This window comes from Hypanus sabinus, chromosome 26 (genome assembly GCF_030144855.1).
Source record: "Hypanus sabinus isolate sHypSab1 chromosome 26, sHypSab1.hap1, whole genome shotgun sequence".
In the NCBI taxonomy this organism is placed as follows: domain Eukaryota; kingdom Metazoa; phylum Chordata; class Chondrichthyes; order Myliobatiformes; family Dasyatidae; genus Hypanus; species Hypanus sabinus.
Window position 1 is genome coordinate 27,444,844 of NC_082731.1, and position 144,179 is coordinate 27,589,022.

A 144,179-nucleotide genomic window follows, 5' to 3' on the forward strand; every position below is an offset into this window, starting at 1 on the left:
CCCCAATACTTTCAAATCTCTTATTACCTTTCCCTTCAGTTAGTCCTGACGAAGGCTCTCAGCCCGAAATGTCAACAGTGCTTCTCCTTATAGATGCTGTCTGGCCTGCTGTGTTCCACCAGCATTTTGTGTGTGTTGTTTGAATTTCCAGCATCTGCAGATTTCCTCGTGATCACTGTCTGGTATTGGGGGGGGGTGGGGGGTGGGGTAGGGGCTACTGCACAGAATCTAAAGAAGCCGCAGAGGGTTGCAAGTGTAGTTGGCTTCATCTTGGGTATGAGCCTACAAAGTATCCAGGGCCTCTTCAAGGAGCAGTGTCTCAGAAAGGCAGCATCCATTATTAAGGACCTCCAGCACCCAGGACATGTCCTTTTCTCACTGTTACCATCAGGAAGGAGATACAGAAGCCTGAAGGCACAACACTCAGCGATTCAGGAACAACTTCTTCCCCTCTGCCATCCGATTCCTAAATGGACATTGATCCCTTGGACACTCCCTCACTTTATAATATACAGCATTTCTGTTTTTGGCATGATTTTTAATCTAGTCAATATATGTATATTGTAATTTATTATTATTATTATTATTATTATTATTATTTTATTTTGTTTTTTTCCTTCTATATTATGTATTGTATTGAACAGCTGCTGCTATGTTAACAAATTTCACGTCACATACCGGAGACAATGAACCTAATTCTGATTCTAATTCTGAAGAGGATTGACTAACGGGACTGAAAGTCTGAAGGGAGAAGGGGTCCATGCAAGTATGGAGAAATCTGTCCTCTGGGAAGTAACAATATAAAGCTGACTTGAAACAGACTTAAATCTTGGTTGTATTGGAAGAAAACAGAGATTGGCTCAGATTGAAGGTGGTTTTTATTTACACTGCAAACAAGAAATTTGTGCTCTGGCCTAATTCTCTTCTTCTTCAGTTGTCCATCGGAATCCGATGATGATGTCCATTCCTTTAACAGTGAGACCTTTAATGACTACACAGTCCTATCCTGGACCCACAAGTTCTGTTGCAGGTGGGACATGTACATGTGCTAGTGGTGATTGTAGTGATAGGATGGCAACCATGGCTGCATTTCTCCTGACTCTCTTCTGCTGTCTTCTGGTTGTTCTTTCCATTTCCAGAATATGAACCCCATTTCTACACAGCTGTGGCCAAGTGTTACGGACAGCAGTAACATCCTCCAGGTCCTCAGGTCTGATCTTGCACTTATATGCCATTATAAGTGCCCATTATACCCAATGCCTAATGCCATTATACTCATGATTCCAACTAAACTGCTCCAGTACAGATATCTGCACAAGAATTGGAAAAATTGCTCAGTGTGTCCATTCTCAAAATACAGGACAAATCTAGTAAGAAAATAATGGCCCAATTTGTCCACTCAATCTTCAGTAAAGTACTGGGAGCCATAATGGACAGTGTTGGAAAGTGGCACTTACTCACCAAATAACCTCATCACCAGTTTAGGTTTTGTTGGGACCACTTGGTTCTTCAGTGATCAATCTTGTTGTCTTATCTGTTGCTATCAAATCCTCTGACAGCACATTCTAGATACCGACCACAATTTTGCCTCATAAATCTCATTTATACTTTTCCTCTCTCATCTGAAACCTCTGCCCTCTGGCGTTTGACGTTTCTATTCTAGAAAAAGTCTGTGACTATCTGTGCTCCTCATAAATTTACATACGTCTGTCAGTCGATCCCACAGTGTCAAATGCTCCAGCAAAAACAGTCCAAGTTTATCCACCCTCTCCTTACAGCTAATATGCTCCAATGCAAACAACACTTGACTTAATCTACTCTTCACCTTCCCCAAAGCATCCTCATCATTCCTATAATGCAATGACTAGAACTTTACCTGCTCCAAATGTGAAATTAGCAAACAAACTCAAAATATGCTGGACAATTTTGGAAGGGATCCTGTATGATCCGAGAATTCAGCAGAGGCTCTCCCAGTGGATGCTAGCAAAAGCCTTTTCAAAGTCCATGAAATTTATGTACAATTGTCTCTGCCACTCTGTGCACTGCTCTATGATGTGACACAGCATGAAGATTTGGTTGACAGCCTCTTTTACTCTGAAGCCATCTTGCTCCTTCTTCAAGCAAACATCTACAGCATCTGTAATCCATTGGACAATGACTTCGCTGAGCCGTAAGTGTAATGCTACACCAGTTGTTGCAATCACTTAGCGTTCCTTTCTTGGGGATGCGAACTCCCTTTGTCCAGTCCCTGGGCACTTGTCTCCATTCCCAGATTATAGCAAACAGTGGATGCAGGATGACTGCTGCAAATTTTGGTTCAGCTTTGAACAGTTTGGCCTTCAAATTGTTGTGTTCTGGAGCTTTGCTGTTGTCTTAATCACAGTAACAATCTCTTCTTTCTTGGGCGGATCTGTGTTGATGTCAAGGTCCTCTGTGTCTATTCAGTGAATCTCTGAAATACCCTGCACATCTTGCTCCATGCTCTCGTCAAAAGCAGACCATTCTTACCAATCATGGGGCTACTAGATTTGGCTTGGAACTTCCCACATACCAATTTTGAAATCTTGTATATATTTTCCTGATCACAGCGACCGGCTGCTGCTGTGGCCAATGTCTTCCATGTAGACTCTCTTATCCATTCTAAGCTCTTCACACTCTTGCTGGCATCAGTGAATGCCAATGGAAGTTTCACCTCAATTTGTGTTGATTTGCATTGAACATTTTCTTCCTAATTTTCCATCTTTTCTCTAAGGCTGTCCATGTTTCCTGCTGTATCCATTTAAGGTAGACAAGCCTCTCTGCTCTCCAGGAACACTGACACAATTTGTTTCCACATTGTGTTAAGCTTGTCACTGACACATCCTCACCAAAGCTTGAAATCTGTTCTTAAGTTTAATGGTGACAGCAGATCTCACACTGGTGTCCTTGAGCTTCTCAACATCAAAACGTCTTTGTACATGTGCTCTGGTCCCAGTGCTTCTCAGCGTGAGTTTCATCATTGCTACAGCAATGTGGTGATTATTTCCTGTATCTGCTCCTCTCTTCTCCTTTACACCCTCCCTGCAAGGGTCATCTCCATGTACCAATGATCATCAAATGGTCAGTCTGGATCTTGTCACTTCTATTGGGTGAGCACCATGTCAGTTTGTGGATTTCATGGTGTGGAAAGAGGGTCCCTCCTTTGAACAGATTGTTCATGGCACAGAATTCCACCAGTCTTTCACCATTGTTATTCACTGTTCCACAACCTTGCATGCACATGACCCTAGTGAAGTTCAAGTTGCTATTTCCCACTTTGCCATTTAGATCTCCCACGATGATGATGATTATGCCATGGTGTAGTGTTAAGTCTACCTCTGCTGTCTGCAGATGTCCTTTTCTTCAATGTCACCGTTGTTATTTGGAGCATAGCACTGGATCACAGTCATGTTCACTTGCTTCACTCTCAGACTGACTCTCATCAGCTGACTGTTAATTGCTTTTCACTCCAGCGGGCACTTCTCAATGCCTTTCTTCAAAATGACAGTTACACCATCATGACACTGACCATCCTCCTTTCCTGAATATAAAACTGTTTCACCAGTTGCTGCCTTTAGTCTGCCAGACCCTGTCCATCTGCTTTCACTGACACCATTGTGTGTTGGCTGTAATGACACATTACTGTGGTTATCTGTGTGAGCTTGCCAGTGTTGTACATGTTTCGTACATTCCAAAAAACATTTTTGTTCTTGGTCTTGGCGAAGTTCATGGGTCCCTTCACCATGCCGGAAGCTTCCTTCAGTTTTCACTACTGTCAGCCATGCAAGTCCCGGGCAGTGACTAGGGAATATCATCACATTCAGATGTAGGAGGATTCCTCATTGCTGTTTCTGTAATTGTGACAAGAGTCCTTGATGAGGACAGTTTGGACCCGAATGCTGGAGTAAGGATCAAGGATCGAGACACGGTATCAAAATGGATCAAGAGCTGAGCATGAAAGGCCGGCTAGTGGTGTAGTGGCATCAGCGCTGGACTCCAGAGCAAATGGTCCCAAGTTCAAAACCAGCCGGCTCCATTGCACACTTTCCATCCATGCTGGGTTGAGTGTTGAGCTAGCAACTTGACCTCGTAAAAAAACTGGAGAATGCCACATGAGAAGCGACCACCAAAAAGATCGGTGCAAAAAGCTTGTCATGACTCTGCCAGGAGTTAAGGGCATTCTTCTTCTCTTCTACTGAGCACAAAACAAACATCACAAGTACTATCATGAGTAGGGTTTACAAATCAGCACCGAACATCATTTCAGATGTACTTTAAATACTCAATTCTTGGTGCCCAAAATATGATTGTCAATTAGTGGGATCATCCTGAACCTGAAAGAGGCTGCAACCAGCTATCCATACTCTGGAGAGTTAGAGAGTCTAAATCCTGGAAGCTGGTGTGGTTGTGAGCGTCTCATAACAATAACAATTTTTCATTTTGCCTAGTCAGGTTCACTAACCCTGACCTGAAACTCCGGACCTGGAGGAACAGTGGACCACTCTTTGTCTGACCTCTACCCTTTGACCTGTTTGGCATGGGTGTCCCTACCTAGAGCTAAAGCACAAGGCCCTGACTGAAGCCAACACAGATCTCTGGGTCACTAAGGCACTCAAGCCTCCAAACCCTACAGCAAGGTTGTGGTCCTCTTGGATGGAAAAAATGATTCACAATTTTGATTGGTGTCATGGTGGGGTTGTGTCAGGTTTTGGGAAGTTCTCCACCACCTGTCCCAACATTGATCCCTCAGCCAGTGCCTCAGAATGTCTGACCTCTTTATACTTCATTGCTGTGTCTTTACAGAGAATATCTGCCCACTGACTCATCTCTTTTGGGGGTATCTGTCCACCAAATGGTATCTCTGGGTGATATCTGTCCATTGACAGGTGTAACTCAGTCCCTGTCTCTCGGGGATATCTGTCCACCAACTTGTACCTTAGGGGGATATCTGTCCATTGACAGGAGTCACTCAATCCGTGTCTCTCAGGGGGATATCTGTCCACTGACTGGTGTCTCTCAGGAGGATATCTGTCCAGTGACTGGTGTCTCTCATTCTCTCTAGCTGTCATTCTGTGTGTTTCAGTTTATATAAACTGTTCATCGCTGAAATTGATGAATCGAGCAGAGTGTGACAGATCTTTAATCCGGATCTGGTCACTGCCGCTGACCTGCCGCCTGTTGCAGAGACAAACATCTTTTGGGGAATTGAAATCGCTGCTGTGGGCGGGGACAGGAAGCTGCGCCTTTGGTTTCAGTGTGTGAGAGCCTGTTCAAACCGCGGCTCCCTCTCTCACTCACAGCCCACGTCCCTATTTAAACAGCGCTCACTGCGGCTCCGGACAAAGCCGGCCTGAGCTGAAGCCGCCGATCTCAACAGTGTCCAAGTCCGGCTCAGTGTTCAGGGCGATGGGGGTCGTTCCTTATTTCTGTCTCCTCCTGTCTTGTCTGGCAGGTGAGTGTCTCGTGGCTTGTCGCCCACCCGGGACCGGCTGTTTCTCGGAGGCTTTGTGAGTCTCTGCCCGTGGAACATTTTATTAATTTCTGCTCTTTTTTTTAATTGACAGGCGTGCGGTCCGACATAGTGCTGACACAGCCCGAGTCAGCGGTGGTAAAGTCCGGAGAGACCCTCAGACTGACCTGTGCAGTCAGTGGGTTCGATGTCCACAACTACTGGATGCACTGGGTGAAACAGGTCCCCGGGAAAGGGCTGGAGTGGCTGGTAGCGTCTGGTAGTGGAAGTAACGAGCATTATGCGCCTGGAGTCCGGAGCCGGTTCACTGTTTCCAAGGGCAGCAGCACCGCCTACCTGCAAATGACCAGCCTGAGACTGGACGACACGGCCACCTATTACTGTGCGAGAGGGTGGCACAGTGAGAGAGACCGGGACTGGACCGGGACAAAAACCCAGCGAGAGCGCCTGCCCTTCGGGCGCCGAGGGAAAGGGCAGCAGTGATCGCCACAGCCGTATCCCGGTCGTTCTGGGCCACATCCGCTCGTCCACGGAATGGAAGGCGGGTTGTCAGCGGGGTTTCCCGAGAAGAGATGCTGGATGGATGGGCCGAGGGGCTCAGCGGATCACTTCGGAGGGCAGCTCGGAGCCAAGCGCCGTGAGTGGGAATGGGGTCACCGATCGACCTGGTCAGGAGTCGGTCCTTCGTCCACACGTGACAGTAAATGGTCGGGCCATGAGGAACATTAATGATCAGAGACACTTTGGTGTTCTAGTGCGGTTTGACTGAGGAGTGACTGTGCTGGGAGACAGTGAGAGGGGCGGAGGTTATCGTACGGCGGTGTATCACTGTGAACTGGGTGGCATGGAGCACGGTAACGGGGAGCTGAACAGAAACTGGTCCCGACAAAGGAGCGGCTGCAGCGCAGTCTGTCTCCACGGATTCCGCATTGCTGCTTCCCTGAGTGAAATCCCCGAAGCCTGACTCGGACTGCTGGGTGTAAATGTCCATTTCTGGACAATTAAAAGCCCAAAAAGGATTCGACTCTGATTCTGGGTGATGGCGAGAGCCGGTGTCCGCAGACAGGAAAACTGTGAAAATGCCTGTTTTATTCACACGCCATGAAGAGACAAGGACGGAGTTTGGGATGAAAATCCAGGAAGCGGCTGCTCCCGGTCCGGACAGGGATCATGTTGACATTTTGCTGAGATTATTGGATGTGACGTGCAAGTGAAGTTACTGCACTGGGTGAATGGCGAGACGGAGCACTGTGACTATCATGACTACTGGGGCGGGGGAACCTCGCTGACAGTGACTTCAGGTAAGACCAACTTCACAATTGTATCTTCACGCACTAGAATTTGATTTATTTACGGTTTTGGCGAATTCGGTGATTTAACTGAAATCATTGAGATATTTAGAGCGAGTACATGAATCTCCCCGAACCGGCGGGTTTCTCTAGAGCCCAGTAACAGTACAAGGGTACATACCCCACCCCACCAGTGAACTGTCCACAGACCGGGAACAGGCTCAGGGGAATGGGGTCGGATCTTGTCACCAGACTGTGCCTTGGCACCGGCCGGTTGTGCTGAGTGAGCTCAGTGTTTGGTTCAAGTCTGGCTTCTGATCCTCAGCACCAACTGAAGCCACGTTCAGGGGAATGGTTACACATGTATGATGTGGTTGATGGCTCAATATCCCCAGGGTACAGGTGGATGTCAGTCCTATCATGTAATGTCCGGCCTGAGGTCCGTCCCGGGATACAGCAAAAGTATCGGCGATATCCCAGGATTAATTGATGGGATTGAGGTTTTAGTTGTATTCCCTGATGGGTGAGGAGGTGGGGTACGGTGGGGAACAGTTTTGGAACTGGGAAGGCAGTGAGGAAGTGGTGCAAGAGGTTAAGGCAGGGAATTGAAATCACAATTCCTTCACACATTACGGTGGGTGGGGGAGAGAGAGGGAGTGGTGCAGGTGGGGTGGGGAGGGAAGCGTTCAAGTCAATAATGTGCAATAGGGGAACATTTAAGGGAGGTTTGTTGATGAAAGTTTGTGATCTGTAACACTCTGCCTGAATGATGGTGCTGGCCAATAGTGCGTGTAGAGAGGGAACAGGAGGAGATCCGCCTTTTTTCGGTATACAGGGAAGAGCAGAAAGAACAATGGGTTTATTCTTTCTTTTCAAATCATTTATTATTATTCAAAAATACACAGGTACATCGAAGTGACAACACTTACAATGCCTCAAAAATGTTTTTCTTAAAGATTGAAAATTTTCGTGAATTAAAAAACCCTACTATAAGCAAGAAAAGTGAGAAAAGAAAAGATCCCATTTAGGCACAACCCCAGAGCCATGTGTCATATAGAAAGCTTCTAAAAATAAACATCAGTCCGCCAACAAGAAGAAAAAGTATATCAAAACAAAATTTACACTTAGATCGTGGAGGAAACCTATCAGTTAACTGAAATGATAGTAACAAGCAAACGAGACCCATCTCTTCTCAAAATCAAATAAAGTTTCAAAGGTTCGACTTCTAATTTTCTCCTAACTGAGACACAGCATCAGTTGAGAAAACCATTGTGACAAAGTAGGAGCAAATATATCCTTCCATTTCAACAAGATGGCCCTCCTAGCTATCAATGTAACAAACGCAATAACATGTTGGTCAGACAGAGAAATACCATGAATATTTTGAGGAATTATTCCAAAATGCACAGTCAATTTATTAGGTTTTAAATTGATTCTAAGTGCTTTAGAAATGGTCAAAAAGACTGACTTCAAGAACGGTTTTTATATAGAACATGACCAGAACATATGTGTCAGTGTAGCTATCTCAGTTTTACCTCTATCACAATAGTTGTCAACATTGGGAAATATTTTAGAAGGTCTCTCTTTTGTCCAATGGTAACGATATACAATTTTAAATTGAATCAGTGAATGACTAGCACGCACCGAGGAAGAGTTAACCAACTTCAGAATCCGAGTCCAATCCTCCCATATAAAAGTCAAATTGAGTTCCTGCTCCCAATCCTGTTTAATCTTAAGTAAAAGGTGCTTTTCCCATTGTAATAATAAATTATAAATTCTTCCAATAGAACCTTTCATCAAGGGGTTCATATTCATAATAGTATCTAACAAGTCAGCCTCCAATATATAAGGACAATTACTTAAATATTTTTGTAAAAAATGTCTAACTTGAAGATATTGTAAAAAATGTGAATATGAAAGAGAATATTTATTGACTAATTGTTCAAAAGACATCAACCTGCCTCCTTTCAATAAGTCCAAAAAAGACTTAATACCTTTATTTTTCCAAAGTAAAAAAAAAGGATCACTCCAGGAAGGTTTAAAGAAGTAATTACGATAAATTATACAACAAAGTTTAAATTTTTTAAGATTAAAAGAATTGCAAAACTGGAGCCAAATTTGTAAAGAGTGCTTAACCACAGGATATAAATTTAAATTAGCAACTTTAGCTAATTGTATAGGTAGAGCAGCTCCTGATAACAAAGTTAAATAAAACTGTTTCATAGCTCTCAGTTCCAGGTCTGCCCAAATTGGCCGGTCATTCCTATCACCCCAATATAACCAAAAGGACATATATCGCAAATTAACAGCCCAATAATACATTCTTAGATTAGGCAAAGCGAGACCTCTGTCCTTTTTCCACTTTTATGAATGATTTTTACTGATCTTTGGTCTTGTATTATCCCAAATAAAAGATAGAATAATAGAGTCAATCTGATCAACAAACTTCTTAATCAAAAAAAGGAATATTCTGAAATAAATATGAACATTTTGGTAAATTCATCATTTTAACTATATGAATACGACCAACAAGTGAAAATGTAAGTGGGCTCCATCTACTAAATGAGTACTTCATAGGAGTCCACTAAAGGAGGAAAATTAGCTTTATAAAGATCCTGGCCTGCAGTTCCATGCTACTTCGCAAAGTAAAACTAAGGGCATATGTGTCTTTATTAAATCTAATATATTTACTCAAGAGGATATTGAATCAGATGCTAATGGTAGATTTTTAATTGTTAAAGGAGTGATTTGTAATAGAAAGGTTGTTTTAGTTAATTTGTATGGTCCTAATTTAGATGATCCTTTTTTTAAAAAAAGTATTTGCTTTATTGGAGATTTAAATGAGTATATGTTAATAATGGGTGGGGATTTCAACTGTTGTTTAAGTCCTATGATTGATAAGAGTTCAACTAATTAGAGACTTCCAAACTGCTCCACATCAGTGATCAGCTCCATTTTGATTTATTTTGGGTTGATCAAATTATGGAGGCATTTACACCCTGATAATAGAGAATATTCCTTCTTTTCACATGTCTACAGAACAATGGGTTTATTGCATTTATTAGATATAAAGATTAGATATAGATATATTAGATATTGCGTTATTATATATAAAGATCCTTCTGCACTGTCCCATCCTCCCAGGGCGGAGGCAGCAGATGTTAGACACAGAGTGAAACTTCCCCCAACCTGTCCCATCACACGCTCACGGGATACGAGTTGCACTTCACTGTTCAAATGAATTGCTTATTCTCAGTTCACAGACAGAGCAACTGCTCTAATTTCTTGCTCTCCTCCAACCCCCGACTGGGTTTGTTTTACAAGTGCTTTCCTACATTAATCAGTGTTGCTGGTGATTCAGTGAAAGTGGTTGTGAGATAAAGTGCTGACATTTACAGACACCTTTCATGGTGTCCCCGAGCTCTTCACAGGCAATGAAGTAGTTTCAAAGTACAGCCCTGTTGTAGAGTCGGGAATGTGGAGCCACTCTGCACACAGCAGAATCCACAAACTGCAAGGGGAGAACGATCAGACAGTCTGTTCTGGAGATGTTATTGAAGGAGAAATATTGTCCAGAACACCGTGGACACAGTGAACCAATGGACAGGTACAAGGTTGGATTCGGAGTGATGGGAAACAGGGCAGTACATCAAAGCAGATGAGTAGTGCAGAGGGATGGATGAACAGTCCACGGATACCACCACAACAAAACTGACAAATCTAAACTCAGTTCATCATAATCTGCAACAGGTTTGTACCTGTGGTCAGATTTCCAACATCTTAATAGTTGGTATTGTTTTTAAAATCTAGTCATTAGTAATGATAACCGTTCAGTTTTACTGATGTCCCTCAGGGAAGGAGATCTCTCATCCTTACCCTTCGAGCCTATTTATGACTCCTGACCCATCAATGTGTTTGTCTCCAAATGCCCTCTGAATGGCAGCTCAGATGTGTAATTCATTCAGACTGAACTGACAAAGCCCGGAACCAAAAAGGTGAATAAATAAAATTGCCCATCTGTTGCTCATGCTACCCGATGTTGTATCCACTTTTCTACAAAACAGACTAAAATCAGACCGTCTCCCCCAATCTAGTGATTCAACATCAACCATTTTGGATAAATTCTGTAGGGTCATTTCATTGCAAATTTCTTCTGAGCTGATCCACCCAGATCCAGATCCCCTCTTCACCCCAGCACCCTGTGACCCACCCAGATCCAGTTCCCCTCTTCACCCCAGCACCCTGTGACCCACCCAGATCCATTTCCCCTCTTCACCCCAGCACCCTGTGACCCACCCAGATCCAATTCCCTTCTTCACCACAGCACCCTGTGACCCCCCCAGATCCAGATCCCCTCTTCACCCCAGCACCCTGTGACCCACCCAGATCCAGTTCCCCTCTTCACCCCAGCACCCTGTGACCCACCCAGATCCAGTTCCCCTCTTCACCCCAGCACCCTGTGACACACCCAGATCCAGATCCCCTCTTCACCCCAGCACCCTGTGACCCACACAGATCCAGTTCCCCTCTTCACCCCAGCACCCTGTGACCCACCGAGATCCAGATCCCCCTTCACCCCAGCACCCTGTGACCCACCCAGATCCAGTTCCCCTCTTCACCCCAGCACCCTGTGACCCACCCAGATCCAGTTCCCCTCTTCACCCCAGCACCCTGTGACCCACCCAGATCCAGTTCCCCTCTTCACCCCAGCACCCTGCTGTCAGTTTGATGGGTGTTTTTATAAAGACCCAGAGGAACACTGATCCAGACAGAACTGTTACAATTACAATCCCCACAATTACCAAGCATAGAAATATAGAAAACCTTCAGCACCATACAAGCCCTTTGGTCCGCAATGCTGTGCCGAACATGTACTTACTTCAGAAATTACCTAGGTTTAGCTATAGCCCTCTATTTTTCTAAGCTCCATGTACCTATCCGGGAGTCTCTAAAAAGACCCTACAGTATCCACCTCCACCACCATTGCTGGCAACCCATTCCATGCAATCACCACTCTCTGTGTAAAAAAAATTACACCTGGCATCTCCTCTGTACCTACTTCCAAGCACCAAGTGTCAGAGTGTTCTGGACCCAGAGTCCCTGCAGGGTGCTGCTTGAGGCTATTTAATGTTGAGGCCCCAATAAACCTCACTGCAAGCCTTCCGCATCCAGAAACCCAGCGGGTTCCCAGCTTTCCCTGTGTAGCAAGGTGGGGAGAGTCCCAGCAGGTTAGAACCAGCACCATTCAGCCCGGTCTGTGTGGACATGGTCCAGTTGGCACCGTGCCCTGTGCTTTCTCTCCTGTGACACTTCACCCACAGCACAGGTCAGCTTGTCCCCCTGTTTCACAGAAGTTGTGTGAGACATCAGCATTTCACTGGGTGTTCCAGGCTCAGTCTGAAGGAATGAGAAAGGGACCATTTCTCTGCTCTGCCTGTCCTGTCAACCTGAATCAACTGTGTTTACTCAGGAAGGCAAATGTTCTGAGTTCACAGTCCCCAGAGTCAGCTGGAAATGGTTCTAAACAATGCAGCTGTCATTATTGACCGGTTAAATTATATCAATTCCTATTTACTTGTTATATTTATTTATTTACATTTATTCTATTTGAAACCCAGATTTCAATATTTTATGGTCTTCATCCCGGAGTGAAAACTGTGAAGTGAATATTTCATTATTTTGCTCCTGATTGAAATTGTGACCTTTCCACCACTCCACTTCTACTCCAAATGTTGAGTTTGCTGCCCTTCCGATAGCAGAATCGATCTGAAGCCTGAGTGTGTCTATTGACCATCTTACTGTTGGACTACAAATCCCTCATCTACTGCAATTCAGACTGTCTGACACATACTCTCCCACTAGTCTCCTACTCCCAGAGATCCTGCATGTTCCGCTGTGTCCACACAGTCTTTTTGGGTGATTTTAACCTCATCCACCAGCAACAATCTGTCATTGACAGAGTCAATCATGAGGTAAATGATGTCACGTGGGTGGGTCAGAACAAATCCCGTCCACAACACTGTCCAAGGTAATTCTGACAACTGGTCAAACCACATCTCCTCAACATAACCACCTGTCAAAGCTGTCAATTGGTCAATTAATTAATTGATCCTGACACTTTTACTGACCTTGGTAAGTCAACACTTCTCCTTTTCCAGTGAAATGAATTGAGAACCAGTGATTTCAAGTGTATTTTGCACCTTAAGTGGTTGGGAATTGCCACAACCTGCATTTCCTCACTGGACTGTCTGGGCTGGTCATTCAGTGAGAATATCACCTACATCTAACGGCATTTTGAGATTCCTCCATCTGCCCAGGAATCTCATGTGTTGGCTGACACTTCTCCACAGAGTCTGGACTAATATATTTTCACAGTCCCTCTGTCCTTTCTGATGCAAATTACCATTCCCTCCCGGTTACTCAGTAGTTTCCACAGGCTCAGTGAGGTTGAAATTCTTGCTCAGTCATACACGGTAAATATGTGAGGCAGTGTCAGCTGTATCATGTAGTCTGTTGAGTTGAATTTCAGAAGCAGAGTCCATTTCCCAACCTCCACCATATTGCATACACGGTGCTGGAGACCAGGTACCAATATATCCACACCAATCACTCCTCTCATCAACAGCAACACTGAACTGATCAGAATTATTCAAATAAGTTACTTCTAAATCTTACTTCTTCTGTAAACTCTGCTGATCAGGGGCTAACAGAGTTTTCAGAATCAGGAATTGTATTTGGATTGTCACTTTGGTATTTTGACTGAAATCCGACCAATCGGACATTGAGTCACTGCCTCAGTCCCGCACTGAAGTGTTGGCCTGGATTGTGTGTCCAAGTTGCCACTGTGGGATTGATCCACACCCTCCTACCTCAGCAACACAGACTCACAGCTGAGTGTTGAGGTTATATCAGCTTTGTTTGATGGGGTGAATAATTTTGAGAATTACTACTTTATATAATGTCTCCTTTCTCTGTCGGTAATGCATTTATTCAGAGAACCATCTGTGAATTTCTTTCAATTTCAGAGGTCAAGTCTGTGCCATCAGTCTACATCACTCCTTCCTGCAACAGAGAATCTGACCAAGGCATCAGGCTCCTCTGTCTGGTCAAGGACTACCAGCCGGAGAGCATCAGTCAGACATGGTCCACTAACAGTGGGGACATCACCACAGGAATCAAGAAATACCCGGCGGTGTTGGGGCAAAATTCAAAGTACACGATGAGCAGCTTGCTCGAAGTCTCTGCGGCAGACTGGAAGAATAAAGTCTACTACTGCAAGGCCGGGTACAAGCCAAACGAGATTAAGACAGCGGAGTGGCGGAAACCTCAACCTCAACGTTAGTATCAGAAATAATTTATATTTAAAGCTGCACTGATGTTAGAGCATAAATCTGGAGTAGGAAGCTTAGTCCGATAATGTAGGAACGTGGCAACTAACTCCTTTATTCTGCTCTTACAATGGCAGTGAGAAACGTATGAAAGTCAATTTGAGCAGCGAAACTCAGTATCAGGATCTGCTTCCATTGTATCCAATCCATTGTCTAATTTCAGAAGCCTCTCCACCACACCCTCCCACTAAACCCTCCGTACAGATCAGCTCCTGTACACATACAGAGACCACTGGCCCATCGTACCCCTGCACACAGAACAACAATTTAAACTTTACCCCACTCCTCCCGCACTTTCTCCTCCACCCTGCAGCTGCCCCCTCTTCAGGTAAAGCAATCCCTGGTGAATGTGATGAAGGAAGCCACTCCACTGCCTTTCTTTAACCATCTTCTCACAGACCTGAACAAGCCTTTGCAGTTACAAAATAATTCCCTCCTGTCCATCTGCTCATTTTTCCCACTGACCCTAAAATTGTGTTTCCCAAACTCGCCAGTGGAAACAGTACCACACCATGTACTCCTGCTCACAGGAGCTGGTCTCAGTCATTCTCCATTAAACAATTAGATCACGGCAGGTCTGCACCTTAACCCCATGACCCACCTCTCTGTATTATCATAGCATGTGGGACACACTGCTGGGAGGCCCAAGTGATACACCCAGCCCTCCCACTCACTGGTTTGAGCCATCAGATCATCAGATCAGCTGTAAATTAACAACATTCTTGAGAGGGCTGGAACTGGGGAACTTGCCTGGGATGAGGGGGAATGAAGTAAAAAACATGGGCAAAGCAATCATGTACTGACAGATATTAAATGTGTTACAGCTCCGAAGCTCAGCTCCCTTGTTCCATCCCGGGAGGTGATCCACAGTCAAGCAAATGCTGTCCTGGGCTGTGTGATATCTGGATTCTCTCCTGACAACGTTCAGGTATCCTGGAAAAAAGGTGGATCTGCCCAAGTAGGCTTCGTTCTCCCTTCCTCTCGGAGATCTGGTGGTGGATTTGAAACAATCACTTACCTGACAGTGCCTGTGAAGGAATGGAAGAAACAGAAATATACTTGTGAAGTGAATCACACACCTTCTGGTTTCATTGGTCAGGTCAACATGACGTATCAAGAGGGTGAGTGATATCTGAAGAAAAATTAATTAACTTACAGCACTGAACTACTTAACGGATACTCCCACACAATTCCTGTCCCTACTGTCAATCTTGTTGAGTGATGAACAGATGATCTTTGTACTTTGAATCAATTCATATCACCAGCAGCTTTAACCCCATCTACTGGGCTGGAAAGTGTAAGATTAGATCTCCTGTCCATTGTGTCTCAATAATTTCAGTTGTCTCTGTTTGTAGCTATAATGAAAATAAGTTAGTGAGTAAAACTCACATCCCATGCTTTACCATCTGGAGAAAACCTCCCTTTCCCCTTTTCACTGTCTAATCAGTGTTAGTTCCTCAAAAAATATCTCTGCAATTTTGTATTTGCTTCAGTCCCCAGAGTCTGTTTCCAGTGTTTCCTGAGAGACTCTTCAGTTGATTGTCCACTCACTGAAATGTAGGTGCCTGGATTATTTTTGAATTGATGCCCAATCCTCAAGTGAATGTTCTGACCTTGTGTCCTCAGATTCTTGACCAGGTTCAGAGAGCACATGCATTTATCATGGCTGATATAACCTCATCCGAATAGGATGCGATATACAGAGGATAGAGAGTGGGAATATGTGGGGGTCCTTTTTTCCAAGCATGGGAAAAGAGCTGAAAATATCTAACACTTAAATCTATGAATCTCTCATTTCCAGGTGGAAACTGTCCCAGCTGTTTTTTGAAGCCTGTGCCAAGGTTCTTTTACCTGAGTAATCTTAATGCAACATTCTCAGATGGTTCAACCCAACAGTATCATTGTTCAGCAGGGAAGTGTGAAATAAAGTGATTGGCTGTGTATACAATTCTTCATTGAATTTCATTACAATCCATTTACTGGATTCCAGACCTGCCCCGGTATCCATTGGGATGGAAATTTAAGAGCGAGAGAAGAAAACACATGATTCAAACTGACTACCTCTCCAATCACATTTCTATTCGACTTTCTACTATCCTGAAGGCCACTGTTTTCAATTTGACTTCCCATTCCCATTCTGACCTGTCTGCAACTGGCATGATGAGGCTAAAGTCAGGTTGGAGTAGCAACACCTCATGTTCCATCCAGATATCTGCCAGCCTGATAGCTTGAGTTCTAACTTTTGCAAACTCCAGTAATCTCCCATTCCATTATCTCTCTTCATTCCATTATTTTCTTTCTTTTTCAATCTTTTTATTAAATTTCATATATATATAAAAAAACACAGCATGATAATGAATAGATTACAAATTCAATAAACTTGAAATTACATTAGTAATAGGATAATAATATCCTATTAAACATCAATCAACAAAAGGTACATTGATCAATCAAGTCTATATAAATATATATGAAAAAAAACAAAAATAATCAAAAGAGAAAAAAAAAATTGAAAATATATAGAAGAAAATATATATTGAGAAAAATACTAAACTAAACTAACATGGGCAATAAGAACAGTTTATAAGTATGTGATAGTGTCAAGAAAAAACTCCGGAACTCCATACCTGAACAAGAATAAGTAAAGAAAAGGATCTGAAAAAGGCCAAATTAATTCATATGAAAATGTCGAATGAACGGTCCCCAGGTTTCTTCAAATTTAATTGATGAGTCAAAAATAGTGCTTCTAATTTTTTCCAAACTCAGATAGGAAATAGTTTGAGAGAACCACTGAGATGTGGTAGGAGGATTTATTTCTTTCCAGTTTTGTAATATAGACCTTCTGGCAATTAATGTTACAAAAGCAATCATTCGTCTGATTGAAGGGGAAAACTGATTACCATCTTCATTTGGCATACCAAAAATTGCAGTAATAAAATGAGGTTGTAAATCGATATTCCATACTGAGGAAATGACATCAAAAATGTCCTTCCAATAGTTATGTAAAGTGGGACATGACCAAAACATGTGGGTCAATGAAGCCACTTCTAAGTGACATCTGTCACATTGAGGATTGATATGCGAGTAGAATCGAGCAAGCTTATCTTTAGACATATAAGCTCTATGTACAATTTTAAATTGTATTAAAGCATGTTTAGCACATATAGAAGAGGAATTAACCATTTGCAAAATTTTTTCCCATTTATCTGTTGATATATTATATCGAAGTTCTTTTTCCCATTCTTGTTTAATTCTATCTGATATTTCTGGTTGTATCTTCATAATCATGTTATAAATAAAAGCTACTAATCCCTTCTGGCAGGGATTAAAGGTAAAAATCAAATCTGAAAAATCCAATGGAGTTGAATTGGGAAAAGATGGAAGAACTTTATGTAAGAAATTTCTAATTTGTAAGTATCTAAAAAAATTAGATTTAGGTAATTTAAATTTGTTAGAAAGTTGATCAAAAGACATCAAAGTACCTTCAAAAAAAAAGATCACGAAAACATTTTATACCTTTTCTTTTCCATATGCTAAAAGCTTGATCTGTCAATGAAGGTTTGAAAAAAAAAATTAAATAAAATAGGGCTGTCAAGTACAAAGTTTTTCAGATTAAAAAATTTACGAAATTGAAACCAAATTCGTAGTGTATGCTTGACAACAGGGTTAGATATCTGTTTATTGAATTTAACTAAATCAACAGGAAGAAAAGAACCAAGAACGGAGAATATAGAATTTCCCTTTACCTCACTACATTCCAAATTTACCCACTGTGGACACAATGGTGAGTCCAAATCTAGTTTCCAATACGTTAGGTTATGAATATTATTCGCCCAATAATAAAATCTAAAGTTAGGTAAAGCTAGACCACCATCTTTTTTAGATTTTTGTAATTGCCTTTTGCTTAACCTGGGGTTTTTATTTTGCCACACAAATGAGGAAATTTTTGAATCAATGTTGTCAAAAAAAGATTTAGGAATAAAAATTGGTAAGGCTTGAAATAAATATAAAAATTTCGGTAAAATCATCATTTTAATAGCATTAATCCGACCAACTAATGATAAAAATAAGGGAGACCATCTTGTAGTAAGTTGTTGAATTTGATGAAGCATAGGTAAAAAATTCAGTCCAAATAAATCTTTATATTTCTTGGTGATTTTTATACCTAAATAGATAAAGTTATCAGTAACAACTTTAAATGGCATCCTGTCATTCAATAAGGTTTGTGCGTAAAAGGGGAATAATTCACTCTTATCTAAGTTTAATTTATAACCAGAAAAACTACCAAATTGAGCCAACAAGGATAAAATAGCGGGAATAGACCTATTAGGATCAGAAATATATAACAGCAAATCATCAGCATAAAGTGATAATTTGTATAACTTCTCATTACGGATGATACCAAAAATATTAGGAGATTCACAAATAGCAATGGCTAAAGGTTCTAATGCAATATTAAATAATAAAGGACTTAAAGGACAACCTTGACTCGTACCACGAGATAATTGAAAAAAAGAGGATCTATAATTATTTGTAAGAACAGAAGCAACAGGTTTATAATATATTAATTTAATCCATGATATAAAATTAGGACTAAAATTAAAGTTTCTCAATGCATTAAATAAGTATGTCCATTCAACTTTATCAAAAGCTTTTTCAGCATCTAATGAGATAACACATTCTGGGGTTGTAGGTGATGAAGTATAAATCATGTTAATCAATTTTCTAATATTAAAAAAGGAATACCGATTCCTAATAAAACCAGTTTGATCTTCTGAAATAATCTGTGATAGTACCTTTTCTAATCTAATGGCTAAAATTTTTGTAAGAATCTTAGAGTCTACATTTAATAATGATATAGGGCGATAAGATGCACATAAAGTAGGATCTTTATCTTTTTTAAGAATTAGAGAAATAGTAGCTTCATAAAAAGATTGAGGTAATCTCTTCTTAACAAACGCATCATTAAAGATTTCACATAGCCAAGGAGAAAGCAATAAAGAAAAAGTTTTTAAAAATTCTACAATAAAACCATCAGGACCAGGAGCTTTCCCTGAATTCATTGATGAGATAGCCTCTCTTATTTCGGCCATAGAGATAGGAGCATCAAGCAAGCTACAATCTTCATCTATCAGTTTAGGAATATTCAAGTTGTTAAAAAAATTATCCATCATAGACAGGTCACCATCAAATTCTGATTGATATAAAGATTTATAAAAATCTTGAAAAGTGTTATTGATTTCTTTATGATCAGTAGTTAAATTACCGTTTTGTTTACGAATTTTAATAATTTGTCGCTTAGTCGAAATAGCTTTTAATTGATTAGCTAACAATTTACCAGTTCGATCACTATGAATATAAAATTGAGCCCTGGTCTTAATTAATTGATTCTCAATTGAAGAAGATAATAATAAACTATGTTCCATTTGAAGCTCAACTCTCTTCTTATAAAGTTCTTTGGTAGGAGTAATGGAATAAATCTTATCAATTTCTTTAATTTTATCCACCAATAAAGCTATATCTAAATATCTTTGTTTTCTTTTACCAACGGAATATGAGATAATTTGTCCACGGATAAAAGCCTTGAAAGAGTCCCAAAGTATTCCTCTGTCAATCTCTTCGGTATAGTTTGTTGAAAAAAATAAGTCAATTTGTTGTTTTATGAAGGTAATAAATTCTGGATCTTGAAGCAAACATTCCATTATTTTCTAATCACCATATTAGATTTTATCACTTCTCCTCATCTGCCCATCATCTACATTTGGTTCCCCTCCTCTTGAACACTTTCCTCCATGGTGCACTGTCCTGTCAGATTCCTTCTGCTTCAGCCATTTATCTCTTCCACATCCCCCACCAACTTCTTACTTCATACCCACTCCCCATCCACACCCTTTCCCCCTCACCTGGTCTCACCTCTCATCTGACAGAATGTATTCCTCTCCACTCCCCCCAGCTCTTATTCTGGCTTCTGCACATTTCCTTTCCAGTACCGGTGAAGCCACTCGGCCCAAAAGATCGACTGTTTATAGATGCTGCCGGACTTACTGTGTTCCAGCATTTTGTGTGTGTGTTGTTCAAGATTTTCAGCATCTGTAGAATCTCTTGTGTTTCTGGTTATCCATACACTCATTCATTTGTGTACATTGATGCTTCAGTGGGACTCAGATTCTAATTCCAGTTTCCTTGGCCAGATTCCCTTCTGTCTGACTCCAGTCAGCAAGAACTGGAACCTGTTTTTCACCCAGTGGCTGTGAGGCACGAGGTGATGAAGGTGAACGGGGCTGAAATTCCAAATTGACTCAGTCAAAGGACGGATGAACCTTTGATATTGTTGGGCACAAGACAAATTGGTGAGACAGGACACAGGTGTCTACACAGTCACCTGTCCAATTGTGAAATTACATTGATCCATCTGTGGGACACTGAATTCAGTCCAAGTGGGAAACTCAGTGATCCCAAGAAATATCCAAAGGAGAATGTTTTGATAGAATTACCCAAGCATTGACAGGATTATATGCTTCTTGTGGAATAACACCAGCATTCAGCAATAAGGGGAGCGATCTTGACTCGTTCAGATTTTATGAGAGGATCGCATTTTCCAGGGATTGCTGAACATCAAGACCAGGCTGATATGGGACCTAACTGAGAAACCTGCAGAAAACATGTTTAACAACATCACAGTACTGATTAAACTGAGATTCACAATTCCGTGACCCTTCAGTGTACACCTAGGTTTGCAGATTTGTGATATTACACAACAACAATGATCATCCAGTCTGCATGCATGAACTTCCTGTTTTAAAGGAAAATTGCTCATAATCTTACTGACATGAGAAAGGTTAAGAAATACACATCATACTTTGTCAGCTGATCCGTCCCAGTCAGACTGGACAGTGTGTGTTACATCTGCTCTTTCTTCAGACAAAGACACTGACTCACAGTCTCACTGAAGGACTCAACCGTGACACAAACACAATCAGCCTCCACACTAAATGTCAAAGAGCAAAAGGGGACCGAGTGTGTAAATGGTGTACACAAAGTGCAGAGAGCTGCAATGTAAGTGAACTGATGATCGTGCATTGGGAGACGGCCTCAACAACTTCACACAAAACCGACACTAACCCAGAGGACAGGTGACCCAACACTTGATCAAAGAGCTGTTTTATTCATTTATCATTTCCTATCAATCACTGATCGCTCTGGAACTGAGGGACTTGCTGCCTCATTCCTGATGGTGATTCAGGTTCAGCCGTGTTGCTGCAGGTCTGGAGTCACAGACCAGCCGGACCAGATGGGACTTCTCTCTGGAAGTTATCACAGGGAATGACACTACAAATACCTCCGTAGACATCTTTCTATTCCAAAAAGCATTGTTGAATTGAATTTAAACTCCCATCCACCAGGTTGGGATTTGAAACTATTTTCCCAGTTCATCAGCCCAGCAACTTAACGACACACTCTGACCATGGCTGCTCATTTCAAGAGAGACAGAGGCTTCAGTGTTTGTAAGCACGAACGCTAAAATCACAAGCACCAGCAAAAGTAGTGCAGGTGTATGAGGGAGCAGAGTTGAGAGAATACGATGTTTTCTGAAGTTTGTGTGGGTTGTAAAGTTTGCAGAGATGGGGAAAGGCACAGCCACAGTAAGACTGGAATGTCGGGATATGGAGTTATTAATCTGAGTGAATCCCAGGCTCAGCCCAGATGGAGAAAGGGATTCTCATTGATTCAGTGTTCATTGTTACTAATCAATGGCACTGAGTCTCCAAGCAAAGAATATACTGAGCTGTGTCTCTGCTGAGAAATCTGCATGCTTCTCTGTCTCACAGAGAACCAATTGGTACAGTTATTAGAAAGGGATTCAAAACCTAATTAGCACATCCTTTGTTCTGATTTTCTTTTCTGAATCAAAACTTACAGGAATATAAGACACGTGATACAGTCCTGGGTGTTTCTGTTATTCTGTTTACATGAAATGCAGCTGTCATGTACTGATGATCTGTCTTGACCTAACACAACCAATAGAAATATCTCCATAAGATTCTGAGCATTTCCATTTCTAATCCACAGAATTGTCTGTCTTTATTCAAAATCCCGACATTGAAGAGATGTGGATCGACAAGACTGCTACTGTGAAGTGCATGGTTCTCTGTACAGATCCTGAAGATATCCACATCTCTTGGCACGTGGGTGGGAAGGAGAAAACTAAAGGAATTCACACCCATCAAGCAAAGAGGGACGGGTCCCGATACAGAGTGCTCAGCGAACTCCAGATCAGTGTGGAGGAGTGGTTCAGTGGGGTGGAGTACGAGTGCTCTGCTCAGGAATCTCCTTCATCATCCCCAGTGTCAGCACGGACCAATAGTACCAAAGGTGGGCAAGACAACAGCGATTAAATGGCCAGCATTATTTAGCTGAGTCAAAATGTTTGACATTTCCTGTTTTCTTGTCTATTCCAGTCGAGATAAAAAGTCCCAAGGTCAGACTGCTGCCTCCACCTCAGGAAGAGACCAAGAATAGGAAAACAGCCACACTGGAGTGTGTGGTCTCTGGATTCTACCCGGACCAAATAAATGTCATCTGGGAGAAACACAACACCGTGATCACCTCCAACACCAGCGCTACACCGACTGCTCTGGAGCAGGGGTGGAGTTTCAGTGCCAGACACTTCCTGACTATGAGATTACAGGAGTGGAATACAGAATCAGTCTTCAGCTGTACAGTGATGCATCTCCCCTCCAACAGCAGTATCAAGAAGCAAGTGAAGAACGTCCTAGGTAGGGTCCTGGGACTCACCCCATTATCGAAATTGTTTACATTGTGCTATGAATTCAACACTAAATCCTGGTGCAGCCCTGGTTTATTTATGTGAGGGAACTGATAAAGTTCCAAGTACATTTATTATCAAAGTCTGTGCACCGTATACAATCTTGAGATTCTCTTCTTGCAGGCAGCCAGAAAACAAAGAAACACAATAGAATTCAGAGTCAAACATCAAATGTGTGATAAAGAAAGAAAAAAATGTGTAAACAATAAAAAAATACAAACAAACAATCCACAGAACCTGAACCACCGAGTCCCCTAAAGTAAATCCACAGCCACGTCACCAGTTCAGCACTGCAACTGGTCCAGGAGACCGATGGCTACAGGCCACGGCCACGGAGCCAGGCTCAGTGCTGAGGTGAGTGCTGATGGCTGCAAGCTGCAGCTGCAGGGTCATTTCAGTGCTGAGGTGAGGGAAGCCTCATAGAGTAGTGAGATGAATACCGGTTTGTCCATTGCCTCACCCTCAATGCCTTCATATTTGTAATCCCTCTTGGCACTTAAATCGGCCAATAAATCGGTTTGTTTTCCACTCTCAACCAACATAATCCACATTTTCACCATTTAAACAATAGTATACCAGAAAATACTTCCATAACTGGAGGAGATTCCAGATCATTTCACTGGACCGACACTCTGGAAATCGCTGATACTCATCTTCAAAATGCTCCCGCCCTCTGCCTTTGAACATCATCCCAGCCCCTGATTAGTGTCACAGTTGTGACTGAATTTCCAGCAGAGCAGCTCTCCCTCTGCTCTTGTGTGGGAATACTCAGCCTGGACAATGTGTAGAAGCCTTTGAGGGTGACTTGAACACACAAATTTCTGACAACGCAGCAGCAAATGTTCGTTCCACCTTAGAGAAAAACAGTGTATTTAATATTTGTGACAAATCTAAATATTTCTCATAAATTTTGAAATATGAAGTGTATTTTCTGGAAGATTTTCATGTGAAAATTTGCTCTGTTTCCTGTTTCACCGACTCACTCTGAAAAACTGGGGATTTTCGGTATTTGTTTTAATAAGTGGCTGGTAACAGTTTAAGTGACCATGAAACTACAAGAACAATGTAAGGGCCAATCTTGTTCATTTACGTTCCCTCAGGGTGTTTACCCTGTCTACTCAATAGGGGAGATTCCTTTCTTCACCAATGTGGATTGGTCTCATCTCATCTTGATGCGACTGGCAAATCATTGACAGAGATGAACAGAAATGCTGGTCTTGTCAGTGACAAACTCATCCATTGGGGAATGGTGAAATAATAATTGTGACATTTCTCCCAGATGACTGTCCAGATACCCACCCCTCAGTCACTTTAAGCAAACCATCCTTCGAAGAGATTTGGACAAAGAGGACAGCAATCATTCTGTGTGAGGTGGTTCACAGTGATTTACAGGGATTCAGTGTAACCTGGCAGGTGGACGGAAGGAAGAGGGAAGATGGGGTGATGACTCTGGATCCAGACAGCAACGGAGGTGAAGACAAGATCACCAGCAGACTGACAGTCCCTGCTGCAGAGTGGAACAGTGGGGCTGAGTTCTCATGTGTGATAGAGGACGAGAGTTTGCCAACACCAGTGAAGAAATCCATCAAGAAGGACACAGGTACGTGTGGACAGAATTCAGTGTGAGTCTGATCTCAGCAATTGGACAGATTTATCACCATCCCACAATGTGATAGACGATAGAAAATGAGAACAGCAGCAGGCCATTGGGTCTCTCGATCTGAACCATTCAGTCTGGTTTCGGCTGATCATCCAAACTCAATCCCTATTCCTATTTTCTCCAGATATCCTTTGACCCATTCACATGAAGAAGTATATACAACCCATTCGAGAATGTATTAGACGATAAGTATTCAAGTGCTTTCTGTGGCAGAGAGTTCCACAGGTTCTCACTCCCTCTACACGTACACAGCTGAGACTGCCACCCCTGCTCCAGGGGAGATGGAACAAACAGCACAGGGTGATGCAAGTCCAGGGGCTGAGTTCCACTTTCTGTTGAGTTGCTGTGTTCAGCGAGTTCCATTGATTGAACTGAATGGACTAACCTCGCTGGAAGCTGTAAAATGCAGTAGGTTCAAGATTTCACAAATCCCATTGATGAGCAGAAAGGGAAAAGCCTTTAGTTTCAGATAAAGTGAAGCCTCTCAGATTTAGAAATTGTTCTTGTTGGTACAAGACCAGAATGTATTGGGTAAGGAGGGAATTATTGGAAGATTCATTCTAACAGAGATTCTCTCTGTTCCAGGTGATGTTGTGACTCACCCTCACGTCTACCTCCTCCCCCCTTCATCAGATGAGGTAGACACCGATCAGACTGTGACCTTGATGTGTCTGGTCACCAAGTTCTCTCCCGTAGACATCTATGTGGTCTGGATGGCCAATGACACCCTTCTGAAGACAGTGTTTGTGAACCAGCCAGTGACCAAGGACCCCAGGAAAGGCTGGAACACAATGACCAGTCAGCTGAAGGTTTCTCCTGAGGAGTGGAAGAGCGGCACCACTTTCTCCTGTGTGGTGGGTCATGAGTCGCTCACAACCAACCTGTTCCGAAGCATCAATAAATCTCACAGCAAACCCACCCTGGTCAATGTCTCACTTGTTCTGACTGATAGTTTTAAATCTTGTGTGTAACATTATGTGATTCAATCCATGTAACCCTAGTTTTGTTAGTTTTATCATTATTAATTCTCACAGAGGATTATTTAGCTGATTAAAACATGATTAAAATCTGGACCTTTCAAAATAATTAAGAATGAAATTAAGATCAAGAACCAAATTAAACTACAAACAAGATTCACCATAGATCTGAGTTTGTGTGTACACTCTCAGACCTTTTGCCACATTTGAATGCATATCATCCCTGTGTGGTACTGCAGAATGTATTACATCTTTGTCAATGTACCGATCCAAGTTCAATAAATGTGATGTGAAAATGTTTTAACTGTCATTTTTGGAGACGGGAATTAAGGAACCTTCGACATGAGGTGTGGTAGGTGACACACACTCGAGGAGAAATAGCTATCTTTGTATCTATGGTGTCTAAACCCTTCCTACACCAGGAGTCCCAGTGATCTGTTGTCAACTAATGGTCAGAGAAATTAGAACCTACGGCATCTGACAAAGAGGTGAGAGTGCCAATCACTGACCAGACAATATACTTGTGTCAAAGATGTCAGATCACTGTTTGAGGGCTCCTTTTCCCCACTAACTTTGCTGCTCCTCATCTGGTGCCTGTGTGTCACTAACTAAATGAAACATATCATTGTTGGAAACTGTTCAGTTGCAATGGTGCAGTTAAACATCTGTCTGTCAGGGCAGATGGTTTGCATCTGTACTGAAGGGGAATAATATCCTCACAGGAATGTTTACTAATGCTACATGGGGGGTGCGGGTCGGGGCTGTTTAAACTAGAGTTGCAGGGGACCAGAGGGTCAGGACAGGTAGTGGAGAGGTTCTGGAGATAGATGTCAGGAATTAAACAGTTGAGCACGGTGTGAGCAATGTTCTCAGCTTTGTACATTTCAAAGCAAGTATTTTACAGGGAAGGCAAATGAGCTCATGTCATAGATTAACATAAGGAATTAAGATACTGCAGACATCAGTGAGACTTGGTTGCAGGAGAGGCAGGACTGGCAGCTCAATATTCCAGAGTTCCATTGTTTTAGACACATCAGTGCAGCAGGGATTAAAGGGGAGGGATGGCATTACTAGTCAGGGAAATTGTCACAGCAGTGATCAGTCAGGAGAGACTGGAGAACTCCTCTATTTAGGCTTTATGGGTGGAAATGAGGAATAAAAAAAGGTATGACCACATTAATGGGCCTATATTAAAGACCAACCAACAGTCTACAGGATTTAGAGGTACACATTTGTAGGGAGATCGCAGACTGTTGCAAAAAACGTAAGGTTGTGATGGTAGGTCATTTCAACTTTCCGCATATTGACTCAGACTCCTATTCTATAAAAGGGATGGAGTTTGTGAAATGTACACAGGAAAGTTTCCTTAATCGGCATGGAGAAGTCCCACCAAGAGTGTGTGGAATACTCGATGTCTTTTTAGGGAATGAGACAGGGCAGCTGACAGAAGATTGTATAAGGGAACACTTTGCATCTACTGATCAAAATACAATTAGTTTCAAAAGAAATACGGAAAAGATAAATCTGGTTCACAGGTTCAGATTCTAAATTGGAGAAAGGCCAATTTTGATGGTATCAGAAAGGATCTGGCAAGTGTGAGTTGGGACAGGCTGTTTTCTGGTAAAGGTGTTCTCGGTAAGTGGGAAGCCTTCAAATGTGAAATTTTGAGAGCACATTGCTTGTATGTGCCTGTCAGAATAAAAGGCAATGATGACAGGTTTAGGGAGCCTTGGTCTTCAAGAGATATTGAGGCCCTGGTGAAGAAGAAAAAGGAAGTGCTCAGCAGGGTCAGGCAGGTTGGAACAAATGAGGTACTTATGGGGTATAAGAAATGTAAGAAAACCGCTAAGAAAGAAATAAGAAGAGCTAAAGGAATGGACGAGGTTGCCCTAGCAGGCAAAGTGAAGGAGAATCCTTAGGGATTTGACAGGTATGTCAAGGTGAGGCAGTAAATTTGATTGAATATTAGCTTAGTGGGAGAAATCAGAGATGGTAGCACATGGTTGCTTCTCTGACTGGAGGCCTGTGACTGGTGGCATTTCGCAGGGCTTGGTGCTGTGTCCATTGTTTGTTATCTGAATCAATGCTCTAGATGATTATATAGTTAACTTGATCAGCAAATTTGTAACTGACACCAAGATTGTGGGGGGAGGGGGGTGGTGGAGTGGACAGCAAGGAAGACTATGGGAGCTTGCAGTGGGATATGGACCAGATGGTAAAATAGCAGATGGAATTTAATGCAGGCAAGTGTGAAGTGTTGCAGTTTGGTAGGACCAACCAGGGTAGGTCTTACACAGTGAACGATAGGACACTGAGGAGTGTGGTAGAACAAAGGGATCTGGGAATACAGGTCCATAATTCATTGAAAATGGAGGCACAGGTAGATAGGATCATAAACAAAACCACAAGATATTGTGTATAATGTGTCATAAACAAGACACATTGTTCTTCATAAATCAAAATACTGAGTTCAGGAGATGGGAAATTATCTTAAAGTTGTATAAGACATTTGTGAGGCCGAACTTGGAATACAGTTTGCAGTTACTAACCTACAGGAAGGATGTAAGTAAGTTTGAAAGAGTACAGAGGAAGTTTAAAAGGATTCTACCAGGACTGGAGAAACTGTTGGACAGAGGTTAGGACTTTATTCCTTGTAATGTAGAAGATTGAGGGGAGATTTGATGGGGGTATACAAAATTATCAGGGGTATAGGTACGGTAAATGCAATCATGCTTTTTCCACTGAGGATGGGAGGAACGCCAACTAGAGATTGTGGGTTAAAGGTGAAAGGTGAAATGTTAAAGGAGAACACAAGGTAAACGTCTTCACTCAGATATTTGTGTGAGTGTGGAATGAGCTGCCAGAGAAATCGGTGCTTTCAAACTTGATTTCAATGTTTAAGAGAAGTTTTGATGGTTACATGGATGGGAGGTGTATGGAGGGCGATGGTCTGGGTGCAAGTCAATGGGACTTGGCAGTGTAAATGGCTCAGCACAGATTAGATGGGCTGAAAGGCCTGTCTCTGGGCTGTACTCTTCTATGACTCAATGGGCAGAAAAATGGCAGATGGAATTTAAGTGTGATGTGTTGCATTTGGCCTCCACAAATCTAGGTATTGTGTACAGGAGATTGGATGTTATGTTGAATTTGTATAAGACATTGCTGAGGCTAAATTTGGAGTGTAGTTACATGAATGTATGGGGTATGAATGGCTATGGTTTGGGTGCAAGTCAATGGGACTAGCCAGTTTAAATACTAGATGGGCCAAAGGGCTTGCTTCTGTAACTGAAGTGACTGTCAGACAGTGACCGAGGCCAGACTGTCTGTGTCTACATTGCTTGGAGTTTAGAAGAATCTGGGATTTCTGGACTCAAACATATCAGATATAAAAGGGGCACAAGAGGGTTGATGTTGAGAGATTGCCACCTGTCAGAGAGCAACAACTAAGGGGACATAGTTATGAAATAAGGATCCGGACATTTGAAACTGAGGTGCAGAGAAATTTCTTCTCGCAGAGGGAAAAAATCCCCAGAAATCTCAGCCCAGAGCATGGAATCTGATGGTCTGCACTTTCTCCTGTTTTCTTTTCTTCTTGTGAGTTCAGTGGAGACAGAGACAGAGAAAATTGCAAGAAGAGACAAAGGATGAGATCAGAACTATGCAAATAAAGAAACAGTGTGAATGTTTGAAGAGAGAAGGCAGAGGACAAACTGAGTGGCTAAAGCAGAGACAGACAGTCCCAGAAAGAGACACAGGGAGGCCTTCAAAGGAATTATTGGCATTGGTGCCCTTCGAACAGGACCTCACCATCAGTGTGTCTTCACACTATCTCTCTTACTCTATGCAGGACACAGAACATGTTATGTGATCCACAATGTGCCTAACATTCTGCGGAACTCCAAAAGACCAGAAGACCAGAAGGCATAGGAGCAGAATTAGGCCATCTGGCCCATCGATTCTGCTCCACCATTCAATCATAGCTGATCCTTTTTTCTCTCCTCTACAATCCCTATGCTCAGCCTTCTTTCCATAACCTTTGATGCCATGTCCAATCAAGAACTTATCAATTTCTGCCTTAAATACACCCAACGATCTAGCCTCCACAGCTGGATGTGGCAACAAATTCCACAAATTCACCACACTTTGGCTAAAGAACTTTTTCCACATCTGTTTTGAAAGGGCGCATCTCTATCCTGAGGCTGTGCCCTGTTGTCCTAGACTCTCCCACCATGTGAAACACCCTTTCCACATCTACTCTGTCTAGGCCTTTCAACATTCAAAAGGTTTTAATGAGATCCTCCCTCATCCTTCTGAATTCCAGCAAGTACAGACCCAGAGCCAGCAAACGTTCCTCTTATGATAACCTTTTCATTCCTGGAATAATCCTTGTGAACCTCCTCGGACCCTCTCCAATGCTAGCACATCTTTTCTAAGATGAGGGGCCCAAAACCATTCACAATACTCAAGGTGAGGCCTCACTGGTGCTTTATAAAGCCGCAGCATCACGTCCTTGCTCTTGTATTCTTGTACTCCTTATACACGTTTGTGCTCAAGCGACTGGAACCGTGACACCAGGTCTGATTCAATGTAGAGTGTTTTGTATTTCTCACTTGAGTCAAACACAGCAGCTTTATTGTTGGGTCAGAGATTAGCTGTTATTCCCGGATAGTGATTAAGAACAGTTCCTCCCAGGTCGACCCAATGAGAGGATTAGTGTGTGGAAGTGTTAGTGTAACCAATCAAAGATGAATAGAGGAAACGCAAAATGGTATAATTGTGAGTATTCCACAATGTTGGTGTGTTTAGAGAGAGAGTAATTCATAAGTACAGACGTGAGGTGTGGTTGGTGATTTTGAGTCCATGGTGACCAACCCCTTCTACCAGGATTAGCTTTAATATTACCATCATTTGTCATAAAACTTGTTGTTTTGCTGCCGCAGTACATTGCAATACTTAATAATAAAAAGCAATAAATCCCTATATGAAATAAATATAAAAATAAATTAAGTAAGTAGTGCAAAACAAGAAGAAAAAATAGTGAGCTAATGTTCATGGATTCATTGTCCATTTAGGAGGGGAAGAAGCTGTTCCTCAAATGCTGAGTGTGTCTTCAGGCTCTTGTACCTCCTCCTTGAAAGTGGCAATCAGAAGAGGGCAGCTCCTTGGTGGTAGGAGACCTGAATGACGAATGGTGCCTTCTTGAGCCATCGCCTGTTGAAGGTGTCATTGATACTGGGGAAGTTAGTGTCCATGATGGAGCTGGCTGAGTTTACAACTTTCTGCAGCTTTTTCTGATGGTAATGCAATCAGAATACTCTCCATGGTACATCTGTAGAAATCCGTGATAGTCTTTATCACGGATATAAACACAGAACCACAATAACATCTCCGATATCACCAACATTCATTTAAAGAGAAGAGAGGGGCACCACCCGAGGCAGAGAGGCTGACCCGCCTGTCACAGCGAGCCACACAGCAATAGTTGGCTCACAGAATCCATCTCCAGCACCGATCAAAAGACAGGCAATTGGCCCTGAAACTTTCGCTCGCTTAATGGCACTTTATTTTTTTTTATTAGTTTTTTTTTATACATTTTCTACATTGCTACAGATAAAAAACCCAGATCAAAATGAAGAACATTAATACAGTGCAAAAATAAACATACAATAATAATATGGTACAAAAAAAATAACTGAGAAAGCACCCAAATTGAAGACATGTAAAATTAATATCCTCCCCAAGTCCCGCAACAAAAAAAAAACTTCAGACCAACCACAACACAATATAGAGAATGTAAATCAGGACAATCAAACCCCCAAAACTGTAAGTACATTTAGCAACAGAAGATATTAATGCCTACTACCAAAAAAAAAGGAGCTGAAAGCAAGGGACCGGGAAAAAAACCTTAGTTAAGAGGAAGGTTATGAAAGCACTCAATAAAAGGTCCCCAGAACTTATGGAACTTTATATCCGAATTAAGAACTGAATAATGAATTTTTTCGAGGTCTAAGCAGGACATAATATCGTTAAGCCATTGAGCAAGCGTGGGCGGGGCAACATCGCTCCATCTAAGGAGGATTAAACGTCTAGCCAGGAGAGAGGCAAAAGATAATATTCGACACTTAGTCGAACTCAGACGTAAATCTGTCTCACCCAAAAAACCGAACAAAGCAATTAAAGGGTTAGGTTCTAGGTGGTGATTCAGAATGTACGATACACGTTATGAAGACATCTTTCCAAAATTTCTCCAAGCTAGGACAAAACCGGTACATATGAATGAGAGAGGCCTCGCCCCTTTTACATTTATCACAAAAAGGACTAATATTAGGGTAAAATCGAGATAATTTAGATTTAGACATACGGGCTCTATGAACAATCTTAAACTGTAAAAGGCAAAGGCGAAGAGAGGTTGAATTAACCGATTTGAGAATCGAATCCCAAGTCTCATCAGATAAGGAGGTATTTAAATCATGCTCCCATGCCATTTTAATTTTATCCACAGGGGCATGTCGTAAGGCTGCTAATTTATCATGAATAAATGATATTAAACCTTTACCTAGTGGATTAATAGAAAGGAATAAATCCAAAACATTTTTCTCAGGCATTTCAGGGAAGTTAGGAATTAAAGGATTAATAAAGTGTCTAATTTGGAGATATCTAAAAAAATAAGCATTGGGCAGATTGAAGTTAGCAGAGAGCTGTTGAAAAGATGCGAAGCTATTATCAATAAAAAGATCTTCAAAATGTCTAATGCCCTTCCTATACCAATCATGGAATGCTGAATCATCCGTAGTAGGTAAAAAAAGGTGATTATGTAAGATAGGGCTTGAAAAGGAAAAGCCATGGAAACCATAGAATTTCCTAAACTGAGCCCATATACGCAAAGTGTGTCTAACAAGAGGATTAACTATTAATCTGGACTAACTACTAGGGAGTACAGAGCCAAGAAGTGCAGAGATAGATAAATCTTTAGTGGAACTCAACTCCATTGCCACCCAATTAGGGCACTCGGGTTGGCCATGGAAAAAACACCAAAACATAGCACAATGTATATTGGCTGCCCAATAATATAAATGAAAGTTAGGTAAAGCCATGCCACCCTCTTTTTTAGATTTTTGGAGATAAACTTTATTAATTCTAGAGCGCTTATTCTTCCACAGATATGACAAAATAATAGAGTCTAAGGAATCAAAAAAAGAGTTAGGAATAAAAATTGGGATTGATTGAAATAAATATAAAAGTTTAGGGAGAACATACATTTTAACAACATTAATACGACCTAGCAAAGACATAGATAGAGGTGACTATTGTAATAGACTCTGTTTTATAGTATATGAAAGATTGGCAAAATTTTCACGAAAAAGATCTTTAAACTTCCTTGTGACTGTAATCCCAAGATAAGTAAATTGATTATGAACTACTTTAAAAGGGAGATCACGGAATGTTAATTCTTGTGCTTCTTTATTAATTGGGAAAAATTCACTTATGCAAATTAAGTTTATAGCCAGAGATCTGGCTAAACTGATCAAGAAGTGAAAACATTGGAGGTAAGGATGTAGACGGATTTGAAAGAAAAAGTAATAAGTCATCTGCATAAAGAGAAACTTTATGCTCAACACCCTCTCTCCAAATCCCGGTCAATTCAGGACAATTTCAAAATGCTGTCGTCAAAGGTTCTATAGCCAAATCAAAGAGAAAGGGACTTAAAGTGCATCCCTGACGGGTGCCACATTTGAGGTTAAATAACTGGGATTTCTGAAAATTAGTCAAAACAGAGGCAATAGGACACATATTCAGCAATTTGATCCAGGAGATAAAACTTTGACCAAGTTCAAATTTTTCTAAAACTGCAAAAAGGTAGTTCCACTCTATACGATCAAATGCTTTCTCTGCATCGAGGGAAATAACACATTCAGGAATCCCAGTTGGAGGTGAATATGAAATGTTAAATAATCGCCAAATGTTAAAAAAAGGAAGATGGTTTTTAATAAAACCAGTTTGATCCTCAGAAATAATAGAGGGAATAACAGTTTCTAATCTAAGAGCCAAAACTTTGGCCAAGATTTTAACATCAACATTAAGCAAAGAAATCTGCCTATACGAGGAACACTCTGTTGGATCTTTACCCTTTTTTAATAAAAGAATAATAGATGCCTCATTAAAAGAGGGTGACAATTTACCGTAATTAAATGAATCAGATAATACTGAGAATAACTGAGGAGAAAGAAGTGAAGAGAATGATTTATAAAATTCTATGGGGAACCCATCAGGTACAGGAGATTTCGCTGAAGACAGTGCAGAAATTGCAAAAGATATTTCTTCTGATGATATAGGCGTATTAAGTTTAGCTTTAAAATCAGATGAAAGCGAAGATTATTTAAAAAATGATCAACAGAGATATTCTCATTCAGAGATTCAGAGGAATAAAGTCAAGAATAAAAAATTTTAAATGCGTCATTGATTTCTAAGTGATCCAATGTAAAGTCTCCATTCTCCTTCCGGATCTTTGTAAAATGTTGTTTGGCTTTGGAACGCCTCAGCTGATTGGCTAGAAATTTACCAGGTTGGTCACCATGAATATAAAAGTGACTCGTACCTTCAAAAAGTTGGCGTTCGATAGGTTGATTAGACAGAAGATTAAATTTAGTTCGAAGTTCTACATGCTTCTTGTATAATTCTGGATTCTTAGTTTGAGCATACAGTTGATCCAATTCTTTAATCTGATTAATGAAGTCTAATCGATCTGCACAGGACTTTCTATTAAGATTTGCTGTATAGGAGATTATTTGACCCCTCAAATATGCTTTCATGGCATCCCAGACAATCTGGGATGACATTTCAGATGATGTATTGGTATTAAAATAAAAGGTAATCTGAACCTTAATAAATTTTAGAAAATCATCATCCGATAATAAAGTCGAGTCAAACCGGCAGTGTTTATTCCTCTGAGGGAGACCAGGAAAGTTTAAAGACAGAGTAATTGGGGCATGGTCAGAAATCAGTATACTCTGATAATCACAAGAATAGACAAATGGAATAAGTTTATTATCGAGTAAAAAGTAGTCAATTCTAGTAAAAGTATGGTGAACATGTGAAAAAAAAAGAATAATCTCTCTCAGTAGGATGTAGGAAACGCCATATATCAGCGATACCATAATTAGAGAGAAAAGATTGAATAGCTAAGGCAGATTTAGTAGGTAGTCTAGTAACAGAGGATGATCGATCCAAATTAGGATCTAACCAACAATTGAAATCGCCACCCAGAATAAAAGAGTATGAGTTTAAGTCTGGCAGTGAAGAGAAAAAAAAGTTCAAAAAAATTAACATCATCAAAATTGGGAGCATACAGGTTTGATAGTACAACTTTAGTATTATATAATTTACCAGAAACTATAATAAAATGGCCATTTGTATCAGATAACTTATTATGGAGTTCAAAAGGAATATTTGAGTTAATAAGGATGGAGACCCCCCACCCCCCAGCTTTGGTGGCAAAGGATGAATGAAAATGCTGACCCACCCACTTTGACAAAAGCCGAGAATTATCAAAACTACGAATATGAGTTTATTGAAGGAAAGCAATGTCAGCTTTGAGTTGTTTAATATGTGAGAAGACCTTCCTTCTTTTAACAGGGTGATTCAATCCCTTTACATTCCAGCTCACAAGTTTAAGTATTAACCATTATCAATTGTTAGTGCATAGAAGGCAGCAGGCATATAAAAAATCAAGCAGTACATTAACAGTCTGGGAGCAAAAATGTAAACATAGATCTGTAGAATCAAAACAAAGACATGTCCTGAATAGCCAAGGAAAGCAAAAGAAACAGTGAGTAGTGTTGGAACTGGAGAACTCACCCCACCCTCGCACACCAAAACCAGACGGCTACCTAAAAAAGCAGCTAGCTCTACCAGAAAAATTAACCCAAGTATGACTTCCAGTTCTGTGTCGTTAACAAAAGTTCCCTCTAAATACTATAGCAAATAATAACTAATTTATGCACTAGAAAACAGAATTACAAATAGGAACAACTTCAACAGAAGTATAAAACTTAATACAAAGAAAATCCGAAGAAAACCAAAACTAACCTACCTGCGAAAAATTATAAAAGATTAAAAGAAAAAGAAAAGGAGCAAGAAAAGAGGGAAATTATAGATGCGAAGAGAGTACTTCTCAAACATTTACAGAAAAAAAAAGCAAAACTTAAACTATGAATCAACCAACAGGGAGGTCTTCAATAAAAACTCCAAACCTCCAAGACAAGTTAAAGTCAATTGTAGATCTCTATAGATAAAGTTATACAAAAATAAAATAGATTACACAAGTACAATCTAAAAGTCCGCAGGGAAACATTAAACTTAGATTATCGACTTAGAAAAAACGCACCAAATCCAAGGAGAGATTGACTGCAGCCCTTAAAGTTTCAATAGATAATGTCTGAATTATTCAAGTAAAGTCTGAGTTCGGAAAAAATAGTTCTACTTCGAGAAGTACTTATCAACTATTTTAGAAGGTCAGGCCGGTTCCATAGAAGTTGGGGTGGACGGAAGACTTCCAACAAATGCCTCAGCCTCCTTCATTGATTTAAACCACTTATAAACTCCAGTAGTAAGTGTAATTCGAAGATCGGCTGGGTTTCGGAGAGAGGGTCTGAATCCGTGAGCAAAAAGCACTTTCATTACACCTTTAAACTCCTCACGCATCTTCAGAACCTGGGGGGAATAATCCTCCACAAAACAAATGACCGTATTTTGAAAAGCAAAAGTACCTCTGCGGCGTGCCTCCATAGTCAAACGGGTTTTCAGCTGGTATTGATGAAAGCACAAAATTACCGGCCGTGGACGGGAACCCAGAGTTGCACGGGGAACATACATCCTGTGAGCCCTTTCAAGCTCAGGTGGAGTCGGAAGAAATTCTTTCCCAAAAATCTCACAGAGAAAATCGGAAACAAAATTTCCACAGGAGAACCCTGTTCGGTGGCCTCTGGCAAACCAAGAATTCGTAGATTGCAACGTCTGCTCCGGTTTTTGAAGATCCACCATTTTGGAAAAAAGTTTACTATTCGTCTCCTCTAGGCTGGAGCAGAGAGTTTTGAGATATTGAACACGGCGTTCTAAATCTTCAGAAGTTGAGTCAATGCGAGATAAATGTTCAGCATGTTCATCCACTCTAGCATTGATCTGGTCCAATTTGAAATCCAGCTGGTTGAAAGAAGTTCTAAATTCTTTTCTAAAATCCATTAAAATATCTTGTCGATGTTGTTCCAAAACAGTGAGAATGTCAGCCGGCAAAGCCGTGGAAGTTTCCTTTTTCCCGGTCTTAGTGCTTTTGGTAGCCATTATAAGATAGATGTCTTCGCAGGCAGGTAAAAGAGAACTAATAAAATACCTAACCAAGGTTTAAGAAGGGGCAAAGATAGGAAGAATGACGGAGCAAAAATTCAGAGCAACTAAAAAATCGCCATTTTACCGGAAGTCCCTTAATGGCACTTTAAATGCTGAAATGGAGTCAATATTCATCTTGAAATTTCATCACATCGAGGCTGTCTGAATACTTGCTCAGAATCCTCTCAGAGTCAGCAAAGTGCTGGATCACTGAAACAATCTCCAAACTAAATCACAGTCTCTAACTCTAACAGTCCCAGAAACATAGTTAAGAAGAAAAACAGACGTAAAAGACCAAAACCGGATAGTTTCCTGAACTATCTGGAAGAGGTCGACTGAGGGAGCATTGCATTCTGGTATCATATTGACCAAGATGAGTTTATTCACTCTAAAAATAGCCTCCCACAGGTCGTACTTGGGCTTCTTGTCTAATGCTAGATCACCGGCCTAGACTGCCATAGATCAAGCCCTTCGCAGACTACAAATCTCCTGGTCCATCCACAGTTTTTGCTTTGGGTATGTCCAGTATGTTCCTGAAGGCACACACTCATCCACACAGGTCTTGATGAAGTTGATGACAACTGTGGCGTATTCATTCCAAATTGAAGATAAGTTTCTGAATACCAACTTGAAGTTCTGTGGGTGCAGTTCTCCCTTCCTTGACGATATCCTCTTGGTCTTCACCACCAGAATGGTAGTCTTTAGTCTCTGCCTATATGCCAGGAGTTGAAGTACAGCCAGGTGATCGGCCTTACCAAAGTGTGGCCATAGGCTGGCACGCTAACCATTGTTGATGGTGGTATAACAGTGGTAAAGTGTTGGCTCCACTGTTTCCACAGGAGATATGTTAGTGGTCGTTGTTCAGAGACTTCCTCAAGATGTCCTGGTTCAGATCCAGGTGTGCTATTTCATGTTTACTGATCATGGTGCTCAGCTCTTCCAGTGACTGCCCGATGTTGCCCTGAGGTGGCTGCCCCCGCACCATGCCTGGATCTGCTGTAGACTAATGGACTGAAATTGTTTGCAATCATTCATCAACAACTCCATTATCAATGTGTCATGTGACAGGGGACTGAACCTAGCAGGATTTAATCATGAGCTGTGTCCTGCAATGATCTTTGCTGGCCCTGCAACTATTCACTGATATTACCAATGATGTGGATGATGGGACACAAAGCCATGTCTATCAGAGTCCATCAAATGAAAAGCTTGTCAGTGAGGGAAGTTTGAAGTGTAGAGATGGAAATAGATGAAGTGAACAGGACAACTGTAACAAAGCAAGATCATTGACTGGGGCGGGCAAGTTACAGAGATGAAAAGAGAGATTTTTCTTGGGAGATTCAAAAGTCAGCACCAGAATTTTCAATCTGGAGGAATCCCAGGCTCAGTCTGAACAGATATGAGGCAGCTCATTGATTCAGATCAATGTCACAAATGGATCTATTGACTCTCACATGCATCGAGACAAGAAGATTTCAAGAAATGTTGTCTTTGATGAGAAACTGCATCTCTCATTGCAATTCACAGCTCCGATAGCATATTTTGTTGGCATTCCAGCAGCTAAGTCTCACGTGGCTGGGCAACTGTCCTGCAGTCCCTGCTGTGACCCAACTGGGTCCCGAGGAAATCAGCTCCTTGATGTTTGACTTTGTTTTCTCAGTCAAAGATTGTAAGCAGAGATGAGCAACCCACTCTGCAAACAAACCTAATTTCATTCCAATGTACAATTCTGTACAAATTGAGCTTCAGGATAAGTCTGAGCTGAAGTTGTCAAGCCAGCTGACGGCAGATATTGTCCAGTTTGTAAATTTTCTGTTTCTCATCTACAGAGTTGTCTGTCTTTATCCAAAATCCCTACATTGAAGAGATGTGGATCAACCAGACCGCTACTCTGGTGTGTATGATTGTGGGTGCTGATCTGAGCCAGGTCCAAATCCACTGGCAGGTGAATGAGAGGGAGAAAATCAAAGCAAACGTGACCAAAAAACTGAGAGAGGAAGGAACCCGAGATACAGTGATCAGCGAACTCCAGTGCAGTGTGGAGGAGTGGGCCAGTGGGGTGGAGTACACTTGCTCTGTCCAACAACCTTCTTCAACCTCACCAGTATCAGCACGGACAAAAAGTACCAAAGGTGGGCAAGAGGTCAGCGATTAAAATGGACAATGTTGTTACCTCAGTAAAAATGTTTGACATTTCCATTGTTTGCCCATCAGTTCCAGTGGAGACAAAAGGTCCCAAAGTCAGACTGCTGCCTCCACCAGAGGGAGAGACCAAGAGTGGGAACACGGTCACCCTTGAGTGTGTTGCCTCTGGATTCTACCCGAACCAAATAACCATCACCTGGGAGAAAGGGGACTCTCTGATCTCTTCCAGCATCAGTGAGAGACCAACTACGCTTGAACAGGCGGGAACTTTCATTGCCAGCTACGTCCTGACCATGAGCACAGAGGAGTGGAAGGAAGGCTCAGTTTTCAGATGCACAGTGTCTCATCCCCCCTCCAACACCAGCGTCAGGCAGGATGTGAAAAACATTCAAGGTATGATTCTGAGATTCACTCCACTGTTGACATCCTCTGCCACAGCCACAACCCAGGGCCATCAAGGTCAATAGGTAACGGCAAGTGTGGCATTGTTGTAGCTGTGTGAGTGGATTAATAATGTAGAGGCAGAGAGTGGGAAAGAATCAGAGTTCATCTGATGTTTTCAAAACTTGACTTTCTTCCAAACTGCCAACACAAGGTCTGTCTGTCCATCAGTAAGTGCCCATCTGGGCCCCTCTGTCACATCTCAGACAGATGTATGAGAGTGCAGCACTCCCTCAGTACTAGTACCAGGATCACTGACCTACAGTCTGTTCCCAAGCCTCAGGACAACGGCGTGAACACACAACCAGGGGTGACTATGCCGGATTCTAGTTTGAGATTACAAACTACTTCTCTGAAATTCTTTGGTGAAGGACACTGGCCTTCCTACCCTGTTTACCCATATCCATCAGTCCCACAGCAAACTCTTCACTGCTCTGTGATCGGCCGGCTGGAGCAGAGCAAGGAATGCCGGCCTTGTCAGTGAGGGAATGATAAAATAAAGACTGCAGGATCAATGTTTGCACACAAATGTCTCAGGCTCATCAAGCAAATCCATCTGTCAGCAGAATTGGAGGAATTGAGTTCCACTGAAGCAGACATACTGGAATGTAACTGGACACCAGACAGTTGTTGAGTTCCAGTAAACCAGAGAGATGCACAGTACTCAGCCAGGAACAGAACTAGTGAGTCCTGATGAAGGGTCTCCGCCTGAAACATTAACGGTGCTTCTCCTAATAGATGCTGCCTGGCCTGCTGTGTTCCGCCAGCATTTTGTGTGTGTTGTTGTTTGAATTTCCAGCATCTGCAGATTTCCTCGTGTTTGCTCTATGAAAAAAGAAGTCCATTCCCAATAGGAACCCTCTAAAGTTACCCTTCCCCACCAGATGAGATTGAAAGAAGTTGGGTCACTGGGTTCTCTGCAGCAGAGATTCCCATGGACAGAGTGGCAATTCCAATTGATGCTTTATCCAACAACAGTGTGGTTCACATCACTGAAACAAGCAAGGCTACCTGCAAGTCCTTTCTCGTTAGCTCAGAATGGACATATATATTTCATGATGAAACACATCAAAATAAATTATTAACATTTCTGAGATCCTGCAGTTCTTGTTAACACTTCTTTGTGTCAGGTCTGATCTTGTTGGAAACTTGCGTAGACTACTTCAGAGGTTAAACTTCAGCCTGTGTTTGTGTAATCTGTCGGGTTGGTTCAGGTTCCTGTGGGACTCAAGTGCAGACCAATGAATGCTCTTTTACCAGGATTTATTAGGGAGCACAAGGGCAACAGTCTTTCAAAAACAGGAGGCAGGCACAAATCCGAAATGGTAGGCAGAGGTCTTACCCAGGAAAGGCCGTCCGCCGAGGGCAGACGATCCAGAGCGCAATGGTAAAAATCAGGTCCCAGAACAGGCAAAATCCAGAAACACAAAATCAGGCAAAATCAGTTGGCAACAGTCGCAGTGACAGGCTAGAATGAGCTGGGGCGAACTGGCAGAGACTGTGAGTCAAGGCAGGGTTTAAATGGACCGGGTAATGAGTGAAAATAGAAACAGGTGGGTGGAAGTGAGGAGACAAGCAACTAATTGGAGAAAGTCCAAAAAGGAAAGGGGTTGGGCCAAAACCCACATGGCCAGGTGAAAGGAGGCAGAAATTAAAGGCTGTCATGGTCCAGAGCTGTCAGCAGAGGACCTTCAACCCAGTGTTCAGGACGAATCCTTAACAGTAATCAAAGTTCAATAAAGAAGGTATGGAAAGCATTCGGCTGCCAGTGTTCCATGCCGGTTTTTTGGGATACAATGTGTGACTTAAACATGAGGGGTGGGAAGTGTTGCCTGGTTGGTTAGTTCTGTTCTTCACTGCATAGACAGACAGACATTCAAGCAGATATATGTGTATTATATAGGTATGTGTGTATTATAGTTTCCACTGTGCAAATGTTAGAACATTCCTGATTGGTCCACAATTTCAAATATACAAGGTTAATTGACAGGGAAAGGTATTTTATCAACTTTGTGAAGGCATTTGGTGAACTCATTCAGAAAGTGGAGAGTTACAGAAAGAAGGGACAATATGTAGCCAGTGATGCCCTGGGACCTGCAGCAATGCGTTCAGTGCTGACACTATTCACCAGATTTATTCATGGTTTAGATATTGGGCAGAAACACACATGACCAACTTTGCCACTCACACAAGGCTGGCAGATCTGTCAGCAGTCTGGAAGGCTTTACCTATAGAGACAATAATCAATTAAATGAATAGGCAGGAACCAACTCTAGATCTTTGGACAAACTGTCTTGGAGGGACTGCTGAACATGCACTCCCCAGTGGAAATTACAAGTTGGAATGATGGTTAATGAATGCTAAGCGAAGATCTGGTTCATATTTTTAGTGGAGCGAACATAGTTGATTCGGAGGAACTAGTTCATTTTGTTCTGTCCAGGGGCTCCCAGGTTACAAGTGACATGCTGTGAGGAAACATGACACAAGTCATCAAGTTTATTGCCATGTTGATCTTCATGAAACATTGACAAGAAACTAACTCTCTCACTTTCTCAATTCTTTCAGAAACCTGCACAGACTTGACAGGAGAGGAGGGGAAGGAAGAACAGGGACACGTGGATGGAGATGACAATGTGCCTACAGTTGCTGCCTTTGCCATTCTGTTCATCATCAGTTTCCTCTACAGCACCTTCGTCACCGTTGTCAAGGTAACTAACTGACTAACAGAGGCATTCCATGAAACACAAACTTTCACCTTCCTTATCTCAGACATTGCATTCTCTGACACTGCAGTCCCAACGACAGCACAGTCAACAGACAATGCAAGCTGAGGCCCCCACAACCCCTGGGACTTTACACCTTTCCTCTTTACTCCAAGCCTCTGGGCCTTGATAAGCAGAAGTTATGACCTGTACAAAAGGGACAGGTTACACCTGAATCCATGGGGGACAAATAGATTTGCAGACCGGTTTGTTGGAGCTGTTCAGAAGGGTTTAAACCAGGGTTGGGCAAACTTTTTGACTTGTGGGCCACAAAGGGTTCTAAAATTTGACAGGGGGGCCGGACCAGGAGCAGATGGATGGAGTGTTTTGGTAATACACCTCATAAGAGAAAATAAAATATCATGGGATATGTAGAAAACATGTGCTTTAATTTCAATTGAAAATGAACAAATGCATTAACACAAAATATCTGTCTTTGAAGTCCCATGGTATTTAGCTATTTATTGAAATGACTTTTAAAACACTGAAAATTAAATGACTAAAATACAGCTTTTTTTAATAGTAACAGTTATTATTTTAAAGCACTGAAAATTCTGTTATCCTTCAAGATATTATCATCATCACTCTCCTCCTGACTGTCTTTATTTCAAAAACGGTAGGAGATGCAGGTCTACTTGTCCTGCTCCTTCTTATTCAATTGCCCCTGTGCCAAAACTCAACAACGACCAGCACAAGGACAGAACAGTGACAGCGCGCCAGTATGCAGAGCGCGTTATTTGATCTGGAGCGCATTTTTTTATTTTGAGAACGTACGTGCACCTCCGCACTACTCATGTCCATCACTTAACAGAAATGACATGTAACATGTAAGGCTTATTGAAAAAAACATTTTCAAATCCATTTTTTACATAACACAACGAAGAAACTTATTTTTAATTTCAGTGGGAACAGTGTTGTTGGTCTCCCTTTTTAGCCAGCACATCAAAGTCTGGATTTAGTTTTGTTGTGGTGATTCTCTGGATGGATCTGAGGTGTTGGTCAGTTAACTTGGATCTGTGGCTGGCTTTGTTGATGTTCATGACGCTGAACGCCTGTTCACACAAATAGGTCGAGCCGAACAAAGAGTAAAGTGCAAATGTGGAGTAATACGCTGCACCTCAACAAAGGTCAATGTATATAGAGTGCGTCATCTATTGGGAAAATGCCAGAATTGCAGGGAAAAAACGTTAACAATGTTTATTAATATAATTTCATCAAGTTCTGCGGGCCGGATTAAAAAGCTTAATGGGCCGCATATGGCCCCCGGGCCGTAGTTTACCCATGCCTGGTTTAAACAAATTTGGCAGGGGGATGGGAAATGAAGTGAAAGGGTTGAGGATGAAACTGTTGTTTTGCAAACAGAGGCAGTGACTGCTAGTATGAAGCTGATGTTTGGGTAAAATTGAACTCAGCAGGTTGAGTTGCAATGTAAAAGGGGGATAAAATTTTAAACTGTGATGAATACAGGACTGAAGGTGTTATATTTGAATGCACATAGGATATGGAGCAGGCTAGATAGACTTGTAGCACAGCTACAGATTGGCATGTATGACCTTGTGGGCATCACTGAATTGTGGCTGAAAGAAGATTATAGCTGGGAGCTTGATGTCCAAGGATACTCATGTATAAAAGAACAGGGAGGTAGGCTGAAGGCGTGGTGTGGCTGTGTTGGTAAAAAATTAAAATTAAATTACTAGAAAGAGGTGACATAGGGTCAGATGGTATAGAATCGTTCTAGGTAGAACCAAGAATTTGCAAGGGTGAAAGATGCTGATGAGAGTTATAAACAGATCTGAAAACAGTAAATATGTAGTCTACAAATTACAATGGGAGGCAGAAAATGCATGTCAAAAGTACAATGTTAAGATAATCATCGGGAATTTCAATGAGCAGGTCGATTGGGATGGATTGTACAGGAACTGCAGGGGAACCATTATCCTGGCTTCAAGATTTGCTGATGCTACATGGGAGAGTTTAAGCGATTCTGATAGGGCTGAATTTGTTAAGTGTATCCAAGAAGGTTTCTCAAATCACTATGTGTACAGTCCAATGAAAGGAGGGACCACGCTGCTCCTGGTACTGTATAATGAGCCTGGCCAGGTGATTGACGTTTTAGTGGGTGAACGGTAAGGGAAGAGTGACAACTCGATAACTTTCAGGATAACTATCAACAAAGATAGGTGTTATCCTTGTGGAACAATATTAAATTGGCATAGGGCAATTTACAAGGGTATTTGGCAAGAACTAAGAAGTGTTAATTGCAAAGACCTTTTCTCTGGCAAGTCCACATCAGATATGTGGAGGTGTTTAAAGAGCAATTGCAAGAGTACAGGAAAAGTATGTTCCTGTCAGAAGGAAGGATGGGGATGGAAAGTTATGAGAACCCTGGATGTTCAGTGAGGTGATGAATTTAGTCAAGAAGAAAAAGATAAAGTATTTAAAGCTTCAGGTCAAATCAAACAAAGCACACGAGGGGTATAAAGAAGCCAGAAAGGAACTAAAAGGAATTAGGAAAGCCATGAAGGGCCATGAAAAGTCCTTGGCAAGTTGTATTAAGGTGAATTGCAAAGCATTCCATACATATGGCAAGGGCAAGAAGATAACTCTGGAGAGGGTGGGACCATCAATGATAAAGGGGGGAATATCTGCTTGGATGCAGAGAATGGGAGTGAGGTACTTAATGAGTACTTTGCTTCAGTATTTACAAAGGAAAAGGATGTGGAGGATCAAGGGATCATTGTTGAGTGTATAAACAAATTTGGGCATTTCATGGTAAAATTGGAGGAAGTATTGGACCTACGAAAAACAGTTAAGATGCATAAGTCCTCAGAACTAATGTTGCATGTCTATTTATGAAGGGAACAAGGGTATACCGTTAAAGACAACATCCTTAACAGTGTTGCTGAGCAGAGAGATCTTGGGATCCACAAACTCCTTGAAAGTGGCTGCACAGGTCAATAAGGGGGTTAACAAAGTTTACGTAAGGCTTGCTTTTATTAGTTGTGGCATTGAGTTCAAAGGTCAATATTTTATGTTGCAATTTTACAAAATTCTGGTTTGATCACATCTGGAGTATTGTGTAGAGTTCTGGTTGCCCCACGATAGGAAAATGCTGAGACTTTCCAGAGGGTGCAGAAGAGGTTTAAGAGGATGCTGCCTGGTTTAGAGAGCATGTGCTATCATGAGAGGCTGGATAAACTTGGTTTGTTTTTTTCTGGAGAATCAGAGCTAAAGGGGGATCTAAAAGAGGTTTTCAAGATTATGAGAGGCATAGATAGAGTGGACAGAGAGTATCTCTTTCCCAGTTGTTCTAAGGAAGTAGGAGGGCTATGGACATGGTGTAAGTAGGAGGGACTGATGTCTGGATGGTTTTGATTTGCTTTACAGCTGGTTCAGCACATCATTGTGGGCTGAATGTCCTGTGCAGTACTAAATCGTTTTGGTGCCAGATCCCAAGGGAATGAATTTGTAGAATGTCTACTAGCTTGCTTTTTTAGAGCAGCTGGTGTTTGAGCCCTCGAGGCAATTAGCTATTCTGGATTTGGGGTTGTACAATGAACCAGAGTTAAAAGTAAAGGAACCTTTAGAAGCCAGTGATCATAATATGATAGAATTCACCCTGCAATTATTTTGAGAAGGTGAGTTAAAGTCATACTTATCAGTAATACTGTGGAGTAAAGGGAATTTCAGAGGCATTGAGAGGAGCTGGCCAAAATTGATTGGAAGGGGCCTCTAGCAGGGATGATTGCAGAGAAGCAATGGCTGCAGATTCTGGGAGAAAATTGGAATGCAGAAAATAGATACATCCTAAAGAAGAAATATTCTAACAAATGATGTTTCGGGCCAAGACCCTTCATCAGTCTGAAACATGGACTGTTCACTCTTTTACACAGATGCTGCCAGGCCTGCTAAGCTCAACCAGCATTTTGTGGTGTTGCCTTAGAACTCATGGTACTACAGGAAAGATACTGGGGTGGTTAGAACCCTGGCTGATTGTCAGGAGCACAGATTAGGAATAAAGGGAGCCTTTTCTGGTTAGCTGCTGGTGACCAGTGACTACATGTGACCACATCTTTTCATATAAAATATCAATAATTTGGATAATGGAATTCATGGCTTTTCTGGCAGGTCTTCAAATGATACAAAGATAGGTGGAGGGGCAGGCAGAGTTGAGGAAGCTTCTTATGGTGGAAGAGTCTACAACCAGAGAACACAGCATCAAAATTGAGGGGTCTTTTTTAGAAAGGAGATCAGGCCAATTTTCTGTTTTCAGCACAGAGTGATGAACCTGTGGAATTCACTGTCACATGTGGCTGTGGAGGCCAATTCTTTAGGTATATTCAAGGCAGAGGTTGATAGATTTTTGATTAGTCAGGGCATGAAGGTGGACAGGGAGAAGGCAGGAGATTGTGGATGAGAGGGAAAATGGATCAGCCATGATGAAATAGTGATGCAGACTTGATGGGCCAAAATGGCTTAATTCTACTGCTATATCTTGTGGTCTTAATGGAGAAGTTCTGAGAGTTAAGAGTTATTGCAATAAACTAGGATTGATTAGGATTAGTGAACAAGGCTCTGTTTGTGGGAGATTATGTCTCATGAATTTCCTCCATTTCATCCCTGCTCCACCTTCCATAAGATTGTGTTTTCTCTCTTTCTGTTCCCATTTGTTCATTCCTCATCTATTAGGTCATGGTAGTTTAGTAAGAATGGCTCCAGGGGCAGTGTTTTGCTCTCTGTGTGGGATGTGGGAAGTCTGGGAGACTGCAGTCTCCCAGGTGAACACATCTGTACCAGGTGCACTGAGTTGCAGCAACTGAGAGAATGCATTAAGGAACTGGAGCTGCAGCACGATGACCCTCGACTTATACGGGAGAATGACAAGGTGATAGACAGAAGCTACAGGGAGATAGTTACCCCAAGGTTGCATGAGACTGGTAACTGGGTGACTGTCAGGAGAAGGAGGGCAAATACACAACTAGTGCAGAGAACACCTGTGTCTGTTCTGCTCAATAATAAGTATTGAACTTTAGATACAATGGAGAGGAATTGACCTACCAGGAGGATCCAGAATGACGGGGTTTCTGGCAATGCGAATGGTGATGTGGCTCAGAAAAGGAGTGAGGTTAAGGGAAGTGCAGTGATGATACAACATTCCTTCATCAGAAGAACAGGACCGAGGTTCTGTGGGCTCCATAGAGACACCCAGATGGTATGTTGCGTCCCTGCTGCCAGGAACAGGGATGTCACAGATCGTGTCCATGGCATTCTCAACGGCAAGCGTGAACAGCCAGGAGTCTTTGTTAGAAGACACTCCCAACAGCACCATCTTCTGAGAGTACGGATATCTGGCACGGCCCCTTGAAGGGTTCAGGATGGTCCTGCTAATTGATAATCGTGTATGGGCACCAAAAACTGAGTACGTAAGGAACAGCTGAACAGAGGTTCGGTGCTCAATCATGAGCCAGCTGGTGATATCATCCAGCATTTGTTTTGTGCTCAGATCTAGTTTGATACCATGTTTAGAACCTTGTTTCATTTACCCCAGCAATTGGGTCCAAACCATCCTCATCAAGGACTCCTGTCACATTACAATTGAGCCAACATGGACTCAGTGGGATATCAAAAGCTTTCAGGCACTGTGGTGACGAGGATTTCCAGACAAGTCCTGGAGATTCACGAACTCCAGGTAGCCATTCAACAACTTTTGCAAGGAGGAATCCAAAGTCGCTCAGGACAGCCAGTTCGTGCTTGTATGGAGCTAGCACATCATTCAACCCCAGAGAGATTCGTCAGGGACTTGGGTTCCTGCCATGGCTCTTCACCCGATGCTCATTCATGTTTGAACTACAGCTGTCCCAGTTCCCTTCAGAGTGAGGAAAGATGGCCCTCATTATCTCTCTCCTGACTGGAAGAGCCCTGGCCTGGGCCACTGCACATTGAGAACGCCGGTCAGAGATCTGCTCGGATTCAGAGGAATTCCTGGTGAGGAAGGTGTTTAATCACTTCACCGGAGCCAGCGAGCCTTGGATCACTTGATGAAGATTCAACAGGGGTTATGGTCAATGGCTGACAACGCAGTCGAATTTAGGACCTTGGCCCAGAAGAGTGGTTGGAATAGGGAGGCTGTGGCCATGTTCTACAGCCTCGAGTGAACTGAAGGAGGCCTCGCCTTGAGAAAGCTAGCTGAGATCTTAAAAGGCTTTGAGTGACCAGTCCATCCATCTCAATAATTGTGTAGCAGAATGAAAGTGGGAGCAGAGGGAAAGTGGGAATTCAGCAATTCCTGAATTGCTTTGATTCAGGAAATCAAAGCAAGCCGGTCCAATCCCAGTCCCTACGCATTGCAGTTTCACCACCCAACCTCGGACTGTAACCAGCCCATCGCCTAATCAAGATCCAGTCGAACTCATGCAGGTTGGTTGTACTGGGCTCTCCACCGATGAAAGGTCCCGGTGTCAGAGTCAAGGTTGCTGCTTTTACTGTGGGGAAGTATGTCACTGGTGGGCGGAATGTCCCAAGCTGTTGACTGGAGGGAGGGGAGAATCATTGCCTGCTCCAGTCATCATAAGAGGGTTTGTTTGTGCCATGGTGTTCTGAGACTCAGACACTCCCATGACGAACAACCAATAAGAGGGCAGCCTTCAGTGTGAGGTAACCTGAGACCTTCTAGAGACTGATTCCTGTCCTCAAGGATGAACAAGTCATTTCCAGTCGATACTCTGTGAGTCCCAACAGTATCTAGTCAGGTCTTCGAGTTCAGGAGAGGACCAAGCAAATATCTGAAGTCTGACTAACTTTTTGCAAAGCTTATGGAATCCAGCCACCAGGTCTAAAGGAAGGGAAAAGACTCCTTTACGCTGAACCCTGAAGCCTATTTCCAAGATGGAAATAACCCTCTGTAATGCCTCACTACCGTTGCCTGAGGATTCAGACAGGGATTTAAGGAGGAAGAAGTGTTCAAAAGGCAAGATGACACAACCATGGTGAACAAGGAAAGTCAAAGGCAACATAACAGCCAGAGAGAGGGCATATAATTGAGCTTGCATTGTTGGGAAGTTAGAACATTGGTAAGCATTTAAAACCAACAGAAGGCAACTAAAAATGTCAGTAAAAAGAGTAAGATGGAATACTAAAGTTAGCCACCCAACAATATTAAAGAAAACACCAAATGTTGCTTCAGATACCTAAAGTGTAAAAGAGAGGCAAGAGTGGGTATCGGACCAGTGGAAAACAATGCTGGAGAGGTAATAATTGGGGACAAGGAAATGGTGGACACACTGAATAAATATCTTGCATCAGTGAGGAAGACACAAGCAGTCTGGTAGAAGTTCCAGGTGTCGGGGTCGTGAAGTGTGTGAAGCTATCATTACTACAGAGAAGATTCTCGAGAAATTGAAAGGTCTGAATGTGGATAAGTCACGTGGACTAGATGGTGCACACCACCACATTCAGAAAGATTATATCATTTTACATTATATGTCAGTGATTTGGATATTGGACTCGGCTCTGTTGGAAAGTTTGCAGACAATACGAAGATAGGTCGAGGGGCAGGTAGTTTTGAGGAACTACAGGCGATACAGAAACGATTAAATAGATTAGGAGAATGGGCAAAGACGAGGCAGATGGAATACAGTGTTGGGAAGTGAATGGTCATGCTCTTTGGTAGAAGAAGTGAAACAGCTGACTTTTCTAAATGGACAGAAAATACAAAATGCTGAAGGTCAAAGGGATTTGTGAATCCTGGTGCAGGATTCCCTCATGGTTAATTTGCAGGATTAATCTGTGCTAAGGAACTGAAACTTTCTGAAACATTTTCATGCAATTCAACCCCCACCACGACATTAAAAAACGTGACCACTGCTAGAGCAGGCCGTATGTCGGATCTGCGCACAAACCAATGGAGATAAAAAGGGATGGAGGGAACATGCAGACCTCCAACCAACGGAGGTAGATGGTCTGCATGTTTCTCTAACCAGATGTAAGATGGGCCTTTTCAACTAATGGTGACTGGGATAGAAAAGATAGGTGAGAGTTCTGGTTTACTGTGCCTGCCTGACTTTTCCTCTGGTGTCTTCCTTCTCTGTCTTCTCTCGGCAAACAGCTTATGGCAGGAATGGCCTGTGTATACATACATCCCAACACTCTCGCAAACATCCCCTCCACATCAACACGATCTAAGCCTTTCAATAGTCGATAATGTTCTGAGGTTTTTATGGCAGTTGGCAAAAAACTTTAAGGTGCATTATCACCACTACAGAACCAGAGTGTGGGTTAACATATCATGATATACATTTTTAAATTTGAACCCATATTTATATTTGTATCAATACACTATATATTTAAAGCAATAATCCTGCAATCCTTTCTGCAAAATGCTATTAATTTTAAATTGAGTTTTACTCTGTGATAACTCGAAGATCAACCAACCCCTCTCTTGATTATGTCTTGTTGATTACAATATTGACAACTCCCATTATTCATTTTTTACAGTATTTTTATTCAGAAGAAAAAACAAGATTTACAGAGTGCAACACATAGATACATCTCAACATAAAGTGTGTACATTTATATATTGTATTAAAATTGATCAGAATGTTATAGTATATCACATAAAAGTATACCACTCCGTAATCAAAAATTTAAAGATAAGTCATACATCATAAAATACATATTTTATAACCCCCTACCAAGGTTAGAAGTATTTAAAGTTATATCTTCATTTGCAATAATACCAAACAAGGCCGTAAGGGGAATTGGGTCAAATTGGACCCTAAAAAGTTGTGAGAAGGTATGGAATACTTCCCGCCAAAACATTTCAATTTTAGGACAAAACCAAAACATATGAATTAAAGAGGCATCAGCAGATTTGCATTTATTACAAAGTGGAGAAACTTTCGGATCAAAACTGGACAGCTTCTGTTTAGAAATGTAAGATCTATGAACCACTCTAAATTGTAGAAGAGAATGTCGAGCACAGAAAGATGATTTATTAACCCGTTTAAGAATTTTATTCCATATTTCATTAGAAATCTGACAATTTAGGTCATCCTCCCAAGCTTTTTTTATTTTATCTAAAAAGACTTGTCTAGAATCAATCAACGAGCTATAGATACCGGTAATAGAGCCATTAACAAAAGGTTTTAAATTTAAAAGATCATCCAGTAAATTTTTATCAGGACCTGTAGGAAAAGTAGTTAATTGGGAACATAAGAAATCCCTAATTTGAAGGTATCCGTAAAAATGTTTTTGGCAATGCAAATTTAGTTGACAATTGGTCAACTGAAGAAAAAGACCCTGAGATAAACAGGTCCCTAAAACAGTTAATACCTAGTTCATCCCAATCCTTAAACACTTTGTCAGTCATGGAAGGGATAAAAAAATAATTAAGGAGAATGTGAGATGATAATGAAAAATTTGCTAAACCAAAAAATTTTCTAAATTGAAACCAGATCCTTAAACATTGCTGAACAATTACATTATCTGTTGTTTTATTTGCTGAAAAAGAAGAGTATGATCCAAGAAGAGAGACAATAGAGGATTTTTTTTACAGAATTAACTTCTAAGGAGGCCCATGATGGGCAATCTTTATGATAAATATAATAGGACTAAAAAGGTAATATTTCTTATGTTGGCAGCCCAATAGTAAAACCCAAAATTGGGTAGGGCTAGTCCACCCATCTCTTTATTTCTTTGTAGGTAAACTTTACTTAAACAAGCTTGTTTATTATTCCAAACATAAGATGTTAAAATTGAATCTAAAGAATCAAAGTAGGTCTTAGGAATAAAAATAGGTAAAGCCAGAAAAAGATTAAAAAAACTTAGGAAGAATCTTCATTTTAATTAATTTATTTCAGCCAATTAGGGATAAAGAAAGAGGAGACCATTTAGAAAGTATCTTTTTCATATAATTCAATAAAGGGTTTATGTTTACTTTAAATAAATACTTGAATATTTTGGAATTGTTACACCCAGATATGTAAATTGACTTATAGACAATAGGTGCAGGAGTAGACCATTCGGCCCCTCGAGTCTGCACCACCATTCTGAGATCATGGCTGATCATTCACTATCAATTCCCAGTCCCTGCCTTGTCCCCATATCCCTTGATTCCCCTATCCATCAGATATCTATCTAGCTCCTTCTTGAAAGCATCCAGAGAATTGGCCTCCAGCATCTTCCGAGGCAGTGCATGCCACACCTCCACAACTCTCTGGGAGAAGAAGTTTTTCCTCAACTCTGTTTTAAATAACTGACCTCTTATTCTCAATCCATGCCCTCTGGTACTGGACTCTCCCAACATCTGGAACATATTTCCTGCCTCAATCCTATCAAATCCTTTAATTATCTTAAACGTTTCAATCAGATCCCCTCTCAATCTCCTCAATTCCAGTGTGTACAAGCCCAATCTCTCCAATCTCTCTGCGTAAGACAGTCCTGCCATCCCAGGAATCAACCTAGTGAATCTACGCTGCACTTACTCAATTGCCAGAATGTCAACTTGTAACAACTTGGAACAGAAATTTGGCATTTGATGACATTAGATCATTTAAAGGAAATAGCTCACTTTTATGTAAGTTTAGCTTATATCCTGAAAAATAACTAAACTGGGAAATTAAAGAAGGAACCGAAGGTAACGAAGTTTCAGTATTAGAGATAAAAAGTAAAATATCATCAGCGTATAACAAAATGTTATGAATCATACTTTCCCTTAGTATACCAGAAATGTCTTTAGATTCTCGAAATGCTATTGCTAAGGGTTCTATAGCTAAAGCAAAAAGTAAAGGACTATGAGGGCAACCTTGTTTAGATCCCTGCCGTAATTTAAATGGCTTAGAAATTTGAGAGTTAGTAATAACCTGAGCGGTAGGAGACAAGTAAATCAATTTAACCCAACGAATAAAATTAGGTCCAAAATTAAACTTTTCTAAGGTCTTAAAAAATTAATTCCACTCAATCCTATCAAAGGCTTTTTCTGCATAAGGATAATATACACTCTCATTTTTTTTGGGGATGGTGAATATATTACATTCAATAACTGACATATATTAAAATGTGAGTAGTAATTTTTAATAAATCCTGTCTGGTCATGTGATATAATAGATGGTAAAATATATTCAAGTCTTCGAGCTAAGATTTTTGATAAAATTTTTGCATCTTTAAATCTTTTGCAACTTAAAGCACACGGTATTGGGGTATGGTGTTGATGTGGATAGAGAATTAGTTGGCTGGCAGGCAGGAAGCAAAGAGTGGGAGTAAACGGGACCTTTTCAAAATGGCAGGCAGTGACTAGTGGGGTACCACAAGGCTCAGTGCTGGGAACCCAGTTGTTTACAATATATATTAATGATTTAGATGAGGGAATTAAATGCAGCATCTCCAAGTTTGTGGATGACACAATGCTGGGCAGTGGTGTTAGCTGTGAGGAGGATGCAGGGTGACTTGGATAGGTTAGGTGAGTGGGCAAATTCATGTCAGATGCAAATTAATGTGGATAAATGTGAGGTTATCCACTTTTGTTGCAAGAACAGGAAAACAGATTATTATTTGAACGGTGGCCGATTAGGAAAAGGGGATGTGCAACAAGACCTGGGAGTCATTGTACACCAGTCATTGAAGGTGGGCATGCAGGTACAGCAGGCGGTGAAAAAGGCAAATGTTATGTTGGCATTCATAGCAAAAGGATTTGAGTACAGGAGCAGGGAGGTTCTACTGCAGTTGTACAAGGCCTTGGTGAGACCGCACCTAGAACATTGTGTGCAGTTTTGGTCCCCTAATCTGAGGAAAGCCATTCTTGCCATAGAGTGAGTACAGAGAAGGTTCACCAGATTGATTCCTGGGATGGCAGGACTTTCATATGAAGAAAGACTGGATTGACTATGCTTATAATTACTGGAATTTAGAAGATTGAGGGGGGATCTTATTGAAATATATAGAATTCTAAAGGGATTGGATGGGCTAGATGCAGGAAGATTGTTTCTGATGTTTGGGAAGTCCAGACCGAGGGGTCACAGTTTAAGGATAAAGGGGAAGCCTTTTAGGATCGAGATGAGGAAAAACTTTTTCCCACAGAGAGTGGTGAATCTGTGGAATTCTCTGCCACAGGTTGACAGTTGAGGCCGGTTCCTCATATTTAAGAGGAAGTTAGATATGGCCTTTGTGGTGAAAGGGATCAGGGGGTATGGAAAGAAAACAGGTACAGGGTTCTGAGTTGGATGATCAGCCATGATCATACTGAATGGCGGTGCAGGCTCGAAGGGCCGTATGGCCTACTCCTGCACCTATTTTCTATGTTTCTATGAACATTTAATAAAGAAATCGGTCTGTATGAAGAACATTCAGCTGGATTTTTTTTTAAAGAATAAGATTAATAAAAGCTTCATAAAAAGATTGCGGGAGTTATCCTGATTTAAAGAACTCTGATAAAACAGAGGATAAATAAGGTGTAAGTAATGTAGTGAAAGCTTTATAAAACTCCTCAGGGAAACCATCTGGTCCTGGGGTCTTAACAGAATGTAAAACACGTATAGCCTCCGCCACTTCTACATTGGAAATAGGCTGATCTAACTGTATTAGGCTTTCAGCAGATAATGTAGGAATGTTGATATTACTGAAAAAAGCATTCATATAGGTATCATCTGAAGAAGAGTCAGAATGATGGAACTTAAGGTAAAAGTCTTTAAATACGTTGTTAATTTCTGAATGGTCGGATATCTTAGTAATATTATCTTTAAAAATTTCTGAGATTTGACAATTAACTGTAAAAGATTTTAAGCGATTGGCTAATAAACTACCTGTTCTATCCCTGCGAATGTAAAATTGAGCTTTATCTTTCACCAGCTGTCGTTCAATTGGGTAAGTCAGCAGAAGATTATACTTGGATTGGATTTCAATCCGCTTATTATATATACTTGGATCTGGAGATAGGGCATACTTTTGATCAAGATCTTTTAATATCGCTGCTAAGTCAGACTTTGTCAGCTTTTTTCTTTATATAGGTAGAGTAAGAGATAAGTTGTCCATGAATATATGCTTTAAAAGTATCCCAGACAATAGTACCAGCAGTACCCCTTTAAAATTTTCTTTAAAGAAAAAAGTAATATGATTTTCCAAAAACTTTAGAAAATTTTTATAAGATATCAATGATAAGTTAAAACACCAACTTCTATTTGATACAGAATAAACAGGTAATCTTAAAGCCAGAAGCACAGGTGCATGATCAGACAAAGCAATCTCCTTATAATCGCAGGATCGTACCAGTGGAAGCAAGTTTCTATCTATAAAAAAGTAGGCAATCCAAGAGTATGTATGATGAACCTGAGTAAAATATGAATATTCCTTTACTTGGGGGTGCAAAAAATGCCAAATGTCGAGAATACCACATTGAAGTAGAAAAGATTTAAAAAGTAGGACTGATTTATTAGTGACAGGGGTTTTACTTGAAGAGCGGTCTAATATAGGGTCAAGCCAAGAATTAAAATCTCCACCCATCACTAAGGAATACCGATTCAAATCAGGCAGAATCAAGAAAAAACTTTCAAAGAACAAGGAGTCATCTGTATTTGGGGCGTATACATTCGCAAATACCATTAGTTTATTCTCAAGACTACCTGAAACAATAACAAAAAGGCCATTTGTATCAGAAATTACATTATGTTGAATAAAAGATACATTCTGATCAAATAGGATAGAGATGCCTCTCGATCTAGATTGGGAGGGTGAGTGAAACTGTGTACCCTTTCATCCTTTAAAAGACTGTGAAATATCATCTTTATGAATATAGGTTTCTTGAAGAAAAATTATACCAGTTTTAAGTTTCCGGATACAAGAGAAAATCTTATTTTGTTTAACAGGGTTATTTAGACCTTTCATGTTAAAACTGAGTATATTAATAAAAGAATCCATCAAGTATCCTTTAGTAATGTATAAAAGGTAATCACCGATGTGTAGATAGCAAATAAATAAAACAGTAAAAACATCCAATCAGCTTTCTGGAAGAACCCATTTCCCCCCTCCCTACCCCAAAGAGAGAAATCAGCCAAGGGAGGCTGAAGACTAAATCAAGCGTTCCCAACCCAAAACTCCGGTGGCTCCAGAAAACATATATGTATAGCTGTACTGAATAAACAATTGTAAATATAGATGTACAAAAACAAAATATCAAAGTAAATAAGTTCGCTATTTATGAAAAAAAAACATTGGAAATATAAGTGTTAGTCTCGGTAAAAAGGAAAGACAATAAAATCAAATATTAGCAGAAGCCAATAAGGAAAACAACATATGCTTGCGGGTGCAAAAAAAAGGAGTAAAGAAACAAATAAAAAAAATAAAAAGTAACATTAGAGAACCCATGTAATGACAGAAAACGGAAAAAGAGAAAATGGATGCGGTCTGCCTGCATATTTTGCATAGTTTGAAAGATAACAAGGCACCAATTACTTAATCAAAAAAGTGATTAAGGTTTCATAAAGCAAGAAAACTTGTTATCAACAAAGTGCCAATTACTTGATTGAACACCTGTAATTAAAACATTTAGCATAAAGCAACTCAAAGTTGAATTTAAGCATGGAGACTATGTAAAAATTTCTTAACTTCTTCAGGCTTTGTAAACCAAGAAACCTTATTATCAGAAGTAGTAACCTTGAGTTTACATGGATCTCTGAGAGAAAGGCGACAGCCAAGCTTAAAAAGATCAGACATGACCTCTTTAAAAGCCTGTCTAGTTCTTAGAACTTCCAGTGGATAATCTTGAACGATCCAAAACAGTTGATCACAAAATTGTAATATACATTTCTTCCTTGATTCACAAAGGATCTGTTCTTTAATCTGATAGTCATAAAAGCGAATGATAATAGAACAAGGTTTGGCAGAATCCCAATTAGGTGGGGTAACTCGGTGAGCGCACTCAAATTTTGGTAGTTCCAATAATATATCAGGGAATAAATCTTTCAGCATTTGAGCACAAAAATCCATAGGTTGATTACCCTCCAGATTTTCAGGAAGCCCAATAATTCTGATATTGTACCTTCAGTTCCTGGTATCCAAATCTGTAAGTTTCTTCAGTAACATGTCGTATTTTTTAAGCTGTTCCTTCGAAATTTTCTTGTGACCTTCGATATCCTTCTGCAACACCGGCAGAGATTCTTCCTATAGTCTAATACGAGTTTCATGGTCATTCACAGTCTGCTGTATACTTCCAAGTTTCTGATTAAGCATTTTCAGTTCAGATTTAACCAGGTTGAAGGAATTCTGTAACGTCAAATTTGGATTCCAAGTCATTCAGTTTATCCAATCTTTCGAGTTTCTCTGCCATTTGTTGAATCATTTCAGTCAAAATCTCTAAAGTAGCCTCTCTTTTTTGACAGCTTTCTACTCATGGTGTTCTCACTGAGATAGGTTTAAACAGCAGAGTAAGCGAATAATTTCGGAGCACGTAGCTACTGCAATCTACTCCATTACAGCCACTGGAAGTTCATGACAACTCCTATTATTTTCTTCATGAAAATTAATGTACTTTAACCCTGTGTACCCAAACCTCAATCTTGATATTATCACCTCCTGCCTCTTGCTCTTTCCTGCATTCCTCAACTATCCCATTTCTTTTGGGATATTATATAGTTGTAGTGTTCTCGCACAGGTGTAAAAACTCTGAACTAAACACGCAGTATAAACCATCGTCAATGAGGTGCAATCCCAGTAAGATTAACCGTTTACTGTTCACTCTTCCACATTAACGTATGGTGAAAACTGATGATAAAACAATACAAAATATATACAGTATTTGTTTCCTTCTTGGCATTGCATTTACATCATAAATACTTGTAAAAGTAAAACTACAAACTATATTACATTAAAGTACAACGTACAGTCAGAATCTACCTGCGCCATCGACTGGCTTTAAATATACTTCAACACAAACTATCTGCAACTCGTTAAATAACAAAGAACATAAACTTTATCAACGGTCATTACTTTTAACAGAATCAGCATTAACATTTTTACTTCAACATATCGATTATCTTATGAACTTACGGTGTTGCTTCACTGATGTTCCTAGTGCGTAGAAAGAAAACTTTTCTCGCGCTGATCCTGAACACACAAACCCCCTCCTTCCCATTTCTCCAAACCGGTATTTTCCCACAACACTCAGCGAAACCGGGTGTGACGTCATCGCATGCCGCAATACATCACAGACAACAAATTTACTTTCAACCACCTTAACTTTAACTAAAAAACAATTACAAATGAATTACCAAAGCGAAAATGTAATAAACTAAATGAATGCCTTAAGGGCAACACAATAGTCTAAATAATGTTTGTATTATCTTACTTACAATGTCTCATTTTACCTCCGAATGTATATCTTTTTGACTCCTGATTGTTGTCCTTCAAACAGACAATATTATAAATCTCATCGGTCTTACTTCCTCTGCTCACTGCAAAGCGAATAGTCCAGCTGTCATTTTCCCTGCATACACTGAGAAATCATCATTTATCCTCACTGCTTTTTCATATTAAAATCAGGCACTACCAATCCTGCCCCTAATCTACTATTGCCATTCTTGAAGCATTTGTTTGCATTTGTAAGCATACATAATGCTCATTATTTACATAAGATTCAACTATATCTTGATTTAAAATTACTTCTCTATTTTTCTGTCTCTTTGAATACTTTAAGATCCATCTCTGCTACTTCACACAGTCATGGAGACAGCCCAGGAAAAGACACTGTATCACTCACTGCCTTATTACTAATTTTTGTTTTTTTGGCTTTTCCTTCAATAGCCTATGCAAAAGTTCTGAATTTCTTTCTTTCCTTTTCCCAGCATGGATCTAAAAGCTATTTACTTGAATGACATTCTCCAGGCCCTTGTAGGTTTACCCAATATGTTAACACAAGCTGTGTTCTTCTCAGTTCCAGAGGTGTCTCTCCCAACTCCACCTTCATTGGCATCACTGGTGTTGTCCTTATTGCCCCACTGATTAACCTTAATGCTTGACTTTGAATTATATCCAGTTTATTGAGCACACAGTGTGATGCTGATCCATATACCATACTTCCATTGTCCAGCATTGATCTTATTAATACTATAGCTGTTGCTTTCAAGGGATTCCTATCAGCTTCCCATTCCTTTCCTGTTGAACACCTCATAACATTTAGCACTTCCTTACTTTTGGTTATTATTTATTTAATATGCGTTGATCATGTGAGTCTTTTAACAAAGCAAATTCTTAAAAACTTAAAGGTATCCACACTTTCTAATTCCATACCATAAAGTTTTAGTTTCAAGTGTTATTCTGTACTCTTCCTAGAGAAAAACATTATTTTGGATTTCTCTGCTGAAAATTTGAATTCCCATTTTCATGCCCAATCTTCCACCTTAACTTTTGCTTCTTTAAGTTTCTGTGTTAGAAATTCCACATTCCTACCCCTTTTACACATAGCTCCATCATCTAGAAATAATGATACTCTGATACTACTCTTTCTATTGGAAAATATATCATTTATCATGATAGTAATAATATTCTGTCGTTGGTTTACAAACAGAGGCAGTGTGCAGTGAGACTGCTCTCCACGGTGACACACCAAATCTCCTCAAGCTCCTAAAGAAATATAGCAGCTGTTGTGCCTTCTCCGAAGCTGCATCAATATGTTGGGTCGTCTGGGTCTTGATAAGGAAAAGGTGGAAGAATATTCACGGGTTCCACGTGAATCCAAGGCAGATAAATATCTTTGTGGGCGGATTTGCTGGAGCTGTTCAGAAGGGTTTGAACTAATTTGACAGGGGTTTGGAAATGGAGTGATAGGACTGAGCTTCCAGTCGTTGGTTTAACAACAGCAGCAGTGTGTAGTGAGTCTGCTAGCAAGCAGAGGCTGATGATAGGGCAAAATTGCAGTCAATGGGATGAGTTGAAATGTAAAAGGGGACAAAATCGAAAAGGGTGATGAACCTTCAGGTGATTCCCAAGGATACACATTGTATTGAATGGACAGGGAGGTAGATAGAGGGCATGGTATAGCTGTGTTGGGAAAAAATTAAATCAAATCATTAGAAAGAAGTGACAAAGTATTGGAAGGTGTAGAATTGTTGTGGCTAGAGCTAAGAAACAGTAAGGGTAAAGTACTTGATGGGGGTTATATACAGACTTCCAAACAGTAGCAAAGATGTGGTCTACAAATAAAAATGAGAGATAGAAAATGCATGCCAACAGTGCGGTGTTAAAAGGGTCATCGGGAATTTCAATATGCAGATAGATTGGGCTGGTTTGCACTTGAACTTGAGAGGAGCCAGTATCCTGGCTGTGAGGTTTACTGATGCTACCTGGGAGAGTTTAAACTAGTTTTGTAGGGGGCTGAGAACCAGAGTCCCAGGTCAGTACGGAGTGGATCTGACCAGAAGTTAGATGTCAGAGAAGGTATTGAAAGGCCAAATTGAAATGACAGGTAGGATGGGTCGGATAGTTTGAGGTGTGTATATTTTAAAGCTGGGTTTATTATGGGTAAGGGTAATGGATCAGTGCATGAAACTACGGTGTTGTGGCCATTACTGAAACTGAGTTGACAGAGCGGCAGGAATGGGTGATTAATATGCTAGGGTTTTGAAGGTGTAGAAAAGATAGAGGAGTAGGTAAGGGTGGGATAGTTGCACTCTTTATCAGGGACAATATCACAGCTGCACACAGAGGAGACATAATGGAGGAGTCAGAAACTGAGTCCATTTGGGTGAAACTCAGGAATAGACAGGGTGCAATCCCACTGATGGGATTGTACTACGGACCCCCTGATAGCCACTGGGACATTGAGGAGCAGATATGTAATCAGATGAAGGAGAAGTGTAATAATAATAGGGTTGGTGTCATGGGGGATTTCAGCTTCCCTAATATAAACTGGGAGCTTCTGAGTGTAAGGGGTCAGATGGGTTTGAATCTGTTAAGTAGGTTTCTTTGAATCTGTTAAGTAGGTTTCTTAAATCAATGTGTGACAGTCCAGTGAAAGGAGGGAACATACTGTACCTGGTGTTGGGGAATGAGCCTGGCCAGGTGACTGACCTTTCAATGGCTGAACAGTTTGGGAATCATGACCATAACTGGTTAACTATCAGGATAGATATCGACATGGACAGGTATTTTCCTTGTGGAAAAGATTTAAATTGACACAGGGCAATTTACAAGGGCATTAGACAGGAACAAAGAAGCATTAATTGTGAACACCTTTACACTGGCAAGTCCACATCAGATGTAAGACCATGAGACAGGAGCAGTATTAGGCCATTCAGCCCATCAATGCTGTCTTGCCATTCCATCATAACAAACCTCTGACTCCACTCAACCCCATACATCTGCCTTCTTGCTATATTCTTTGGTGCTCTGACCTTTAGGAAACTATTAACTTCCACCTTAAAAACATCGACGATTTAGCCTCCACTGCAGTTTGTGGCAGAGCATTCCACAGATTCAGCATCCTCAGGCTAAAAAAATCATTCCTTACCTTTGTTCTAAAAGATTGTCCCTCAATTTTGAGGCTGTGCTCTCTTGTTCCAGATAACCCCACCAGAGGAAACATTAACTCCGCATCCACCCTATCTAGTCTTTTCAACGTTCGGTAGGTTTCAATGAGATCCCTCAGCATTCTTCTAAATTCCAGTGAGTGCAGGCCCAAAGCTGCCATATGTATCTCATACATTAACCCCTTCATTCCTGGACTCATCCTCATGAACCTCCTCTGGACTCTCTCCAATGAAAACACATCCTTTCTGAGATATTGGGCCCAAAACTGATGATAGTACTCCAAGTGCGTCCTGATTAGTGTCTTATGAATCCTCAGCATTATCTCGCAAACATGAGGAAATCTGCAGATGCTGGAAATTCAAACAACACACACAAAATGCTGGTGGAACACAGCAGGCCAGGCAGCACCTATAAGGAGAAGCACTGTCGACGTTTCCGGCCGAGACCCTTCGTCAGGACTAATTGAAAGGAAAGATAGTCGGAGATTTGAAAGTCGTGGGGAGAGGGGGAAATGCGAAATGATAGGAGAAGACCAGAGGGGGTGGGATGAAGATAAGAGCTGGAAAGGTGATTGGCAAAAGTAAATACAGAGCTGGAGAAGGGAAAGAATCATGGGACGGGAGGCCTCGGGATAAAGAAAGGAGGGGAAAGCACCAGAGGGAGATGGAGAACAGGCAAACAACTAAATATGTCAGGGACGGGGTAAAAAGGGGAGGAGGGGCATTAACAGAAGTTAGAGAAGTCAAAGTTCATGCCATCAGATTGGAGGCTACCCAGCTGGTATATAAGGTGTTGTTCCTCCAACCGGAGTTTGGATTCATTTTGACAGTAGTGGAGGCTATGGATAGACATATCAGAACGGGAATGGGACGTGGAATTAAAATGTGTGGCCGCTGGGTGATCCTGCTTTCTCTGGCGGACCGAGCGTAGGTGTTCAGCGAAAAAGTCTCCCAGTCTGCGTCGGGTCTCGCCAATATATAAAAGGCCACACCGGACACAGTATACCACACCAGCCGACTCACAGGTGAAGTGTCGCCTCACCTGGAAGGACTGTCTGGGGCCCTGAATAGTGGTGAGGGAGGAAGGGAGGAAGTGTAAGGGCAGGTGTAGCACTTGTTCTGCTTACAAGGTTAAGTGCCAGGATCGGTGGGAAGGGATGGGGGGGAATGAGTGGACAAGGGAGTCGCATAGGGAGCGATCCCTGTGGAAAGCAGAAAGAGTGGGGGGAGGGAAAGATGTGCTTGGTAGTGGGATCCCATTGGAGGTGGTGGAAGTTATGGAGAATTATGCATTGGACCTGAAAGCTGGTGGGGTGGTAGGTGAGGACAAGGGGAACCCTATCCCGAGTGGGGTGGCGGGCAGATGGGGTGAAGGCAGATGTGCGGGAAATGGGAGAGATGTGTTTGAGAGCAGAGCTGATGGTGGAAGAATGGAGGCCCCTTTGTTTAAAAAAGGAAGACATCTCCTTCGTCCTGGACTGAAAAGCCTCATCCTGAGAGAGGATGTGGCGGAGACGGAGGAATTGTGAGAAGGGGATAGCATTTTTGCAAGAGACAGGGTGGGAAGAGGAATAGTCCAGGTATCTGTGATAGTTTGTAGGCTTATAATAGATATCAGTAGATAAGCTGTCACCAGGGATGGAGACAGAAAGATCAAGAAAGGGGAGAGAGGTGTCGGAAATGGACCAGTTAAATTTGAGGGCAGGGTGAAAGTTGGAGGCAAAGTTAACGAAGTCAATGAGCTCAGCATGTGTGCAGGAGGCAGTGCCAATGCAGTCGTCAATGTAGCGAAGGAAAACAGCCTTGGTTTGGAGGAAGTAGGAGGAGCCAAAAGAGAAATTATTGAGAGTAAGAACTAATTCCGCTAGACGGAGAGAGTGGTGGTAGATGGGAATTGGTTAGGTCTGGAATCCAAAAAGAAGCGAAAAGCTTTGAAACTGTCTGGGTGGGGGATGGAGGTATATAGGGACTGGACGTCCATGGTGAAAATAAGGCGGTGGGGGGCAGGGAACTTAAAATCATTGAAAAAAATTCAAAGCGTGAGAAGTGTCAAGAACATAGTTGGGAAGGGATTGAACAAGGGGGGGGGAATAAGACAGTGTCAAGGTATGCAGAAATGAGTTCGGTGGGGCAGGAGCAAACTGAGACAGTAGGTCTACCTGGACAGGATTTGTGGATCCAGGGTAGGAGGTAAAAACGGGAAGTGTGGAGTATGGGAACTATCAGGTTGGTGGCAGTGGATGGGAGATCCCCAGAGCTGATAAGGTTGGTGATGGTATTGGAGACAATGGCCGGGTGCTCCTTAGTGGGGTCATGATCAAGGGGTAAATAAGAGGAGGTATCAGAGAGTTGTCGCTGTGATTCGGCCAGGTGGAGATCGGTACACCAGAGAACAACAGCTCCCTCCTTATCAGCAGGTTTTATAGTGAGGTTGGGATTGGTGCGGAGGGAGCGGAGAGCAGAGCGTTCGGAAGGAGTTAGGTTGAAATTGGAACAGGGTGTGGTGAAGTCAAGACAGTTGATGTCCTGTTGGCAATTAGCAATCAAGAGATCTAGAGCAGGCAGTAGACCAGAGCGGGGTGTCCATGAAGAGGAGAAGGGTTGAAGACGGGAGAAGGGGTCATCGGTGGGGGCAGGAGAGTCCTTGTCAAAGAAGTAAGCTTGGAGATGGAGACGGCGGAAGAAGAGTTCAGCGTCATGACGTACGCAGAACTTGCTGAGATGTGGGTGAATGGGGACAAAGCTGAGGCCCTTACTGAGGACAGAGTGCTCTGCCTCAGAGAGTTGAAGGTCGGAGGGAATGGTAAAGACCCGGCACGGATGAGAGATGGGATCGGAGGGGGGAGGGAGGCTGGTAGTGTCAGCGGAGAGGGAAGGGTTGGGGTGAGAGGAAGATGGAGCCTCTGAGGGCCCAGGAGCTGACGACGGGATCTGAGGGAGAGGGGATGGCAGAGTGGTGGTGGGGGAAGGGGAGACGGGAGTCACAATTGACTCAGCCTGGTGAAGACCCGGCCTGGAGTTCAAGGCTGGAGTCGCACTCGGTGGTTGTGCAATCGCTTTGAAGCTGTCCGTGGTCATTGGAACCCAAGTTGATGGTGCTGGAGTCCAGGTTTTAAATATGCCCTGGGTTGCTGGGGCAGCTGAGATCGACGGCTGGGGTCAATCCATGGCTGTTGGAACACGCGGTGATGGTGCTGGAGTCCGGCTTTTCAGTATGTCCTGGGTTGCTGGGGCAGCTGAGTTCGACAGCCGGGCCCGGGTACACGATACGAAGACCATGCTCTGGGGTCTGCAGATGGAAGATCTTGCGATCCTTGCAGGACGTGATAAAGTTAAAGAAATGGCAATTGCACTCATGGATCCAACGGAGGATGAAATAACAGACAGGTCCATTGCAAACAGAGAAAAAGGTGTCCTGGAGACGTGGAAGGGATTGTGATAGGGTCGCCAGGTACCTTCTCATAGCAGAGAGTGTTGCCCTCAGAGCTCAATGGGAGAAACATCGGGAGGCACAGTCAATTAAATGCAAATACCTGCGATCCTCAGAAGATCACGGGCCTCCTGTCCCATGATCCTTTCCCTTCAACAGCTCTGTATCACTTTCGCCAGTCACCTTTCCAGCTCTTAGCTTCATCCCACCCCCTCCAGTCTACTCCTATCATTTCACATTTTCCCCTCCCCCCACTACTTTCAAATCTCTTAGTATCTTTCCTTTAAGTTTGTCCTGATGAAGGGTCTCAGCTGGAAACATCAACAATGCTTCTCCTTATAAATGTTGCCTGGCCTGCTGTTCCACCAGCATTTTGTGTGTGTTATCTCAGCATTATCTCCTTACTTTTTTATTCCATTCACCTTGAAATTCTTTCTGGGGGTCTTACACAAGGACTCCTAAGTCTCTTTGCACCTCTGGTGTTTGAACCTTCTTCCCATTTCGATAATAGTCTGCACTGTTGTTCCTTTTACCAAAATGCATTGTCTCACATTTCCCAAGATTGTAATTCATCTGCCACTTTTTACCCATTCTTCCAATTTGTCTAAGTCGTACTGCAATTGCATTGCTTCCTCAGCACTACCTACCCCTCCACCTATCTTAATATCATCCACAAACTTTGCCACAAAGCCATTAACTCCATTATCTGAATCATAACCAAACAATGTGAAAATTAGCAGTCCCAATACTGACCCCTGAGGAACATCACTAGTCAATGGCAATCAATCAGAGAAGACCCCTTTTATTCCCACTCACTGCCTGCTGCCTGTCAGCCATTCCTCTATCCATGCCAGTATGTTTCCTCTAACATCATATGATTTTATCTTGGTAAGCAGCCTCAAGTGAGGTACCTTAACAAATGCCTTCTGAAAATCCAAGTAAATGACACCTACTGCCTCTCCTTTGTCCACCCTGCTTGTTACTTCCTTGAAGAACTCTAATAGATTTGACAGGCAAGATTTCTCATTTTAGAAACTATGTTGACTTTGACTTATGTTATCATCTGTCTCCAAATACCCTAAAACTTCATCCTTAATAAGAGACTCTAACACTTTCCCAGCCTCTGAGTTTTGGCTAACTGGCTTATAATTTCCTTTATTTTGCCTTCCTCTCTTCTTAAAGAGTGGAGGGTGTTTAAAGAGCAATTGCACAGAGTACGGGAAAGGTGTGTACCTGTCAAAAGGAAGGATGGGGATGGAAGGATAAGAGAACCTAGGATATCCAGAAAGGTGATGAATTTGGTCAAGAAGGTGTATGTAAACCTTCAGAAGTTTGAATCAAATGAAACACATGAGGAGTATAAAGGAAGTAAAGGGAATGAAGAAAGCCAGGAGGGGCCATGAAAAGTTCTTGGCAAGTAGGATTAAGGTAAATCACAAGGTGTTTTATACATACATCGAGAATAAGAGGATAACTCGGGAGAGGGTGGGACTACTCAAGGATGGGGGAGTAATATTTTGTTGGATGCAGAGAAGGTGAGTGAAGTGCCAAATGAGTACTTTGCTTCAGTATTTACCAAGGAAAAGGATATGGAGATCGGTGCTGAGCATATAAATACATGTGGACATTTAGAGGTCAAGGAGGAGAAAGTGTCAGGCCTCTTGATCAGGATTAAGAAGGATGTCCTATGGGCCAGATGGGAATTACCCCAGGTTATGAAGGAGGCAAGGGATGAAATTGCTGGGCCCTTGATCAGTCTATCTTGCCACAGGTGAGTTCCCAGAGCAACTAAAAGCCACTAAAAGCGGCTAATTGTGAACCTCGATATCCCCATTTGGAAACCCATGGCCTAATTTGGGAGAGCCAGCATGGCTTTATGTGTGGCAGGTCGTGCCTTACAGATTGATTGAGTTTTTTGATAAGGTGACAAGACAGATTGATGAAGGCAGGGCAGTGGATGTTGTCCACATGGATTTTTGTAAGGCATTTGAGAAAGTCCTCCATGTGAGGCTATTCCAGAAGATTAAGATGCATGGGATCCACAACAAATTGGCTGTTTGGATTCAGAACTGGCTTGCACACAGAAGACAGAGGGTAATACTTGAGGAGACTTGTTCAACCTGGTGGTCAGTAATTAGTGGAGATCTGTAGGTATCTGTGCTGGAATTTCTGTTGTTTGTAATCTACATAAATAATTTGGATGAAAATGTGGATAGGTGGGTTTGTAAATTTGCAAATGATACCAAGACTGGTGAAGTTGTGGATAATGTAGAAGACTGGCAAAGAATACAGCACAATATTGATCAGCTGCAGATATGGACTGTGAAATGGCAGATGGAGTCTAATCTAGATAAATGTGAGGTGTTACACTTCGGGAGGGCAAATGCAAGGAGAGAGGACACCTTTAAGGGCAAGGTCTTTAACAGTGTTGTTAAGCAGGGAGTCCACAGGATCGAAGTTCATACTCCTTGAAAGTGCATGTATTAATTGAGGCATTGAGTTCAAAAGTCAGGAGGTTATGTTACAACTTTATAAAACTCAGGTTTGACCACACTGAAGCATTGCAGACAATTCTGGTTGTTTCTCTATTGGAAGGATGTTGAGGTTTTGGAGAGGGTGCAGAACAGATTTACCAGGATGCTGCCTGGTTTCAAGGGAACATGCAATCTGGAGAGACCTCATAAACTTGGGTTGTTTCCTCCGGAGCACTGGAGGCTGAGGGGGGATCTACTCAAAGTTTACAAGATTATGAGAGACAAAGATAGAGTGGACAGAGAGTACCTCTTTCCCAGGGTTGAAATATGTGTTACCAGAAGGCATGAATTTCAGGTGAGGGGGATAGGTTCAAGGGGATGTGAGGGGTTAGTTTTATACTCGGAGTGGAGGATGCCTGAAATGCACTATCTGATGTGATGGTAGAGGCAAATACATTAGAGGTGTTTGTATAGGCAAGTGGATGTCGGGAAGAAGTGGGGGTATGGACATGGTGTAGGTGACAGGGATTGGTGTTTGGTTTCTTTTGAATTGCTTTATTGCTGGTTCGGCACAACAGTGCGGACCAAATGCCCCGTGGTGTAGTAAATTATTTTGGTGCCGCATCGCCATGGAAAGAATTTGTAGAGTGTCTACAAGATTTTTTAGAGCAGCTGACGATTGAGCCTACTCGGCAATTAGCTATTCTGGATTAGGTGTTGTGCAATGAACTGAAGTGGAGAGTTTAAGGTGAGGGAACACTTAGGAGCCAGTGATCAAAATGTGATATAATTCACCCTGCAATTAATTTGAGAAGGAGAAGCTAAAATCATATGGATCAGAATTACAGTGGAGTAAACGGAATTACGGAGGCATGAGAGCGGAGCCTGCCGAAATTTATGGTAAGGGGACACTAGCAAAGATGAAGACAGAGCAGGAATGGCTGGAAATTCTGGAGCAGTTTGAAAGGTACAAAATAGGTGTAGTTTGAAAGGCACAAGATAGGTGCTTTTAGAAGAAATATTCTAAAAGCAGGATGACAGCCAGCAGCATCTATGGAAAAGAATAACCAAATGATGCTTTGGGCCAAGACCCTTCATCAGTCTGAAAGTTTGAATGTTTAATCTTTTTCATAGATGCTGCCAATCTTGCAGAGCTCCTCCAGCATTGTGTGTGTGTTACCAATAAACCCATAGGAGTACAGGAAATATACTAGCATGGATAGAACATTCTCTGATTGACAGTAGGTAGCTGCCGTTAACTCATGGTATTGCACAAAGGTTTGTGTTGGGACTGCTTCTTTTCATGTAGATATCAATGATTTGGATAATGTAATTGATGGCTTTTATGGCCAAAGTTGTGGATGATACAAAGACAGATGGAGCGGCTGGTAGAGTTGAGGAAGCAGACAGGCTACAAAAATACTTAGATTAAGAGAATGGGAAAAAAGTGACAGATATGATAAAGGGTTAGGATGTGAATGGTCAAACAATTTGGGAGAAGAAATAAAGGTGTAGGCTGTATTATAAATGGAGAGAAAACTCAAAAATCTGAGGTGGAGGGATTTGGGAGTACTTGTGTAGGATTCCATTAAGGCTAATTTGCATGTTGAGTCTGTGGCGTGAAAGGCAAATGCAATGTTTGTATTCATTTCAAAAGAACTAAAGTATAAACACAAGGATGTAATGTTGAGTATTTATAAGGCACTGGTGAGGTCTCACTTGTAGTATGGTGAGCAGTTCTGGGCACCTCAATTAAGGAACGATTTGCAGACATTGAAGAGGGTTCAGAGGAGGTTCACAAAAATGATTCAGGGATTGAAAGGCTTATCATATGACAAGTGTTTGATGGCTCAGGGTCTGTATTCACTGGAATTTACAAGGATGAGGGGGGACCTATCAAATGCTGAAATCTCGATAGAGTTGACATGGAGAGGAGTTTTCTGTGGTGGAAGAGTCTAAGACTAGAGGACACAGCCTCAGAATAGAGGGCCATCCATTTAGAACAGAGATGAAGAGGAGTTTCTTTAGCTAGAGAGTGGAGAATCTGTCCCATTCGTTGCCACAGGCAGCTGTGGTACCCAACTCATTGGGTATATTTAAGGAAGAGGTTGATAGATACTTGATTAGTCAGGACATAAACTGGGAAAAGGCAGGTAATTGGGACTAAGAGGGAAATTGGAACAGTCATGATGAGCAGACATGATGGCGCAAATAGCCTAATTCTGCTCCTAAATCTTATCTTATGGTTTTACTCAGGAGCTAAAACATTAGGCCAACTGTGGATCATACTATAGGTCTGAACTGGTATTCGTATTCTTGTTTTGGGGTGACCTCAGAGAATAATGACAGACACTCCTTCATGGGATTCCATCTCCTGGAATGAGGACAAACCACCTGTTATTTAGTTCATTCGTCCTCACAGGTTAAGTGCTGCACCTTGTCACACACAATTGTCATACTCTCCTATCTATATTTCAGGTTCAGCAGTGACCAGCAGATGCACATCCCACATTCAATCAAGAGATCCCCGTGTGGCTGCGATGTTTAGAAATTGAATCTCCATCTCATTCACTCAGCAATCCGAGGCTACTGCACTGCAACTGCTCATTTCAGGAAATAAACCTCTAAATGTACTGGGGATGCCAGATGGGAAATGGGGGCACAGAGCTGGTTAGGTGGGCAGAGGGACAGCAGTGGATGATACATTGGGAAAATGGCAGGATATGTGACACTGGAGGGGGTATACAGGAGGGGAGAGGAAGGCAGTGTTAAGGCTTGGAATGGGAAGCAGGAGATAGTGTGTGGTTAGTGGAGGAGAAGAGGGAGGTGAGGAAATGGGTATTATTGTTGGAGCAAGAAATTGACGTGGGAGGTGATTGTGGTGGAGGGTGGGCTCCGGATCTTGTTCTGTCATATTTTGTAAATCAGACGTTACAGAAATCATTGCCTGTAGCTTTTCTTTCATTATTCTGCTGGAGTTTATATAATGATTTGAAATTATGTGAATTAAAAACAAAGAAAATGAGAAAATGAAGTGTCTGGAGTTGTTAAAACTGAGGGAAGCCATTCATCCCATCTTAGTTCCCTCATTAATGCAGTGACTTCACCTGCCTCCAAGTACAACAAGTCGGTAATGCATCCCAGGACAAATATCAGAATGATTTCCAGCCTGTGATATATGAGTGTAGCCCCACACGTACTGTTCATGTTTTTAATGGATTTCCCACAGCAGGAATACCAAGCTGCTGCACCCTGAGAAAGATACTCAGGAAAGCACAGAGGCTCATTGGAAGAGTTTCTCAGAATGCTGTTACACATCCCAGAGACAGATATTGGTGGAATGTTTCATAATGAGTGTCTCAATCCCATATTTTGACACATTATTCTAATCTCCACACTCCATGTCCTATAAGACTGTAGGTACAGGAGCTTCTCCATTGCACACACAATCTCCATTCAATGCCTCAGCTGAAAGGCAGCACCTCAGTCCCTCTGTACTACAGTGAACAGCTAAGTCACCTGAATTTTTGTTCTCAGGTCACTGAAAAGGCACGTAACAGCATCAATGTCCTGGAACAGAACTTATTGTGAGGACCAAAGCTTTTGGCCTGGTTGGTGCTTAGCTGAAGGAAACCCAACATAGAGTGTGGAGGTGTTGGTACAAGTACAGGTGAAACAGAACTGGATTTCAACCAGGTACATGTTTTAATGGGATGTCAGCAAGAAAGAACATTTAAAAAAATATGCCAATGCAGGAAAATACAACATGTACTGGGAGCAATTCTCTTAAAACACACCGGGAGTAGAAAAGATAATCAAGTATGAAATTATTGCAAACCAAGAATAGAATAGAACACAACAGCTGTTTGGAGGATGAACACCAGCACCTGATTTGAGCAGAGTAAATCCAAGGGACAGACATTGGAGGAAGGCACACAGTACCAGATATTGAAGGAATATACTCTAGGAATAGACATTGGGGAAAGCTCTGAAAGACCAGACAATGAGAAAAATACTCCTCCATAGGACCAGAAATTGTGGTTAATTCTCAATGTCATTCATGAGGAAGTATGACAAGAGCTTAGGAATACACAAATGATCTTCAGGAAGGGTGGTGATTCCCATGTGTGGGAAGTACTTTAAAATCAGCTATTTGGAAGACTCTGAGGATCAGATTCCCAACCCCATATCTGAGGAGTGCACCATGTTCAGACATTTGGGAAAATATATATGGAGTAGATTTTAGAGATTGCACCTACAATCATGTATTGGAGGAGTTTGCCTGTGCCCATAACCTGGAGTGCAGAGCAGGTCCTGAGGGGGCATGGCACTGAATCAGATACTGGGAAGTTATTGCAGCTAAGGAGATAACTTGGGTCCAGATCCTGTGGAGATTTCCCAAGCCCATAACCTGGACTTACACTGGTCACTCATGTGTAAGCAGGACTGGCCAATCCAAATATTGACAAGAATCGTTCCTAATGATATATCTGCAATTTAATTTAAAATCAGTCCCATTCTCATGGGATCCATCATGATACAACATAAGTGTGGATGACTTTTAGTCATTCATTCATGAGATGTGAGTAGAATGACATTTCTTTCCCATATCATCTGCTCTTGAATGGGGTGGATTACTGAGCCATTTCACAGGGCAGTTAAAGGTCAGTTACATTACTGTGGCCCTGGAGACATATACAGGCCAGACCATGTAAAGTCAGCAGATTCCCTTCCCTGAAACACGTCAGTCATGCATTTAGACACCACTCCATTTTGTCAAAGCCACAGTTACATGCTTAATAAACTGACTTTAAACATCCCAGCTGCCGTGATGTGATCTGAACTTACGTATCTACATCACCAACTCAACTTCTCGATTAAATGAACACAGAAGGTGGAGGGTGAAAGAGGGTTAGAAACAAGGAATGACAAGGAGTGAGAGGTCAGAGTAAGAGGGAGAGATCCCTTGAAGGCCAGTATACTGGACTGAGATCCAAATCCGGGACATGTTCCTCACATCCTGCTCAGCACCCTGTGTTGTGGGTACTGGAAATCTCACTGACTTTGTGAATGTGTGGCTCTGCAAATCATGATCCAAGTATATTTTCACACAAAACTGCATCACCACAGAGAATTCTTCCTTTCAAATCTCATTCTGGAGCTTTGTCCAAATGACTGCTGATACCCAGATGAAGGAGTCCTCTAGGTGATGGAAATCGATCCCATAAAATGCCGAAAGCTATAGACTGGTGAATGCAATCTATTATAATGGAGAAAGAATAAGTGGGAAGTCAGACTGGTAAGAATTTAACAACCTCAGAAGGCAATGAAAAGAAGTCTTAAAGAAGCAGAACAGGGAATACAAAAGTAAGCTAGCTAATAATATTAAAGAGGATACCAATAGTTCCTTCAGATGCATAAACTGTAAAAGAGAGACAGAAGTGGATATCAGACTACTGGAAAATGATGCTAAAGAAGTAGTAATAGGGGGCAAGGGTGGAAAAACTGAAGAAGTATTTTGCATCAGTCTTCACTGTGGAAGGCACGAGCAGTATGGAAACTTTGAGAGTATTAGAGGGCAGAAGTGGGAGATGCTGCCATTACTAGGGAGAAGGTTTTTGAGAAACTGAAAGGTCTAAAGGTAGGTAAGTCACCTGGACCAGATGATGTACACCCAGGGTTCTGGAGGAGGTGACTGAAGAGATTGTGGAGGCATTAGTGAGATCTTTGAATCAATAGATTCTGGAATGGTTCCAGAACACTGGAAAATTGGAAATGTCATTTGAAAATTGGAAAATTGGAAATTTTCAAGAAGGAGAAAGGCAGAAGAAAGGAATCCGCTGGCCAGTTATGCTGATCTTAGTGGTTGGGAAGATTTTGGAGTCGATTTTTAAGGTTGTAGTTTCTGGGTACTTGGAGGCACATCATGAAGTAGGCTTCAGTCAGCATGGTGTCCTCAAGGAAAACCTTGCCTGAGAAATTTGTTGCAATTCTTTAAAGAGTTACCAAGCAGATTAGAATCAGGCGATATTGTGTAATTGGATTTTCAGAAGGCGTTTGACAAGGCGCTGCACACAAAGCTGCTTCACAAGTTAAGAACCCATGGTATTACAGGAAAGACACTAGCATGGATAAAGTGGCTGATTGCCACGAGGCAAGGAATGGGAAAAAAGGGAGACTTTTCTGGTTGGCTGCTGATGACTAGCAGTGGGACTGCTTCTTTTAATGAAAAATGTCAATGACTTGGTTGATGGTAATGTTGGCTTTGTTGCAATGTTTGTGTATGAATCAAGATGGGTGGAGGAGCAGGTAGTTTTGAGGAAGTAGAGAGGCTACAGAAGGACTAAGACAGTTTTGGAGAGTGGGAAATGAAGCAGCAGATGGAATACAATGTTTGGAATTGGCCATGCACTTTGGTAGAAGAAATAAAAGGGCAGGCTGTTTACTAAATGGACAGAAAATTCAAAAATCTGAAGTGCAAAGGAACTTGGGAGTCCTTGTGCAGAATTTCCTAAAGGCTAGTTTGCAGGTTGAGTCAGTGGTGAGGGAGGCAAATGTGATGTCAGCATTCATTCCAAAAGGGCAAGAAGATAAAAACAAGGATGTAATGTTGAGGCTTTGGAAAACATTGGTGAGACCCAACTTGGAGTACTGTGAGCACTTTTGGGCCCCTTATCTAAGAAAGAATGTGCTGACATTGGGGAGAGTTCAAAGGACATTCACAAAAATGATTCTGGGATGGAAAGGCTTGTCATATGGAGAGCATTTCATGTACTCACTGGAATTCAGAAGAATGAGCGGTGACCCTATTGAAACCGATCAAATGTTGAAAAGCCTTGATAAGAGTGGATGTGAAGAGGATGGTGGGCGAGACTAAGACGGAAGGACAGAATAGAGGGGACTCCTTTTAGAATGGAGATGAGGATGATTTTTTTTCCAGCAGAGCATAGAGAGTCTGTGGAATTTGCTACCACAGGCAGCTGTGGAGGCCAAGTCTGGACATATTCAAGGCAGAGGTTTTTTCTTGATTAATCAGTGCATGAAGGGATATGGGGAGCAGACAGGAGATTGGGGCTGAGAGGGAAAATGGATCAGCCATGATGAAATGGCAGACTAGACTTGATGGGCCAAATGGCCTAATTCTACTCCTATATCGTATGGTCTTAATGGAGGAGTTCTGAGGGTTAACAGCTATTTCAAAAAACCGATGTTGATTAGGATTAGTGACCAAGGCTCTGTGTGTGGGAGGTTATGCCTCATGAATTTCCTCCATTTAGTCCCTGCTCCACCTTCCATAAGACCATAAGATTTCTATCTTTCTGTTCCCCTTTGTCCATTCCTCATCTATTAGGTCATGGTAGTTCAGTGAGAATGGCTCTTGGGGCAGTGTTTTACTCTCTGTGTGGGATGTGGGAAGTCTGTGAGACCTCCAGTCTCCCAGGTGAACACATCTGCACCAGGTGCACCGAGTTGCAGCAACTGAGAGAATGTATTAAGGAACTGCAGCTGCAGCTCGATGAGCTTCAACTCATACGGCAGAATGAGGAGGTGACAAACAGAGGCTAAAGGGAGGTAATTACCCCATGATTGCAGGAGACAGGTGACTGGGTGACTATCAGGAGAAGGAGGGGAAATGCACAGCCAATGCAGCGAATACCTGTGGCTGTTCCCCTCAATAATAAGTATTTAACTTTAGATACTATTGAGGGGCCAACATAACAGTGGGGAGCCAGAGGGACAGGGTCTCTGGCACTAGTGATGTGGCTCAGAAGAGGAGAGAGGTGAAGAGGAATGCACTGTTGATAGAGGAACAGATAAAAGTTTCTGTGGGTCCGATCAAATGTCCCAAGATGCAACAGTCTGGACTGCTGAGACCATTCAGAATTGGGAGGACTGTGATGGTGGCAGTCACTACTCCCAATCCCATTGATTCATTGGTAGGTTCAACATTCAAAATCAGAATCAGAATCAGGTTTAATATCACCAGCATGTGTCATGAAATTTGTTAACTATGCAGCAGCACTTCAATGCAATACCTAATATAAAAGAAAAATAAATAAGTAAATCAATTACGGTATATGTATATTGAACAAGATTAAAAATATATAAATTCAGAAATAATATATATTTAAAAAGTGAGGGGGTGTTCATGGGTTCAATGTCCATTTAAGAATTGAATGGCAGAGGGGCAGAAGCTGTTCCTGAATCACTGAGTGTGTGCCTTCAGGTTTCTGTACCTCCTATCTGATGGTAATGGGTGCTGGGGGTCCTTAATAATGGACGCTGCCTTTCTGAGATTCCTCTCTTTGAAGATGTCCTGGGTACTAAGTAGGCTAGTACCCAAGATGGAGCCGACTAAATTTACGACCCTCTGCAGCTTCTTTCGGTTCTGTGGAGTAGCCACCCACCACCCCACCCAGCCCCCGCCCCCCACCAGACAGTGTGGCAGCCTGTCAGAATGCTCTCCATGGTACATCTATAGAAGCTTTTGAGTGTTTCTGTTGACATACCAAATCTCTTCAAACTCATAATGAAGTATTGTCACTGTCGTGCCTTCTTTACAGCTGCATCGATATGTTGGGAGCATGTTAGGTGCTCAGAGATCTTGACACCAAGGAACTTGAAATGGCTCTCTGTCTCCACTTCTGATTCCTCTATGAGGATTGATATGTGTTCTTTGATCTTCCCCTTCCTGAAGTCCACAATCAGCTCTTTCATCTTACTGATTGAGTGGAAGGTTATTGCTGTGACACCACTCCACAAGTCAGTATATCTCACTCCTGCACACCCTCTCATCTCCATCTGAGATTCTACCACCAATGGTTGGATCATCAGCAAATTTACAGATGGTATTTGAGCGATAGCTGGCCACACAGTCATGGGTATAGAGAGAGAGAGAAGCAGTGGGCTAAGCAAACACCCCTCACGTGCACCAGTGTTGATCGTCAGCAAGGAGAAGATATTATCACCAATTGTGGTCTTCCTAACCGGAACATCTAATTGCAGAGGGAGGTACAAAGGCCCAGGTACTGTAACTTATCTGTGAGTTACTGCCCGCTGCGAGAGTAGGGTCAACCCATGCCTGCAACTGTCATAGACAGTCGCCCACTAGGTTCCGGGCAGATCCAGTGGATTTGCAGATCAGGATAGCAGATCATGTGGAAGACAGCAGCTTCAGTATTATTGATTCTCACACTAACATTATCTGTTCCCTTTACTACCCTAATTTGAGTACCAAGTCCCCTCCTGGCCCTGCCCCTCAATTGCTTGGTGCAGTCATTGTACGAGGGCTTGTTTGTGGCATGGTGTTCCAAGACCCAGACCGTCCCATGAAAAATTACCAAAAAGAGGGCAGCTGTCAGTGCGAAGTAACCCAAGACCTTCTGGTGACCCAGTCCTGCACTCCTGGATGGACAAACTGATTCCAGACAACGGGGCTGTATGAGCCCCGACACTATCGAGTCTGGATCCCACAGGAATTAGAGAGAGGGAATCTGACATTCAAGAGAGGACCAAAGAAATGCCTCAACTTCCTGGGGAACTTGCAGCCAACCATAAGGAATACAGCTACCATGTCTTGAGTAACTGAAAAACTCCATTATGCCCAGGCTTGAAGCCTATTTCCAGGAGGGAAAGAACCCTCTGTAATGCCCTGCTGCCATCACCTGAGGATTCAGATGGGAATTGGGACTCAGATTTGGCTCGTTTCCATGAATGAGCTTTGTGAGCCTCGGGAGCGGACTCTGAGGTCTATTGAATCACTCCAGTGGCTAAAAATCTTCAGGGTTCATCTTTGAAAGGAAGTCCAAGGAAACAGCACACCCAAACCTGTTGAACGCACTTCCATCTGCAAGGACATGGAGGAGGCCTTCAGTAAGGGAAAGGAATTTACTCTTCCAAAACACTGACCCTACAACAGTGCAATATCTGCTGCCTGGTACTTGTCCCCTGCAGGGTTGATTAAATGTGCTCTTGGGCCCAGAGGGAAGTGTAGTGGAAGAGTATCTCAAGGAGACTCTTGCCACAGGCCTCATTTGGCCCTCCACCTCACTCACTGGCACAGGCTTCTGCTTCATACAAAATAAGGATGGGAGCCTGCAGCCATGCATTGATTATAGAGGATTAAACTGCATGATGGCCAAAGATCGCTACCTGCTGCCATTCATGGACTTCAAAATGTTCCAAGAGTGAGAGTATTCACTAACGTGGAATGACAAAATGTGTAACATCTGGTCCATATAAGAAAATGTGATGAATGGAAGACTGCATTCAATACACAAATGGGGCACTACGAGTACCTGGTTATGCCCTTCAGCCTCATTAATACTCCAGTCATTATGCATATTCTTGATAACTATCTACAGTGATGATATCCTCATCTTTTCAAAGTCCATGGGGAAGAACGACGTTAAAGTCAGGGACATTTTAAAGAGGCTTCTAGAACATGGAGTTGATGCTCTGTTGGAGAAGTCTGAGTTTCATGTGATGACTGTTGGATTTTTGGTGTTCATCATCTCCATTGGCAATCTCAAGATGGAGCCTACCAAGACCCAGGCAGTCAGAGACTGGCTGCCACCATCTAGAATCAAACAAATCCAATGTTTCTTGGGATTTGCAAATTTCTACCAGAAGTTCATAAGCATCTCCAGTTGGTGCAGGTCTGATGTTGCTAATTAAGCATTCTATTCACCCTTAAGTCTGGATGACTGAAGCAGAGTCTGCATTTGTTGAGCTCAAACAGTGGTTCACAACAGCTTCTATCTTGGTTTCTCCTAACCCGGACCTCCCATTCATCATGGGTGTGGACACCTCAATCAATGGACTGGGTGCCATCTCGTCTCAACGATCACCTTCAGATGGTAAACTACGCCCATGTGCATTCTTCTCCAGGTGGTTATCCCTGGCAGAGAGGAGGAACAATGATGACGGGAATTGGGAGCCCCTTGCAGTTCTTAGCTTTCCAGTAATGGCATCACTGGTTTGAGAGGGCCCGGAACCCTTTTATCTTTTGGACTGACCAGAAGAAGCAGGCTTATATTCAGCAGGCCAAGAGGCTGAATTCCAGGTAGGTCAGGTTGACTTTGTTCTTCGATTTCATACTGATCTATTGACTGGGGTGAAAGAACCAGAAGCCAGATGCCCTGTCCCATGAGTTTGACGAACCCGAATGAGGGGAGCAACCTACCCCCATTTTGCCACAAGTCAGAGTGGGTCGCGGTAATTTGATGAGCAATCGAAGCTCCTGTTCACAAGGCCCAAGCGCAAGAACAACCCTCTGGGTCAGCTCTTTGTCCCAGGTTCAGTCTGGTCACAGATACTCCAGTGGTGTCATTCATCAAGAATGACCACACTACCAGGGATCTACAGGACCCTCAAATTTAACAAGAGGAGGAATTGGTGGCCCAGAACGACGAAAGAGGTTCAGCATTTCATGGAAGCATGTAAGGTGTGTGACTGGAACAACAAGGCTCATGCCCGATTTCAGGGGCTCTCCCCTCCCACCATTCTGTTCTGGAAAGACATTGGACGCACACCTTTATGGACATTGTCACAGGTCTCCTGCCATCCAAGGGAAGTCGGTCATCATGGTAATTGTCGATTGGTTTTTGAAAGCCTTTTGAAAGTTCATTGCCCTGGAGACACAACCATCTACAGTGTGGACAGCCAAAATTGTCCTGGTCCTGGTGTTCAGGATCCACAGATTCCTGGTGGACATTGCCTCAGATTGTGGTCCACAATAAACATCACATTTCTGGAGACTGTTCTGTAAATTGATATGGGCAACAGTAACCTTTTCCTCTGGGTTTCACCCGCAATCCAAAGGTCAGATGGAGTGAACTAAACAAGATTTAGAACGTACCCTAATATCCCTGGCGTCAGAAAGACCTTATGAGTGGTGCGAGTATTTGATGTGGGACGGCAACAACACCTTTCAGCACTCAGCATTTGAGATGTCACCATTCAAGTGACAATTTGATTATCCACAGCCTCTCTTTCCATGCAAGGAGGCAGAGGTTGGCGTCCCAGCGGCCAAAGATTTCATTCAATGCTGCTCGCAGAACTGGATTAGGGCGTGAGAAACTTTTCTGGCCTCTATCCAGAGGTCAGAGACTAAGGCCAACTGAAGGAAATGACAGGGACCTATTTATACCCTGAGCTACAGGTCTGGCTGTCCACTTATAATTTGCATCTTCGTGTGGAATCTAGAAAGTTGGTGAGCAAATTTACAGGGCCCATCCAAGTACGTCGGAAAGTAAACCACTTGGCTTATACTTTTCAGCTCCCCAAGACTCTAAAGATCAAACCCACCTTCCACATCTCTAAATTAAATCCTGTCTGCATCAGCCCCTTAGCCCCACCACCATCAGCCCCGATGCCACTCTGGATAATTGAGAGGGAACAGATCTTCACAGTGAGAAGACATTTTTACTTGTGTACTGCTCCGGGTGTTCGACAATACTTTGTGGACCGGGAAGAATTTGGACCCCAGGAGAGTTGCTGGGTGCCTGATAGAAACATCTTAGATCCAGCCCTCTTCGACGACTATCATCATCACCTCTACAAACAGCCAGAGTTGTCAGCAGTCAGCCATAGGTGATGGGTCCTGTTGCAAAACGCTTCTGGAATTTAGACGCTCTTACTCTTCACAGTGCGGATAGCTAGTGCAGCCGCTTTAAGGATTCAGAACAGTCCCACTAATAGGCAATCATGTTAGATATATCAATATTACAATGGAGTAAAGGAAGTTACAGAGGCATGAGAGAGTAGTTGACTAAGTATTCTAAAGGCAAGATGACACAACCATGGCTAACAAAGGAAGTCAAGGCCAACATAAAACCAAAGAGAGGGCATATACCTGAACAGAAATAGGGTCGAGGATTAGGAAGCTTTTAAGAAACAACAGAAAGCAACTAAAAAAAGTCAGTACGAAGGTAAAGATGGAATATGAAAGTAAGCTAGCCAACAATATTAATAAGGATACCAACAGTTTCTCAGACACATGAAGTGTAAAAGAGAGGTGAGAGGTCATATCGGACCACTGGAAAATAATGCTGGGAAGGTAGTCATGAGGGATAAGAATATGGCAGATGAACTGAATAAATATATTTCATCAGTCTTCACTGTGGAAGACACGAGCAGTATGGTAGAAGTTCGAGGTGTCAAGTGTCATAAAGTGTGCAAAGCTACCATTACTAGAGAGAAGATTCTTGAGAAACTGAAAGGTCTGAAATTAGATAAGTCACCTGGACCAGATGGTGTACACCCCAGGGTCCTGAAAGTGGTGGCTAAATTGATCACAGAGAAATTAATAATGATCTTTCAAGGATCATTAAATTCTGGAATGGTTCCAATAGAATGGAAAATTGCAAGCATTACTTCACACTTCAAGAAGGGAGAGAAGCTAAAGAAAAGAAGTTATTATCCAGTTTGTCATAGGTGGAAGGGCAGACAGTTTTCAGGAAGTAGGGAGGCAAAAAAAAAATTGGACCGATGAGGAGAATGGACAAATAAGTGATAGATGGAATACAATGTCAGGAAGTCATGCTCGTTGGTAGAAGCAAATTAATAGAAAAAGAAGGAACAACTTTTTTACCCAGAGGATGGTCTGCTCAGCTGCCAGATGAAGTGGTTGAGGCAGATGCAAGAACAACATTTGAACAAACAAAACACTTGGACAGGTATTTGGATAGGGAGGACTGAGAGCAGGGACTCCTAACCTGGGGTCCGTGGACCCCTTGCTTAATAGTATTGGTCCATAGCATTGAAGGGTTGGGAACAACCGTTTTTGAGGGATGTTGGGTATGCATTGGCAAATGGGCAGCTTTGATGAGAAATTGGGTCCAATTTGACCATTTGGGCCAAGAGTCCTATTTCTTTTCTTTTCTTTTTCAATCATTTTATTATTATTATTAATATCAACATAAGAAGATTGATACATAGATAATGGGATAACAAACACACAGATTTCAACTGAACATGAAAGAATACATAAGCATTAGTTGCAATATAAATGAGTCTTCCCAAATCATGGACGGTACAAGTAACATATAAACAAGGCAAACCTAGGTATATCATAATACATATTAAAAAAAAAACAGAAAAGAGAAAAAGAAAAAAAAATTATGCAAGAAAAACTAACAATCTAATAGCTAATAAAGAAAAAAACGTAGAAAGAAAAAAGGGAAAAAGAAAAAATGAAAAAAGGGCTGTTTATAATATCTAACAGAAATACAAAATCATCAGTGTCATCAACTCCGATCCTCTCAACATATGTAAAATCAAAACTGGAAAAACAAATAGGCTTGGAACAGGATCACATTACATTATATGAAAATATTGAATAAATGGTCTCCATATCTTTTCAATTTTAATAGAAGTATCAAATACAACACTTCTAATTTTTTCTAAATTTAGACATAACATAGTTTGAGAAAACCAATGAAATATGGTAGGAGGATTAATTTCTTTCCAATTCAACAAAATAGATCTTCTAGCCATTAATGTAAGAAATACAATCATTTGATAAGCAGAAGTGGATAAATGGACTGAGTCCATCATTGGTAAACCAAAAATTGCAGTAATAGGATGAGGTTGTAAATCAATGTTCAATACTGTGGAAATAATATCAAAAATGTCTTTCCAGTATTTTTTTCAAAAGCGGACAAGACCAGAACATATGAGTTAAAGACGCTATCTCAGAATGACATCTGTCACAAATAGGATTTATATAGGAATAAAAATGAGCTAATTTATCCTTGGACATTAAAGCCCTATGCACAATCTTAAACTGTATTAACGAATGTTTAGCACATATAGATGATGAATTAACTAATTGAAGAATTTTATCCCAATTGTCAATAGGGATAGTAAGGTTAAGTTCTCGAAGAGTCCTATTTCCATGCTCTATGATTCTGCATGAGGTGTTCCAGTTTGGGAGGTCAACCCAGGAAAAGTCTTTCACAGTAAACGGTAGGGTGCTGAGTGTGCTGATATTCTCCAGGGGAGCCTATGCCCCTGTGGAAACAAAGAACTGTTGTCCCTCCTTGCATTATCCAGCTCGTTTGAGAATCTCACCGCCTAATGCTCGCCCAAAATGGTTTGACTCCCCAGAGGAGGCTTGGAAATTTATAAAGGAGTTTAAGCCTGCCTTGCAAGCAACTTAAACACTTAACCTTTACTGGGAGTCATTTGTAGCTGCATCGTTGAAAGTTCAATCTAGGTTTTAAGTCTGCCCAGACATAGTTTTGGCTGTTTTATTAGGATTTGTAAGAGTTTACAACTAGCCGTAACATATTATTTGGTTGGATCTATCTTTTTTGAATATATGATCAATTTTTATTAAATGAATTTAAGACAGCCACTCTTAATTATGTTCTAACCTCTGTTAGTCATAATATTAAAATATTTGGAATTTGTTTATTTCTTTATGTATCTGTTGTGCCTTTTGTCAGAGGTGTTAGTGTATAACTTTTAAAAAAGAGTCTGCCTATTGGAGACAGGGGTTTAAGGATTTTAGTTTAGCATGCTGTTCGCCAATTGGATACTTTTTGGGCTTTGTGGGGAGAGGAGTTGGGCTATTAGTTTAGGATTTTTTGAATGGGAAGACCTGAGAGGTTTTCCTGTCAATCATGTTGTTTTTTGTTCTCTCTGATCGAATCCATAATTTGTTCTTCCCTGCTGGTTGCACTTCCTGTGCGGGTGCACTAACTTATTTTATAAAATTATAAATTGAAGCCTTATTATGGAGCTTAATAAAATTAATATAACCTTTTGAAATCTGAATGGCTTGAAACAACCTATTAAGCGTTGAAATATCTTTAAGAAATTGAAAACACTCCAAGATGATATTATTTTTGTACAAGAGACCCATATCCGTAGGGAGGATGGAAACCGTTTATTTAATTTTGGATGGGCTCTCAGTTTCACTCTTCAGCAGTAACTAAAATTAGAGGAGTATCAATTTTTATTAATTTTAAAATCCTTTTTGTACATCTTAATACTGTCAGTGACTCAATTGGAAGATAATTAATTGTCACTAGTTTGTTAATTGGTCAGAACGTGGGATTGGTGTGTGTGTATGCACCTAATGTTGATAGCTCTGAATTTTTTAAGAGGTTATTTTCTGCATTGCTGAATTTAAATGAATATAAGTTGATCATGGGCAGTGACTTTAACTGTTGTCTCAATCCTTCCATTGATAGGTTATCAACCAATTCGAGACTTCCTAATAAGTCTGCGACCTGTCTTAAATCTTTTTTACTGGAATACAGTTTGGTTGATATTTGGAGTTTTCTCCATCCTAAAGATAGGGACTTTTCTTTTTTTCACGTGTACATCATAAATATTCAAGAATTGATTATTTTTTGTTGAATATGCAATTGGTGCCTTTTGTTTCTGACTGTGTGTATGACGCTATTGTGTTGTCGGAACATGAGCCCATTAAGCTAATACTGAAGTTCCCTGATAATATACGGAATGCAGATCAGTGGAGATTTAATGCTACACTGCTGCATGATTCAGCATGTGTAAGTTTTATTAAAAAGCAAATTGCTCTATTTTTGAATTAAATACAGCTGAGGGTATGTCAAATTTGGTTATTTGGGATGTGATGAAATCTTTTCCTAGGGAACAGATAATCTCATATTCAATAGAAGGAAAACTAAAGTGGAGCTTTTATTGATTACTAATAGTATTAAAGAAATAGATGAAGTTTATTCAGTAACACCTAGTGAAGATCTATATATGGAAAGGGTGGAACTTCAAACACAGAATGATCTGCTTTTGACTTTTCCCATTGAGCAGCAACTTTTGAAATCTAAAAGTCAATTTTATATGCATGGGGATAAGTCAGGTAAATTGTTGGCTGGTCAACTTAAAGCAACGATGGCTAGAAGGCAAATTTTGAAAATATGAAGAACTGATAGAACTGAAATGTCAGATTGTCTCAAAATTAATAAGGTATTTTTGGATTTTTACTCTAAACTTTATAAATCTGATTTTCCAGACAACACTACTTCTATGAATAGATTCTTGCAAAGATTGAATATATCCAAAATTTCTATTCAAGATATGAATACATTAGATGCGCCTATTAAACAACAGGAAATAGCAAGGGTTACATGCCCTTTTCAGTCAAGTAAAGCTCCGGGACCGGATGGATTTACAGTAGAATTTTTTAAGACGTTCACTGAAATACATACACCCCATTTATGCCAAATTTTCACTGATTCTATATCCTCTGGGACCCTCACAAAAACTTTTTATGGGGCATCAATTTCATTAATTCCCAAAAAAGAAAAAGATTTATCTGAATATGCCTCTTACAGACCAATTTCCTTATTAAACATGGATTCTAAAGTTCTTTCTAAGATCTTGGCTAACAGGCTCAAGAATATTTTACATAACGTTATTTCTAAGGATCAAACTGAATTTATCAAGAATAGATATTCATATTTTAATATTTGGATATTATTGAACATTATTCATTCCTCTCCATCTAAAGAATCCAAATGTGTTGTTTCCCTTGATGCAGAGAAAGCCTTTGATAGGGTAGAATGGTCTTAATTATTTGAGGTTTTAGAAAGATTTAATTTTGGTCCAGGTTTTACTTCCTGGATTAAGCTGATCTATCAAGTTCCTTTGGCGGCAGTTATAACTAACCATCAAAAAACTCCTTATCTTAGGCTGTACAGAGGTACCGGCAGGGTTGACCACTTAGTCCGCTGTTATTCAACCTGGGTTTAGATCCTCTTGCTATTGCTCTTCAGGACACCAACAATCTTCAAGGTATTAAGAGAGTGGATAAAGTGAATAAGGTTTTGTTGTATGCAGATGACTTGTTTATATTTCAAATCCTAAGCAATCTATTCCTTCTATGTTATCTATAATTTCTGCACTTAGTAGTTTTTCTGGATATAAATTAAATTTGCACAGAAGTGAGTTATTTCCTATTAATAATGACTTGGGTCAATATGAACAAATTCCTTTTAGCAGTGCTAAAAATAACTTTACTTATCTTGGTATTAAAATTACCAAAAATTTTAAGGACCTGTATAAATATAACTTTCTTCCATTAATTGAATACACTCAACAAATACATCCCTATGACATTATCATTAATTGGTTGAATTAATGCTATTAAAATGATAGTGTTATTGAAGTTCTTATATATGTATTCCAAGCAGTCCCTTCCTTTGTTCCTAAACTGCTTTTTGATAGAATAGACTCTAACATTTTATCTTATATTTGGAATAATAAAAATCCTAGATCAAGAAAACCTCTATTGCGGAAATTAAAATAGCAAGGTGGTATGGCTTTGCCAAATTTTAGAATGTATTACTTAGCAATTAATATTTGATATATTTTGTTTTGGGTTCATTATTCAGATATACATGACTGTCCTTTATGGGTGGATTTGGAGAAAAACTCGGTGAAAGGGTATTCTTTGGCCTCTTTACTGGGAGCTCCTCTTACATTTTTGCTTTCTAAGATTGGTAGTTGAGACCTCAATCCCATTATCAAACATACATTAAGAATTTGGTTTTAGTTTCATAGATTTTTTTAGTTTAATAACTTTGTTCTTTCTAGCAGAAACCATCTTAATTATTTTTTGAACCATCAATTTCTGATCAGACCTTTTAAATTTGGAAAACCAAATGAATAATAACTTTTTTAGACTTGTTTATGGGGGATTTTTTAATGACTTGCACTCACTTAGTGGACAAATATGACTTATCTAATGCACATTTTAATAGATATTTACAGATTAAGAATTTTGTATGTTGCTTACTTCCAAATTTTCCCTCTGCTTTTTCACCCAATATGATAGTTACTCTTTTTCTGGTTAAACCATTTCAAAAAGGAATGATAGCTATAATTTATAAATGGTTATTGAATTTGCGAAAGGGATCTAACAATAAAATTAAAGATGCATGAGAATTGGAATTTTAAGAGTCACTTTCAGATAACGAATGGGATAAAATTTTTCATTTGGTAAATACTTCATCTATTTCTGCCCATCATTCTTTGATACAGTTCAAGGTAGTCATTAGGCACATATGTCAAAGGATAAATTAGCCCGTATCTTTCCCAATATTAATCCTATTTGTAACAGATGTAATATTGAGGTGCCTACTTTAACTCATATGTTTTGGTCTTGTATCAAGATAGAAAATTTTTGGAAAGATGCCTTTCAAACTTTATCTTTCTTTCTTTTTACAATATTTTTATTCAGAAAAAAAAGATTTACAGATTGCAACACATAGATACATCTCAACATAACTTGTGTACATTCATATATTGTAATAAAATTGATCAAAATGTTATAGCATAACACATAAAGCTATACCACTCTGTAATCAAAAATTAAAAGATAGGTCATACATCATATATATATAAAAGTTGACCCCCTACCAAATACCAAAGAAAAAAGCTGATGGATGACAATGGATAATTAGAAAAAACATATTCACTTAAGAGATGATAAAAATATACATAGAAGTCTGTGCACTGTTAAACTTTATAGATTGGAAAAGTAATTTAGGAAAAGTCCCCAAATATCATAAAAAGATTGCTTCGATTTTAAAACTGAGCAGTGGATCTTTTCTAAATTTAAATATGACATAATATCACGTAGCCTTTGAAGTTGTGTAGGAGGGGTAGACAACACCCATTTAAGCAAGATTGCTCTTCTTGGTAAAAGAGAGTTAAAACCTGTAGGTTAGGAGTATTTAAAGTTATATCTTCATTTGCAATAATACCAAACAAGGCAGTAAGGGGATTTGGGACAAATTGGACCCTAAAAAGTTGAGAGAAGGTATGAAATACTTCCCACCAAAGCTTTTCAATTGTAGGGCAAAACCAAGACATATGAATTAAAGAGGCATCAGCAGAGTTGCATTTATTACAAAGTGGAGAAACATTCGGGTAAAAACTGGAGAGCTTCTGTTTAGAAATGTAAGCTCTATGAACCACTTTAAATTGTAGAAGAGAATGACGAGCACAGAAAGATGATTTATTAACCTGTTTAAGAATTTTGTTCCATCTTTCATCAGAAATCTGACAATTTAGGTCATCCTCCCAAGCTTTTTTTATTTTATCTAAAAAGTCCTGTCTAGAATCAATCAACAAGTTATAGGTACCGGTAATAGAACCACTAACAAAAGGTTTTAAATTTAAAAGATTGACCAGTAAATTTTTATCAGGACCTCTAGGAAAAGTAGCTAATTGGAAACGTAGAAAATCTCTAATTTGAAGTTATCTGAAAAAATGTGATTTTGGGAGTGCAAATTTATTTGCCAATTGGTCAAATGAAGCAAGAGATCCTGAGATAAACAGGTCCCAAAAACACTTAATACCTAATTCATCCCAATCTTTAAAGACTTTATCAGTCATGGAAGGAATAAAAAAATAATTAAGGAGAATGGGAGATGATAATGAAAAATTCGCTAAACCAAAAAATTTTCTAAATTGAGACCAGATCCTTAAAGTTTGCTTAACAATTATGTTATCTGTTGTTTCATTTGCTGAAAAAGAAGAGTATGATCCAAGAAGAGAGACAATAGAGGATTTTTTTTTTTTTACACAGAATTAATTTCTAAGGAGACGCATGATGGGCAATCTTTACTATAAATATAATTGGACCAGAAAGTAATATTTCTTATATTGGCAGCCCAATAGTAAAACCTAAAATTGGATAGGGCTAGTCCACCTATCTCTTTATTTCCTTGTAAGTAAACTTTACTTAAACGAGCTTGTTTATTATTCCAAATATAAGAGGTTAAAATTGAATCTAAAGAATCAAAGTACATCTCAGGAATAAAAATAGGTAATGCCTGAAAAAGATAAACATTTAGGAAGAATCTTCATTTTAATCGAATTAATTCGGCCAATTAGGGATAAAGAGGGGACAACTTAGAAAGTGTCTTTTTCACATAATTCAATAAGGGGTTTAAGTTTTCTTTGAATAAACTCTTGAAGTTTTTAGTAATTTTTACACCTAAATATGTAAATTGACTTGTAACAACTTTGAACGGAAATTTGGCACTTGATGACATTAGGTCATTTAAAGGAAATAGCTCACTTTTATGTAGGTTCAGCTTATATCCTTAAAAAGAACTAAACTGGGATATTAAAGAAAGAACCAAAGGTAAAGAAGTTTCAGTGTTGGAGATAAAAAGTAAAATATCATCAGTGTATAAAGAAATTCTTCCCTTAGTATACGAGAAATGTCCTTAGCTTCTCGAAGTGCTATTGCTAAGGGTTCTATAGCTAAAGCAAAAAGTAAAGGACTAAGAGTACCTCCTTGTCTAGTTCCCCGCTGTAATTTAAAGGGCTTAGAAATTTGGGAGTTAGTAATAACCTGAGTGGTAGGAGACAAGTAGATTAATTTAACTCAACAAATAGAATTAGGCCCACAATTAAACTTTTCTAAGGTCTTAAAAAGATAATTCCACTCAATCCTATCAAAGGCTTTTTCTGCATCTAAGGATACCTTTGATATTTTTTTTGAATGGTGAATATATCAAATTCAATAACCGACATATATTAAAATGTGAGTAATGATCTTTAATAAATCCTGTCTGGTCATGTGATATAATAGATGGTAGTGTAGCGGTGTGCTACACGCAGCTCTGAAATAAGGACATGGAGTCGGTAAACTGCAGTTAAAAAAAGATTTTATTTGAACTTCGCGGCCTCGCTTTAAAGCTTCCCTGATCCCATCCTCCCCAGGCGCGGATGCTGTAGGGGGCATGTATTCACAGTCCTGTCCTGCGCGCTGATGCTGTAGAGGGCACATATTCACAGTCCCGCATAGGCTTTTCCCTTTGTTGGTGAAGCAGACCTGGCGCCCTTTTTGGACTGGCCTTTATGCTGGCACGCTGGCTATTTCTGAGCAGGTTCAAGTGTGCTAGGAAGTAGGTCGCCACATAACCCCCCCCTTCCCCCCCATAACCGGCGATACACCCCCCAATGTCCACAGTCTGGGTCGGACCCGGTTTGGGAGGTCGGCCTCTGCGCCGCAGTGCCGTAAACTCAACCGGTTGCCCCATGTCCACATGGGCTGGTTTGAGTTGGTCCACCGTGAAAACCTCCTCCCTCTCCCTAACGTCCAGCATGATTGTGGACCCGTTGTTCATGATCACCGTAAACAGCCCCTCGTAGGGCCGTTGCAGCGGTGGCCGATGCCCGCCCATTCGTGCAAACAGAAACTTACAGTTCTGCAGGTCTTTGGGTACACAGGTCGGGTTCTGCCCATGCTGCGAAGTGGTTATGGGGGCCAGGTTGCCGAGCCTCTCGCGTAGTGTGCCCAGGACTGCTGCGGGTTCCTCCTTGTGCCCCCTTGGGGCTGGTATGAACTCCCCGGGGACGACCAGGGGTGCACCGTACACCAACTCGGCCGACGAGGTGTGCAGATCGTCTTTGGGCACCGTGCGGATGCCGAGTAGGACCCAGGGAAGCTCGTCCACCCAGTTAGCTCCTCGCAGGTGGGCCATTTTAGGTGCCGACTTTAGGTGACGGTGGAAACGCTCCACCAGCCCATTTGATTGTGGGTGGTAGGCAGTTGTGTCCCCAAAAGGCTGGCCATAGCTGACCACGGGCTGGAGGTGAACTGGGCGCCTCTGTTGGAGGTAATGTGGGCCGGTACACCAAAGCAGGACACCCAGGTGGTGATCAGTGCCCAGGCACTAGATTCGGAGGTGGTGTCGGTGAGCGGGACCACCTCTGGCCATCTTGTGAACCGGTCCACGATAGTCAGGAGGTGCCGCTCTGCGCGACACAGGCAGGGGGCCCACGATATCCACATGAATGTGGTTGAAACGCCGGTTGGTGGGGTGGAACTGATGCGGTGGGGCTTTGGTGTGCCGCAGCACCTTGGCCGTCTGGCAGTGCGGAGTCCGTGCCAAACGAACCTGCTGGAGACCACCCAGATGGTTGTTATGAATGGAGTCGAAAACACGTCGCTGCCAGGTTGCCGGGACAACGGGACGGGGTTGGCCAGTGGTGATGTCACAGAGTAGGGTCCTCTCACCTGGGCCTATGGGGAGGTCCTGAAGCTGCAAACTGGAGACTGCGGTTCTGTAACTAGGGATCTCCTCGTCTGCCTGCTGTGCCTCTGCCAGCGCCTCAAAGTCTACCCCTTGGGAAAAGGCATGAATGTTAGGGCGAGAGAGCGTGTCCGCCACGACATTGTCCTTACCCAAAATGTGCCGGACATCCGTCGTGTATTCAGAGATGTCGGACAGATGGCGCTGCTGGCGCCAGGGATCGGACACCTTCGTGAACGTAAAGGTAAGCGGCTTGTGGTCCGTGAACGCGGTGAAGGGCCTACCTTCTAAGAAGTACCTGAAATGGCGGATTGCCAGGTATAGCGTCAACAGTTCCCGGTCGAAAGCACTGTATTTGAGCTCAGGTGGCTGCAGGTGTTTGCTGAAAAATGCCAGGGGTTGCCAGCGACCCTCAATGAGTTGCTCCAGTACCCCACCGACTGCCGTGTTAGATATGTCCACTGTGAGGGTGGTAGGGACGTCCATTCTGGGGTGCACTTCATTTTAATGAAAGCGGCAGTGGACTCCTCATCCCAGGCAATGTCCTTGCCCTTACCCGACATCAGGGCGAACAGGGCGTGCATGATTCGGGCAGCTGAAGGGAGGAAGCAGTGGTAGAAATTTACCATACACACGAATTCCTGAAGGCCTTTGATTGTGGTGGGTTGGGGAAAATGGCAGACCACGTCTACCTTAGCGGGCAGAGGGGTTGCCCCGTCTTTAGTAATCCTGTGGCCCAGGAAGTCGATGGTGTCAAGCCCAAACTGGCATTTGGCCGGGTTGATTGTCAGGCTGTATTCACTCAGTCCGGTGCAGAGTTGACGGAGGTGGGACAGATGCTCCTGATGACTGCTGCTGGCTATGAGGATGTCGTTCAAATAGATGAATGCGAAGTCCAGGTCGCTTCCCACGTGTCCATTAACCGCTGGAACATCTGTGCGGCATTCTTCAGGCTGAACGGCATGCAGAGGAACTCGAAAAGGCCAAAAGGGGTGATGAGTGCCGTTTTGGGGATGTCGTCCAGATGCATTGGGATTTGATGGTATCCCCGGACGAGGTCTACCTTGGAGAAGATCCGTGCACCGTGCAGGTTTGCTGCAAAGTCCTGACTGTGCGGCACAGGGTAGCAGTCCGGTGTGGTAGCCTCATTCAGCCTGCGGTAGTCGCCGCATGGTCTCCAGCCCCCGCCGCTTTCAGCACCATGTGCAGGGGGGAGACCCATGGGCTGTCGGACCACCGTATGATCCACAATTCCTCCATCCTCTTGAACTCCTCCTTCGCCAGTCGGAGCTTGTCTGGGGGAAGCCTCGAGGACAGGCGTGGAGGGGTGGTCCCTGGGTCGGGATGTGGTGCTGTACGCCGTATCGGGGCATGGCTGCCATGAACTGCGGTGCCAGAACCGATGGGAAATCCGCCAGGACTCTGGTGAAGTCGTTGTCGGACAGCATGTTGGAGTCGAGGTGTGGGGCTGGCAACTGGGCTGCACCCAGGGAGAACGTCTGGAAGGTCTCAGCGTGGACCAGTCTCTGCCTCGGCAGGTCGACCAGCAGGCTGTGAGACCGCAAAAAATCCGCACCCAGAAGCGGTTGGGCTATGGCGGCCAGAGTGAAGTCTCACGTGAACCGACTGGAGCCGAACTGTAGCTGCACCCTATGGGTGCTGTAGGTCCTTACTGTGATGCCATTCACGGCCCTCAGGGTGGGACCCGGTGCCATGTTGTGGGTGTCGTAACTCATCGGAGGTAAGACGCTGATCTCGGCACCGGTGTCAACCAAAAAATGGCATCCTGACCGCTTGTCCCACACATACAGGAGGCTATCCCGATGGCCAGCCACCATAGCCATCAGTTGGCGGCTGGCCCTGGCGTTTCCCGGGAACTTGCAGGGTGGGCGACAGCAGCGGGGTTCTGTGCCCCACCGCTGGTGGTAGAAACACCATTGTTCATTGGGCTCCCCACCCCTGCCTTTGGAGTTAGCGGGCTCTGTGGCTGGGCCTGGTGATCTGTGCAACGGACACCCCACTCACCTTCTTGGCGTTCCACAGCAAGTCCGCCCAGGCTGCCACCTTCCGGGGTCGCCGAAATCCGCGTCGGACAGCAGCAGGCATATGTCCTCGGGCAGCTGCTCCAGGAATGCCTGCTCAAACATGAGGCAGGGCTTGTGTCCTCCAGCCAGAGACAACATCTCATTCATTAAAGTCGAAGGAGGTCTGTCTCCCAAACCATCCAGGTGCAGTAAATGGGAAGCCCGCTCGCGCCGTGAGAGTCCGGAAGTCCTTATGAGCAGGGCTTTGAATTCTGTGTATTTGCCGTCCGTCGGGGGAGACTGTATGAACTCTTCAACCTGGGCCGCTGTTCCCTGGTTGAGGGAGCTCACCACGTTGTCATAACGTGTGTCCTCCGAGGTTATCTGCCAAATGTGGAATTGAGCTTCTGCTTGCTGGAACCATAGGTGAGGTCGTAGCATCCAGAAGCTTGGCAGTTTCAACGAAACTGCATGAACAGATGCGGCGTCGGTCATCTTCGGCCCAAATATTGTTTGGGCCGTCGGGGTCACCAATTGTGGCGGTGTGTTATACGCAGCGCTGGAGTAACGACACAGAGTCGGTAAACTGCAGTTAAAAAATGATTTTATTCGAACTTTGTGGCCTCGCTTTAAAGCCTCCCTGATCCCACCCTCCCCGGGCGCGGATGCTGTAGGGGTCACATATTCACAGTCCTGTCCCGCGCATCGATGCTGTAGGGGGCACATATTCACAGTCCTGCGCGGGCTTTTCCCTTTGTTGGTGAAGCAGACCTGGCGCCCTTTTGGGACTGGCCTTGATGCCGGTGCGCTGGCTATTTTTGAGCCAGTTCGAGTGCGCTAGGAAGTGGGTCGCCACAGTAGAATATTTTCAAGTGTTCGAGCTAAGATTTTGGCTAAAATTTTTGCATCAACATTTAATAAAGAAATCGGTCTGCATGAAGAACATTCAGCTGAGGGAGTTTACCTGATTTAAAGGACTCTGATAAAACAGAAGATAAATAAGGTGTAAGTAACGTAGTGAAAGTTTTATAAAACTCCCCAGGAAAGCCATCAGCTCCTGGGGTCTTACCAGAATGTAAAGCACGTATAGCATCAGCCAATTCTTCATTGGAACTAGGCTGATCTAACTGTGTTAGACTATCAGCAGACAATGATATTACTGAAAAAAGCGTTCATATCAAAAGTCTTGAATTTGGACCTACAACCAAATTTATTTACAGCAATTTTTAGGATCACTTCACCAGTAGCAGGATATATTCCTATTTCTGCTCAATGGATGATAGCTTTTACAACTTTATTGGCTAGGAGAGCCATTTTGCTTAAATGGAAGGATTCTAATCCACTGACTTTTTTTTTATTATTGGCTTATCTCCATTATGTCCTGTCTAAATTTAGAGAAAATAAGAAGTCGGACATTTGATACATCCTTTAAATTAAAAGAAAACTGGCGACATTTTATTCAGTATTTTCATTTGGTTTAATTTATTGTTCTTCCAGTTATTTGATCAGAAAGTTTCTCTTTTTTCTTGCTTTTACTCTCAGAATAGGCTGTCCAGTCCAGAGTGGGTTTTTTTTATTATGTATATAAAAATTATAAAAGTTTCGTTATCTTTTTTCTTCTTTTCATGGAATGAAAAGAGGAGAATTGATTATCTTATTTTTATTATCTACTATTAGATTAATACTATGTATGATCTTGATAATGTTTATTTTACCTTTTATATGAACTATTATCGATACAGATATTTGGGATAATTCTCCTCCTGTTTATATATGTACTTTTTTAATAAATAAAAAGATTGATAAGAGAAGAAGGAGAATTTACCAGCACCGTGTTACACACACCAGAGCCAGTGTTACGTACTCGTGACGTGACAGTGGTACCCTTGTCGCGTGACTGGGGTTGAAGCTATACTGAACTTGAGGTAATGGTCTTGTGATGGTGGAGTGACGTCATTTTCCCGCCAGTAGAGGTCATGTGATAGGTTTTTTTAACAGGGTACAAAAGGAGGAACGCTCCCTGTGAGGAGGGGCCATTCGTGGCTGGATTTGCCATGTTGACTTCATGCCACTGCGTGATTTAATGTGATGACACAGTTCAGTTGAAAGATGAAGTTTTATCTAATGCCTAAAGTTTAAAAGGTCATTGCCAGCAGTTTCTTTACAATACTGCTAGTTGAGAATCAGTGGAGAGTGAAGATCAGAGTTCGGGAGATAAAAGATCGAGGAGATCCTTGTTTGATCCTTATTCGGAAGGAATTCGTTGACTGTTCTCATGTTAATCCCTGTGAAATAGAAGAAGGGATTGAGGACAGTGTGCTAAAGGAAAGGTCAGTGCCTTTAAGCCGTTTCGTTTCGTAAATTCTTTGTGGGAAAAGTTCGATTTGGGAATTTAAAGCATCTTAAAAAGTCTCTCCCTGAAATGGACTGTGAGCATTTTGAACTTTTGGTAATACTGCATTAAAGAACTGTTTTTGCAACATCGCTTTAAGAACTGTTAAGCTGCCGCACAGCAGCTGATTTCCGGTTACGTTAGCGATTTGTTTACTTTTGGGGGGGGTTGTTTTCAGTGTTTAATAAAGGTGTTATTTGTTATAAAAAAACCTTGCCTAACTCATATATTTATTGTTGCCTGAATCCGTAACACCAGATATTGGGGAATGAGCCATAATCAGTGTCTCAATCCCATATTTCAACATATTAACGTATATTAATATTAATTATATTAAATTTCTTTATATTATTAATATTATATTAATATATTATATTAAATTATATTAATATTAACATATTAACAGAACTCACTGTCAAGACCAAAGCCTTTGGTCTTCCCAGTGTTTAGCTGAAGGAAGCTTTGTGCATCCTGTAGTATCCCCCATCAGAGAGTGTGGAGGTGTTTATAAAAGTTCAGGTGACACAGAACTGGATATCCACAATGTAAATGTTTTAATGTGATGTCAGCAAGAGAGTGCATTTTGAGAAAATATGCCAATGCAGGAAAATACAACAGACACTGGGCTAAAACACACAAGTAGTAGAAAACATGAACAGGTACTAGATTAATGCAAACCAAGAATAGAATAGAATGGGTTCCCCATGTCCATAACCTGGAGTGAATGTGTCAGTGGGGGGGGGGGGAACGTCACGTGATAACGTCGGCTTGAGATGTTAGGAAACCAGCTCCCTCGTAAAAAGTAATAAAACAAAGTTTAAGTGAAGAAGAGTTAGTAAGTACCTTCTAGAAACTACTTATAAGCAACTCAGGATTACTTTTGGATATGGCTCCTAAATAGAAACAGAAGAAAGCTACTACTTTGAAGACCGTGCAAGTCGGCCCGGGAAAAGGCCCAGCCGTCTCGGTGAAGCCTCGCGCTCGTTAGATCTCCTCCAGGTGAAGCGCATGCTTCTTCCGATGGTGCAGGACAGGAAGTTGCGGCAATATCAACCGTCTCTAAGAAGAGACAGCAAGAACAACGCATGCGCGAATAAAAGAGTAAGCATGAACAAGTACAAATAAAACTACAAGTCCCAGCTACAACTGGAAGTGAAATTGAGAGTGAACCAGAAGTAGAATCAGATTCTCTGGAAAACACAGATGAAGAAATAGATGAAAAAGAAGAAGAACAGGAAGAAGAAGAGGAGATTAAAGGAGATGTAAGAGAAGTCCTGATACATATAATGCATGAATTAAATGCTATAAAAACAGATATTCGAAATATACAGATTATGCTTGCTAAAGTGGTGGAAAAACAAAAGAAGACAGACAAGAAAGTTAAAAAGATGGAAGAAAAAATGGAAGAAAACAGTGAAAGAAGAGATAAGATAGAAGATAATAATCTTGCTTGGACAACAGAAAGAAAACAGATGTTGGAAAAAATAGATGTGCTTGAAAACTTTAGCAGACATAATAATATTAAAATTGTTGGTCTTAAAGAAGATATAGAGGGAGAAGGTCCAATAAAATTCTTCCAAGAATGGATTCCGAAAACCTTAGAAATGGAAGAGGGAAGTCAGGTAATTGAAATTGAAAGGGCCCACAGAGCTTTAAGATCAAAACCTCAACAAGACCAAAGTCCAAGATCAATTTTGATAAAATGCTTAAGATATCAAGATAAAGAAAAGATCTTGAAGGCAGCTGTCAGGGCGCCAGAAAGAGAAATGGGCCATTGATGATAGAAGGGAAAAGAGTTATTTTTTATCAGGACATAAGTTACGATCTTTTGAAGAGGAGGAAGAAATTTAATCCAGTAAAAAAATCCTTCTGGGAAAAGGGTTATAAATTTTATTGAGCTACCCAGCAAAATTGATAATTTTCCTGGATAACAAAGAAAGAAGATTTTTCACTGACCATCAGAAAGCGGAGAAATTTGTACAAGAACTACCTAATATTCGCAAGATGTGGTAAAGGATTATTGAAATGAAATGGACTAAAGATGAAGATTGAGATAAGGTTGGATTTGATGGACATTTATAAGTAGAAGAACATAAATATACTTTAAGTATATGATAGAAGGGGAATAAGAAAAAAGAAAATAACTGAGGAACATTAACTGGGAGTAGAGATATTAACTTTTTTTTCTCTTCACTTACATGTTTTCTTTATTCTTTTTTTTCTGTGGGGGAGCTGGAGGAGCTTCTGATCAATGGCTGCGTGTTCCATGTGTACAATCATGGTGATTGCCATGACCCGTAAAATGGGGGGGGGGGGTAAAGTTGTGTTTCTTTTTATTCACAACATTAGTGGTGGGGTATTTTGTTTTTTTCCCTATATATTAGTTACCTTTCTTCTATTTTTCTTCTTTTTTGCCCGGATGATTGGGGAGAGACACATAGCAACATGGAAAATTTTAAAGGGATTCTCCAAGGCATTATGAATGATTAATTTACTTAATTTTCTAAGCTTTAATGTCAATGGACTTAATGGACCTGTGAAAAGAAAAAGAGTTTTAACATATATTAAGAAAATGAAAGGAGATATAGCTTTTCAGCAGGAAACACATTTAACAGAGATAGAACATAAGAAATTGAAAAGAGAGATTGGGTTGGAAGTGTTATTGCAGCCTGATTTAATTCAAAATCAAGGGGAGTTGCAATTTTGGTCAATAGAACCTTACCAATTAAAATACAAAGTGTAGTAATTAACTCTGTGGGGAGATATGTGATTATACATTGTCAGATCTTTTCGGAATTACGGACTCTTATGAACATTTATGTGCCAAATGAAAATGATGCAAAATTCACACAAGAAGTTTTCTTGAACTTGGCTGTTGCACATGAAAAAATATTAATAGGTGGTGATTTTAATTTTTGTTTAGACCCAGTTTTAGATAGGTCAACTAAAGTTGTTACAATATCAAAAGTAATAATGTTAACTTTATCATTAATGAAAGATTTAAATCTGATTGATATATGGAGAAAAATTAATCCAAAAGAAAGAGACTATTCATTTTATTCAAATAGACATAAAACTTATTCAAGGATTGATTTTTTTCCTATAATCAAAAAATATTCAGGATAGAGCGAAAAGTGTGGAATATAAAGCAAGAATATTGTCAGATCATTCCCCCTTGATAATGACAGTGATAATGATGGATAAGGAGGAATCCATTTATAGATGGTGATTTAATTCAATTTTATTAAAACGTTAAGACTTTTGTGATTTTATGAAAGAACAGATTCTTTTTTTTTGGATACAAATTTGCATTCAGTTGAGGATAAATTTGTATTATGGGAAGCGATGAAAGCAAACTTGAGGGGTCAGATAATAAGTTATACATCTAAAATTAAGAAGGAATATATGGCAGAAATAGACCAATTAGAAAAAGATATTACAAAATTAGAAAAAGAATCTCAAAGATACATGACAGAAGAAAAATGAAGACAACTTGTTAATAAAAAATTACAAAATACACTCCAGACATATAGAACAGAAAAGGTAATTATGAGAACTAAACAGAGATATTATGAATTAGGTGAAAGATCACACAAAATTCTTGCTTGGCAGTTGAAAACAGAACAGGCTTCTAAAACAATAAATGCAATTAGAATGAGTGCAAATAAGATTACTTATAAACCTTTAGAAATTAATGAAACTTTGAAAAAATTTTATACTGAACTATATCAATCAGAATCACAAAATAAGATTGCTGAGATAGATAAATTTTTATCACAAATAACTCTTCCAAAATTAAATTTGGAAGAACAGAAAGGATTAGATATGCCCTTTACATTAAAAGGCGTTGAAGAAGCTTTAGGATCACTTCAGAGTAATAAATCCCCAGGAGAAGACGGTTTTCCGCCTGAATTTTATAAAAAATTTAAAGATTTATTAATCCCTCCTTTTATGGAATTAATATATCAAGTGGAAAGAATGCACAAACTCCCACAATCTTTTTCAACAGCGATCATAACTGTATTGTCCAAAAAAGATAGAGATCCTTTAAAACCAACATCATATAGGCCTATCTCCTTGTTAAATACAGATTATAAAATAATAGCAAAAATTTTATCAAATAGAATATCTAAATATCTACCAAAATTAATACATATGGATCAAACAGGCTTTATTAAAAACAATCAAAAGACAATATAACTCAGTTACTTAGCATAATTCATTTGGCACAAAAAAAAAGAGGAAATGAGTGTGACAGTTGCCTTGGATGCAGAAAAAGCATTTGATAGATTGGAATGGGATTTTTTTATTTAAGGTATTGGAAAAATACGAGTTAGGAAAAATGGATTAAAACCTTAAATATTAATCCTCAAGCTAAAGTAGTTACAAATGGTCAGATTTCAACACCATTTTGCTTAATAAGGTCAACTAGACAAGGTTGCCCATTATCACCTGCCCTATTTGTATTGGCGATAGAACCATTAGCTGAAATAATTAGAACAGATTCAGATATTATGGGCTTTAGAGCTAACCAAGAAGAATATAACGTTAATTTATTTGCTGATGATGTTCTGATTTATTTAACAAACCCATTGCAATCACTGCAAGAACTATCTTTTAGATTGGAAGAATATGGGGAAGTATCAGGGTATAAAGTAAACTGGGATAAAAGTGAAATTTTACCCTTTACCAAAGGAGATTATAGTCAATGTCGATTAGTAACTCAATTTTGATGGCCAATAAATGGGATAAAATATTTAGGTATAAGAGTTGATAATGATGTAAAGAATTTATATAAACAAAACTATTTGCCATTATTAAAAAAAATAAAAGAAGATTTTGATAAATGGATGATGTTACCAATAACATTAATAGGTAGAGTTAATGCTGTAAAAATGAATATATTTCCTAGATTGCAATATTTATTCCAAACTTTGCCAATACAGCTGCCTCAGAAGTTTCTTCAAGAATTGAATTCATATGTGAGGAAGTTTCTTTGGAAAGGAAAGATATCAAGAATATCATTGGAAAAATTGACATGTAAATTTGAATTAGGAGGGTTACAACTTCCAAATTTTAAGAATTATTATAAAGCAAATCAACTTAGATTTGTTGCATCCTTTTTTGATTAAGAAAAACCGACATGAATTAGAATAGAACTAGATAAGATAGGAGAAAATATACCAGAAGATTTTATATATAAATGGGAATCCAAATGGATATGGGAAAAGAAAGAATCTCTTATATTAAGACATTTGATTGATTTATGGAATAAGGTAAATATGGACGATGAGATAAAGAAAGCTTTATTAACAAGAAGAACCTTAATTTAAAATAGGCTTATTCCTTTTACAATGGATAATAAACTTTTACATACCTGGTTTCAAAAGGGGATTAAATATATATAGGTGACTGTTTTGAAGGAGGTGTATTGATGTCATTTGATCAATTAAAAAATAAATATAAAATATCAGATAACACCCTTTTCTGTTATTTTCAATTAAAGGCCTATTTAAAAGATAAACTAGGTCAAACAATATTAATGTCAAAACCTAATGAAATAGAAATATTAATTCAAAAAGGAATAATTAAAAAAATAGATCTTGCATGTACAATTTGATTCAAAAACAAGCAATTAAACCAGGAATTCATAAATCAAGACAAAAATAGGAATCTGATTTGAATATTAAAATTGATGGAAAAAATTGGTCAAGATTATGTTTTGATAGTATGATAAATACAATAAGTGTCCATCTTAGATTAGTACAATATAATTTTTTACATCAATTATATATAACACCACAGAAAATAAATAGTTTAAATTCAAATCTATCTGACCAATGTTTTCGATGTAATCAAGAAATTGGTACTTTTTTACATTCTACTTGGTCTTATTTTAAAATTCAACCATTTTGGATAAATTTAAGACTTTTATTGGAACAAATTATTGGAGTACAACTCCCACATAGCCCAATATTATTTTTTACTAGGTGACATTGAAGGGATAATACCGAAACTTAAATTGAATAAGTATCAGAAAAAATTTATAAAAATTGCATTGGTAGTAGCCAAAAAAGTTATTGCAATTACTTGGAAATCAGATTTATATTTGACTATGGATCATTGGAATAATGAAATATATAGCTGCATTCCACTTGAAAAAATTACTTATAATCTAAGAAATAAATATGATATATTTTTGAAAATTTGGCACCCATATCTACAAAAGATAGGATTAAATATACAGGTCCTTTGAAGATAAAATTACAAAGCAATGGGGAAAATAAAAATTAAAATTAAAATTATTTTGAACTCCACGGAGCATGTGGGGATCCTCCGATATTCAGGCAATCTTTCTTTCTTTCTTTCCTTTATTTTTTTTTCTTTTTTTTAGATAGGGGTTAAGGGGGGGAGGGTTAAGGGGAGGGGGAGGGTCAATATTATTTTTTTACTATTCTAATATTCCATTCATTCTATGTAATTCTCTTAAAATGTAATAAATAAATAGTAATAAAAAAAGAATGTGTCAGCAAGACTGATCAATACAACTTTGACAGAGTCATTTCCAATGCCTCATCTGAAGGAATTCTATCAGAGGAGCAACTTATCAATGAAATTCCATGGAGACAATTGAATACAATATCATGACATAACTACATAAAATTATAAACAGTAAAACAGTCATGTAATATTATTAACACTAAATTAATTTTATTGCAATTTAATTAAAAATCAATCCTAATCCCGTGGAATCGATCTTAAAAACAATACAGTTTTTATTCATTCGTCATGATACAACATAACTATGGATGCCTTTTAGTTATTTATTCATGGGATTTGAGTAGAACACCATTTCTTTCCCATCCCAACTGCTCTTGTACTGGGTGGATTACTGAGCCATTTCACAGAGCAGTTAAAGGTCAGTTACATTACTGTGGGCCTGGAGACATATACAGGCCAGACCAGGTAAAGTCAGCAGATTCCCTTCCCTGAAACATGTCAGTCATGCGTTTAGACACCAATCCATTTCTCAAAGCCACAGTTACATGTTTAATGAACTGACTTCAAAGATCCCAGCTGCCGTGATGTGATCTGAACTTGCATATGAACATCACACACTCAGCTTCATGATTCAGTTCTCAGTAACTATCACTCACTCAACGCCATATCTGTTGCTCAGCAACCAGACTCATGCCCACTCTCAGATTTCAGCCAACTACAAAGGCAGGATGTGCAACAACTGAGGATCCTACCTTGCCACTGGCCTCTGCGATCCCCTGGGAATGTCGGTTCACAACCCTGGCCTGCCTCTCCTTCTTTCCCGCCATGAGAACATGCTGCCAGTCCTCCAGTATATTTTACACTCTTCACTGCTCACAGCAACAGCTTTGTCTTCTGCTTCCTGTTTGTATCTCTGCCTCTCTCTTTCTCTCTCTGTCAGCTAAGGGCTCTGACAGCCTGTTTGTACACAGTGCAGGCAGCTTGTCAGAGCCAGCTTCTGACCTCGTGCACTGTGGGGTGGGAGGGAGAAATGAGGCAACAAATTGAAGGTCTGAAAAGTCTGAAATGACCTTAAAGAAAGTGGAAAGAGAGAGAGAAAGGTCAGGCAGAGAGAGAGATGCAAGGATGGGAATGGAGGGAGAGATCACAGGGTAAAAGGGACAGACGCTCCAAGACCAGTGTTCTGGCCTAATTCACAAATACAAGCCATGTTCCTCACTGTGCTTTGGCACTGGGAATCTCCCCCACTATGTGAATGTTTGTGTCTTCAAAACCGTATCCAATTATACTTTCACACAACACTGAATAAGGGGGCATTTCCCTGGAGACGGACTGAGAATTGTTCCTTTGAATTTTATCCTGGGTCTTTATCCAATGATTATTGATACCTGTCTGAAGGAGTCCTCTCATTGATGGGAATCGATCCCATATTCCTGAGTATTAGATGGCAGGTGCCACTAAAATAGAAGGTATTGTAGAAAGTGGACACATTGTATTTTACTGCGACCTTGCACACGGAGCAGGAACACACACAAAATGCTAGTGGAATGCAGCATGCCAGACAGCATCTACAGGAAGAAGTACAGTCAACGTTTCAGGTCGAGACCCTTCACCAGTCCTGACGAAGGGTCTCGGCCCAAAACGTCAAATGTACTTCTAACTATAGATGCTGCCTGACCTGCTATGTTCCACCAGCACTTTGTATGTGTTGCTTGAATTTTCAGCATCTGCAAATTTCCTCATGTTTGTGTTTTTAAATTCACAGGGAGCAGGAATTCAGTTCTTCAGACCTTTCAGACATTTTCTGGGACAGATAGGATATGTACGAATAATTTTGCACCTTTATTTAAGAAGGGCTGCAAATAAAACTAAATGCTAGGAACTATAGACTGGTAAACTCAATATCTTTGGTATGAAGTTAATATAATAGAGCAAATATTGGTGGGAAGTTAGATTGTGAAGATTTTAAAAAACACCAGAAGGCAACAAAACAAGTTTTAAAGAAGCAAAAGATGGAACACAAAAATCTTAAAGAGGATACTAAAAGTTTCTTCAGACACATAAAGTGTAAAGGAGAGGTGAGAGTGGATATCAAATCACTGGAAAACGATGCTGGAGAGGTCATAATGGTGACAAGGAAATGGTCGATAAACTGTATAACGATCCTGCATCAGGCTTCACTGTGGAAGACACTAGCAGTATGCTGGAAGTTCAAGAGAGTCAAGGGGCAGAACGGGGAGATGCTGCCATTACTAGGGAGAAGGTTCTTGAGAAACTGAATGGTCTAAAGGTACATAAATCACCTGGTCCAGTTGGTATACATCCAGGTTCTGAAAGAGGTGGCTGAAGAGATTGTGGAGACATTAGTAATGATCTTTCAAGAATCACTAGATTCTGGAATGGGTCCAGAAGACTGGAAAACTGCAAATGTCACTCCAAGAAGGGAGCGAGGCAGAAGAAAAGAAATTATAGGCCTGTTAGTCTGACCTCAGTGGTTTGGAAGATGTTGGAGTCGATTGATAAGGATGTGGTTTTGGAGTACTTTGAACAACATAATAAAATAGGCCATGGTCAGCATGGTTTCCTCTGCTGAATATCTTGCCTGATGAATCTGTTGGAATTATTCAACAAAATACAAAGCAGAATAGACAAAGGAGAATTCGTGGATGTTGTGTACTTGGATTTTCAGAAGGCCTTTGACAAGATGCCACACATGAGGCTGCTTTACTAGTTACAAGCCCATGGTATTACAGGAAAGATACCAGCATGTATAAAGTGGCTGATTGACAGGACGCAAAGAGTAGGAAGAAAGGGAGCCTTTTCCAGTTGGTTGCCAGTGACTAGTGGTGTTCCACAGGGTTCTGTGTTGGGACTGTTTCTTTGTAAAGTTTTCAGATGATCTGAAGATAGGTGGAGGGCCAGCTAGTTTTGAGGAAGTAGAGAGGCTACAGAAGGATTTAGACAGATTAGGAGAATGGGCAATGATGTGGCAGATGGAATAGTGTCAGGAAGGGTTTGGCCATACACTTTGGTAGATGAAATAAGAGGGTAGACTATTTTCTATATGGAGAGAAAATTCAAAAATATGAGGTGCAAAGGGTCTTGGGAGTCCTTGTGCACAATTCTCTAAAGATTAATTTGCAGGCAGAGTCAGCGGTGAGGAAGGCAAACGCAATATCAGCATTGATTGTAAGAGGACTGAAATATTGTACGCAGCCAATCAGTAGCCTCAACACAGCTCTACGAACTAACTATACAGAAGGTATAAGCCGAGTGGCCATTATCGGGAGTAGGCCAGTGGCAAGAGTAGAAGTGACAGGTTTTGGCTCGGAAGAGGCATCGGCTCTGTGTAAAGCTTCTGTTAAGGTTTCCTTTTTCTCTTTTTTCCCTCTCTTGCTGTTCTATTTAAATGGCTGTGGTGTGTTCTTCGTGCCAGATGTTAGATCGTGGGAGACCCAGAGTGTCCTGGGGAACTACATCTGTGTGAAGTGCATCTGGTGCAGCTCCTTGAAGACTATGTTAAGGATCTGGAGCACAGCAACTGGATGACCTTCAGCTTGTATGGGAGAATGAGGACATAATTGATCAAAGTTACAGAGAAGTAGTCACCCTGAAGTTGCAGGAGGCGAGTAGCTGGGTGACTTTCAGGAGAAATGGAATAAAGGCAGTGATGCACCATCAATAACTCACACTGAGACGTAAGGCGAGATATCGGCTTTTATTGACTGAAGAAGGAACCAGCAGTGAGTGACCATCATATTACATCCTGGAGAATGAGGCAGAGGATTAGACCTGAATCGCCTTTATACAGGGGCCTGTGGGAGGAGCCACAGGAGCAGTCAGCAGGGGGTGTGTCCAGACAGGCACATGTAGTTCACCACAGGCAGTTAGAGCAGAGCACCCCTGTGGCCATTCCCCTCAAATGTATCCGCTTTGGATACTTTTGTGGTGGATAACCTCCCGGGAGAATGCTGCAGCCACCAGCTTACAGGCACTGACCATGGGTCCGTGGTGCAGAAGTGAAAGCGAGAGAAGAAGGGAGCAGTAGTGATAGTGGATTCTGTAGTGAGAACAGACAGGGCATTCTGCGAATGTGAATGGGACAGCTGGATGTTATGTTGCCTCCCAGGTGCCAGAGTCAGGGATATCTTAGATTGCATTCACAAACATTTTGGAGAAGGAGGGGGAGCAGCCAGATGTCTTGGTACATATTGGTACCAATGACATAGGTCCAAGTATTGCTGGTAGAATCGCAGGTGGTGGTGAGAGGGCATACAGGATCGTGATATGCCAACTATTGGAGAGGTGCCGCAGCAATAGCCTGACACTCAACGTCAGTAAGACGAAAGAGCTCATTGTGGACCTCAGGAAGGATAAGTCGAAGGAACACATACCAATCCTCAGAAGGATCAGAAGTGGAGAGAGTGAACAGCTTCAAGTTCCTGGGTGTTAAGATCGCTGAGGATCTAACCTGGTCCCAACATATCGATGTATTTATAAAGGCAAGACAGTGGCAATATTTTATAGGAGTTTGAATAGATTAGATAAGTCAACAAATACACTTAAAGACTTCTATAGTTGTACTGTGGAGAGTAATCTGACAGGCTGCATCACTGTCTGGTATGGAGGGGCTAGTGCACAGGACAGAAAGAAGCAGCAGAATGTTGTAAATCTAGTCAGTTCCATCTTGGGTACCAGCCTACAAAGTACCTAGTACATCTTTAGGAAGCAGTGTCTCAGAAAGGCAACACCCATTATTAAGGACCCCCAACACCCAGGGCACGCGTTTTTCTCATTGTTACCACCAGACAGGAGGTACAGAAGCCTGAAGGCACACACTCAGCGATTCAGACAGCTTCTTCCCCTCTGCTAGCCAATTCCTAAATGGACGTGGAATTTTTGGACACTACCTCACTTTATTTTAATATACAGCAATTCTGTTTTTGCACATTTAAAAAAATCTATTCAATATATGTAATTGATTTACTTGTTTATTTATTATTTTTATTGTATTTATTATTATTATTTCTCTGCTAGATTATTGCATTGAACTGCTGCTGCTAAGTTAACAAATTTCACATCACATGCCGGTGAAAATAAACCCGATTCTGATTCTGAAAAGAGAACTTAGAGAGCTAGGTAGAAAGCTGAGAAGCAGGACCTCCCGGGTCCAGCGGGACCTCTGGATTGCTGCCTGTGCCACACGTCAGTGAGGGTAGAAACAGGATGATCAGGCTGATAAATGCGGGGCTGATAATTGAATTGAATTGACTTTATTTCTTATATCCTTCACAGACATGAGGAGTAAAAATCTTCATGTTACATCTCCATCTAAATGTGAAATGTGCAATCAAAATAATTTATAATAATCTATAATAAATAGACTAGTCAATGAAACATAGAAATACACCCATATCAGTGTGAGTTAATCAGTCTGATGGCCTGGTAGAAGAAGCTGTCCCGGAGTCTGTTGCTCCTGGCTGTTAATCTGCGGTACCATTCCTTGGGTGGTAGCAGCTGGAATAGATTGTGATTGGGGTGACTCGGGTCCCAATGATCCTACGGACCCTTTTCACACCTGTCTTCGTAAATGTCGTGAATCATGGAAATTCACAACTGCAGATGCACTGGGAAGTCAGCAGATTCCTGCGATTAAGGCAGGTACAGTTCCCATACCAAGCAGTGATGCAGCCAGTCAGGATGCTCTCAATTGTGCCCCTGTGGAAGGTTCTGAGGATTTCCGGGCCCATACCAAACTTCCTCAATGGTCTGAGGTAAAAGAGGCGCTGTTGTGTCTTTTTCACCACAGAGCTGGTCTATGCAAACCACATGAGGTCCTCGTGATGTGGATGCTGAGGAACTTAATGTTGTTAACCCTCTCAATCCCATCCATTGATATCAATAGTGGTTATGCCGCCTCCATTCCTCCTGTAATCCTCAACCAGTAGGGGGCAGGGCTTCAGGTTTTTGGATCATTGGAATCTCTTCTGGGGTAGGTATGACCTGTTCAAAAGTGATGGGTTGCACCTGAGCCCAAGGGTGATCGATATTCTCACAGGCAGGTTTCTAGAGCTGTTGGGGAGGGTGGGAACGAGAGTGAAGGGACTCAGGATAGGACAGATGGTAAAAAAGTAAAGATAGCCTGCAGTCAGACTGTCAGGAAAGGCAGGAAGTGATGGGATGTAGTTGCACCAGACAGTCTGAGTATCAACTTATTAGAGATGCAGAATCAGAAAGGAGAGCAAATACGGTACTCAAGGTGTTGTATCTCAATCTGCATAGTATCCAGGTATGATGTTGTGGCCATCACGGAATCAGGGCTGAAGGTTGGTTGTAGTTGGGAGTTGAATGTCCAAGGTTACACGTTATATCGGAGGGATAAGAAGGTAGGCAGAAGGAGTAGTGTGGCTCTCCTGGTAAAGAATGGCATCAAATTAATGTAAAGATGTGACATAGGATCGGAATCCTTGTGGGTTGAGTTAAGAAACTGCAAGGGTAAAAGGACGTTGATGACAGTTTTATACAGGCCTCCCAACAGTGGCTGAGAGGTGGACCACAGGTTACAACAGGAACTAGAAAAGGCAAGTCAAAAAGGCAATTGATAGTCTTGAGAGATTTTAACATGCAGGTCAATTGGGAAAATCAGGCTGGTAATGGATCTCAAGAGTGTGTGTTTGTTGAATGCCTAGGATATAGTTTTTTAGAGCAGCTGAGCTGACTAGCGGATCAGCTATACTGCATTGGCTATTATATAATGAACTGGAGGTAATTAGGGAGCTCAAGCCCAGTGTGGCCTTTTATATATTGGCAAGACCCGACGCAGACTGGGAGACTGTTTCGTGGAACACCTACGCTCGGTCCGCCAGAAAAAGCAGGATCTCCCAGTGCCCACACATTTTAATTCCACGTCCCATTCCCATTCTGATATGTCTATACATGGCCTCCACTACTGTCAAAATGATTCTTAACTCAGGTTGGAGGAACAACACCTTATATACTGGCTGGGTAGCCTCCAAGCTGATGGCATGAACATTGACTTCTCTAACTTCCGTTAATGCCCCTCCTCCCCATCTTACCCCATCCCTGACATATTTAGTTTGTTTGCCTGTTCTCCATCTCCCTCTGGTGCTTCCCTCCCCCCTTTCTTTCTCCTGAGGCCTCCTGTCCCATGATCCTTTCCCTTCTTCAGCTCTGTATCACTTTCGTCAATCACATTTCCAGCTCTTAGCTTCATCCCACCCCCTCCAGTCTACTCCTATCATTTCACATTTCCCCCTCCCCCTTCTACTTTCAAATCTCTTACTATCTTTCCTTTTGGTTTGTCCTGACGAAGGGTCTCAGCCCGAAACATCGACATCACTTCTCCCTATAGATGCTGCCTAGCCTGCTGTGTTCTACCAGCATTTTGTGTGTGTTGTTGTTTGAATTTCCAGCAACTGCAGATTTCCTCATGTTCGCTAGGTAAAAGAACCCTTAGGAACCAGAGATCACAATATGATTGAGTTCAACTTGAAATTTGACAGGGATAAAGTAAAGTCTGATATAGCAGTATTTCAGTGGAGTAAAGGAAAATACAGTGGTATGAGAGAGGAGTTGGCAAAAAGTAAATTGGAAGGAGCTGCAGGCAAGGATGTCAGCAGAGTGGCAATGGCATGCATTTCTGGGAAAAATGAGGAAGGTGCAGGACAAATGTATTCCAAAAATGAAGAAATAATCAAATGGTAAAATCGTACAACCATGGCTGACAAGGGAAGTCAAAGCCATTGTAAAAGCAAAAGGAAGGGCATACAACACAGCAAAAATTAGTGGGAAGATAGAGGATTGGCAAGATTTTAGAAACCTACAGACAGCAACTAAAAAGAACATGAGGAAAAGATGAAATATGAAAGCAAGCTAGCAAATAATATTAAAGTAGATAGGAAAAGTTTTTCAAGTATGTTTAAATAAAAGAGAAATGAGAGTGGATTTAGGTCCATAAGAAAATGAGGCAGGTGAAATAATTATGGGGAAATAATTATAATTAATTCTTCATTATGCTGATGAAGTAGATACTTTGCATCAGTCTTCACTGTAGAGGACACCAGCAGTATGCTTGATGTTGTAGTGTGCTAAGGAAGAGAAGTGGATGCAGTTACAGTTACAAGAGAGATGGTGCTCAAGAAGCTGAAAGATGTAAAGGTCCGTAAGTCACCTGGACCAAATGAACTTCATCCTATGGTTCTAAAAGAGGTAGTGTTAGAGATTGTGGTGGAATTAGAAATGATCTTTCAGAAATCATTGGACTCTGGCATGGTGCCAGAGAACTGGAAAATTTAAAATGTCTCTCCACTCTTTAAGAAAGGAGGAAAGCAGCAGAAAGGAAATTATAGACCTTAGTGGTTGGGAAGATGTTAGTGTCAATTGTTAAGGATGAGGTGATGGTGTGCTTAGCAACACAGACAAGATAGTACAAAGTCAGCATCGTTTCCTTCAAGGAAAATCTTGCTTGACAATCCTGTTGGAATTCTTTGAGCAGATTACAAGTAGGATAGATAAAGGGGATGATTTGGACTTTCAGAAGGAGTTTGACAAGGTGCCACACGAGGCTGCTTACCAAGTTAAGAGCCCATGGTATTACAGGAAAGTTACAAACATGGCTAGAGCATTGACTGATAGGTAGGAGGCAGCAAGTGGGTTAGGGTGATCCTTTCCCTTCTCCAGCTCTGTATCACTTTCGCCAATCACCTTTCCAGCTCTTAGCTTCATCACACTCCCTCCGGTCTTTTCCTATCATTTCACATTTCCCCCTTCCCCCACCCCCCAACTACTTTCAAAACTCTTAGTATCTTCACCTTCAGTTCGTCCTGACCAAGGGTCTCAGCCCGAAACGTCAACAGCGCTTCTCCCTATAGATGCTGCCAAGCCTGCTGTGTTCTACCAGCATTTTGAGTGTGTTGTTGTTAGTGGGAATAAAAGGATCCTTTCCTGGTTGGCTGCCAGTGACTAGAGGTGTTCCACAGGGGTCAGTGTTGGGAACACTTCTTTTTATGCTGTATATAAATGATTTAGATGATGGAATAGATGGATTTGTTACCAGGTTTACAGATGATATGAAGATTGGTGGAGGGGCAGGTAGTGTTGAGGAAACAGGCAGGATGCTGGACTTGGACAGATTAGGAGAATGGGCAAGAAAGTGGCAAATGAAATACAATGTTGGAAAATGCACAGTCATGCACTTTGGCAGTAGAAATAAATGTGTGGACTATTTTCACAATGAGGAGAAAATCCAGGGAACTAGATGCAGAGGGACATGGGAGTCCTTGTGCAGAACACCCTGAAAGTTAAGTTGCAAGTTGAGATGGTGGTGAGGAAGGCAAATGCCATGTTAGCATTTATTTCAAGAGGTCTAGGATACAAGAGCAAGGGTGTGATGCTGAGGCTTTATAAGGCCCTGGTGAGGCCTCACCTTTAATATTGTGAACAGTTTTCATCCCATTTTCTTAGAAAACATGTGTTGGCATTGGACATGGTCCAGAGAAGGTTCACAAGGATGATTCCAGAAATGAAAGGGTTACCATACAATGAACATTCGATGGCTCTGGGTCTGTACTTGTTGGAATTCAGAAGGATGAGGGGGGATCTCATTAAACCTGTTGGATGTTGAAAGGCCTGGACAGAGTAGAAGTGGAAAGGATGTTTCCCATGGTGGGAGAGTCTAGGACAAGAGGGCACAGCCTCAGAATAAAGGGGTGCCCTTTCAAAACAGTGTTGCAGAGAAATTTCTTTAACCAGAGGGTGGTGAATTTGTGGAATTTGTTGCCATATGGAGCTCCAGGCCAGGATGTATTTTTGAGAGAGATTGATAGTTCTTCCTTGAACATGGCATCAAAGATTACAGGGAGAAGGCTGGGAACTGGGGTTCAGCAGATGAAAAAAAAAATCATCTATGATTGAATGGCAGAGCAGACTCAATGAGCCAGATGGCCTAATTCTGCTCCCATGTCTAATGGTCTTATAAAAGCAAAGATGTAAGAAGAGCAGAGAGGCGAAGAGGACTGCAGTGTTGATAGGAGATTCCTTGGTCAGAGGAACAGAAATGAGGTTTTATGGGTGCAATAGAGACACACAGATAGTATGTTGCATTCCTGCTGCCAGGATCAGGGACATCTCAGATTGTGAACATGGCAGTCTCAAGGGTGAGTGTGAGCAGCCAGAAGTCTTTCTTATGAGACACTCCCAACCACACCAGCTTCTGGCATTTATACGTATGAACACTCTGGAGTATGGATAGCTGGCTCAGGTTCAGGATGGCCCTGGTAATTGGTAATCCTGGTTTTGGTGCCAAGAATTGACTATTTAATGAATGGCTGAACAGATGTTCGGTGCTCAATTGTAAGCCTACTTGTGATATCATCTGGAGGAACTCAACAGGTAAAGAGGCATCTCTGAAAAGAATTATCGTCGGGAGAGAGCAACACCCAAAAAGGTCAAATTCCCTTAATTTTACAAGGACTTGGTCTTTGGCAAGAGAAAGGCCGCAAGTCTTCTCCTGCACTGACCCTACGACTGTGCAATGGACCTGCTGCCTGATACTTGTCCCACACAGGGTAAATTGTACGTGTTCTCAGGCCGAGAGAGAAGCGTAATGGAAGAGTATCTTAAGGAGGTTGTTGCCATGGGCTACATTCAGCCCTCCACCTTATCCGCCTGTGCAGTCTTCTTCTACATACAAAGGAAGGATGGGAGCCTTCAACCATGCAGTGATTAAACCACATGATGGCCAAAAATCACTGCACCCTACCATTCATGATTATAGCTTTTTAGATGCTCCAAGCAGCGAGTGTTCACAAAACTAAATCTACAGATGCATACAATCTGGTCTATGTAGGGGAAGGTGATGAGTGAAAGACTGCTTTCAATACACTGATGGGGCATGACGAGTATCTGGTTTTGCCCTTCAGCCTTGTGAATTCTCCAGCCATTTTCCAGGCCATTATAAACAACATGCTCCAGGATACTCTCCATAAGTATGCCTTTGTCGACCTGGATGATATCAGAATCTTCTCAGACCCATGGAGGTGAATGTTTATGTCAGGGACATTTTAAAGAGTCTTTGAGAGCACGTACCTTATGTCAAGTTGGAGAAGTCCGAGTTTCACATGATGACTATTTCATTTTTGGGGTTTGTCATCTCCAATGACAATCTCAAGATGGACTCTACCAAGACCCAGGCAGGGATTGGCCACTATCGCCTAGCATCAATCAAGTCCAACGATTCCTGGGGTTTGCAAACTTCAGCTCAGTGGTAACTCTGCTGATGTCACTAGTTATGAATTCCATGGACCCTTTCGTCTGGACCACTGATGCAGAGGCTGCTTTTGTTGAGCTTAAACATCAGTTCACAACAGCTCCCATCCTGGTTCCTCCTAAGCCAGACTTGCCCTTCATCATGGAGGTGGATGCCTCAGACATTGGAGTGGGTGCCATCTTGGCTCAACGCTCACCTTCGAACGGTAAACTGCACCCGTGTGCATTCATCCCTCAGGGGCTATCCCCGGCAGAGAGGAGATATGACAACGGAAATCAGGAGATCCTTCCTGTTAAGTTAGTTTTGGAGTAATGGTGTCACTGATCTGAGAGAGTCAGGAACCCTTTTATCATTTGGACTGACCACAACAACCTGGCTGATATTCAGGAGACCAAGAGGCTGAATTCCAGGCAGGCCAGGTGGTCTTTGTTCTTTAACCACTTTGAATTCATCCTGACCAATCCACCAACATCAAAGAACCAGAAGCCAAATGCCCTGTCCCATGAGTTTGATGAATTGGAACGAGAGGAAGAGCCAAACACTATTTTTCCCCAAGTGGGGTGGATGTGACAATTTGTTGTGGAATCCATGCTTTTGTTCATGAGGTCCAAGCACAAGGAGGGATTTCTAAGAACGGCCCTCTGGGTCAGCTGTTTGTCCCAAGTTCCGTCTGGTTCCAGATACTCCAATGGGGACATGCATCAAGATTGACCACACTGCCAGGGATTGGCAGGACCCTCAAGTTTATCAAGAGGAGGTATTGGTGGCCAGGAATGATGAAAGAGGTTTGACAGTACATGTTGACAAGTGAGGTTTGTGCCCAGAACAAGGAGACTCGTACCTGACCTCAAGAGCACCTCCACACATTACCTGTTCCGGAAAGATCTTGTGTACACATCTCCATGAACTTTGTCATGGGTCTTCTGCTATCTGAGGGGAAGTCGGTCACCATGGTAATTGTTGATCGGTTTTCAAAAGCCTGCAAGTTCATTGCCTTGGAAAAGCTACCATCTGCAGTGGAGATGGCCAAATTGTCCTGGTCCTCAGGATCCACAGATTCCTGGTGGACATTTTCGAAGATTGTGGTCCACAATACACCTCACTTTTCTAGTGTAAATTCTGTAAACTGAAAGGGGTAACAGCAAGCCTTTCCTAAAGGTCAATCCTACCTTCTGCACCACCCAGGTTTTGTGAAGGGGAACAGGTCTTCATGATGAAAAGATACTTGGACTTGCGTACTGTTCAGAGTGCTTGGCAATATCTCATGGGCTGGGAAGGATTCAGACCTGAGGCAAGGTGCTAGGTGCTAGGTGCCTGAAAGATATATCTTAGATTCAGCCCTCATCCATGACTATCATCGCAGTCTTGGTACATATTGGCACCAATGACACAGGTAGAGAAGGGGAAATGATCCTGAGAAAAGTAAACCCAGTGGCCGTTCAACAGACGACGTCATTGCCATCACCCTCCTCTTGGCCCTAACCCACCTGGACAAAAAAGACATGTATGTTCAAATGCTGTTCATAGACTTCAGTTCAGCATTCAAGACAATCATCCCTCAGGAACTGACTGGAAAGCTGAGCTGACTGGGCCTGAACACCTCCCTCTGCAACTGGATACTCGATGGCCTGACTGGGAGACCTCAGTCAGTCCAGATCGGGAGTAGCATCTCCAACACCATCACACTGAGCATGGGGCCCCACAGGGCTGTGTGCTCAGTCCACTGCTGTTCACTCTGCTGACCCACGACTGTGCTGCAACACACAGCTTGAACCACAGCATCAAGTTCGCTGATGACATGACATTGGTGGGTCTCATCACGTACCATTCATACAAACTCTTCTCTCTCCTGCCATCTGGAAAAAACCACCGAAGCATTCAGGCTCTCACCACCAGACTATGTAACAGTTTCTTCCCCCAAGCTATCAGACTCCTCAATACCCAGAGTCTGGACTGACACCAACTTACTGCCCTCTACAGTGCCTATTGTCTTGTTCACTATTTATTGTAATGCCTGCACTGTTTTGTTCACTTTATGCAGTCCTGGGTAGGTCTGTAGTCTAGTGTAGTTTTTGTGTTGTTTCATGTAGTTCAGTGCAGTTTTTGTATTGTTTCATGCAGCACCATGGTCCTGAAAAACATTCTCTCATTTTTACTATGAAATGTACCAACAGTTATGGTGGAAATAACTATAAAAAGTGACTTGACTTGACTTCAGACTGTTTCATTAAAATGGGCCTTTTTCCTTTGGCTTTACAGCCCGGGCAACAGGTCTGACTGTCCACTCATGATTTGTGTCTCCAGGTGGAATCTAGAAAGATGGTCCCAAGTTCATTGGACCTTTCAAAGTCCTGAGGAAAGTAAACCCGGTGGATTATACCTTGCGCTCCCCAAGACTCTTAAGATCAATCCCACATTCTACAACTTTAAATTAAAAACGGTCTGCATCAACCACTTATTCCCAGCACCATCAACCCTACCACCACCCACGTTTATTGACGGGGAACAGGTCGTCATGGTGAAAAGATATTTGCACTTGCATACTCTTCAGAGTGTTCGGCAATATCTCATGGGCTAGGAATGATTCGGACCTGAGGCAAGGTGCTAGGTGCGAGGTGCCTGAAAGATTTATCTTAGATCCAGCCCTCACCCACGACTATCATCACAGTCTTGGTACATATTGGAACCAATGACATAGGCACACAAGGGGAAATGATCCTGAGGAGAGATTTTAGGATTCAAGGTAGAAACTGAGAAACAGGACCTCCAGGGTAATAATCTCTGGATTGCCTACTGTGCCACATGGCAATGAAGGTCTGCATCGGATGACCTGGATGGTGAATGCCTGGCTGAGGAACTGGTGCAGGGGGAGAGGTTTAGATATATGGATCATTGGGTTTCTTCTGGAGATGGTATAACCTGTACAAAAGGGAAGAGTTACACCTGAACCTGAGGAGGTCCAATAGCCTTGCAGCCAGATTGGCTATTCTGGACTGGGTGTTATACAATGACCTGGTATTGTTTAGAGAGTTTAAGGCAAAAGAATCCTTCAGAGTAAGTGATCACAATGATCAAATTCAGCCTGAAATTGGGATTGGGAAGCTTTTATAAACCAACAGAAGGTAACTAAAAAAGTCAGTAAGAAGATTAATATAGAATACAAAAGTAAGCTTGCCAACAATACTAAAGAGGATATCAAAAGTGTCTTCTGAATTGTGAAGTGTAAAAGAGAGGAGAGAGTAGATATCGGACCACTGGAAGACGATGCTGGGAAGGTAGAAATGGGGGACAAGGTAATGGCGGATGAACTGAATAAATATTTTTCATCAGTCTTCACTGCGGAAGACACCAACAGTTTGGTAGAAGCTCCAGGTGCTGGAGTCATGAAATGTGTGAAGCTACCATTACTATGGAGAAGATTCTTGAGAAACTGAAAGGTCTGAAGGTAGATAAGTCACTGAAGCTGAAGTCACCTTCCATGTCTCTCTGGTGACTTTGTTCACAGTCACAACAAGGGTTTTACCTGTGATGAGCTGGTCTTTAACCAATACTTTTTGTAAGCTTCACCATTCAAAGGTGCTTCCATACCAGTCCATGATATAATCCACATCCTCCCAGTGGTTCCCGTCCCCATTACTCTCCTCCGCCCCTCTCAACCTTTAGTTCGTGCTCCACCTTCCTCTCCTATCAGATTCCATGATAAGGCAATCCTTACGATGGCTCTGCGTGCACACCAATAGAGATAAAAGGAAGGGTGAGAACTTGCAGACCTCTAACCAATAGAGACCCACTGTCTGCATGCTTTTCTATCAATTGATAGATGGGTGGGAGGATCGTCAGGCCTTTTGACCAATGGCATCAGGGATAGACACAGGTAGGTGGGAGGTTTGGTTCAGGGTGTCTGCCTGACTCTGATCTGGTGTTTCCCTTCTCTGACTTCCTTCAGCAAATAGCCTACGGTGGGAATGGCCTGTCCATGTTTACATCCCTACACTTTCGAAAACATCCTCTACTCATCGTCTGGGCCTTTCATGCCCTGGAATAGATTAGAGAGTTTCAGGTAAAGGAGCCAGAGATCATAAATATGATAGAATTCGCTCTGCAATTTGAGAAGGAGAAGCTAAAGTCAGATGTATATGTATTACAGTGGAGTAAAGGGAATTAGAGGCATGGGAGATGAGCTGGCCAAAATTGATTGGAAAGGGACATTCGCAGGGCTGATGGCAGAGCAGCAAACAATGGAGTTTTTGGGAACAATATGGAAGGCACAAGACAGATGCATTCCAAAGAGGAAGTATTCTAAAGGCAGAGGATGCCAGGCAGCATCTATGAAAAAGAGTAAACAAACAATGTTTGGGGCCAAGACACTTCATCAGTCTGATGACGGGTCTCGGCCCGAAAAGTTGACTGTTTACTCTTTTCCAGAGATGATGTCTGGTCCGCTGAGCTCCTCCAGTATTTGTTGTGTGTTACCTAAGAGCCCATGGTTATGGCAGCAAAAGCTACAGGCATGGATAGAACATTGGCTGATCGGCAGGAGGCAAAGAGAAGGAACAAAGGGAGCTTTTACTGGTTGGCTCCATGCAGAATATGCCCCATCTACAACCACTCTTTGCCTTCTGTGGGCAAGACAGTTCTGGATCCACAAAGCAATGTGCCCTTGGATCCAATGCCTTCTTACTTTCTGAACAAGCCTTTCATGGGGTACCTTATCAAATGTCTTGCTGAAATCCATATGCACAACATTTACTGCTCTACCTTCAATAATGCGTTTAGACACATCCTCAAAAAACACAATCAAAAAAATCTATTCAAGCTTGTCTTAAATATATATTTACTGAGGTAGCCTCCACTGCTTCATTGGGCAGAGAATTCCACATATTCAACACTCTCTGAGAAAAGCAGTTCCTCCTCATCATCTTATATCTACTTTCCTGAATCTTGAGGCCATATCCCCTTGTTCTAGTCTCACCTACCAATGGAAACAACTTTCCTGCCTCTATCTTGTCTATCCCTTTCATAATTTTATACATTTCTATAAGATCTCCTCTCATTCCTCTGAATTCTAGGGAGTACAGTCTCTGGCAACTCAATCTCTCCTCAGAGTGGAATCCCTTATCTTTTGAATCAACCTGGTGAACCTTCACTGCACCACCTTCAAAGCCAGTATATCCTCCTCCAAGTAAGGAGACCATAACTGCACTCCAGATGTGGTCTCACCAGTACCTGTACAGTTGCGGCATAACCTCTCTGCTCTTAAATTCAATTCCTCCAGCAATGAAGGCCAACATTCCATTTGCCTTTTTAATAGCCAGCTGAACTTGCAAACTGATCTTTTGTGATTCATGCACAAGTACTCCCAAGTCCCTCTGCACAGTGAATGAACGTGTACTTACTAACATTGAATTCCATCTGCCAGACCTTTGCCCACTCACTGAACCTACTTATATCTCTTTTCAGACTCTCCGTATCTTCTGCACAATTTGCTTTTCCACTCAATTTAGTATCATCAGCAAACTTAGATACACTACACTCATCCCCCTCTTCAAGATTGTTAATGTAGATCGTGAACAGTTGCGGGCCCAACACCAACCTATGCGGCACACCACTCACCACTGATTACCAACCAGATTAACATCCATGAATCCCAACTTTCTGCTTTCTATTAGTTAACCGATCCTCTATCCATGCTAATACATCACCCCAACTCTATGCATCCTTATCTTATGGATAAGACTTTTATGTGGCATGTTATCCAATGCGTTCTGGAAATCCAAGTCAAGAAAGTTCATCTGTTCCCCTCTATCCACTGCACTCATTATATCCTCAAAGAACTCTATTAACTTTGTCAAACAGGACCTGCCTTTGCTGATTCCATGCTGGGTCTGCCGAATGGATCCATTTCTTCTTTAATGATAGCTTTAAGCATTTTCCCAACTATCAATGTTAAATAACTGACCTGTAGTTACCTGCCTTTTGCCCACAACTTTTTTTGAAGTGTGGCATGAAATTTGCCATCTTCCAATCCGCCAGGACCTGCTCAGAATCCAGAGAATTTTGCTAAATCATCACCAAAGCCTCCAATATAACTTCTGCTATATTTTTCAGTACCCTGGGATGCATTCCATCAGGCCCAGGAGACTTATCTATCTTCACGCCCACAAGTTGGCTCAGCACTAGCTCATTAGTGATAGCTATTGTATCAAGGTCCTTAGCTCCCATTGCACCACAACATCTCTCTTTGGCATGTTCGATGTGTATTTCACTGTGAATACTGACACAAAAATATAAAACCAAGCATGTAATTTTGGGGATTTACAAGGCACTGGTGAGGCCTCATTTGGAGTATGGTGAGCAGTTTTGGGCACCTTATCTAAGAAACGATGTGCTGATATTGATGAAGTTTCAAAGGAGGCTCACAAAAATGTTTATGGGATTGAAAGGCTTATCATATTAGAAGTGTTTAGTAGCCGTGGGCCTGTATTCACTGGAATTCAGAATGAGGGAGAGATCTCAATTGAATGATGAAAGGCACCAATAGACTGGATGTGGAGAGGATGTTTCCTATGTTTCCTTTAGTGGGGTAATATAAGACAAGAGCACACATCCTCAGAATAGAGGCTGAGAACAGAAATGAGGAAGACTTTCTTTAGCCAGAGAGTGGAGAAACTGTGTATTTTGTTGCCACAGGCAGCTGTGGTGCCCAAGTCATTGGGTATATTTAAGGAAGAGGTTAATAGATTCTTGATTAGTCAGGGCATGAAGGGATACTGGGAAAAGTCACATGATCAAGGCTGAGAGGGAAATTGGATCAGCCATGATGAAATCCTGGAGCAGACACGATGGGCCTAATGCCCTAATTCTGCCCCTATTTCTTATCTTATGGTTTTACTCAGGACCTAAAACATTAGCCAAACTATGGACCACCCTAAAGGTCTGATCTGGTATTCAGATTCTTGTTCTGGAGTGACCTCAGAGAATACTGAGAGACGCATCTTCATGGGGTTCCATCTCCTGGAATGAGGACTGACCGCCTGTTATTTAGTTCACCTGTCCTCACATATTTAGGTCTGTGCTGCACCTTGTCACACACAATATCATACTCTCCTGTCTGTATTTCAGGTTCAGCAGTGACCAGCAGATATACACCCCACATTCAGACAAGAGATCCCCATGTGGCTGCGATGTTTGGAAATGGAGTCTCCATCTCACTCACTCAGCAATCTGAGGCTACTGCACTGCAACTGCTCATTTCAGAAGGTAAATTTCTAAATGCACCAGGGATGCCAGGTGGGAAATAGGGGCATGAGAGCCGATTAGGTGGGCGGAGGTACAGCAGTGGATGATACATTGGGAAAATGGCAGAATATGTGACACTGGTGGGGGTACAGAGGAGGGGAGAGAAAGGCAGGGTTAATGCTTGGGAATGGGGAGCATGGGATGGGGGTGTGGTTAGTGAAGGAGAAGAGGGAGGTGAGGAAGTGGGTATTATTGTTATGAAGCTCGAAGGTGACATGAGGAGGGGGAGTGTGGTGGAGTGTGCGTTTTGGATCTTGCTTTGTCAAATTTTATAAATTAAAAGTTGTGGAAAACATTGCCTGTAGCTTTTCTTTCAGTTTTCCACTGGAGATTATGTCACAATTTGAAATTGTATTAATTAAAAACAAAGAAAAGGAGAAAATAAAATGACTGAGTTGATAAAAGTGAGGGAAGCCTTTCAGCCCATCTTAGTACCCTCATCACTGCAGTGACTTCACCTGCCTCCAAGTACAACAAGTGGGTAATGCATCCCGGGACAAATATCGGAGAGATTCCCAGCCTGTAATATATGAGTGGAGCCCCACACGTACTGATCATGTTAATGAGGGATTTCTCAGTGTGAATACTGGGGTGCTGCACCCCAAGAAAGATATTCAGGAAAACACAGAGACTCATTGGAAGAATTTCTCAGAACATCTCAGAGCCAGATTTTGATGTAACGTTTCATAGTGAGTATCTCAATCCCATAGTTCAACACATTATCCGAATTCTCCACACTCCACGTTCCATAACGCTATGGGGACAGGAGCTTCTCCGTTGCACAAACAATCTCCCTTCAATGTCTCAGCTGAAAGGCAGCACCTCTGTCCCTCAGTACTACAGTGAACAGCCACGTCAGCCTGAATTTTTTATCTCAGGTCACTGAAAAGGGAATTAACAGCAGCAGTGCCCTGAAACAGAACTCAATCTGGGGTCCAAACATTTTGGTCTTAGCTGAAGTAAACTTTGTGCATCCTGTAGCATCCCCCATCAGAGAGTGTGGAGGTGTTGGTACAAGTACAGGTGACACAGAACTGGGTATCAACAATGTAAATGTTTAAATGTGATGTCAGCAAGAGATCATTTTGAGAAAGTATTCCAATGCAGGAAAATACACCAGATACTGGGGTAAAACACACCAGCCGAAAACAAACGGATACTAGATTAATGCAAACCAAGAATAGAATAGAATACAACAGCTATTTCAGTGACGGACACCAGCACCTGATTTGAGCAGAGCAAGTCCAAGGAACAGACACTGGAGAAAGGGACACAGGACTAGATATTGAAGGAATACACCCTAGGAATAGACTTTGGGGAAAACTATGAAAGACCAGACAATGGGAAAAATACCCCATCTCAGGACCAGAAATTGCGGTAAATTTAAGAAAATCAATTGTGATTGATCTTCGGGAAGGTTGTGATTCCCATGTGTGAGAAAAAAAAATTAAAATCAGTTATTTGGAAGAACCCAAGAATCAGATTCCCAACACATCTCAGGGAATACACTGCGTTCAGTCATATGGGAAAATATATATGGATCAGATTTTGAAGACTGCACCCAAAATCACGTATTGGAGGTGATTGCCTGTGCCCATAACCTGGAGTGCGGAGCAGGTCGTGAAGGGAATGGCACTGAATCAGATACTGGGGAAGTTATTGGAGGAACAGGTGATGACTTGGGACCAGATCCTGTGGAGATTCCCCATGCCCATGCTCGTGTAAGCAGGACTGACCAATGCAATTATTGACAGAGTCATTCCCAATGCTGTATCTGAGGGAATTCTATCACATGCAGTTTTATACAAACAGAAACAATTTATCAATGGAGTTTCCATGGAAACAGCTCAATACAATATCATGATGTGACTACATTAAGTAATGAACAGTAAAATAGTGAACTAATATCATTGACGTTGCAACCATCTACAAATCCAGGATGTGCAACAACTGAGGACCTTACCTTGCCACTGGCCTCTGCTTTCTTCCAGAAATGTTGCCTCCTGACCCTGGCCTTCCCTCTCCTTTCCCTCTGTGAGTACATGCTGCCAGTCCTCCAGTATATTATACACTCTCCATTGCTCATCCTGTTTGTGTCTCTGCTACTCTCTCTCTCTCTCTCTTTCTCAGCTAATGGCTCTGACAGTCTGTACAAAGTGCAGGCAGCTTGTCAGAGCCAACTTCTGAATCCATGAACTTTCGGGTGGGAGGGAGAAATAAGACAGCAAATTGTAATTCAAAAAGTCTGAAATGTGCACAGAGAAGCTGGAAGGTAAGAGAGGACAGGTAGAGAATGAGAGAAGCAAGGAAGGGCAAGGAGGGAATGATCACAGAGTAAGAGGGAGAGAAGGGGAAAGGAAGGAGTCTCTGCCATTTCTAAGGCCAGGCAAATGGACAAATGTCCAAATCCCGGCAAAGATCTTCACTTCCTGCTCTGCAACCTGTGTTTTGGGACGAGAAAGCTCCTCCACTTTGTGAATGCATGACTCTCCAAAACCTGATCCAATTATTTTTTCACATAACAGAGAATTAGGGGGTATTCCCACAGAGACAGACTGAGAATTGTTCCTTTGAATCTTATCCTGGGGCTTTATCCAAATAACTTCTGATACCAGGATGAAGGAGTCCTCTCATTGATGGGAATCAATCCCGTATTCCTGAGTATTAGATGACATGTCACACTAAAATAAATGGTTTTGCAGGGAGCAAAGAAGGTTAGCAACAATTACAGTGGGATCTTGATCAGCTGGGTAGGTGGGCTGAGTAATTACAAATAGAGTATAATTCAGATGAGGATGTCTCTGAGCGAATGCAGAACATTCTCAGTGGGGAGGGTGAGCAGACAGAAGTGGTTGCACACATTGGCTCAAATGACAATAGGCAGAAAAATGGATGTGCTGCTGTGGAGTGAATAAAGGGAGTTAGAAAAGAGTTAAAATGTAAGACCCCAACTGTAGTAATCTCTGGATTATTCCCAGTGCCATGTCCTGGTGAGACTAAAGGTTGAACATATTGTATACCCTATCCTCATTATATGCGGGGGATAAATTTCTTGCAGTCGACGCATAATGTGAAACGCACAATGTGAATAATTATTCAAATAGAGAAAATAGGGATACGTTCCAGACTGCTTCCTAAAAATGTTTTATCTGTAATTTGTTCACATTTTCATACCAATACAACACCAAAAGCAGTACCACAAGGCTACATTCATATTATATTTCATCAATTTAAGGTAATATTCAAGGTAATAAATCATAGAAAGTTAACACACTCGGGTGGATAGTACTCACCAACAGTGGCAGGTGTGTTTGCTCTGGGAGATGAGTGGATGTTGTGATATCAGGATCATATCAAACACAGCAAGGGGTGAGGGAAGACTCAGAACTCTTAGAACTCCCAGGAGCAGGAGATGACCCAAGTTTGAATAAAGTGGTGAGGGTTGTTTGCTTGGCACCATTTTGTTTTTCAGCTTAAATTTGCTTGCAGGGAAGAAGGGTTGATGGCAGGGAATGACAGAAATGCTCACTCAGTTCTAAACTTGGGTCCGTGTCCACTGGCATTTGTGCCATGTGTTCCGACTTCCACCTTTCCCTCACTGTTGAAAAACTCCCAGGATTTTCAAAATCGTCTGTGGCTTGCAGCATCTGGAGATAGTTCACCTTAAAAAAACGCCTTGAATGTGGATCACACTTTGGTCGAGTGGCTGAATCAGCAATGTTGTGTTAGGCAGCAAGAAACACACTGTTATGTTTGAAGGAATGCTGTCCAAATGTTTAGGATGGGCTGGCGCATTGTCAAGCAACAAAAGAACTTTAAAGGCAAGAATCTATTCCCGGCAGTAGCTGTGTTACTTACACCTGATGCCACTGTTCATAATTTCCAACTTTTTTTCAAGTGTTAAAGCGGTTCTCTGCCGCTAGGCTGATGGCCCAGGATATGACATCAGATGCTTAGGAGGCATAGTTAAATATTTCAAGGTCAAAATCACTGCACCATAGGTAAAACCAACAAAAGTTTAAGAGCACAAGTTCACACATCCACACCTTGCCAAAACCAATGTGAGATTGGTGGGAGTGAGACTGTGAGGCGTGAGCACCTGACTTGTATTGGTGGGAAAGTGGTGCTGCTCACGTAACTGTGAATCCGCAAAGTCGGAAGACATATATAATGAGGATAGGGTGTACATTGCTGAAACCTTGCATATTCAATTATACAAGGAATTCAGTTCTCTGGACCATTCAGATGTTTTCTGCGACGAACATGATATGTACAAATAATTTTGCCCCTTAATTTAAGAAGGGCTGTAAATAAAAATAAAATGCTGGGAACTATGGACTAGTGAACCCAATATCTGTGGAAGGAAGTTAATATAATAGAGCAAAAATCAGTGGGAAGTTAGAATGGGAAGATTTTAAAAACCACCAGAAGGCAATTAAAAGTCTTAAAAGAAGCAGAAGATGAAATACGGAAATAAGCTAGCCAAGCTTAAGAAATCCAGCCACCAGTTCCAAAGGAAAGGAAAAGACTCATCTTCACCAAACCTTAAAACCTCTTTCCAGAGGGGAAATAACTCTCTGTAAAGCCTTGCTGCCATCATCTGAGGATGCAGACGGGGATTTGGACTCTAATTTGCCCGTTTCCATGAATGAGCTTTGTGAGCTGAGGGAGTGGACTCTGAGGTCTGCTGAATCACTCCTGCCCCAAATAAGCCTCAGCGGTCATCATCAAAGGAAGATCTGTAGGATATAGGAACACATAAACAGGTTGAAATTCCTTCTGTTTGCAAGAACTTGAGGGAGGTCTTAGGCAAGGTAAAAGCCTCAACTCTTCCAGTGCACTGACCATACGACTGTCTGATAGACATGTTGCCTGGTACCGGTCCCCCGGGGGTTGATTGTATGCACTCTCGGGCGTGCAGCAAAGCATAATGGAAGAGTATTTTGAGGAGGTTCTTGCTGCGGGCTTCATTCAGCCCTTCACCTCAACCCCCGTCACAAGTTTCTTCTTCATACAAAAGAAGGATAGGACCCTGCGGGTATGCATTGATCATATGGGATTTAACTGCCAAACGGCCAAAATTCGCTAAGCCCTACTGCTCATTAATATGGCCTTCGAGATGATCCAAGGAATGAGAGTATTTTCAAAACTAGACCTACGCAGCACATACAATCTGGTCCATATGAGTGATGCGTCGAGTGGAAGACTACATTCAATACACTGATGGGGCTTTATGAGTACCCGGTTATGCTTTTCAGCCTTGTGAATGCTCCAGCCATTTTCCAGGCCTTTAGAAAGAACATGCTCTGAGATACTCCACGTAAGTATGCCATCGTCTACTCAGATGATATTCTTATCTTCACAAAGTCCATAGAGGAGAATTTCGTTCATGTCAGGGCTGTTAAAGAATCTTCAAGTTGGAGAATCCTAGTTGCATTTTTGGGGGTCATCATCTCCAATGGTAATCTCAAGATGGACCCTACCAAGACCCAGGCTGTCAGAGACTGGCAACCACCATCTAGCATCAAACATGTCCAAAGATTCCTGGGGCTTGCAAGCCTCTACTGGAAGCTGATCAGGAACATCAGCTCAGTAGCAGCTCCAAATATGTCACTAATTAGGAATTCCACAGACCCTTAAGTCTGTAGCAGAAGCTACTTTTATCGACCTGAAACAGTGGCTCGCAAGAGCTGCCATCTTGGTTTCTCCTAACCTGAACTTTGCTGTCATCATGGAGATGGGCACCTCAGATATCAGAGTGGGTGCCATCTTGTCTTAATGATCACCTTTGCACAACTGCACCAACATTCTTCTCCAGGCGGAAATCTCCAGCAGAGAGGAACTATGACAACGGGAATCAGCAGCTCCTTGCATTTAAGATAGCTTTGGAGGAATGGCATCACTGGTTCAAGGGGATCATGAACCCTTTTATCAATTGGACTGATCAGAAGAACCTGGCTGATATTCAGGAGGACAAGAGGTTGAATTCGAGGCAGGCCAAGTGGTCTTTGTTTTTTAACTGCATTAAATTCATCCTAACCTCAGGACCGGAGTCAAAGAACCAAAGCCAGATGCCCAGTCCTGTCATTTCGATGAACCAGAATGAGAGGAGCAGCCTGCCACCATTTTACCACAAGCCAGGGTGGGAGAACCAATTCATTAGGGAAATCAACACTCTTGTTCAATAGGTTACAGTATGGGGGGTGGAGTGGATTTCTGAGAATGGCCTTCTGGGTCAGCTGTTTGTCCCAAGTTCTATCTGGACCCAGGTATTCCAATGGGGATATTCACTGAGAATTACTGCACTCCCAGGACTCTCAACTTTATTAAGAGGACTGTAGGTGGCACAGATGTCTGAGAAACTTTGGCAGTTCATGCAGGCATGCAAGGTGTGCACTCGAAACAAGCAGACCCACACCTCAAGGGCTCATCCACCCCCTACCTGTTCCAGAAAGACATTGGACACACATCTCTGTGGACCTTTTAACACGGGTCTCCCACTATCTAGGGGGATATCGGTCATGATGGCAATTGTCATTGGTTTTCTAAAGCTTGCAATCCATTGCCTTGGAGAAGCTACCATCTGCAATGGAGATGGCTGAAATTGTTCTGGACCAAGTCTTCAGTATCTACAGATTCCCGGTGGACACTGTCTTGGATCATGGTTCACAATTCACATCACATCTCTGGAGGGCATTGTGTAAACTGATAGGGGAACCAGCAAGCCTTTCCTCTGGGTTTCACTCCAAACCAATGGTGAGACCGAGCGAACCAAACAAGAACTTACCTCAAGATGCCTGGCCTCAGAAGGACCTGATGAGCGGTGTGACTATTTGATGTGGGCAGAGGTCACCCAGAACACTTTACAGCATTCATCACATGGGATGTCAGTTTGGTTATCCTCTGCCTCTTGTTCTGGTACTGTAGGCAGAGGTTGAGGTCTCTGCAGCCGAAGATTTCATCCAATGCTGCAAGCAGAAATAACCATATAACCATATAACAATCACAGCACGGAAACAGGCCATCTCGGCCCTCCTAGTCTGTGCCGAACTCTTAATCTCACCTAGTCCCAACTACCCGCACTCAGCCCATAACCCTCCACTCCTTTCCTGTCCATATACCTATCCAATTTTACCTTAAATGATAACTGAACTGGCCTCTACTGCTTCTACAGGAAGCTCATTCCACACAGCTATCACTCTCTGAGTAAAGAAATACCCCCTCGTGTTTCCCTTAATCTTTTGCCCCCTAACTCTCAAATCATGTCCTCTCATTTGAATCTCCCCTACTCTCAATGGAAACAGCCTATTCACATCAACTCTATCTATCCCTCTCAAAATTTTAAATACCTCGATCAAATCCCCCCTCAACCTTCTACGCTCCAATAAATAGAGACCTAACTTGTTCAACCTTTCTCTGTAACTTGAGTGCTGAAACCCAGGTAACATCCTAGTAAATCGTCTCTGCACTCTCTCTATTTTATTGATATCTTTCCTATAATTCCGTGACCAGAACTGTACACAATATTCCAAATTTGGCCTTACCAATGCCTTGTACAATTTTAACATTACATCCCAACTTCTGTACTCAATGCTCTGATTTATAATGGCCAGCGTTCCAAAAGCCTTCTTCACCACCCTATCTACATGAGACTCCACCTTCAGGGAACTATGCACTGTTATTCCTAGATCCCTCTGTTCCACTGCATTCCTCAATGCCCTACCATTTACCCTGTATGTTCTATTTGGATTATTCCTGCCAAAATGTAGAACCTCACACTTCTCAGCATTAAACTCCATCTGCCAACGTTCAGCCCATTCTTCTAACCGGCATAAATCTCCCTGCAAGCTTTGAAAACCCACCTCATTATCCACAACACCTCCTATCTTAGTATCATCGGCATACTTACTAATCCAATTTACCACCCCATCATCCAGATCATTTATGTATATTACAAACAACATTGGGCCCAAAACAGATCCCTGAGGCACCCCGCTAGTCACCGGCCTCCATCCTGATAAACAGTTATCCACCACTACTCTCTGGCATCTCCCATCTAGCCACTGTTGAATCCATTTTATTACTCCAGCATTAATACCTAACGACTGAACCTTCTGAACTAACCTTCCATGTGGAACTTTGTCAAAGGCCTTGCTGAAGTCTATATAGACTACATCCACTGCCTTACCCTCGTCAACATTCCTCGTAACTTCTTCAAAAAATTCAATAAGGTTTGTCAAACATGACCTTCCACGCACAAATCCATACTGGCTACTCCTAATCAAAATCCTGTCTATCCAGATAATTATAAATACTATCTCTAAGAATACTTTCCATTAATTTACCCACCACTGATGTCAAACTGACAGGTCTATAATTGCTAGGCTTACTTCTAGAACCCTTTTTAAACAATGGAACCACATGAGCAATACGCCATTCCTCCGGCACAATCCCCGTTTCTAATGACATCTTAAAGATCTCCGTCAGAGCTCCTGCTATTTCTACACAAACTTCCCTCAAGGTCCTGGGGAATATCCTGTCAGGACCCGGAGATTTATCCACTTTTAAATTTCTTAAAAGCACCAGTACTTCCACCTCTTTAATTTTCATAGGTTCCATAACTTCCTTACTTGTTTCCCACACCTTACACAATTCAATATCCTTCTCCTTAGTGAATACCGAAGAGAAGAAATCGTTCAAAATCTCTCCCATCTCCCTCGGCTCCACACATAGCTGACCACTCTGATTCTCTAAGGGGCCAATTTTAACCCTCACTATCCTCTTGCTTTTAATATAACTGTAGAAACCTTTTGGATTTACTTTCACCTTAATATAACTGTAGAAACCTTTCGGATTTACTTTCCAAAAGACATTAGCCTTCTTGTCTTCTCGCACTATCAATTGAGCCCCTGCTCTTTTCACACTCAGCCCATTTCTGGTGCATTCTAATTTTAATTCCAGTTTCAATAAGGCATTCTGCCTAACAAATTAATCGGAGTTCTTTTAAATACTAGCACTGGCAAAACAATTCCTTTATTTCCCATTCTCAACCGCACTGGAGCTGTGCACTGTGTCAACTGTGTTTTCCCCGAGAACCCTACTGTCTTAATAAACTTTCCTGACATGGGAAGGTGAAGGGCATACTGTGGTTGTACACAAGTGTACGTGGCTCCAGTATCTATCATCACTGGTGTCAGTTGCCCTTCTAACATAACCTGAACAATGGGTTCCTCGTCTGCCTCCCTTGTTATCATTGGGTAATGTCCCTTCCCACTCGAGTTCTCGGAGCACCCCAAACACCTCGCATAGGAGTTCACAGGTCCGCTTGGGCCTGTGGGGGCTCGACCTTGTCTAAACTTTAGTTCCCTTCTTATCAGTTCCTGCTGGTGTGTGACTGGCCATGGTGTAAACGGACAATCTCTTCTCATGTGACCTGGCTGATTACATCCCCAACACAATCTTTCTACCTCTCTTACCCCCTGTTTCCTCACTGGTCCCCTCTGCCCATAGCTCCTCTGACCCCTCCTTGGGACTTCCAGTCCTGTCTGGGCTGTTTGAATTTAGTCTGTTCCTGATAGGGCATTTGTGTGAATGCTCCCCCAAAGAAGTTTATTGACATGGGGTTTTCCAGCCCTTGTCTTACAGTATGATCGGTTCCTCCATATAGCAGTGCTTTGTCCAGTTCGATGGCTGTACTTGTACCGGTGGTTGCTGGTAGCATCTTTTTGCTTTTCTCTTTTTCCTTCTTTTTGAGTTCTTCGAGCTGCATTTGTATTAACTTTCTTTGCACCTCTTCCTGCTGCTCAGCCAACCTTCGTTTGTCTTTCCGGTATTTCTCAACCGCATGGACAACATGGCTCTAAATTCTTTTGGGGTCATTGATGTCAGCCCAACCACTTCCTCCAGTTTAGATTTTACTTGTGGAGGCATTGCATCCAAAATGTTATGTCGGAACAGTGAGGTCATAAATAAGCTAATCTCCACCTCTTGCTCAGACTCCAGTCTCAACCTTTTCAACTGGTTTTCTACGTAGGCTGCTGGGTTTTCAGTGTCTCCCAGTGGATCCTCTTTTAAGGCTTTGGGGTCCACTTTGGGTGGATAAAGCTTCCTGAGGGCTTGCAATACACTCTGCCTCACTCTGTCAAACCCATCTCCATCAGTTCTTGGGTCATTTGAGTTTACTATGCCAGCCATTTCCATTAGTTCGTTAAATTTGGAGGTTCCCATCAACCTTATCAATAGTGCCTTCAAATCACCCATAGCCAATAATCGTCCCGCCGTTTCTTCTTCAAAGGCTCTAATCCATTTCCCTGCTCCTTCATGTAGATTGGGCAGAGTGTTTTTGAGCCCTTCTAGGTCCTGGGATCCGCAAGGGATATACTGCGCTTGTCCTGATCCTTTTACTAATAACGGCTTCATTCTTCCTCCTTCTTCCCAACTGCCCTGGCTCTCCTCCTCACCTGAATCCCCATCTGTCTCAGGGTATGTCTTTACTGCCTCCAACACAAATGACTCCAGGGTTCTCTTCTTCCCTCGGTCTCCCTGTGGAGTCCTTCCTTTCTATCTTGATTCAATACTTGGTTGGCCCCTGGAGTATTTTTTGCATCTCTCCTGGCAACCCCCTCTCAGTAACTTATCTGGCTCTCTCTCTACTTCCGCAAGTCGCTCCCCTACCGCCTCCTTCTGCTCATCTAGGCTTCAGCCTCCTACCTCTTCCCCACAAATTCTCGCATCCTTTGTCTCTCCACTTAACTCTTGCTCCTACAACGAGTCACCATCATTTCTAGTCTGTTTATTTCTATAGTGTAACCGATACTCCTCATACTCCTTTCCCTCTCTCAAGTATTTCATCCGTTCAATCCCTTCTTCCATTTCTCCTGTGCCTGTTCCACCTTTATCCTTTCTGCCTCTATCTCCTTCCATATTGCCGCTGTTTCCTTCCCATATTGTTTTTTTTCCTCCTCATTATCCCAAACTTGTACTTCTCCCTGCATGTTTACTGTCCCCGTCAGCAAGGGGCACTGCTTAAGGGTTCCTTCCTCATTATAGGGAGGGGGCTTTACTGTTTCTTTCGCATCCTGGTAAGGAGCCGAAGGCAGCTTCTCACTGTACTCTCCTCTCTCTCTAACAGGCTGTTTCTCCAGCACCTTAGTGTCTTCCTCGCTTGTAATCAATATTCTACCTGTCCTCCTCAGCCTTTCTCCCTCCGTTCTGAAGAGTTTTAGCACTTCCATTTCTCGTTCTCTTTTTTGCCCTCTTTTCTTAGATTTATCTTTTGGTTTGTAATTTTTAATTAGTCCCTCCATTTCTTCGCACAAGCTTACATCAAACATTCCTTCTCTTGGCCACTTTGTGACCAGGTTTTTGGTTCTTTTTTCCCATTTTTCTAAAGTTTTTTGTGATCTCATATTTATTTATCAGGAATTTTTTGCTCAGAATCTCTACTGCCGTTCCTTTACCTGTCATGTTGTTCTCTCGTTTTAAGGTATTTCAGAGATTCACAGTTCGTTTACTGGATAGTATTATATACTCTAATTCTATGCCTAGTCTATCATCTATAAACCAGCGCTTTAAACTATATATTGGACTGTCCCCTTGTTTCCTATTCTGTTCTGCCCATACAGACCTCTATTCAGAGTGGTATCCACAGAACTTGCTCTTTGCACCTCGTCTATTCAGACCCTTATCTGTTAAGGTGGTATCCACGAGGATTTTCTCTATTTTCCTTTTCCCTGCCCGTTCAGACCTTCGTCTTATATGAAGCAGTATCCACAGAGATTTACAAACACCACGTGGAATTTTTCTTAACTTAACTTCTTATTAACTTATTTGTACTTGCCCTCACTGCAGTGTTCTTGATCAATCCTCTGAGCCTCCTGTTAACCCCCAATTCTGCCAGATTCTTTGGACCGGTGAGACCCTTTGGCAGTGGTTCCACACTTCTGAGACTCCAAGACCTCCCCAAACCCAACAAAATTCTTAGTCCAAATTGTCGCAAAAAGCGCCTACCTTTTGTTTGGATGCACCCTTTATTCTGTTAGCCTTGTGGGGGTCCCTAGGGGACTGGGAAGCATCCCCAATCTCCTGTTTCCTTTCCACGGGTCTCTTTCCAGTCCTGCCGCGGTCGCCAATTTTGGCATGGTTTCTCGTGCCCCACAAATGACCAGGAGACGCAGAAGATTCTTCAAGAAGTATTAAACTTTAATTTGTTAACCAAAGCTGAGACAGTCATTGAGCTAGTCACTGATTACCCACCGATCCGTGGACATGGCATGTTTTATAGCAATCTCCTGGTTTAGTTGCATTAGCATATGCAATCGGTCTATAGTTGCTTACCACATGTACATCCGCCACTATTGTTTCTACCCATTGACTTAATCATGTTCTAATTTACATCTCTTAGCTACCTCTCATTAACACACCATTATAATCTACATCTCTTAGCTAGCCTCTCATTAACACACCATTATCTTCTACATTGTTAAGATTTCATTCTCCTACTAAATTGGATACATGCATAGCAAATAGCACGCTCAAAGCTGACTACATAGTTTTGGTTACACAGCAAACAATGCAACTTTTATACTCCAATATATCCCCCCTTTGAGACCCATAGCGTCTCACACAGAGAAAGAAGACTAAAGGGCCGCGCACAAAAGCCCCAATAAACTTATTCCCAAATCTCGGGTTAAACTATAATTTTCTGCGCCAAGACCTCAAAGTATTCTCTCCATGTTACACAGGGCCGCTGAGCCAAAAACATGTCCCTTTGTACTTGAGACAGGAAAAAAGACTCAGAAGCCTTTACAATCTACTCCCACACTGTCGTTTTGCTCTTTTTCATCCTGCAGGTGTTGTAGGCTGTAACGATACATTTTCAGTGTTTCTTTCTCCACTAAGCCTGCTTCAGTAATTGCCACGAGCATCGGAAATTGTTTGGTTGTAGCACGCACTACAAGAGACTTGAGAAAAGGAAGAAAACAGCACAGCACAACAATACAATACTGACAGTTATTGCCATTTTAGTCAGCCATGCTCCCCATCCTCCGAGTCTACTTTCTAACCAGTCAAATAACTGATGTCCGGACCCTGCATTTGTCGTGGTTTTTCATGCCCCACAAATGACCTGGAGACGCAAAAGGTTCTTCAAGAAGTATTAAGTTTCAATTTGCAAATGAAAGCTGAGCCAGTCATTGAGCTAGTTGCTGATTGCCCACCGATCAGTGGACATAGCATGTTTTATAGCAATCTCCTGGTTTAGTTGCATTAGCATATGCAATCAGTCTATAATAGTTGCGTACCACACGTACATCCGCCACCATTGTTTCTACCCATTGACTTAATCATGTTCTAATTTACATCTCTTAGCTACCTCTCATTAACCCACCATTGTCTTCTACATTCTTAGGATTTCATTCTCCTACTAAATTGGGTACATGCATAGCAAATAGCAAGTTTCAAAGCTGACTACATAGTTTTGGTTACACAGCAAACAATCTCAACTTTTATACTCCAATACTCTCAGGCCTGAAGAGAAACATCGTGGAGGAGTACATAAAAGAGGCTCTTGCCATGGAATTAATTCTGTCCTCGACCTCATCGGTCTGCATGGGTTTCTGCTTTGAAAAAGGGCAGGAGCCTGCAGCCATGCATTAATTACAGGGAGCTAAATTGAAAACAGCCAAAAATCATTACCCTTTCCGCTCATGAACACTGCCTTTGAGATTCTCCAAGGGGCAAGAGCTTTTGCAAATCTAGACTTGCGGAGTGCGTACAATCTGGTCTGCAGAAAGGAGGGCAACGAGTGGAAAACTGCATTCAACAAGGCACTGAGCACTTGGTCATGCCCTTTAGCCTCGCAATCACTGCAGCAGTTTTCCAGGCCTTTATAAATGACGTGCTCCAGGATGCTCTCCATAAGTATTCCTTCGTCCACTTGGATAATATCTGAATCTTCTCAGAGTGCATGAAGGAGCACGTCGCTCACATCAGGGTCATTTTTAAGAGGCTTCTAGACCATGGACTTTACTTAAAGCCAAGCTGGAAAAGTCTGAATGTGACCACCGTTTCATTTTTGAGTTTTCTCATCTCTCATGGCAATTTCAAGATGGATCCAACTAAGACCCAGGCAGTTAGAGACTGACCACAACCATCCATGTTAAACCAGTCCAACAGATCCTGGAGTTTGCCAGTTTTTACGGAAGTTCATTAGGAACTTCAGCTCAGTGGTGGCTCCACTAAAAAAATCCATGGGCCCTTTTGTTCGGACCACTGAAACGAAGGCTGCTTTTGCAGAGCTCAAACACCGGTTCATGACAGCTCCCATTTTGGACTCACCCAACCCGGACCTTCCCTTCCTCATGGAGGTGGATGCCTCAGACATTGAACTGAGTGCTGTGTGGTTTCAATGAACACTTCCAAACAATAATATTAACCCATGTGCATTCTTCTCCAGCCGGCTGTCCCCAGCGGAGGATAGCCGCTATCGTTATCAGTATGACATCGGTAACAGAGAACTGCTCACGGTCAAGTTGCCTTTGGAGGAATGAAGTCATTGGCTTGAGGGGGCCAAGAGACTGAATTCCAGTCAGGTCAGGTGGTCTCTTTTCTTCAACCACTTCAATTTCATCCCGACCTGTCGACCAGGGTCAACAATCCAGAAACTTGTCTCCTTGGTTGACATGCTTGATCGCAATGCCCAGGTGCAAGGAGAGATTCCTAAGAATGGTTCTCCAGGCCACCTGTTAGTCCCAAGTTCTGTCAAGTTACAGGTACTTCAACAGGGACACGCAATGAGAATGACCTCTCACCCAGGGATTGTTGGGACACTTGAGTTCATCAAAAGAAGATACTGGAGGCCTTAATTGGTGTGAGAGGTCCATCATTACGTACAGGCATGCAAGGTGTGTGCCTGGAACAAGGAGACTAAAGCCAACCTCAAGGGCTCCATCACCCTCTGCCCATTCCAGTCAGATCATGGGCGCACATCAGGATGGATGTTGTCACGGGTCTCCCACCTTCCAAGGAGAAGACTGTCATCATGGTACTTGTCGATCATTTTTTGAAAGCCTGCAAATTCATTGCCTTGTATAAGCTACCTTCTGCGGCTGAGACAGCCAAAATTGTCCTGCACCAGGTCTTCAGAATACACGGTGGACATTCTGTCAGATCGCAGTCCACAATTCACATCACGTTTCTGGAGAGCATTCTGAAAGCTGATTGGGGCAACAGTGAGCCTTTCCTCTGGGTTACTCCTGCAGTCCAATGGCCAGACAAAGTGGCTGAACCAAGATTTGGAACAGTCCTTCAGAAAGACCTGATTATGTGGGCAGAGGTGGGCACTTTACAGCATTCAGCACATGGGATGTCCACACTTGGGTGCCTATTCAGGTATTATCCACCACTCTTCCCTGAGCAGGAGGCCGAGGCTGGGGTTCATGAGGCTGATGATCTCGTCCAACACTGCAAGGGGAAATGAACTAAGACAAGGGTGATTTTGTTGGCTTCAACCTGTATGTCTGAAATCAAGGCTAACCGAAGGAGAATGCAGGGACCCACTTAGTCCCACCACCATCAGTCCTGCTGCCACCAAGGTGTGACAATAGGGATCAGGTCTTCACCACAAGAAGAATTTTGGATTCTTTTGGTTTAGTATTCTGTTCTCATTTCAATCTCACCTTGTGTCTTGATTCCAGCCTGAGATACTCCAGCACTTGGGTCCTAACCGTTCTCACCTCGGCCTCTTGTCACAGCATGCATTCTGATATAATACCTTCAGTCCAAACTCACCCTTTTCGATTTTGGCCCCCCTGTTACACTTTAACTCAACCCACTGACTGACATTTTGCCTATCATCAGCCTGTCCTTCCTCACAGTCTCACTACAGACTGGATCTAGTTGTGTACCAACTGCCCCACCCTCAGTCCTTTCATGCAATTTCCCATTCCCCTCACAAATTAATTTAAACTCTCTCCAAAAGCTCTAGCAAACCTGACCACAGGATATCAACCCCCCCCCCCCTCCGGTTCAGGTGTAAGCCATCCTTTTTGTGGAGGTCATATTTCCCCAGAAGAGATCCCAATAATCCAGATATCTGAAATTCTGCTCTATACACCAATTCTTCAGTTGCACATTCATCTGCCAAATCATCCCATTTTTACCAACACCAGCGAATGGTATAGGCAACACTCCAGAGATTACTACCCTGAAGGTCCTGCTCTTGTTGCAAGGAGGGCGACTGAGGAGAATCCAAGTGCAGGACACCAGCACGTCGACTGAGTTGGGGAGGCAGGTGTAGGCCTGAATGTAGAACGGGAAACCGGAGGAGTCTTGACAAGGAGACCGGATCTACAGGGACTATCTAGAAACTAGTGCAGAACTTAGAATTAATGGTTCTAATCAGACTAGGAAACAAAGTATCACACGAGAATTGACTAACAAACTGGCAACCTGTGATCGTCTCGTCATCGTATTTATGCTCCAGTCTCTGATGAGAACCAGGTGTATGGTAATTGGGTAAACGAGCAGCAAATGACTGAAATTGGGGCAAAATCAGAGAGAAAGAAGTGTTAAAGGGGAATGGCCAACCAGAACCATGACAGCTTTTCTTCTTTCTACTTAGCAGAGTCTGCTGTCTGCTCCTCTAATTGTGGAATCACCTGTCACTACTGCACTCCTTTCCCTACCCTTCCCTTCTGAGCCACTGAGGCAGGCTCTGTGCTGGAGATCATATCATTGTGGCTGGCCCCTGACAGGTCCTCTCCCAAACAGTTTCCAAAGCAATATTCTTACTATTGAGAGGAACAGCCACAGGGGTACTCTGCACTGGCTGCCTTTTCCCCTTCTCTCTCCTGGTAGTCACTCAGGTCCCTGCCTCCTGTAACTTAGAGGTGGCTACCTCACTGTACCTCCTATCTACCACCTCCTCATTTTCCCATGTGAGCCGAAGGTCATCCAGCTGCAGCTCCAGTTCCTCAACACGGCCTCTCAGGGGCTACACCTTGGTGCACTTTGCACAAATGTAGTTATCAAAGAGACCGGAGGTCTTCCAAAGTTCCCAAATCTCATACAAGGAACATATCAGTAACTCTGGACCCATTCTCAGCATGACGGGCTATGTACTAACATTAGAAAACTTACAACTTAGAACATCCACCTGTGCTTCCCCAAGCTTGATTTCAAGGATGCCTGTTGAGCTGAAGCCAGAGCACTCTAACACTGTCCACTGACACAATGGCTGCACCGCTTACACCTCGCTCCCGAGTACCCAACAGATCGCTATGAATGCAGTCCCTCAAAATATCCCAAAAGCACCTGAACTCTTTTCAAACTTTATGTTAGATCACCAATGAATGACCACTCGCACTGATTGCAGCTCACCAAAAAGTAAGTAGTAAAGTGAAGAGCGAAGTAGGTTATCAAAATTATAGTGGGATTTTGTTTAGGTGAATAAGTGGACTGAAAACTGGCAAACGGAGTTCTATTCAGGGAACTGCAAGGTGTGAACCTTTGGAAAGTTAAACCAAGATAAGACTTTCACAGTGTACGACAGGGCCTGGGAGGGTGTTGTGGGACAAGGGACCTTGGAGTTCAAGTACATAGTTTGCTGAAAGTGGAGTCACAGGAAGACAGGGAGGTGAAGAAGTGCTTTGGTATGCTGGTGTTCATCAATCACAGCATTATGTAAAATGTAACTAACACATGGTGTGATTGTAGAAGGCACTGGTGAGATTACATTTGGAGTATTGTGTTCCAATTTTCTTCATCCTCCTGGTGAAAAGATGTTATTAATCTGAAACGAGTACAGAATAGATTTACAAGGATGTTGCCATGATTTGAGTTAAAAGGAGAGGTTGTCTGGAGTAGGACATTCCTTGGAGTGAATAGACAAATTACAGAACATAATTAATATCTTGGAATCAGTCACTGTGGAGAGTCAACATCACAGTGTGATAGGACTTTTTTCTGCTACTGTTCTTGTTTATTAAATCTTTAACAATCTCTAGCTTCTACAGCTCTGGTGAAACACTGATTTGTTGGAGACTGATGGGTCATCTTATGGAGATACACAAAATCAAGAGGGCTATGGACAGGAAAAGTTCCCACAATATGTTGTCAAGTTGACTGGTTTGATTTTGCAAAAAGCAAAGGGCCAGATCAGTCAATTGGCCCACATCACATCAACCTGTAACTCACCGTGACAATACCAGAACCACATTTGAAAGTAAGATGTATAAGAAGTGAAAGAAATGGTTTCATGGACCATCTGAAAGATATCACCTGAGGCACCGTTATTCACTTGTGCCAACTTGACTGTAGTTACGCATGTATTTGGGATGTGGAGGGAAACACATTTCAATGTGACATATTCAGCTGAAGAGATCCTGCAAACTCAGGAACTCCTGACGCTCTGGAATCCTCCTGTGCACTGTTTCACCCACTTCTCCATCTTCTCTGACTGTTACACTGACACCTAGTGGATGTCGGATAGTATTACAATAGTCGGTGAGACTGAAGCCTGAATATTTGGAGATGTTCCTCTGACCCCTAGTGGTCACAGTTTATCACTGCAAGGTAACAAATGCTTCCGATCAAATTGACTTCAGTCCAGACACAAGAGTCCACAGATGCTGGAATCTGGAGTCACACACAATCTACTGGCGGGCTGAGCTGCATCAATGGAAGAAACTGTCGAATCCCTGAATGAAGACAGTCCATGCCCGTGTTACAACAGACAGAATGGAATTAACAAAGTAAAGAAATCCTGCTCATGTTGCAAATCAGAAGTAAAACCTTTTGCAAGCACTGAACAGAGAATATACATTGTACATTAGTGCTGGAGGGAATGAAATGCAGTTTCAGAGAGTAGACCATATACATTACCAAATATGCCAACTCATGGATGTCAATGATCAAGTCGTCAACTGTAAAATAACAAAACCAAAGTCCAATGAACACGAGCTCAGTTCAAAACTCTATGGAAGACAACCTATAAATGCTAATTATTGCAAGGTAATGATGCATTGACAGAGAAAGACAGTGAGAGAAAGCAGGGATTGTATAAAATGTCCTATCAGTGAGATATTAACTGATGAATGAAAACCCTCCCCTTTCCTTGTCTTTTACTTTCAATGTGACATATTCATCTAACATATAGTCTAACATTTGTGGTTGGCAAAATGTTGGAATCGATAATTAAGGAAACAGTAACAGGGCATTTTGATAAACATAGCTTAATATGACGAAGTCAACATGGCTTTACAAAAGGGAAGTCATGTTTGACAAATTTGTTGGAATTCTTTGAGGACATAACATATAGGGTAGATAAAGGGGAACCAGTGGATGTGGTGTATTTCGACTTCTAAAAGGCATTTGACAAGGTGCCACACCAAAGATTATTACTTAAAGTAAAAAATCATGGGATTGGGGATAATATTCTGGCATAGGTGGAGGATTGGCTTTCTAACAGAAAACAGGGAGTTGGGATAAATGGTTTATTGTCAGACTGGCAGTTGGTGACTGATGGTGTTCCACAGGGGTTGGTGTTGGGACCCCAACTCTTTACAATCTATATTAATGACTTGGAGAAAGGGACTAAGTGCAACGTATCGAAGTTTGCTGATGACACAAAGATGGGAGGGAGCGTAATGAGTGCCGAGGACATTGAAACCCTGCAGGGGGACATAGATAGGCTGAGTGATTTGGCAGACATTTGGCAGATGAAATATAATACTGACAAGTGTGAGGTCTTGCACTTTGGCAGGAAAAATAATAGAGCAAGTTATTATCTAAATGGAGAGAAACTGGAAAGTGCTTCTGTGCAAAGGGATCTGGGGGTCCTGGTGCAGGAAACACAAAAAGTTAGTATGCAAGTGCAGCAGGTGGTCAAGAAGGCCAATGGAATGCTGGCTTTTATTGCTAGGGGGATGGAGTATAAGAACAGGGAGGTCTTACTGCAGTTGTACCGGGCATTGGTGAGACCACACCTGGAGTACTGCGTGCAGTTCTGGTGTCCATATTTAAGAAAGGACATACTGGCTCTCGAGGCAGTGCAGAGAAGGTTCACTAGGTTAATTCCGGGGATGGGTGGGTTGATGTATGATGAGAGGTTGAGTAGATTGGGACTCTACTCATTGGAGTTCCGAAGAATGAGAGGCGATCTTATCGAAAGATATAAGATTGTGAAGGGGCTTGATCGGGTGGATGTGGGGAGAATGTTCCCAATGATGGGTGAAACTAGGACTAGGGGGCATAATCTTAAAGTAAGGGGATGCCATTCCAGGACTGAGATGAGGAGAAATTTCTTCACTCAGAGGGTAGTGGGGCTGTGGAATTTACTACCCCAGAGAGCTATGGAAGCTACTACACTCAATAAATTCAAAACGGAGATAGACATTTTCCTGGATAAAAATGGCATTAGGGGATACGGTGAGCAAGCAGGTAAATGGACTTGAGGCTAGGTTTAGATCAGCCATGTGATCTCCTGGACCAGTTTTCGGTAGCCTGGATGGGTCAGAGAGGAATTTTCCAGATTCTTTCTCCTCAATTAGTAAATCGTCTTTCCCCCCCCCCCCCCCCAGGTGATCACATGGGTTTGGGCGGGATGAATAACAAAATAAAATGGGGGGCATGGTGCCCTGTTGGTTGGCACTGTTGCCTTGTAGGATTCGGTGAAAACTAGAGTTAAGATTGGATCAGCCATGATCTTGTTGAATGGCAGAGCAGGCTTGAGGGGCTGATTGGCCTACTCCTGCTCCTATCCCTTATGTTCTTATGTAGTCTCAGGACCTCCTGGCACAGTGGAATCCTCCTGTGCACTGATTCACCCACACTGCCCAACAACGTCTCTTCACCTGACTGTTACACTGACACCCAGAGACTGTCAGTTACTATTACAGCAGCCAGTTTAATATTTGGATGTTTTCCTCTGATCCTGAGTGGCTCCCGTCCCAACTCCCAGAAATACAAAGGCTCCTTCCAGGTGACACAGTGATGCATTTGCACATCTCGGAATTACTGTAGTTGATCTCCTGCTGAGAATGTGGCCTCCTCTACATTGGGGAAAAACACAAACCTAGAAACTGGTTTCAAGAATTCTTTATTCTAACAGATTCCAGCGTGTTCACTTGAATTCAAAACCACACCCTGATCATCTGCACTTTGACAACTCTAGTGGGGCATGAGGAAGGACACATCTCTCCATGACACACATTGCAGTCCCTGGGTCTGCGAGATGTCACCATGATCTCAGATAACCAGCCATTCCAGTTTGTGACAGAACTGTCCAGCTCCAGTGAAGAACATTCATAAATCTGTAATGTAAACCCATTTTCTCTCTCCACAGATGCTGTCTGACCCACCCTTTATGCTGCTGTTGCCAGCTTGCCTCACCCACCACTATACCTGCTCCATATTCCTCCACCCAGAAATACTACTCAAGCAACTGTTTATCCAGCAGATAGCTTGTTTCCCCAAATTCCAACAGCTGTAGTCTCCCATGTCTCCTCCTCACCCAGCTGTTGTACACATCAACCCCAACCTCCAAAGAGAACCTTGACCAGCCCACACTCAAAGGCCAACTATATGCAGCTCTGACATCTCGCGCACTTCCTATGGGGCTTTGGATACACAGATCAGTCAATGGTTAGCTGGTGCTACAGAGGAGATGCTGACTCCTTGGACCATGCTCCTGAGGAGAGGTTCACACAGTGGTTTTTCAGGGACAGTGCTGTCAGAACACACAATGCTTTTTTTCTAGTTGTTGTGTTTTCCTTAACAACTCATTGTAATTCACCACTGCAGTTGAAATCATGTAGTGATGCTGAGTCACTGAAATACCATGGAAATACCCATGGAATCTCCAACAGTGAAAGATATTGGTGTCCCAATGTGGTTTTAACCACTAACACAGAGAGTTGGATGTTGATGTCGCCACCCCAAGTGAGGGATTCTCTAAAGAATCAAGGTGACATATACACATTATGGAAGGGTTATCTGGAAGGAGAACCTCTTCTACATGGATTTGGATTAGCTGTGAAAATGAGATGTTTATCTCTACCACATACTGTTTGGTAATAAATAACTGTCTCACGGCCCTGTGGTTGGAAAATGGAACGTGCACAACCCTGGTATCACAATCAATGCTCTGAAATCTGTAGGTGGGTCAGAGAAGACTTCTTCTGAAATCTGAGCAAATTCTGCCCCGAATTCAAAAGAGAAACTTTTTTTCAAGGAAAAAAAATGTACAACGGACGTGTAAGGCAATGCAAAGCCAACTTGAATAGAAACACATGGGAGAAGAACCCTGCATCTGTCCTGATGTGGAACACCCACTTGAAATGTTGTCGTTTCCTTTCCTTCCACAGATGTGGCCTGACCTGTTGAGCTCATCTAGCAGTTTGAGTTTTCCTCCAGATTCTAACATGTGCAGTGCCTCCTGTCTTCAAGAGACTTCTCTTCCTGATGAAATGCATGGAACATAGATTCCTCATCACCAACAAACTGCACTGTGAGAGACAAACAACAGGCTTCAGGACAACATATTTGATCCAAGTGCTGGCACCTGACAGATATCATTGTCTTTGGGGCAAGGATCATTAAGGGTGTTGGAATGATAGGTGATAGCAGCTGGGCAATTGCTTAATCACAGAGAACCACTGATAAAATAGTGTGGAACAAAGTCCATTTGCCTCCTGTCTGCACTTAAGAGCAAATCAGCATGTCTTCCTCTTGTCTCTCCCCTTTGATTTTCCATTTAATTTCTGAATGTCACAACTTGATAACAAGGACAATTATGTCAGAATGCTCTTTCTGGATTTCAGTTTGGCATTCAACACTACTCTCCTGCAGACCTTGATGAACAAACTGTTACTCCACAGTCTCAATACACCACTGTGCCACTGGCTATTGGACTTCCTAATGAACAGAACTCAGATAGTCAGGATGCAGAACTGCTCTTGCATCCACATCATTGTCAAGCCAGGTACTCCCCAGAGCTGTGTGCTGAGCCTGTTGTGGTATACTTGGCTCAAACAGATTGCAAATTCATGGCCAAACACCAAGTAATCACATTGTCAAGTTCGTCAATGACACAACAATGGTTGGGCTCATCACCAACAACATTGAGATGGCTACAAAAAGGAGGTAGAAGAGCTCAAGGCGTGTCGAGCAAATAACCTTTTCCTTACTGTCAGCAAGAGAAAGGAGATGGTTAATGACAGAGACCATAAGAGATAAGAGCAGAATTAGACCATTCAGTCCATTGAGTCTGTTGTGCCATTTCATCATGGCTGATCCATTTTCCCTCTGAAAACAATTCTCCTGCCTTCTTTCAACATCGACCAATCAATAAACTAACAACGTCCACTATAAATACACCCACATCCGCCTGTGGCAATGAATTCCACAGATTCACCATCATCTGACTAAAGAAATTCCTCCTAATCTGCATTCTAAATGAACACCCCAGCTATTCAGAGAACTGTGCACTTTGGTCCTGGACTCTCCCACTACGGGAAACCACCTCTCCATATCCACACAATCCAGCTTTTTCAAAATTTGATACATTTCAATGAGTTTCTCCCTCTTTCTTGAAAATTCCTGTGGGTACAGGCCTAGAGCATTCAAATTCTCCTCATACAATAACACTTTCATTCCCAAAAATTATTCTTGTGAACCTCTTCTGAACCTCCTCCAACATTAGCACACCTTTTTTAAATAAAGGACCCAATATGGCTCAAAGAGTCCACCAATGCCTGACAAAGCCTAAGAATTACCACCAACTCAAACTGCATGAGAACTCAAAAGTCCCTTTGTACCTCAGATTTTTGAATTTTCTGCCTATTTATAAAATAGTCTT

General features: G+C 41.9%; 2 gene segments (V, D, J or C); both read left to right on the plus strand.

The window, feature by feature from the left end:
- The first annotated feature begins 5,235 nt into the window (after positions 1-5,235).
- On the plus strand, positions 5,236-25,918 carry LOC132381344 (immunoglobulin gamma-1 heavy chain-like). The segment is given in 9 exon segments: positions 5,236-5,470; positions 5,583-5,884; positions 6,753-6,789; positions 13,803-14,114; positions 14,990-15,286; positions 22,236-22,538; positions 22,625-22,942; positions 24,272-24,592; positions 25,238-25,918. Coding segments are annotated over 9 exon segments (2,322 nt in total).
- Positions 25,919-29,988: 4,070 nt separating this feature from the next.
- LOC132381343 (immunoglobulin heavy constant gamma 4-like) lies at positions 29,989-120,171 on the plus strand. The segment is given in 6 exon segments: positions 29,989-30,096; positions 38,841-39,143; positions 39,226-39,549; positions 42,163-42,305; positions 71,309-71,467; positions 120,146-120,171. Coding segments are annotated over 4 exon segments (786 nt in total).
- Positions 120,172-144,179: the final 24,008 nt, after the last annotated feature.